We start from the raw sequence: 144,179 nt of genomic DNA, 5'->3' as shown, positions 1-144,179 counted from the left end.
TTGCCTTGAGGAGCTTGCTGAAGGTTTCAATATCCTTAACCAACCAACTAACTTAGTTTAGTGAACCAAATGCTTCTCTAACCCTTGCTGTCCCCAGTTCTCCCGTTCTTCACCATGGTGCTGCTCAGAAAATTGCACATAGGGCATGTCACTTTAAGAGAAGGTGAGGGCCTCGACTGGGGAGTTGAGATCAAATCCCAGCTTCTGCCATATCCTAACCACAAGATTCTGAACAAACTGCATGGCCTCTCTGAGCCCCTGTTTTCTCATCTGTAATACAGGAAAGTCACTGTACCTAACCACCTTGGTATGAACTCCGTCTGGCTCCTGATCAATGTTAGCAATGTTAACATGAATTGATAGCCAGGGACGGGAACTAAGATTTCTCTCTCTCAGGCACCTGGGGGGCTCAGTGGGTTAAACCTCTGCCTTCAGCTCAGGTCATGATCCCAGGGTGCTGGGATCAAGTCCCTGCTTGGCAGGGAGTCTGCTCCCCCCCTCCACATGCATCTCTGTCTACTTGTGATTGCTCTCTCTCTCTCTCTCTCTCTCTCTGTGTCAAATAAATAAATAAAATCTTTTTTTACAAAAAATCTTTAAAAAAAAGATTTCTCTCTCTCTGTGGCTTTGGCTCCAAGTGAGAATGTGAGGACTGAGGGGTGACAGATCCTATGGGTCCCTCAAAGGGAGAAAGGACCCAGAGCAGTGGTGGTTGAAGAAGTGCCCCCGTTTCTTCCCCAACGTGATGCTGGCAGCTGAGTCAGCTGTTTGGCCCTCCTGGGCCCATGCCCCTGATTCTGCTGCTCTCTGGAGCCGAGGGAAGCTTAGCCAGCCTGCCCTGGGGAACACTTCGCCCTGCCCTTCACTCCAGGCAGCCCGAGGCCCCTTTCCCCGTCTCCCTCTGAGCTGCAGCAGAGAGAGGCTCTTGCCTGGGCTTCGCAGCTGAGTTTGTTCCCCAGATGACCCTACAGCTGCGTCTTTCTAAAATTAGCTGGATCCTGCACTTGACTCTGATAATTAATTACCCAAATGGAGAAAATTGAATAGTTAACTGGTTCACAGGAAGATAATTAGCTTTTCTGAGCCCCTGTTACAGGCAAATAAAGAGGAGGATTGTTTCTCAATTGCCTTCATTAAAGGGAGTCCCTCTCACCCGGGGACCCTGCCCCAGAGGCCCTCGGGGCCCTGTAGGGTTCCTTCAGGCTCCTGGTGCCTCATCCCCAAATAGAGAGGCAGCTGGTACAGTGCAGCAGCACAGGCTTCTGACTCGAACAGGCTGGGCTTCAGGCCTTGTTAACCATGTGACCTTGGCCAGAGACAGAACCCCTCTGAGCCTCACTTTCCTTATCTGAGAATGGGGATGACGGTGTGTACCGTCATATATAGTACCCCACAAGTGTACTATAAGCATTCAATGATGTAATGTAAGTAAAATGTTTGGTTCTTTGCTGATTGATGGGTTTTTTTGCTGATGAAATTCTTCATGGAGTTCATTGTTCACCGATGAAGCATGAATTGATTGGGAGCGGTTTCTACCACATCATCATTATCGCTCCCACCACCACACTGTGCCCCTCCATCGCAGAAACACAGCAGCTCTGTCAGCCAGTGAAACACACAGAAACCAAGGGAACGTTATGTCAAGATGAAAGCAAGCATTCTATGCTGACCGATGCATGCCTATTCAACTTGTCCTTGTACTTCTGATGTTGGCTCTGCCTATGGGTCCCAAGCAACCTGGGTCACCACGTGGCCACCTGTCTCCTAGCAGCAAGTCCCTACCAGTCCTCTCCTAATCACAGTATCTCATCCCCACCTACCCTTGCCCTTTCAAAGCTCTATCTCCTTCTCTCAAGCCCAGCCCCCTCTAGTGATTATCTCTGACACATCTAATATGTATAGATAGAGAATTAGGATTCAAGAACCTGGAGCCAGACTGCCCGAGTTGAACTCATCTCAGGCATGCACTGTATTACCTAACTTGTGCATGGGTTTCCTTATTATGAAAGGGAATTGATAATAGTAGTACTAATTATTGGGGCACCTAGGTGGCACGATTGGTTGTGTATCTGACTCTTTGTTTCGGCTAGGGAAGTGATCTCAGGGTCGTGAGATTAAGCCCCATATGGGGCTCTGTGCTGAGCACAGAGTTTGTTGGGTTTCTCTCTCCCTCTCCCTTTGCCTCACTCTCTTGAATAGATAAATAAATCTTAAAAAAAAAAAAAAAGTAGTATCTACTGCATTGCGTTATTATGCCTAAATACATGTGAAGTGTTTAGAACAGGGCTTGGACCTTGAAAATGTGCTCTCTCTGTATACTTATTATCCATCTCTGATGCTGAATGAGGACAAAGGAGAGGTCCTACAGACAGAGTGGAGAAAGGCAGGGCCAGAGGCCTTCACTTGTCCCAGAGAAAACTGGACCGTCTCCATCGGGAAGATTAACTTACGGGTATAGTTAGTCACATCATCTTGGGTGACTAGGTCGTACTCGTTTCTTTTTAAATCCCCCAAATCCCTCCTGCAGACTCACTCTCAGCTAACTTTCCTTCTTGTTACAAGAAAATACAAATGATTGGAAAGAACTTCAGTACGCTCCCCAACATCTCCTCCCTACCAGGACTCTGTCCACACATTCTGCTTTTATCACTGCTCCTATAGATGAACTGCCTGGGTGCCTTCCCAAGGCCAGCCTTCAGCTTATGGCTAGATCTCATCCTTTCTTGCTTTCTCAAGGACATCACTCCAGCAATTTGCCCTCTTTTCTGCATCATCAATTTTTTTCTCTCTCCTGGAACATTCCCATCAGCATAAAACATGCTTTTATTTCTTCACCGTGAAAAAACAAGCAAACTCCTTTGATCTCACAACCCTCCAGCTATTACCTTTTTGCTTTGATTCCCTTTTCAGCAAAACTGACTGAAAGAAGTTGTTAGCAACTGCTGTCTCCGATTCTTCTCCCATTCTCTCTTGCATCTTCTCCCAGCAGGCTTTCACACCCATCACTCGATGGAGACTGGATTATTATGATCACCAATCGCCTCCATACTGCCGAATACAATTCTCAGTTGTTATCTCGCTTGGCCATGAGGTAGAGCAGGGTATACTGTTCACCAAATCTCTTTCTTCCTCTTGGGCACTTATTTCTTTATTTGCACTTGGAGGTGGCCAAAGGATGGGGTTCTGGCCGATGGAATGTGGGTGGAAGGGATACACGTGCCTTCCAAGCCTGACTCACAGAAACATCCCATGCTGGATATCTGCTCCTCCAAATCGCCTCTTCACCTTTCTCCACCCTGCTCTGGGCCTCAGGAGCCTAGCCCTAGGGATTTTATTAATGAGCCTTCTTGTTTCTGGTTGGGTTGAGTCATCGGGATGTACCTGCCGGAGACTGGAGGAGGAAGGAAGGAAGTCAGGGAATTTGTTCCCCTGGATCCCTAATCATTCCTTTCTCCCATCTCTTCAAGTCTAGGGTGGTAACAGCTCTGACTACCAACCATCTCAGGGTTATGGAAATCCCTTTTACAGTTTTCCTGCCCCTGCTCCTACCTTTATAAATAATTCCTTTATTAAACCTTTCTAAAATTACCCAACTCAATTGTGCCCTCTATTTCTTGCCAGATGCTTACCATTATACTTTCTGTGTACTATTCTCATCTCCCACCCCCATTTACTGGCCAGACGTTGACACCCTGAGTACCCTTGAAACCACAAGTTGAAGATAATTCAGCCTCTGTCAGCATGGACCCTGAATATTTTCATGGAGCAAAGAGCTGCTTCTCCACTCCTTTTATCCTTCTCCTCTGCTGCTGCACCTACTGCACATGGGTGAGGAATGAACTTACATTGTCCATGCCACTGAGATATGGGGAGGTCTCCAATGTCTCTATGACGGCAGTCAGTTCTATTGGGACTAATACAACTTACCTGCATCATTTGGCATTTGATGATTCTCTGCTCCTAGAAATATTTTCTATGCTCAGCTTCCATGACAGTGTATTTTTTTTTAAAGTTTTCCTTCTACTTTAATGACTGTTCTTTCTTAGTTTCCTTTATTGGTTCTCCCTCGTCTCCCTATCAAAATGTTGGGTTTACCCAGGTTCTGTCCGCGCTCCCCCTCTTCATCTCCATTTTCTTCCTGGTGACCTCATCCAGTCTGATGGTTTTATTTATTTATTTATTTCTTGAAGATTTTATTTCTTTATTTAAGAGAGAGACATTGAGAGACAGATGCGGGGCGAGAAGGTCAGAGAGAGAAGCAGACTCCCCATGGAGCTGGGACCGTGATGCAGGACTCGATCCCGGGACTCTGGGATCATGACCTGAGCTGAATGCAGTTGCTTAACCAACTGAGCCACCCAGGTGCCCGAGTCTGATGGCTTTAAACACTCCCAAATTTATATCTCCAATCCAGGCTTCTCTCTGGAGAAGAACCTTTGGCTCGTATGCCCAACTACCTGCCTGATGTACTTCTTTGATGTCTAATAGCATCTCAAATACCACATGTCCAAAATCAAATTCTAGACCTCTTCAAAATTTGCTCATCCTATAGCTTCCTCCATGTCAATAAATACCAACTCCTGGCTTCCAGTTTGTCAGACCAAACACCTCAGAGTCGTCATGATCCATCTCTTTTTCTTTTACCCTACATTGAGTTTGCCAGCAAACCCCATCAGCCCTCTTTCCAAACATATTCAGAATCTGATCAAGTCTCACTACCTCTACCATCTTGGTCTCAAGAGGTGCCAGGCCTTGAGGAGGGAAGGAAGAAAATATGGAAGGAAAACAATCCGGCTACATTGCTGTCACTATCATCATCACTGAATCCTTGTCTTGAATTGCTTTGGTTGTGAAATCGTCTAAGAAGAACTCTTCTCCAAGCCCCACCCAAAACTTCCTGATTCCTTTTTCAGTTACAGATCTACAGACCAGAAAATTTCCTGAGAACTCATCCTGTCATCCCAGCAGACATGAGGACATCAGGAGCTCCTACAGGGAACAGTCGGCAGAGGCATGGGATAAGCACCATTAGCAGCTCTTAGGATCGTTTGAACTGACCCCAGGGTGGGGTCACTCAAAACCTTGAAGATGCTCATGGGATCTTCACCACATTCTGTTTTCCTAGAGCAGAAACTGGCTTTCTGCCTAGGAGCCCCAAGAATAAGCCATTCCCCAGACAAAAATTCTACCAATCAAAAGATGATGTTGATGCACTTGGGAACTCACCTGGGAAGGCTAGAGAACATAGATGCCAGGACAGTGCCTTACTGATCCCAATAACGTAGTTTAAGCAGAATGACATGATTAGATTCATAATCCAGAAAATATCTGTCTGAAAAACAAAAGAAAAAGAAAAGACAAAACAAAGGGATTGTCTAGGAGGCTGGTGTGACAAATAGAAGGAAGACAAGAATGGATAAGAGACCAGGAGGATGCTGCAGTAATCCGCCTGAGAGAGGGGAGTGGGAAAGGTGATCCAAGAAAGACAATGCAAATAAGGATGGAGAGGAATGGCAAACTCAGGAAACTGTACTCTACTTCTTTAGAAAGAATGGTCTTTCTAAAAAGCAATTCTAATGACATGACTCTTGAGTTTAAATTCTTCCATAGCTACCGATGGCCCCCAAGTTGAAGCACAAAAAGTCCTTAGAATGTCTTTTGCTCAGCTCTCAGCTCTCCATATGCATGATGAGCTCCACTATCCTGAAATGTTTTCAGTGTCCCATAAACACTAGTAGAGCTCCGGCCCCCAAATGTTTGCACAAAATGTTGTCAGAGGCTGCCCAAAATTTCTGTCCTGTGGTTTCTGTTCTTTCCACTAAGATACTATCACTAAGTTCATCAGTGAACTTGTTAAATCTAAAATGCACTTTTGAATTCCTTTATTGGATCTTAGCAGAATTCAACATTTGGCCACTTTCTCCTTCTTGGAATACATATATGTTTTTCATTTTTATAGTGTGTTCTTGGCCCTATTTTGGGTGCTAGAGATGGAGTGTCAGGGAAATCAAGTATTTTTCTTGCCCTTCAGTGGACGTGAAATGGTCCAACCAAGGAGAGAGGGACAGGAGCACTAGCAGTTGAAGGAGAGGAATAAGAACCCATGAAACGTCCATCAACAGATGGATGGATAAAGAAGTGGTGTATATATACAATGGAATACTACGCAGCCATCAAAAGAAATGAAATCTTGCCCTTTGCAACGATGTGGATGGAACTAGAGGGTATTATGCTGAGTGAAATAAGTCCATCAGAGAAAGACAAATATCATATCCTCCCCGATATGAGGAATTTGAGAGGCGGGGGGGGATTGGGGAATAGGGAAGGAAAAAATGAAACAAGATGGGATTGGGAGGGAGACAAACCATAAGAAACTCTTAATCTCACAAAACAAACTGAAGGTTGCTGTGGATAAGGGGGTTATGGAGAGGGTGGCTGGGTTATGGACATGGAGAGGACGTGATATGGTGAGTGCTGTGAAGTGTGTAAGCCTGACGATTCACAGACTTGTACTCCTGGCACGAATAACACATTATATGTTAATAAAATAATTAATTTTAAAAACCCCAAAACAAAAAAACCCCACGAAATTTGGCCTCTTATTACTTTTCTGGTCTTGGAGGTCCTAGAAAATGCCAAAAAAAGAAAATGAAATAACTTAGATAACCACTGGACATAAGAACTAAAGTTATCTTTTTTTCTAATGCTATTATTTAATATGTAAATATAAGAGTTTCCAGTATATGAATAAACTGGATATATAATATAATTATATGAATAAGATAATTTGATGAGATGACTTGTTATAAGATAAATATACAAAAATCATAGTATTTCTCTATCTTACCAATAAATATCTAAAAATGTAAATGAGAAAATGTTTTATTTGTAATAGCTCCCAAAAACCACGGAATATTTAAGAATAAATTTAACAAGAAAGGGATAGGGAAAGCTAAATAAAAAACTACGAAGTTTGTTGAAAGACATTAAAGAACTAACCCAATAAAAAGCTTTGCCATGTTCTTGGATGGGAAAGCTTAATATGAAAAATTTTAATTTTCTCAAAATTGTAAATTTCTCAATATCAATTTATTATAATTCCGTTTTTAATCCTATAGGGTTTTGTTTAAACTGGATAAAGTGATCTTATTGTCTGAAATCTATGAAAAGAAGGTAGAGAAGACTTACATTACCAGATACTGATTATCATCTGAGAAAAGCAAATTGAGGTAGCAACATTGTACATTGACGAGATCGCTAAAAAATAAAAAAGAACTTGTTTTTGGTGATGTCGAGAAATGGTGCTCTCATACATTGCTGATGGAAATGTAAGTGTTTCACTCCTTCTGGAAAGTGATCTAGTGACATCAATTAAAATTTAAAATGCATACTTCATCCAGTTGGCTTACTCCTAGGAGACAAGAACCTATGTTTATTAAAGTACTTCATTGTGAACAGTGAGAAAAAAATCTGGAACAAAGCAAATGCCTAATAATGAGAGGATGAGGGAATAAATTTTGGTACTTTTTTGAAGCCATCAAAAATATGTATTAGACTAGGGGCACTATGTTCAAACACACACTGAGCTGCAAGGGAGAATGGGAAATGTAGTCTTTATTCTGTGTGGCTAAGAGCCTATCCAAAATTTCTTGGCTTCAAGCATGCCTTCTTCTAGACAACTTTAGAATCGATCTTTTGAGTTCCAAAAATAATCCCATAGACATTTGAATTGATTCTGCATTAACTTCATAAAATAATTCAGGGAAAACAAATATTTTTATACCTTGACATGTGGTCTCTCTCTCCAACTTTTGTAGGTTTTTGTCTTTGTTTTTGCTTTTGCTTTAGGCACATTTTATTCCTATGTTGTATGTTTTGTTCATATGTCATGCATATTTTTATCAGAGTCATACACCGGTATTCTACAGTTATTGTTGCAATTATGACTGGAATCCCCCCCCCAATTATATTTACTAACTGGTTATGGTTAGTATATAAGAAAGTTGTAGATTTGTCTATTTATTTCTTCTATTAAACCACTTTAAGGGTGCCTGGGTGGCTCAGTTGATTGTCTGACTCTTGGTTTCAGCTCAGGTCATTATCTCAGAGTTGTGAGACTGGGACTTGCATTGGGTTCCAAGCTGAGCTTGGAACCTACTTAAGATTCTCTCTCTTCTTCTACCCACCCCACCCCCACTTGCTTGTGCGTGAGAATTCTCTCTCTCTTTCAAACACAAACAAAACAAAACAAAACCCCCACTTTATTGACATCTCTTATTAGTGTCCATAATATTTCAATTGGTTTTCATGGAATTTCTAGGAAGAAAAGAATATAATCTGGGAATAAAGATAATTTGCTGTTTTTTAAAAATCTATTCCTTTTATTTCTTTTTCTTCACTAATAGCATTGTTCTGAGACTTCAGAAACATTTTGATTAATAGCAATTACAGTGAGCATCTCATTTAATTGAAACACTCCCAATGTTTAATGTTTTACTGTTAAGTTTGCTGCTTGTGGTTTCTGATGAAAAAATAAAGGATCCTTGGCCCTTCTGTTCTTTGCTTACTGAGGTATTTAATCATCATCATTGTCATCGTTATCAGAAATAGATGCATATCAGAAAAATATGCATTTTTGGCATATATTGAGATGATCATATGCTTTTTTTTCCTTTCACCATCTGATATATTACAGAATGCTTGATTCAACACAGATTTCTTAATCATTCTTCCTGGAATCAACACTGCTTGATCAAGAAGCACAATTCTTTAATACACTGCTGGATTTAACTTACGAATATTTTATTTAAGACTTTCATATCTGTAAGTGCCTAGTTAGTCTTCGGTCTTATAAAATGAATTGCATTTTTGTATTATAAATTACATCTTTTTCTGTGCTAGTTAAAATGTCTAGTTTAAATAACATAGAAATGGTATTTAAAACAAGATTTCCTAGAAGTCATTCATAAAGCCATCTGGGGCTCTGTTGCTTGGAGACATTTTTCCACTTTATCAATGGGTTTTGATAAATTCTGGTATGTAGGTTCTTTAGAATAAATTTTAGGAACTTATATTTTCAAGGAAAACCACTCAGTTCTGATAAATTTTGAGGTACTAACATAAACTTTAATATAGAGTTTTAAAATAAATTTTAGTTCTTTGTATGTAGAAGTAAAGACCCTATTCCTTATATCTGGCACTGTGTTTTTCATGCTTTACCTTTTATTTTCTGCTTGTACTTGATAGTAATTTTGTCTTTCTTTCTCCTTTCCCCCCCCTTCTGGTACAAAGAACCAGTTTCTAGCTTTATTTATCAAATCTACTTATTTTTTACTTTCTAATTTATTAATTCTATTTCTAACTTAATAATTCCTCTCTCCGAAAATATCTGTGTCCTCCCCTCATATAACCTGATAGCTCTGCTGGGAAAGTTCTAATTTAAAAACACATCATTTTCACAAAGAAATAAAAAAGTCATTGTTCCCTTATAATAACAATGTGATAAAATTGTTCATATTAGCAACATATAAAATATCCAGTCATGTCAAGTGTGTGATGTAGGACTGCATACCGATACAACCATCTGACAGGCGATTTAATGATCTGTATGAAAGGTTAAGTGGGTATGCATTTGAACAAACTATTCTACATCTAGCCGTTTAAGCTTAGACAACCAACCAAATGGTAAAGATGTGTGTGAAAGTCTATCCTCTGAGTATTCTTTCTTTTTTTTAAAAAAATTTTTATTTATTTAATTTATTTGATAGACAGAGATTACAAGTAGGCAGAGAGACAGGCAGAGAGAGGGGGAAGCAGGCTCCCTGCTGAGCAGAGAGCCCGATGTGGGGCTCTACCCAGGATGCTGGGATCAGAGGCTTTAACCCACTGAGCCACGCAGGTGCCCCCTGAGTATTATTTCTAGCGGTGTAAGTTAAGAGACTGAATGAAGGGCACGACCATACAGCAAAACACAAAGCAGCCATTAAGAAGGATGTGATAGGTTTATCTTTCCAGTTGTTATGTTGTGAGTTGATATAAAAGAGCTGGTTAAATATAACAGTATGATTCTAGTTCTGTAATTACATTGCGTAGATCCTGGGAGGCCATCAGCAAAGTGTGAAGGTGGTTATTTCTGCCCATAGGTTGTGTATCTTTCACAGTCACCATTTGTGATGTTCTCTCAGTAAGTATGCCTTATCAGAAAAAAAAATAATAATTTTGGGAAAAGAATTCCTAGTTGTTTACACTTTGGGAGGTATATCCAAAACGTATTTATTAGATGCTGTGTGGGGCATGGGAGGTGATCAGTAAAAGGAGAATTAATTCAGTTCCTCACTTGGAGGGTGAAGTGAAAGTAATTTCAGTTCCCTGGAGAGCAGAGAGGGGTGATGGAAGGGGTTTTTCCTGCCAGGAAGTAGAGACTTCAAGAGACAAGGCAAGAGTACCCTGAAAATCCAACAGGGAAAACAGACCTCTTACCTTGCTCAAATCTATCCAGATCTTTGAGGTTTCCTCCCATCCTGAGATACTGGCTTCTGTCTTTCTCTCCAGACTCAGCTTCCTGCACACACTCAACATCTCTCACTAGTGTCCTGGGCTTCTGTCCTTCAACATCTGCAAATCCCCAAATGTGCCACGCATCCTTGTGTCTCTCTGCCCTTCCTGATGTGGTTCTTCTCTATGGAACACTCATTCCTCCCACTTCTTCCTAGAACAACATCCCTCGGTTGTCCAAGATCCAACGTGTGGTAGGTTAGATGATGATTCAGCAAATAATCAGTTTTTCACTATAGCTCCATGTAAGGAATGTACTTTATTGCATCTTGACTGTGGGCTTCTGTGATATGACCTTCTTTGGCTAATGGGATATTAGTTCACGTGATGTGAGCAGAGGCTTAAAAATGTGCTTGCATGTTGGGTTTTCTCTCTTGTATGCCTGCCTTTTGCTATGATAATGAGGTAGCCAATGGTCCAAGGAGGTCAAAAATGCATGGAATAGGGGCGCCTGGGTGGCTCAGTCAGCTAGCTGTCTGACTCTTGATTTCAGTTTGGGTTGTGATCTTGGGGTCCTGGGATTGAGCCCCATGTTGGACTCTGTGCTCAGAGGAGAGTCTGCTTTTCTTCCTCTCTCTCCCTCTGCTTCTCCCCCTACTCACACTTTCTCTAAAATAAATAAATAAATAAAATGCATGGAATAGCCTTGAACCAAATTCATGGCCTGGATCCATACCCACCTAAACCTGGACAAGATCAAGGTCAACATCCAGCAAACATTTAGCCACTTGAGGGGGAAATTTACAAGTATGTATTATTGCTTGACACTAGGATTATTGCAGTGTTTGTTATGCAGTGGTAGGTGACTGATACACAGTTAATAAGGTCTCTTTCTCTTGCTTGTTGCATTACGGACTTCTCCTCTGGGCTCCCTTCAAACCCTACATCCCCTATTGCATATCAGATAAACCTTTATCACACTGTGTTATTATTTGATTAACATGCATTGTGAGCTTCTAAGTGCACCTAAATGTTCTGTGAGACCTTTGGTCAAATTCATCCTTGGGGACCTAAAAACACCCCTCGACACTCACCTAACAGCTAAAAATTGTGATTAGTGAGCAAGTTATAGCAAGATCTTTTTCATGTACCCACTGGGTGACAGAGAGACAAGCCCATTGAACCTATCTCAAATGAGGGAAAAGAATATGGGCAGGTACCATAAATTTGGCCATTGGGGAGGAAATAAAACACCTCTCTCCCTTGCACAGCATCTTTGGGCTGCCATAACAAATTGCAATAGATTAGCTAGGTGGCTTATAAATAACATAAATTTCTTTAAAAAATATTTTATGTATTTATGCATTTATTAGCATATTATTATTTATTATTTATTTTTAGAGAGCATGCCAGTGGTGGGAGGGACAGGAGAGGCAGACAGAGAATCTCAAGTAGACTCCATGCTGAGCCTGGAGCCTGACGTCGGGCTTGATCTCACGACCGTGAGATCATGACCTGAGCTGAAATCAAGAGTTGAATGCTTAACTGACTGAGCCACCCAGGCACCTCAAAACAACATAAATTTATTTCTCAAAGTTCTGGAAGCCAGGAAGTCCAAGATTTGGACAAAGTGCTGGCAGATTTGGTGTTCGGAGAAGGCCCACTTCCTGGTACTAGGGGACTTTCTTTTCACTGTGTCCTCACATGGTGGATGGGGTGAGGGAACTCTCTGCGTCTCTCTCTCTCTCTTTTTTTAAAGATTTTTTATTATTTCTTTATTTGACACAGAGAGAGAGAGAGAGATCACAAGCAGGCAGAGAGGCAGGCAGAGAGAAAGAGGGGGAAGCAGGTTCCCGGCTGAGCAGAGAGCCTGACGCGGGGCTCGATCCCACGACCCTGAGATCACAACCTGAGCAGAAGGCAGAGGCTCAACCCACTGAGCCACCCAGGTACCGCTCTGCATCTCTTCTATAAGGGCACTAATCCCATTCATGAGGACTCTACCCTCATGAGCTAATCACCAACACTCCACCTCCTAATACCATCACATTTGGGATTGAGTTTCAACATATAAATTTTGGGGGTGACACAAATATTTGGTTTATAGCGAGCTGTGATTGAAAACTTTAGAGCATCTGATGCTGTCTAGGTGTTTGAAAAAAGAGGAATTGTTGACCAGCAGAGACTGAAGGCAGTGTGGGGTGAATGTTTACTACTGTCTAGGCTGGGAATAAATGGGTGGCAGAATGACCTATGACCACATCTTATCTCACATTATGGGAAAATTCTCACCTTATTTTTGATTTGTAAAATATCAAATGTCAAAATTGAGCCTAGCCTAAAGGAAGGAGTCACCCATGATTTTGGCAGGGCTCTAAATCACCAGAATCTCGTCCAGGGTCATTACCAGCACTTGGCACAGGTTTGACCTAGGTGTGTTGGACCAGTCAACAAACTAGTATTTAAGTGTGCAGAAAGGGGATTAGGCATGCCCTCTACAAGCCAATCCATCTGCAGGGATATTCCAGGTTGTGAATATCTTCAGGGATCCTGGGAAAACATTTGTGACCCCATCTTAAATCTGAGACTGAACTTAAAGAAGTCCAGTTATAGGGCTCTTGGGTGAAGCATGTGACTCATGATTTTGGCTTAGATCATAATCTCAGGGTTGGGAGATCAGGCCCTCATTGGATTTCCGTGCTCACTGTGGGGTTTGCTTAGGATTCTCCCTGTCCCTCTGCCTTTCCCCTGTTTCTCTCTCTCTCTCAATAAATAAATGAATGAATAAATAAATTGATTAACTTAAAGAATCTCAAAAAAATAAGTCCAGTTATATGGGCAACGTCATTGAGAATTTTTTTCCCCCAAATATATCATAAGCCTTAAAAATGTCAGTGCCCTTTGACCTAAAAATACTATACCTAGGGAGCTCAACTGAAGGGGTTAATCAGAGATGTAGATAAAGATGGAGAATAATGTTCATTACATGGTCGTTGGTAATAGGGAGACAACGGACTTGTGAGCGCAAACTCTTTGGTGACGTGTCAGTTACTATGGGGGCTGTCAACTGTACTCCGTCATCTGTCTTCAGAGATGCAGACCCAGTTAATTCAAAGAGGCCAGGACTGGGAAGGAGGACAGGGAGAGGGAGAGAGAGTCAGGTCCAGGTTGAAAGAGGGGAAGGGGAAGGACAGAGGCAGGAATGGTGTCAGGGAAAGAGACAAACAACAGAAAAGGGATGGGGAGAGAACAAAGATATCAGTTCCTCGGGAGTAGCAGGTGGTGAATAAATGTTTGTGGAATGGGGCGCCTGGGTGGCTCAGTGGGTTAAGCCGCTGCCTTCGGCTCAGGTCACGATCTCAGGGTTCTGAGATGGAGAGCCCGGATTGGGCTCTCTGCTCAGCAGGGAGCCTGCTTCCCCCTCTCTCTCTGCCTACTTGTGATCTCTCTGTCAAATAAATAAATAAAGTCTTTAAAAAAATGTTTGTGGAATAAAGACTTAGAAGGAGAAAAGAGTCAGAGATAGGAATGGATTCAGAGGCAGGTTCCCAGCTCCTTGACTGCATCAGACCTCGGTCAACTTGGAGCACCCACCGTGAAGACCTTGGCCGTGTAGGAAGGAGCTGGCAGCAGGGCCAGTGGAGGGGAGGCAGGGCTACTTGCACAGGCTGCTGGGTGAGTCCCTGTGTGAACAGGGCAGGGGGAGGAAGTCCCGGGACTGGCCTGGCTCTGTCATGGACTAAAAGCAGCAGCCACCGGGCTCAGGTCATAGGACGGAGGAGGACGCCACATTCTACAACACCCCCACTGCCTTAGCATGTGCTGATTGTATCCCCCACCTTCTGTGAATTCCTGTTTGCTGTGGGAGTCACCTTACAATTTTAACTGAGAAATGCTGTCCCGATGTTGAAGATGCCTTTGTATATCCTTGGGATGATTTTAGAACTTATCCTTCAGTTACTTCAAGTTTGTCATTTCATGCATGATTCAGATCTCAGGGGAGACGGTGTCTTATGCTTCTCCACCGCTTGTGTGTGTAGGTGCATATGTACACATGTGTGTGTGGCGGGGAGGGGAATGTGGTGCATATTTGATGGATTATGTTTTTCTTAGTCTTCTCTGGCTTAGAGATCCTGCTTCCACTACGTTCATCTCCGAGAGCACCTCGTCTTCCCCTCCTGGTCTTCTGGTCTGCACTGCAGCATCGCTTTCCAAACGGCATTTTTTTTTTTTTCCACTGGATCGCCTGCTCCAAACATCACACCCACGGGGGTGGGAGGAAGCGGCGTGCGGAGCCTTCGTGGAAGGCTTGGTGCAACAGAGGTTTCCTATGGCTGTGCTGTTTGGGCCCTGCTGCTCAGGGCCTGCTGTGCCTCAAGCTCCCAGCCTCCTGTCCTCCTTGCCCTTCAGAAGCCCAGTTCTCTCGCTTCAACGTAAAGAAACAATTCTACAGCCTTCCCTCATCTAAGGTTTACCTTTTCACAACTGCAGCACCGCCACTGTGCTTTCTAAACAAAGGGCTACCCCGTCTTTCCATTTTTAGTAGCGAACAAACAGTGAGGATTCTGAAATATGAGAAACTCTCAGCTTGAGTTTCCAGAAACAGACTTGGAGAAGAGGATTCATAGGAAAATTTTTTTTTTTAAGATTTTATTTATTTATTTGAGAGAGATCACGAGTCGGCAGAGAGGCAGGCAGAGAGAGAGAGAGGGAAGCAGGCTCCCTGCTGAGCAGAGAGCCCGATGCAGGTCTCGACCCCAGGACTCTGGGATCATGACCTGAGCTGAAGGCAGAGGCTTTAACCCACTGAGCCACCCAGGCGCACCTCATAGGAAAAATTATTTATTTAAGCATTCTCAGGAAAAACTGGGGGGGGGGGGTGCAGGCCTGGAAAGTCAGCCAAGCCAAGACGTGACAGCAAGCAACCTCTAAGGAGGGTGGCCCTGGCTCGGTCCCTCACTCTGGGGACACCTTAACATTGCCCCCACCAGGGAGCTGGAGAGCAGGAGGACTATTCCCTGAGTTTGTCAGTCCGTGGCTGACGGCCGGCCCTAGGGGCACATGCATTCTCTGGCTCTCTACCAAGAGCTGCAGGTGCGGACGTGGGGAGAGAAAGCACAGGAGCGGGAGAGCCAGCCTGCATCAAACACGGCCCAGGGGGCGCAGGCTCGGCGGGCAGAGCACCAGCAGCAGCTGCTGCCCAGCCTCGTCCCTCCCTCACCCACCTGCATGCAGGGAGTTGTGTGGAGAATAATCTCCTCGCTGACGTGAGTCACCGCACCCGGGGGAAAGCGGAAGCAGCTATCCCTGCGGACGAGGGGTCAGCCCACATGCTGCCGTAAAAAATACATTTTGGTCTCCATCCGCAGTTCCTTGCCCAGAGCTCCTAAAACTCTTGTAATTTCCTAAGAGATAGGTGTACCTTTTGTTATTTATAACAAGGCCTTTTTTCAAAAAAGATTTTATTTATTTATTTGAGAGAGAGAGACTGGGAGTGTGAGGGGGGGGGGGGGAGAGAGAGAGACCAAACACGAGCAGGGTGGGGGAAGGGCAGAGGAAAAAGGAGAAGCAGGTTCCCTGCCAAACAGAGAGCCCCACACAGGGCTGGATCCTAGACTCCAGGATCATGACCCAAGCCTAAGGCAGGTGATTAACTGGCTGAGCCATCTGGGTGCCCCTATAACAAGGCCTTTTAATCACAGCTGAGTTTATGCTAATAAGGTGACTTAGGGTGGGTCCTGTCCCTAGTGAACTTGTCACCGGAAAGACCGCGGATTACAGGACTGAAACTTTCAGCTCCGCCCACCGATTCAAGGAACGGGGTCGTTGCAAATTAAGTTTCATAAAAACTCTTCAACAGGGAGATTTGATAAGCTTCTGGGCTGGCGAACACATCCATGTGCCAGGAGGGTGTTGAACCCTAGGTCCATGAGGACAGGAGTTCCTGAGCTCGGGAGGTTTCCTCAACTTGGCCCCGTGTACCTGTTCATGTGTATCCTTTGTCACATCCTTTACCATAAACTGGGAGACGTAAGTAGCTGTTCCCGGAGCTTTATGAGCTGTTCTAGCAAACCAGTCACACCCGGGGAGGAGGTTGTGGAAACTTTCAATTTATAGTCAGTTGGCCAGGAGTCCAGGTGACAGCCTGGACTTACAGAGTCTGAACTGGGGGACGTGTTGTCGGACTGAGCCGCTAGCCTGTGGGATCTGCTGCTCTCTCCACGTAGACAGCGTCAGAATTGAGTTCAAGGGTGGGACGCCCAGTTAGTGTTCACTAAGTGGAGAACTGCTTGGTGGTGTTGGAAAACGGTCCAGAGCATGCTTTTTCTTCCAGGCCCTTCTCCCATTTTCCCACCTCTTTTAGGCCTCTCTTCACTTCAGCCTTAATGCAGGGCACTCACAGCCAGAAGACTAGAGTGAGCAATCACACCTTGTCCGGGGATCTGCCTGTTGGAATGTGCACCCGGCAACTACTCAGCTGTCTCTGAGACAATGTCCCCACCCCAGGCTGCTGAGCCTGGGCCACAGGGGAGAGCTGCACTCCCCTCTTTCAGACTCACCCCCATCTGAATGCAAGGGGCAGGTTAGCATCTCTCTGGTCTGTGGCCATTTGTTTCATGTGGGAAGCAAGGTAGCCAGTGTTGTTACCCAGGTTCTGGGGTTCAGGGGTGCTCTGGGGATGAGAAAGGTGCTGTTTTCCCACTTTAGGGATCTGGCCTCGGGTGCTGGAGTCATACCAGTATTCCTTGGGTCCGAGCAGGGGCTGCTAGTGGCCTCGGCTCTCCTGGGCCATTCCTTACGAGCACCAAGTATTGCCTCCCCTGGAATGAACGCTCCTAACACGGAGCACGGGATGGGGGAGATTCATCCAGATCTGGCCGTCTGTACTTTTCCAGTGGACTTTTGCTCCTGCTGAGTCTGATTCCATGTCTTCAGTTCAGCATCTCCTTTCTCTGCGGCCCTTTGCAAGAAATGCCACTGGTCTGAACACACCTGTGGAGAATTCCTCTCTATTCATCATATAACTGAATATCGCGTCTGGCAGTCAGCTAGCCATGGGGAGGCCTCTGAAACCCAAAGTCTCGTATCTAAGAAAACAGAAGAGTAAGCTATAAAAAGAAACATCCAGAGAATAAGAACTTTTAATAATTCAGAATATGAGGGGTGCCTGGGTGGCTCAGTGGGTTAAAGCCTCTGCCTTCAGTTCAGGTCATGATCTCAGGGTCCTGGGATTGAGCCCCCGAGTTGGGCTCTCTGCTCAGCAGGGAGCCTGCTTCCCCCTCTCTCTCTGCCTGCCTCTCTGCCTACTTGTGATCTCCATCTATCAAATAAATAAATAAAATCTTTTTAAAAAAATTCAGAATATGATAGTAGAAATGTAAGAAGTTCGATAGATGAATTAGGATACAATTTGAAGAATTCTCTGAGACTGTGTAAAAGAAAAATACAAAGCAACAGAAAACAGGAAAGAAGAGGTAAAAATATTTAAGGCTCAGCCCAGAGGATCCCACAATTAATGTAAATTTCAGAGAGAAAATGAGGGAAAGAAATGATCACACCAGAGACATGATAGAAAATAAAAACAAACACAAATAAACCAACAAAAGGAAATAACCTAACGTCTATCCCTGGAGAAGAGAGAAAGAAACTGGGGTATCTTCACTCAAGAGAATGCTAGATTACAATGTCAAGTCAATGAACAATAGCCATGTGCATAAATGGCTCTTAGGAACAACGCTGAATGAGATGCAAGCCACAGAAGAATGTCATTTCTGTGTGTGACGTCATTTCTACGGTGTTCCAAAGTCAGCAAAAGTAAGCAAGGTGTAGTTTGGCAACACATACATATACAGTAAACAATAAAGAAAAGTGAATTAGAAAAAAAAGCACATGAGATTGGTTCTGTGGCTGGTGAGCGGTGAGGGCATGGGGGCGGCAGAGGAAGGTAGGGACTGGCATCAGGGGAGAACATCCTCTATGCTCTCTTCTGACGTTCAAAAAAGTGGGAATATTCTATTTCCCGAGTTGGATGGAGAGTTTATGGGCATTCTTTTTTACTACTATGTTTCATGGTATCAGTCATCTCTTTTATATAGTTCTCTTTTTCATAGGCACACACACACAAGATATGAGAAAATTTCCCTGAACTAACGATGTGAGTTTCCCAATTAAAAGGCCCTAACAGGGGCGCCCGGGTGGCTCAGTGGATTAAGCCGCTGCCTTTGGCTCAGGTCATGATCTCAGGGTCCTGGGATCGAGTCCCGCATCGGGCTCTCCGCTCAGCGGGGAGCCTGCTTCCCTCTATCTCCCTCTCTGCCTGCCTCTCCGTCTGCTTGTGATCTCTCTCTGTCAAATAAATAAATAAAATTTAAAAAAAAAAAAGGCCCTAACAGTCCAGGGACACCTGGCAATCTAAGCATCCAGCTGTTGGTTTCAGCTCAGGTCATGATCTTGGGGTGGCAAGGTTGAACCCTGTGTCGGGCTCCCTGCTCAGCGAGAAGTCTGCTTTTCTCCCTCTCCCTCTGCCCCTCCCCACCTTGTGCTCTCTCTCTCACTCTCTCTAAAATAAATAAACAAATTTTTTTTAAAGGCCCTTGCAGTCCAATGCAACAAGGAGAATAATCTATATCAAAGCATATTTTTATGAAATTTCAGAGCATGAGAAGTGAAGAGACTATCACAAAAGCAGTAAGACAGGGAAAAACACCTCACGTACAAAAAAACTGAGAATCAGAACTGTTTGGTCTTCTCATTGACAAGACTGAAAGTAAAAGACTACGTATCTTCTAGCTTCGGAAGGAAGATGATTCCTATTTAGAATTCCACACCAATCCATGCAAGAAATGAGAGAGCAGAATTAAGATAAACTCAGACTTAGGCCTCAAAAGTTTATCTTCCATGTACCCCATCTCTAAATGAAAGATTGTGTTCCACCAAAATGAGCCAGTAAATCAAGAAAGAGGAAACCTTGGAAACCAGGACACAGGATTCTATTTTATTTTATTTACTTTTTTAAAAGTAGGCTTCATGCCCAGCGAGAATCCCAGTGTGGGGTTTGAACTCATGATCCTAAGATTAAGACCTGAGCCAAGATCGAGAGTTGGATGCTTAACCACCTGAGCCACTCAGGTACCCTCAGGATACAAGGATTCTAATACAGAAATAAGACAAAAAGAGTATAAAGGGGGTTAGTCCCCAAAACAGCCGGGACCAGGCACAGAGGACAGGACAGTTTAGAGCAAAAGAATAAGAGAACTCCAGGAGAACAAAAAACATGCAATTGTTCACTTACCTAATATTTAGGTGAATTGAGAGATTTGCAGTACTATGCAATAGTTTTGGGAAGGATTATTGATTGGCACATAGAAAACTAAGCCAAAACAAACAAACAGGCAAAAAGAAGCCATTTATTTACTCTAGGGAAAACAAAAAGTTGTATAGGAAAGGATAAGTAAATATAATCTACACAGCTCATTAGTATATAATATTTACATAATCCTGATAATGCTGAATATTGACTGAACCAAAAATTATGATATAATTATATAAGGAGGATGAGGGCAGTAGAAGTGTTTTTGTAGGCAAGAGTGTATGGAATTTAAGAAAAGTGAATCTCTATCTTTTGTAGTTGTACATAAATGCTTGATTTCCAAAATAAAAAGAATCAACCAAAATAAGAGGATAGGGAACATTCCCAACTCAATTTGTGAGCCTATAGAACCCTGAACCAAAACCAGACAAGGATAGCAGAAGTAGGAATTTAAAGCCAGTTTCACTCATAAGCATAGATGCAAAAATTTTGGTTAAAATGTTGGCAATGGATGGGAACCAAGCTGGTTCTGTCTCAGTAAAGCGAAGTTGATCTAACTTAAAAAAAAAAAAAAGTGTTCAAGTGTTCATCTAAATCATCACAATAATAGATTAAGGAGAAAATCTACATGATTACCTTGATAGGCACAGAAAAAGCACTTGATAACATTTGGCACTCATTTATGTTAAAGATAACCTTAGCCAAGGGTCCCTGGGTGGCTCAGTTGGTTAAGTGTCCATCTCATGATGTCAGCTCAGGTCTTGACCTCAGGGTAGTGAGTTCAAGGCCCAGGCTGGGTTCCACAGTAAGTGCGGCGCCTACTTAAAAAATAATAATCTTAGCCAATGGGGAGAAGGAAATGTCTTTAATTTGATGAAACTCTCTACCAATATTTTGTAGCAAATACTTTTTTCCCCCAATAGAATACTTTTATGGTGAAGTATTAGAAATATTCCCTTTAAAATCAGCAAGATGTGGGGCACGTGGCTGGCACAGTCAGTGGAGCCTGCTATTCTTGATCTCAGGGTCGTGAGTTTGAGCCCCATGTTAGGTGTAGAGATTACTTTAAAAAATATATCATTTAGGGGCGCCTGGTGGCTCAGTCGGTTAAATGTCTGCCTTCAGCTCAGGTCATCATCTCAGGGTCCTGGGATCAAGCCCCACATTGGACTTCCCTACTCAGTGGGGAGTCTGCTTGTCCCTCCCCCTCTGTCCTTGCCCTACTCGTGCTCTCTTCTCTCTCTCAAATAAATAGAATCTTTAATATATTATTTAAAACCAGGAAGATGACAAGGGGGTCCTCTAACACCTTTCTGTTCAGCATTGTATCTGGGGAGACTTCCCAGGCAGAAAAGGAAGAAAAGAGAAAGAAATAAATGATACAAAGATTGTAAAGGGAGAAAAGAGCTTCTGTCTTGTTCTGAGGAACCAAGATTCCTGTTTACAGGTCTAAAACCACCAAACTCACACATGACAGAACAGAATTAGAATGAGTTCAGACCAGATAGGTCTCATAAAGTTTATCTTTGACACGTCTGTATTAGTCTCTGTTGCTGCTGTAACATATTGCCGTAAACACTGAAGCTTGAAACAACACAGATTTATTCTCTTGCAGTCTGGATATCTGAAGTTAGTCTTAGGGGGTTAAAAATCGAGGTGTCAGCAGGGCTGTGTTCCCTCTGGAGGCTCTAGAGAGTCTGTTTCTTTGTTTTTTCAGATTCTGGGCACAGCCCACATTTTTTTTTTTTTTTTTTTTGGCCAGGGGCCCCGTCCTCCATCATCAAGGTGCATCACTGCAACATTTGTTTCCACCGTCACATGGTCTCTCTCCACCACTGTCATCACATAGCCTTCACCTTCTTGCTGCCTCCCTCTCAGAAGGACCCTTGTGAGGACTTTGGGCCCCCCTGGGTAATTCAGGCAACTCTCCCATCTCAAGACCCTTACTTCAGTCACCTTTACGAAGTACATTTTGTCATGTGAGGCAATATATTCACAGGTTTGGGGGGTTGGGATGTGGACAGCTTTGCGAGCTCAATATTCTGTCAATTGCATATCACTTCCATATAATCATTTGCAGGTTATGTGATTGTTTACATTGAAAAAGCCAAGATAATTTACAGATCATTAGGATTAATATGAGACTTTAGCAAGGCAGTTCTATGGTTTTACTATGGTTTAGACACAAAGAGTTGGAAAGTATAATTTTAAAAAGATGTCATTTACCAAAAAAAAAATGATGTCATTTACAACTTTAAAAAAGAAGGTATACCTCAACAAATCTAGAAAAAATTGAATTCTAAAGAAAATAACATTTAAAAGGACTCTAATAAAAAGTATAAAATACTTTCCAATAAATCTACAAAATGTTTAAAACCTTATGAAGAAAATTATAAAAATGATAGAAAAAATCTTAAAGATGAATTAAATAAATGGGAAAATATATTGGGACATGGGCAGAAAAAGTGATTATGATAAAGAGGTCAATTCTCCACAGGAACATGTGGATTTTCTTGAACTCCAGTAGAAATCCTGACACGTTTCTTCGGGAATGGGATAGGACAAGCTGAATCTAAAATGGGAGTGGAGGGGCGCCTGGGTGTCTCAGTTGGTTGAGCACCTGCCTTCAGCTCAGGTCATGATCTTGGACTCCCGGGATCAAGTCCCGCATCAGGCTCCCTGCTTGGCGGGGAATCTGCTTCTCCCTCTGACCTCTCCCCTCTCATTCTCTCTCTCAAGTAAATGAATAAAATCTTTTAAAAAATAAATAAAATGGGAATGGAAGGGTCCAAGAATAGTAAAACACACAAACACACATGAAAAAGCAGCAGAGGATGGCAGACTCATTGTAGCACACAAGACTTATAACATGTGGCCATTAAGACTGTGGCATTGAAACTGGGGCAGAAATTGAGACCACTGGAGCAGAACAGAGCTCAGGAACACAGCCATAGATGGACCGCAGATACAAATGACAGAGTGGCTTTGCAGATCAGTGGAGAAAAGACAGTTAAAACAATGGTAATGAGTGATTGGTTATTCACAGAGGAAAGAATAAAACAAAATTGGAACTCTTGGGGCACCCGGGTGGGTCGGTTGGGTGTCTGCTTTTGGCTTGGGTCTTGGTCCCAGGGTCCCGGGATTGGGACCCACGTTGGGCTGCCTGCTGGGGGTGGGTTGCTGCTTCTCCCTCTCCCTCTGTCCCTCTCTGCATTCATTCTCTGTATCTCTCTGTCTCTCAAGTAAATAAATGGAATATTTACAAATAAAATAAAATAAAATTGGAGCTCTTTTTTGAGTGAAATTAAGAAAAAGAAAAAAAAAAACCCAAGTGGAATTCAAGAACCTAGAAAGAAAGGAAAACTTCTAGAAGAAAATATGAGAGCATATCATATGATCTTTGGCTACAGCACAGATTTCATAAAATACAAAAGGCACAACCTAAAAAAAAAAAAGAAGCACAACCTAGGGAAGCAAAAATAAAATAAGATGAAAACAGAAAGGGACAGGAAGGGAGGCAAACCATAAGAGACCCTTAAGCCTCAGAAACAAACTGAGGGTTGCTGGAGGGGAGGCAGGTGAGGGGATTGGGTGATAGGCATTAAGGAGGGCACTTGAAGTAATGAGCACCGGGTGTCGTATGCAACTGATGAGTCACTAAATTCTATCTCTGAAACTAATAGTACAGTATATGCTAATTAAATTGAATTTTTAAAAAAGTACAACCTATACAGAAAAAAGCCGATAAAGTCAACTTCATTTAAAATTAAAAATGTCTGAGTTTGAGAGGGAAAGTGGGGGTTTGGGGGGATAGGGAAGGAAAAAATGAAACAAGATGGGATTGGGAGGGAGACAAACCATAAGAGACTCCTCATCTCACAAAACAAACTGAGGGTTGCTGGTGGGGCAGAGGGAGAGGGTGGTTGGGTTATGGACATTGGGGAGGGTATGTGCTATGGTGAGTGCTATGAAGTGTGTAAGCCTGATGATTCACAGACCTGTACCCCTGGGGCTAATAATACATTATATGTTAATAAACGTAAGTCCTTATACAAGCAGAAAAAAAATTAAAAATGCCCGGGTATCAAAAGACATTATTAAAAAGGTGAAAAGAGGGACGCCTGGGTGGCTCAGTGGGTTAAGCCGCTGCCTTCGGCTCAGGTCATGATCTCAGGGTCCTGGGATCGAGTCCCGCATCGGGCTCTCTGCTCAGCAGGGAGCCTGCTTCCCTATCTCTCTCTCTCTCTCTGGCTGCCTCTCCGTCTACCTGTGATTTCTCTCTGTCAAATTAATAAATAAAAAAAAAAAAAAAAAAAAAAAAAAAAAAAGCTTTAAAAAGGTGAAAAGACAAAGTGCAGACTGGGGGAAAATTTTTTGCAAAAATACGTAATTGACAAAGGATTCAAATACAGAATATATAAATAGCTAATAAGTCAATAATTTAAAAATTCAATAGAAAAATGAATAAAAAATAAACAGGTAAATCACAGAATAAGACACCAGAATGGCTAATATATGCATGGAAGGTTGCTCAACCTCATCATTAATCAGAGAAATGCAAACAAAACCATAATGAGGTACCATTTCAAATCCATCAGATTGGGAAATTAAAGTCGACAGTTTCAAATGTCGGTGGTCATATGGAGAAATGGGAACTCTCCGACCCTGATGAAATAAGTGTGAATTGGTACAAGCACTTCAGAGACCAAGTAGACAATATTTAAAGGTGGAGATGTATAAAGATGCATATACCCTTTGACTCAGGATTTCACTCACCAGTATATGAATCACATAGGTTGGCATAGGTCTATATCCTAGGTTCCCGCACTTGTGTTTGAGGAGATATTTATAAGAATGTTCATTGCAACCCTGTAATGATGAAAATGGAAACAATCTAAATTTCTATCAACAAGAACAGGGGTAGATACATTTAGGTATATTCAAATAATGAGCTCCAGGACATCAGAAGAAATTAATGAAGTGCAGCAATGCATGTTATTGTGGACGATTTTTTAAAAAGAATTTTTAAAATTTTTATTTATTTGACAGACAGAGATCACAAGTAGGCAGAGAGGCAGGCAGAGAGAAAGGGGGAATCAGGCTCCCCGCTGAGCGGAGAGCCAGATACAGGGCTTGCTCACAGGACCCTGAGGTTATGACCTGAGCAGAAGGCAGAGGCTTTAACCTACTAAGCCAACCCAGGCGCCCCTGTGGATGATTTCCAAAAACATAATCTTACGAAAAAAAGTTTTAGGAAGTATTGTGCCATTTTTATAAAACTTAAAAACATGAAAAGGCAATATGTTTGGGAATACTAGATATGTCTATATCTAGTAACAATATTAAAAAATGTATGGGAATAATAAACACTGATAAAAACCACATATGTTGGGGTGCCTTGGTGGCTCAGTGGGTTAAAGCCTCTGCCCTCGGCTCAGGTCATGATTCCAGAGTCCTGGGATTGAGCCCCCCATTGGGCTCTCTGCTCGGCAGGGAGCCTGCTTCCCTTCCTCTCTCTCTGCCTGCCTCTCTGCCTACTTGTGATCTCTCTCTGTCAAATAAATAAATAAATAAATAATCTTAAAAAAAATGTTTTTTCTCTGGCAGGGGAAGTGAAATCAGGGAGGGTAACACAGAGCTTCAGCTGTAAATGCGATGCTTTATTTCTTAAGGTGGGTGATGGCTATTCACTATCAGTTATCTTAGATTGAAATACGTCACTTAAGTAGCACTGTATGCTTACTGCTCAGAAATATGGACAAAGAGGGAACAGGAATTGGGAGGAGGAGGTGAAGGAAAGTACAGAAGACTTGTTTTTTTTTAAAACTTTGCACTCCTGGTTGACCTTTTAAACCATACACAGTTGTGGCTTCTATAAGAGTTGACATTAAAAAATAAAAACAGTTTGAGTCAGGGAGTGATATGTGATACATCTCTGTAAGATTTTCATTTGTAGATGCTTTATCTCAGTGCTATTCAAATATGGTCCTTAGACAAGTGTGGGTTGGTGATCTAGTCTGCCATGAACTAAATATAAAATCAAGCCTAAGTGTTTGGAAGCTATTACAGCAATTTTATTTTGTTTTATTTTTATTTTTTATTTTGTTTCATTTTTTAAAGTAGGCTCCATACTCAGTGTGGAGCCCAATGTGGGGCTTGAACTCATGACCCTGAGATCAAAACCTGAGCTGAGATCAAGTGTCAGATACTCAACTGACTGAGCTACCCAGGTGCCAGCTTTTACATCAATTTTACGGAGATTTTATGTATGTTAAATCTAATAATTAAAAATGGGATTATATTCTATATTGCACTATAATTTCTTTTTTTATTTCTAGAAATAAACTCTTATTTTACAGACGTGTTGGAGGGCAGTGAAGTGAAAAAAAACCGGTCCTGCACAAATACTTGAAGATCCATTGCTCTGCCTTAATGAAAATTGATATCTACATGATTTCTTTTTCTATAATGTGTAACTTTTCTTGTTCATTGGAGATCTTGTGCTCTCCTCGTGAAATATTAATGTTCAGTGTGGGAGTCCAGAATTGTTTGGTTTGGTTCTGGATATGTGCCTTGCATATAAAGATGTGGCTATTCTCTGCATGCATTTCCCCCAGAGGCACACATATATATAGTTGTAACTTCCTGTTAGTAAACAGTAAGTCTTTAAATTTAGAATTAGGTGGGGAGGCTGGCAGGCAGAAGGGTAACAAACTGGATTGCTTTCAAAGTCGTGTCTTTTCTGGTTAATTTTTAACTCCCCCCTGGGCTGCTTTTCTTTTATCAAATATCACACGGTGTGTGAAAACACTACAGATAGGGTTTACGGCAGTTCATGGAGTTTTTGCATGATAAATGGACCTTATACTAACAGGGGAATGAAAGATATACATTAATAAAACATTATCGGAAGAGAACAACACGAAACCAAATCTCTTCACCAGTGCTTGACAGCAAACCTCCAGAGAACTTTCAGGCTGTGTGTGGCCTCTAGCCTGGGATCCAAAATCTGCATAATGGCTTGTGTAGACAGTAGGAATCCAGTCTCCCTGGGATTCTGTCTGTAAGGTGTGGCCCGGGAGTCAGGGGTGGGGCTGTGAAATGTCCAAATATACCTGGTTTAGATCTCCTTTTCCCCTCAAGAAAGACTCCTTTTTTAAAAAATTACTTTTTCTGAAGCCAGATTACTCACTTCCAGGGTTCTCTTACACCTGCCACTTTCCAAGGGAATTTTTTGGGTATAAGCCCTTAATCTTTCTGGAAGGCTAACAAAACAATGCAACCGACTTTCGCCTCCGAAACACCCTATTCTTTTCCATCATAAGGGTTTTTAAAGGACTTTATTATTTGTTCTCTGAGTTCATTTAACTCTATTAACATATCCATTTAGCATCTTTGCTCTGTTTTCTTGTTATTTCTCATTGCATTCTTTACATGTTACTTAGGACTTCAGTGTGAGTATAATATCTTCCACTCTCATACCGAAGTGCCATTCTAGGATTCTCATAATTAATATTTAGCTTGGCTTTGCATTTCACTCTCATGCTCTCTTAATTTTTTCCTAAAGCTCATTTGTTTGTCCCTACACCCAAGGTGGGACTTAAACTTGGGACCCCAGCTCAAGAGTCGCATGCTCCACGGACTGAGCCACCCCTTTCTCCCACTTTTAGAAGGAGGAAAATAAGGTGGAAATCAACAAAGATAGATCTTTGAAAGCTTTGTGCTACCAGAGGTCTAGGCAGCAGATTCCCTGCTTCTGCTTTTTCAAAGCCTCCTCCCCTCAGGGCTATCCCAACCCACTGAGTTTAGAGTTTAACTAAGATGGGAGACGTTGATGATGGTGTCACCACCCCGAAAGGTTAGGGGATGTAGCCCCCCTCCCACATCATGTTTCTGAGGCGACACGGTCATGGGTGAGGACAAGGTGGTAGAGGGAGAACAGGTAGTGGAAAACGTTCCCAAAGATGATGGGTTCCAATAGCCGATTCATGGCTTATTTACTAAAGCTCTGGAGCAACTCGAGTGGCTCAGCTGGGCGGCTGCAGAGGCCAGGGTAGAAGAGCAGGATGACGTCCTACAGCGCCTGCAAGTTGACACGAGGTCACGGAGAGCCAGGACGAGTTTAAGTATATGCAAACATGCTGGCGGCGCCGCGTCGGGCCAACGGGGACAGCTCAGGACCTGAGGAAGCCAGTCCAGAGGTCGAGACCAAGCGCTAGCAGGAAAGCCTGCCCACAGCTCGAATCCCTCCTCGAGCAGGTGAGAAACGAAGCAGCAGAACGGCTGACAGCAAGGGCAGAACGGCTGACAGCAAGGGTCACGTGACGGTCCCCCGTTCGACTCTAATTGGCTATAGTGGCTCACGGCCTCTCCCGCTGCTGTCACGGTCCCTTCGGAAACTACATTTCCCAGAAGGCCCCGCAGGGCTTAGCTCTTCCTAGCTGCTTAGATGCGGGCCGTACCCGGTTTGCCCAGCCTCTACGGGGCTTTGAGAGGCAAGGAAGAAGGAGCCCGGGGGGGCGAAACCTTTTGGATTAGAAGAGCCCGCACACTGGAGGCAGGGAGCAGAGTCACGGCTCGGCCCCCCTCCTTTTGCGCACAGACCTTTGGGAAATGTAGTAACACGTAGGTTTCTGGGGCTTGTGGCTCTCCCCTCTCACCCGGGTCGTTACTAATGGCGCGGAAACCGGTGGGGAGGCGGAGGGTCGCGGCGAGCCTTCCACAGGGGCTCTTCCTTCTCCACCAGGTGGCACAGCGCGCGAACGTCTGCCCATCCACCTCCTGGTTATCCCATGCTGGGATACCCTTCTACACTATCGCCCTGAGAATTCTGCAAGCTTAGATTTCCACGAAGTACTGTTTAGAGGGATCTGCTGAGCAATGGGAAGACTATTTTAAAAGAAACAAATGATGGCGGCCCTACATTACTCCCCTCCTCTGTGTTGCTCCCCGGACGCTTTATGAGGGGACACTGAACCATGGCGCTACGCGTATGGGGGATCCATTTTATGTTTGGACTTCCCATCGGGCGCTGATTTCCGCTCCCCGGGAGGGTCAGCTGGTCCTGCCGGTGTTCTCAACTCCGGCCTGCCCTCTTTTGGGCCACCACGACCGTCGGCTGTAGCCCAGTGCCGTCGGGCTGTACCCAATGGAGGGCATTCGTTCTGCCAGCTGCGGGGGTGACGGTCTTATTTTCCTGAAGGGAAGCCTGAGGGTGTGGTGGGTAAAAGGTCGTTGACGGGTCTGTCGTGCCGTCCGCTCGCTGCGGCAGGAACGAATTCTGACTCCTGCCTCACACCTGTCCTGTCCGCCTCGCGTGGTGGTGATCCCCTTTTCTCGGTTTTGCTGCCTCAGGTTAAGTCATAATCATGCCGGCCATTCTAACGGTCCCATCCCGCCAGTGTTTATCGGGAGTGTGCTTAGTGCCAGGCATTGCGCCTGGGGACCCGGGGTTGAAAGGGCGTGTGTGTGTGGGGGGGGGTCGCGGCCCCACCGGTGGTGGTGGGGGGGACACGCGGCCCCACCCTCACGGAGTTTACCGTCTAATGGGGAAGACACTGGTTACAGCACTCAGATAGGAGTAAAATGTCAAATTGTGGTAAGTAGAAAAAAGAAACAGGGTGCTACAAGAGAGAATGATGGAGGGAGCCCTAAGTCAGACTGGGAGATTCCGGAGAGGAAGAGATACCTGATCTGAGACCTGGAAGCCGAGAAACAGGAAGCTCTGTGACACCCAAGAAACGAGTAGTGTAGGCTGAGGGAACTGCAAGTGCAAAGGCCCTGGGGTAGAACTTAGTGTTTTGTGATTTGGGGAACTGAGAGGGGGGCACCTCTCAGTTGGCTTAGTTGGTTAAGCATCTGCCTTTGGCTCAGGTCATGATCCCAGGGTCCAGGGATTGGGCCACGGGGGCTGGGTGTGGGGTCTCTGCTCAGGGAGGAGCCCATTTCTTCCCTATTTTTGCCCCTCCCTCCTTTCCCCCCTCCTCCTGCTCTCTCTCTCTCTCTCTCTCTCTCTCTCAAATAAATTATAAAAATAAAATCTTTTTAAAAAGGGACGAGAGAAGCCTTTTGTGACTGGAGCACCGTGAAGTAGGGAGCGAGTAGAGCAAATAAAGGCTGGCCTCCCTTCCTCTAGGCTTGCCTCTTTGAAGGCAAGCATTGGCAATATAGAAAAATTCTCAAAATTCAAATACGATTTTACTCCCTTTTGGAGGCTTCATTTCCCCTGCAAGTCAAACTCCTTGGGCCCGGTGCTCAAGGACCCGCATCACTGGATCTACCTTGCTCTCCAGTCTCCCTTTTTTGTGTCTGCTTGGTATGCGTTATCCCACGTGCTTGCTGAGCAGGCTGACTTCCATTCGCCCTTCCTGTCCTGGTCACAGAATTGCTTCCTCCATGCTCTTCTCTGGTGCGTGCCCCACACTAGCTATCTAGTGACTGGTTTGCCTACTAATCTCTAAGCTGCTGCTCTCAGGAACTTGTTTTCTTTGTCTGTATGAAGCAGAAGATGAGGCCAAGCAGTTGGCATTTTTATAACAAATTTCCACGGAGAGACTGAGTGGGACAGGTAGCCATCACTAGCCTCCACGTGATACCTGATGAGAAGGCGATGTGGGGCTCCTGTCCACAGCAGAGTAGAAAGCATCCAAAGGGGGCAGAAGACATGAGTAAGAAATCTGCACGTTTCATGGCCAGGCACTGTCTCATCCATTGTCTCATTTAACCCTCAGACAATTGTGGGTCTTAGATTCTTTTTGCAGGCAAGAAAGATGGTGAGCAGAGGCTTGCCCAGAGTTCACCCAACTGGTAATGAGGAACCTTGGATAGCACCCTAGATCTTTCTGACCTCAAAACTTGAGGTCCTTCATGCTCCCTTTTCTTCTTTTGCCCCTATTCTGGGTCCTTTCACCAGCGCAGGAGCCTGAGAAGTTTTTTTTTTTTTTTAAGATTTTATTTATTTATTTGACAGATAGAGATTGCAAGTAGGCAGAGAGGCAGGCAGAGAGAGAGAGAGAAAAGGAAGCAGGCTCCCTGCTGAGCAGAGAGCCCGATGTGGGGGGCTCGATCCCAGGACCTCGGGATCATGACTCGAGCTGAAGGCAGAGGCATTAACCCACTGAGCCACCCAGGTGCCCCTAGGAGCCTGAGAAGTTCAAGGAACTGACCTCCAGGTGTCTTCTATCTTAAGTAAGTCATTTTCCCCCAAGAATATCAGATCTGGAACAGCCATTGCAGTGGGGCTCCAGCCCTTCCAGAAACCAGTGACTCATTTCAGTCTCTGCTTTTATTAGTATTTACAGGGCTTAGAAGAACTGGTAAGACTCAGATGCAGAAAATCCAGGAAAGAACACTCTTGGATTTGCTATCCTGTAGAATTCTGCCCTGTGGAATTCTCTGAGATGATTAAAATGTTCTACAACTATGCTGTCCAGTGTGATAGGGTTCCTACTTAGATAGTAGCTCGATGTCCTCACTCCCCTGGAAGTCTCTGACTCCAGGGTGTCTGAGACAGCTCAGTCTGAGACTACAGACCCATGGGCTAGATCTTCAAGGACCCTCCAGATCCAAGCTCTCTACCTTAGCTGTCATGTCTAAGAACACACATTGGGGTACAAACGGATATGGCCAGTGCATTGTTGATCTAGCCACTGCAGCATCCTCCAAGAGACTGGCCCAGAGCGGATGCCAGGTTTACACTGGATGAATGAATTTACTTTCTCTGCCCCAGGCTTCTACAATCCCTCCCTATTATGTGGACGAAGGGCTTCCGCCTTCCAGGGAAGGTGAATGAAACCAGTGTTTCATCACCATCTCCTCCATCCTGACTTCCTGGGGTGTGTGCCAAGGTGCAGCTGAAAACCAGTGAGTAATAATTCCTTGGAAACCTGCTGGATCCAGCATTTTTATGTGACAATCTGATTTTTATTTTGAAACTGTGCAAAATGAAAGCCCATATAAGCATCTGCTTTGTATGATTAGAGGCAGTGTGGTTCTGGGGAAAGAGGGCTGGTCTCAGAATCACCCAGGACCTAACAGGCTCTGTTGGACAAGGGGCTCAGTGCCTCTTGAGCCCCAGTTTTCTCATGAGTAAAACAAAAACATCAACTCTACTCTTCTTCCTACTGTTAATGTGAAGGCTTAAAAAATGGCTCACGCCCGCAGTGAGGCCACATGAAGTACCTTTCAAGTGATCATTTGCCTGAATCCGGTCTATTTTCATGGTTTCATTTTTCTAACACCTTTCGCTTAACCCTTCTACCACCGGTGCCTTTCTCATTTGCAACGTTTTCACTAGTTTTTGGCTTCTTTGGATTCCAGTAGATCGTATTGGATGCTAGCCATTGAATCACCTGCTCCTTTGCCCTACCTGGAGCCTCTTAAATGCCCAGCATTCTGAACTCCCTGACAAAGCACTGAGAGAGGTTTCCGGTTTCCCTCCTCTTCCATTCCTCCCATTCCTACTTCCCCCGGAAAAAAACCCAACAAATCAGGAAAAATCCCGGTTTCTATTTTGGCAGTTAGCACTCTTACCACTAGATGGCGCATGTGTGCAAGTCATCAGTCTTAAGACAAAGACTTTTTTTTTTTTTTTAATGTTTTTATACTCCACCTCAATCCACAAAAGCTTTGAGAGGAATTATACAAGTACAAAATATGCAAAAGGATAAAATGAAAAGTTGAAGGGATTGGAGAAAACAGAGAACAAGTGAGAGAGGTAACTCCAGGATGGGTCCTCGGAGGAAGGAGGACACTGAACAGCGAAACAAAACCCAGTGACTTCCCTGGAGCTGTTTCCGTGGGTCCTTCCATGCAGGCCTATGATGTGATGGTACATGAAGGAACGCAGTTCTCTGCGATGCAGACACCAGGTTACTAGGACCCGGTGAATTGACTGCTGCATGCCTTTGTATTTTCAAAAAGTGAAATTTGTACTTGTCCCCCACTGAGATTTGGGTGGAGTTTGGGACCAGGAGGCTCTCCTTGAGGCTGTGGTCACAGTCCCCAGGATGGCACCCCATGACCACCCTTGCCTCCTGGTTTTCACACCCGGTGAGTCCTGTCCTCTCCCCCCCCCCCCCCCCGCCCGCCACATACCAGGGTGTGGTTTGTGTGACCAACAGAATATAAGAGGAGTGATGGCATGTTGTTTCTGAGGTTGGGTTATAGAAGACATCAGACATCTCTTGGTGTCTCTGTGTCTTTCTTTGTCTCTGTCTTTCTGTCAGATCATTTGCTCTGGGGAAAGCTAGCTGGCATGTCATGAGGAGCTCTCTGGAGAGACCCATGTAGCAAAGAACTGAGGCCTTCTGGCAATAGCCAGCATTCATTCGCTAGTCATGTGTGCAAGCCACCTTGGAAGCAGATCCTTCAGCCCAACAGACACCTTGACTGAAATCCTATGAGAGACCCCGAGGCAGACCATCTGGCTAAATCCATCCTTAGTTCTGCGAGATTTTAAGTGTCCTTTTCAAGGGCTAAGTTTTAGTGGTAGTTTGTTACACAGCAATAGCTAACTAAGGCAGAGGCCCATGGAAACCCAAGGTTGCACTGGAGGTAATTTTGCATGGGTGGGTCAACTTGGTTTTAGAGGCAAGGAAATATTTCAGAAGCAATGTGTATGGGCTTTAAATCCGATAGACGTGGGCACCAATTCAGGCTGTGTCTGTGGAAAGACAGAAGTAGAAGTCGCCACGTGAAATGTCTGCAAAGGTTTCTTTGCAGGGTGGTAAGGGCAAGGGCCTCAATTGTCTTATTCACTGGGGCACCCTCATGGCCTAGTGCAGGGCCTGGCACGTGATGGTCATCCTACAAAATTTTTTTTTTAAGATTTTATTTATTTATCAGAGAGAGAGACAGAGAGGGCATATGTGCAGAGGGAGAGGGAGAAGCGGATTCCCTGCCAAGGAGGGAGCCTGATATGGGGCTCCATCCCAGAACACTGGGATCATGACCTGGGCCGAAGGCAGACGCTTAACAACTGAGCCACCCAGGTGCCCCTCTACGACTCTTTCTTTAATGGATGCATGAATGGTGAGCTATAACTCTGACTGAGCCATTTAATTTTCTGGAAGGCAGTCATTCATTAAGCTCCTACTGTGTGCAAAGTACATAATGTTGGTGAAGCTTCCATGGAACTTTTGTGTCCTCTGCAGATGACACGCACTTTCCCCTCCATCATGTCTCCCCTCACTCTGTATTTTCTCCTCGGAATTCTTTATTATTTTTGTAGAGCCTTGCGCGGGCTTTGGATTGCACTCTGAAAACATTCTCATGAGAGTAGTGTTCTTAGGCCGTCATGACAAGTAATTTCTGGTTAGGAGCAATTTTTCCAACAGGAGATATATCAACCCAGGACACTGGATTTATTTTGTGTAGTTGTGTTTTAGGGCCTGCCCTAATTTTTTTCTTCTTCCTCCCACCCCTTTCTTAAAAAAAAAAAAAAAGATCTGAAATGGCTAATGCTAAGTTATAGTAGTTCAGTTTCCCTGTAATAACTTTCTAGAGTCTATTTTCCCCTTTTCATCTGACTTGGGCACTGATTTTAACCGGATCTTCCCGTAACAGAAACATTCTGGGGGTGAAGGAGAATCAGTGATTTGCCTCAGACCCGTGTCCACCCCGCCCCCTCCCAAGTATAAACAGTCCTTCCTCGGTAGCTAGCTCTGCAGGACTTCCCCGTGCCCCCTCCGCCGCCCCCGCCCTGTCCCCACACAGCTATTTATTGAGTGCCCGCCACACGCCCATTCCTGTGTCATGCAGGTGTTACACGCCGTATTGAATCTGCGCTGGAGACTGTGAATTGCCTTGCCGGTTTTGTTAGTCCAGGTCCTTCGAGGAGCAGACACCAGGAGGGGATTAATTGTGTAAGGATTTTACTAGGGGGAAAAAATGCCTTTCAAAGGAAATAGCGAGACGGCTTAAAGGCCAGGAGGGCCATCAGACCCCAAAGGAAGGGGGCACAGGGAGACAGTTGGGTACAAGTGTCCCAGTGTACCCTGCATTTTCAGGAAAATTCGGTCTCACGAAGTTTTGGGAAAGCTGTCAGGGAGTCCTTGAGCCAAAGCCAGTCAGCAAAGGAGTCGGGGCCTTGTGTCTCGAGACTGGGTCTGACTTCTCCGCCAACCATATTCAGTCACTGGTGGGGTACAGTGCATGGGAGGTGTGGCCAATGAATGTCAAAGCACAGCAGCTGGTGTCCTCAGCTCCAAGCAGTAGAAGTCTGTGGGAGCCCACTTCTGTGGCTGCCCCCTCTCCCCCCACTTATACTCCTTTCTTTTTAAGTAACAGAAGCCTGATTTGTTTGGGTGGCCAAGATGTGATGCCGAACTGGGAGATCTTAGGTCCCTGCCTTCCTTGCAACAGGTTGTGGCTCTATGAGTGTATATACGAGCAGCAGTGTTGGGATGACCTACCAGTAACGCTCCTTGAGGGGATCTGAGTCAGCCAGGAGGTGCCTGCCATCTCCCCTTCTCTCTGCCAGGACTAATGACAGAATGGCTGCTGCCTCGGCGGTCATTTTGTGCCAAGAGGCAGTTTGTTAATAACGGAAGGACAAATACACAAATAGCAAGAGTCTACATTGCTAACGAATAGAGACCTCACGCGCACTCTGGATGGCCTGGTTCCAGACTTTAGCCTGAGAGAAACACCCCCCCCTTTTTAAAGGTCATTGTTACCTTGTGTTATAAGCAGGTAAATCTAATTCCAGTTGGTACAGTATCTAATCTTCACCATGCCTCTGCCATGCAGGCATATTTATGCCCATTTTACAGATGAGGAAAATGAAGTTTAGAATGAGTAAGTGTTAGATTTAGAGCCCGGGGTGGTATTGAGGATCCTTTGAGCTGCGAGTAACAGAACAGTGTTGGTCGGTCTTTCCGGAAGACAAGAACTGCCTGGGAACTTGCTGAACACACAGATAGCCAGTCCTCTCCCCTGGACGTCCTCGTTCAACAGGTCCAGGTTAAGGTCTGAGAAGCTATTTTATCTGCGATGGACAGCCCGGCCCATCATCACCCTCTGGCAACAGGGTGAATCCCCTTGTGGGTGAGGACCGACACCAGGTAGCTCAAACAGCGAGGAGGCAAACGCTTCCTGTAAGAAGACTTCTGTGAGCCCAAGAGTTGTGTGGGGAGCTTGACAGAAATACAGATTCTGGGTTTTCCTTTCATAGGCTGGGAATCAGTAGATCTTTGTGGAACCTGGGAGCTAGCCCTTTTCAGATGCTTCCCCAGGGGATCCTGATGCCTCTGGTCCAGGGACTCTGGTTTCACTGCCGGGAGCACAGCCCTGGAGTAGGATGGGGCTGGGTTTGAATCCTGAGGCTGCCCTTTATTGGCTGGGTGACCTGTGTGTGATTGGTTTCGTCATTTTGGATTTGAAGAAAATGGTAAGGGCTACCTCACCGGCTGGTTGTGAGGACTCAGTGACATTGAATTCCAGTCTGTTAACTTGCAGTGTTACAGAAATTGACAGAGGGTTCAGTTATGGTGGGCAAGTTACACAAATCCCCAGGGAACCAAGGATCCCAGGAGGGTGGTCCTGGAGCTGGGACTCCCCCTTTCTCTGTGCAGCTACTTCTGGCCTTGAGAGCGACCGACGTGCCTGTGTATGAAGAAGCTGAGTAAAGGTCTTCTAGAACATGTTCCTGTGTTTCCCCGGCTGCCACCTCCCTCCCTCTGGTCCCCTTCTCTGCAAGTCTGCCCAAGAGTCGTCTGCACTCAATGGATCTGTCTTCTCCCCTCTGGCTCCCTCCTCAGCCCACTTCAATCCAGATGCTGACATCACTGCTCTGCTGAAGTAGTTCTCAGGGCTTCTGTGTTGCCAAATCTGAAGACAATTTTCATTATTTTTTTTAAAGATTTGTTTATTTATTTTAGAGAGAGCAAGCGAGCGCACCTGTGAGTCAGGGAGGGGGCAGAGGGACAAGAAGAGAATCTCAAGCAGACTCTGCACTGAGCACCAGAGTCTGAAGTGGGACTCCACCCCATGACTCCGAGATCACGACCTGAGCCAAAACCAAGAGTCGGCCGCTCAGCCCTCCCAGCCACCTGGGCACCCCCACCAGTGGACATTTTAAAGTCCTCATGTCATTTGAGCACTTATTGCTGCTGTGTCCTTGTTCCTTCTTGGAACTTTGCTTTCTTGGCTCCTGGCACTCTCTTGTTCTATTTCTCCTTTTGTTTTGTGGTTGGTGCTTCTAGCTTCTGGGGAGCTCTGCCTCAGTCTTTGTCTTACACGCTCTACTCTTTGCCCTTTTAATCCTCTATTTGCCTCTAATTCTTTCCCTGGTATTCTTTCCCTGATCAGAGCCCAGTCATTGAGTTCTTCTAAGTCCCAGTGAATCATCTCCCTTCATGGTCTCCTGTAACCTTTTCCTTCCTTTCTCCACGGGATGGCTAAAATCAGGCCCAAAGAGTGCTCCCAGGCCTCCTTCACATATCATCCTACAAGGCCTAGTAATATCCTGGAAAATGGAAAAATGAGACCGGATTTGTTGTGGATCAGGACCCAGGAGGACCCTGAGATACACTTAATTGTTCCAACTTATACTGGTATTAGAGACAGAATCACTCTGCAGGCTGAGTACATAACCCTTCATGGCCTTAGCTGGGATTCTGAGGCTTTCTGTCCAGGTCATTACTCCTTTCAGAGGAGTGGGAGCCATTCCTCCTTCTATCAGGGACTTGTTTGACTTTGGACCTAGCTTGTACTGAAACTTGGTTTCAGTTTTCTCATCAAAGAAATGCAGGAGATGGGCTAATTTTCTCCGAGGTTTCTTCCAACCACTAGCACCATCACAACCAGCTTTTTTATTTCACTCCCAGGAATCTATACAGAAACAGTCTTCCAAGGGCTTAAAGACGTATGTATGCTCCCTCGTAATAACCCAAGGGCCTATCAAGAAGGGATTGTTTGGGGGCGCCTGGGTGGCTCAGTCTGTTGAGCGTCTGTCTTTTGATTTCGGCTCAGGTCATCATCTAGGGTCGTGAGATCCAGCCTCTCTTTGGGCCCTCTGCTCTTTCCATCTTTTCCCTCCCCCACTTGTGCTCTCTCTCTCTCTCAAAGTAAATAAATGAATCTTTCAAAAAACCAAGGGATTGGTTAAATAACTTACGGTGTATACACTCAACGATGGCATTGCTCAAAGTAGGCATTCTGTTTGTTATTAGTCTCCTGGGAGATAAGGCGTGTGAGCCAGAATGTCAAGCAATGACTTTATCAAGAAGATTTTACTAACAATAACAATATGTACATATGTAAAGGCAGCTGAAGTGAATAGTGTGTTTAGAGACATAGTTGCTTTGCATTCTGGTACAAGCTCTCCCTTACTTTTCTCAGGCCAGAACACATAGGTCCTGGATTAGCACTGGTACACAGACCACACACTGAGTAGTGCTGGGGAGAAAAAAAAATTCCCCTCAAGTCTTCTAAGTTCTTTGACTGGCTTACTAATTAAATCGACACAGGGCAGACTAACAGAGCAAAATGAACCAAAAAGTGTTATAATGTGCATACCTCCTCTATCTGTGGAAGAGACTCAGCAAGACTGAGTAATCTGCTGAAATGTCCAAAGCCATTGTCTTAAATACCATCTTCAGTTAGAGACAAAAGAAGATGATGGGGTTGGGGAGTCAGATATGGGAGGTCACCAAGAAAAGTAGAGTGAGTAAGGGTAGGGTTGTCATCCAGATTTAAATCCATATCTTCTCCATTGATAAGAGCTTCTAGAGATCTAGACTCACTGCCTGTCCCCCACCCCCCATTTCTTGGTACAGCTAGGGAGCCATCCTTACAAAAGGAGGTTTCCCTTATACAAAAAGGTAACTTCTATTTGGTTTCAGAACTTCTCTTGTGTCTGCATTTTCTTAAAAATTTAACCAGTTTAGGGCACCTGGGTGGCTCAGTGGGTTAAGCCTCTGCCTTTAGCTCAGGTCATGATCTCAGGGTCCTGGGATCGAGCCCCATATCCGGCTCTCTGCTCAGTGGGGAGCCTGCTTCCTCCTCTCCCTCTGCCTGCCTCTCTGCCAACTTGTGATCTGTCTCTGTCAAATAAATAAATAAATAAACAAATCTTTAGAAAAAATAACCAGCTTAAAATAATCAGTATGCTAAAGAGACAGATCTTGGGGTGACAAAATTTGCTCCCCTTCAGCATCATCACTCAAGCTTCACAAAAATAAAATAGCCCCACGTTTGCAGGTACATAAAGATGTCTCAGATGCATTGTTTAAAAAAATATGCTGCAGAGCAGTATGGTGTTTTCAGAAACATGGATCTATACAAAAAGGGATACCTAAGTGCACAGATGGGCCGATAGATGCATAAAGCATTTCTGAAACAAGTTTTGAGAAATTAACTGTACTTCCATCTGAGGAGTGAAGCTGGGATTCTGGGGTGAAAAATCTCTTTTTTGTCATATATCCAGACTGCTCTTCAGTGGGTCGTCTCTGGTACAGTGTCTAGAATCTGTTCCGATTGTTCTGTGCCCTTCTTGACACAGTTGTTAAACATTTTTGTCTTTTATCTTTTTTTTTTTAAGTGAAATCTACACCCAGCGTGGGGCTCAAACTTACGAACCTGAGATCAAGCTTTCTACCAAGTGAGTCAGCCAACCACCCCAGTTGTCCATCATTTTGAATGTAAATCCTCTTTACCCTTTTTTTTAACCTATGTGTGTGTATCACTATCATATTTTTAAAAGATTTTATTTATTTATTTACGTATTTATGTCTTTATTGAGAGAATGTGTGCATGAATGGGGGGAGGGGCCGAGGAAGAGGGAGAGAGAATCTCAAGCAGACTCCTTGCTGACCATGGAGCCCGATGTGGGACTTGATCTCATAACCCCAAGATCATGACCTGAGCCAAAATCAAGAGTTGGTCACTTAACCGAGCCACCCAAGTACCCTTCACTTTCACATATATTTTTTTTTATTTTTATCGATTGATTTATTTATTTTGTGTGAGAGAGAAAGAGCACATGGTGAGGGAGTGTGGAGAGAGAAAGTGAGAGAATCTCGAGCAGACCCCCCCCCCCCCAAGCCCCGCCACTGAGTGTGGCGCCCAGCTCGGGGTTCATCCTCACGACCCTGACATCATGACCTGACCTGAAAGCAAGAGTCGGTGCTTTAACCAACTAAACCACCCAGGCTCCCCCCTCACTTTTGTATTTTTGAAACAAATTAGTTACAGAGCAAATCCAGATGCTTCTTGAGTCTCTATTTGCTGATGACAAGTCTCCATTTTTCATTTTTTATGAACATTCCCTCTGTTCTCACCACTAGGCCTGTGAACAAGGCAGTTCTCTCCGTCCTGTGCCTCGGAGCTCTTCTCCCACAGCTATGTTCACAGTAAGTCATTTTGGTTCACAGCTTAGAGATGAAGAAGGCCCAGGGGCCAGAGGACTGATTACAGTTATAATTTACAATTATACAGTGATTTTTCACACTGCTCATGGAATTCTTACTTCCTCCCTGTTTGAGTTGGATAGTTAGAAGGGTCCGATTTGATTGAAGTAGTCTAGGCTGTGATTAGCCCAAGACTGTGGCAGCTTCAGTTGAACTGGGAAGGATGGGGGCAACAAATGCAAATTATTTCCTCAACCCGCACAACTGTGTACTTACTGTGTGCAGCCGACCCTGTGTGGAAAAGGGAATTGACTTTTCCTTTCCTTTGAAATGGGAACTGTTGGGACATCTAAGTGGCCTCATTAAACTCAAGATGCAAACAGCCAGTGCCGCTGTAGGAGTCTGGGGGGACCTGAGACAATGTCCCTGGAGTCTGAGAGTTTTTGATTCAAATGCTCAAGGCCTGTTTACTGTGGTTCTTGATGGAATTAAAAAAAAAAAAAGGTTTGCTTTTAAATATATTTTGTCTTATTTCTGTGTTAGAGAGAATGTGGTTGGCTCTTGCCCTTGGTTCCTGGGGAACAACCTCTCAATCCTTAGAAAGTCCTCTGAGTAATGAAAGACTCTTTGTTATCTGTTGTAGGTCCTGGGAATTTATACTTGTAAGGTGACTCAGAGTGGGGACGGGCCAACCCAGAAAGACCAATGCTGTGATTAGAGGGTGGGGCTTTGAGCCCTATGATATCAGCTTGACCCAGGGAAGAAAAAAGGGGTGTGGCCAATGAGCCAAACTATCATGGCTACGTAATGGAACAGGACACTGAATTTTGGCTGAACGTCCCTGGTGGAAATGCTCTGTGTATGGTCACACATACACAGAGTGTAGGAGAGGGTAACGGGTCCTGACTCCAGGGGGAGAGAACATGCGATCCTCCCAGAGGCCCCTCTCTCCTGTATGTTTCTTCCTTTGGCTGGTTCTGATTTATTCTTCTCCTGTATAAAACTACTTATAACTATGGCAGTTTCCCGAGTTTTGTGAGATGATCTAGTGAGTTATCAGATCTGAGGGTGTAGTGAGAGCTCCTGAATTTGTAGCCAGCAGGTCAAGATGTGAGGGTGGCCTGAGGACCCCCAAACTTGTGGTTGGTTCTGAAGTGAAGGCAGTCTTATGGAGCGCTGTGCCCTTGTAAATTCTGGCCCAAGTCTGGTAGTGGGCCTTAGAAGTCATTGCAATTTCCCTATGTATTTTAAGAAATTTAAAAATTAAGATTTGTAAGAGTAGTGCAATGAATACTCATAAAGCCTTCATTTAGAGTCTCCAGTTGGTTTTTCATTCCAATATTTGCTTTATTTCTCTCCCTTCTTACATTAAACTTACCCCCCCATCAACCAGTAAAAAGTTATAAACATCCCCAGACACTTCGTGGCATATACTTCCTGAGAACCAGGATATTGTCCCACATAACTCCAGTGCTCCAGTGTCATGATCACACTTAAGAAATTTAGCATTGATATCATAAATACTCTCTAATATATCGTATTTGTTTCCCTATTGTCCCCCAAATATTATAATAATGCTTTTTCTCCAGACTTATGATCCTATCAAGGGTACATATTATATTTGATTGTCATTTTTCCCTCCTTTAATCTAGATTCTAGAACTGCCCTCTAGATGTATTTTATTTTTGTCTTTCAGGACATATTTTTGAAGGGGCCAGGCTACTTATCTTGTATATTATCCCATGATCTTGATCAGTCTGACTGTTTCCTCATGATTAGACTCAGACTATATATCCTTGGCAAGAATACAAACTTGGTGCGGGCCGGGTGTGTCCAACGACCCAGAGGGTGTCCCATAGGATGAGCCAAGAGGGTCGTTGGCTTTGCACAGGATAGAAAGCAAACATGAGCCAAGAGGAAGTGAGAGCAGAGTTTACTGAAGATAGAGAGAGAGAGCAGATACAGACAAAGCATCTGGGAGACTTGGAAAGGCTAGAAGAGTGGGTGTCATCTTTGCTTGGGACCTGGGGTTTTTGTTGAGGAAGGTGGTCTGATACACCTGTCCTCTCAGGCGTCTAGGAACTGGTCAAAACAAAGACAAGTGCTCGGATGTCCTCCTTAACTCAAACCCTGCAACCAGGAGTTGTAGTGTCCAGGTGTCTGGAGTTGGTGGTAGAATGTTCAGGATGACCTCAAGCAGTCGCTCCTTAGTTGTTATCTACTGTGCTGGAAGACTCCAAAGAGTCGGTAACTCCTTGACCTTTCTGAGGAGAACCTACATCATCGGTGTGATAAGGCATGTGTGAGATGCGGGTGCATGTCCTGGCAAGAATAGAGGCAGGAAAACGAGCAAGAAGTAGTCCTTTGTGGGGTCCCTACAGTTTTCCTGTCTCAAAGTTACGTAGATGATGAAAGGTTTGGGCTGGAAAAGGGATGAAGTACATCAGCAGTGAAGTACAGATATGCCCCACCGGGCACGCGGGAGAGCTGCGTGGGCCCAGTGGTGCGGATGGCTCGGAGCAGGAGTGTTGGGCGGTCGCCGGAAGCTCCTCCTGTCTTCTCACTCTTCTGACATCATCTCATCCCTGCCCACCCCCCGGTTTAGCAGGTTCTCACATGTCCACCTCCAGCACAGACCGCCTCCCCAAACCCAGTCCCCTGTGTTCATCTCAAAGCTGTCTCTAAGGTCCCTCAAACCCAACATGTTCAACACCGAACTCTCTAGAGTTTGTACACCAGCCCCTCACTACGTGTGCACCTTCTCTGCTCTCCGCTGTCTCCAGGAACGGCCGCACCCCCACTCAGTTACCTGAGGTGGAAACCTGAGCCTCGTCCATGACGCACGCTTCTCTTTCCCCTCCTCCTGTGGCCAGCCCAGCGCCCACTCCTGCTGTTTTGGCCACTTAAATTCCTGTCTGATCCATCCACTCTCTCTGTCTTCTGTGCCACTGCCTTAGTCTGAGCCCCTACCCCCCCTACAGTCCCCTAACTGCTTCTCAGGTTTCCACTGAGGCTCCCTTCTGAATTTGCTCTCCACAGAGCAGCCAGAGTATCTTATTAAAATGTAAATTAAAAAAAAGACTTTATTTATTTGAGAGAGAGAGAGGTAGAGAGAGGGCGTGAGAGCGCATGCACAAGTGAGGGGAGGGGCAGGGGGCGAGGGAGAACTAGAATCCCCACTGAGCAGGGGGCACCCTTGGGGCTCCATCCCAGGACCCCAAGATCATGATCTGACCCGAAGTCAGATGCCTAACCCACTGAGCCACCCAGGCGCCCCAAAATGTAAATTTTCTGATTCATTCCCTTGCTTAGAATCCTTCATTGTGTTGAAGAACAAAAATTCAACCCAGTGAATTTGAAGATGTAATTGGCTTTATTAAGTGGTTCATGAACGATCTCCTCTAGCGAGTACGGCCTTGTTTCAAGGAGTCGTACAAAAGGAACCTTTTCATAGATAGGAGGATGGGGCAAGAAGGTTATTAGCAAAAGAAAAGAAAGGATTATTTCTGATGAGCACATCTTTTGGGGGAGAGGGGAAGGGCATGACCGGGTTGTTTATCCTGCAGCTGACCTCACTGGTACTGATCAGGAAATTTCCCATTGAGGCTAGAAGGTCTCATTCCTGGGATGGGTTGAAACTGTAATTAAGTCTTGGCTTGCTGTTGGGAGGTGGGGGTCGGGGTGGGCACAGATGAACCCACTCGAGCTTGTTTCTTTTTTGAACCAAATGGATCCTCATTGCTCTTTCAACAAAGACCGAAATCTTTGCTAAGCCCTCTGGCCTCTATGTGCCCTGTTCTTCCTGGTGCTCTCTGCTCTGTGGCCGTACTGCCCCCCTTTTCAGTCTCTTTGACCCCAAACAACTTGTCTCCTGTTCCCTGGGATGCACGCACATGTGTCTCACATGCGTTTTCCCTTCACATCTTGTCTCATTAGCCCTTTCCCTCTGGGAGTCTTCCCTGTTATCCAATCTTAGAGCACTCTGTTTTTCTCCCCTTTTAGCCCGCATTATAGATCGTGTTTCTGCGGTCCTTCCGTGTTTCTTTAGGATCTGTCTTCCCCACTGCCAAGTGCTCACGGGCAATGCCCGTGTCTGACCTCTCGGTCGCCCCAGCATGGAGGGCACAGTGCCGCAGTCGATAAACACCTGGGTGTGCGGGTGTGCGACCGGCCTGCCAGTGGGCCTCCCGAGAATTCCAAAGGGTATGCGTGCTCATGCAAATGCGAGAGAATTCATTCCACACTCTCTTACAGTCTTGGTAAGTTTGATAAAATATTATCTATTTTATCTGCTCAGCCTGACTTCAAAAGTCCATGGGGAAATTTTTATTTCAAAGCAGTTCCTATATTTAAACTTTGAAAAGGAAGAACGCCGAGCCTTTCTCCCATCTTCCCACTACGTCTTGAGCCATCTAAGCTCGGAGGGGGGCCAAGGCAGCAAATGAAGTAAGAGGCCATTGATATGCAAATATGCCATTAAGATCGGAGGCCCCACCCCAGAACTCCATCTCCGTTCTTTCCAAGTCAAAGCCAATTTGCATTTAAAAAAATGAATCTCCCAAACTTGAAATTATTCTTCAAAGCTAAAATGCATGGAAATTAAACTATTGAAAATATTGAGCTTTCAATACAACACATTGCTGTTTTGGGGGGAGAAAGCTGACTGTCTTTCAGAAATTAGGTTCTGTTGGCTTGTGATGGGCTACTGGATTAGGGATGGACACTCTTGACCTAGGACGGCCCACAGTTTCTCTGGAGCATAGACACACCGAGCAGTTAAGGGAGGGGCTGCTGGAGACATGGGTCCCATTTTCGAGTTATGGAAACTGAGACTCAGAAGATCACTTGATGTATTTGAAATACAATCTAGTCTTCAGATCACACGTACGGAGCACCTCTCTCAACGCTTCTTAAGCTGTCAAAGGGCTGTCATTCTCTGTAGAGCAGAGACCAGACCTTCCAAGGCTACTCAGGCCCGCTCTGCCCAACAGATTTCACAGGAGCTTTGGAATGTATTTCTAATCTCATAGAAAGGAAACAAAGCAAATTCCTTCCAGGTAATAGCAAGAAGGTGGGGGAGCCCTTCATCTGTCCGGGTGCCGAAACCGGGCTTCACACAAAAGCCCCCAGGTGCCATAAAATCACTCCGGTGGCTGGACGCCAGGGTCAGAATTGATGACTTGAGAGGCAGAGGAGTACAGCTGCTGTGATGAGCTCAGAAAAATGGGATGTGGCCGCGGAAGCCCAGAGCCTGCTCACTGCAAACCTCTGCTCTGGTCGCCAGCACTTTCCCCTCCTGCTGACGGATGATGGGCCGGGGGCTCCCACACCAGCGGACGGCTCCCATCTCTGCTTTGAGCTTGAAGCCATGTCACTTTTGGGATTAGAATGTTGTTCTCTGATTCAAATGATTGCTTTCTTCTCTGCAACAGGCTCACGGCAAGGAAGCATGTGGTAGGCAGGACAGTAAGTTAGGCTGTGCACCAGCTCTGTGGTCTTTAGCAAAAGACTCCTCTGACCCTCAGTTTCCCCATCTGTAACCACAGACCCTATCTCATAGAGTTCCCATGAGAATCAAAATGAAATACTGTAATGGGAAATCTTTAGCTTGGTGCCTGGTGTCAAAGATGAACAAAGCTGGGCAAGGGTTAAAAGTGGTGGGTGCCTGGGTGACTCAGTGGGTTAAGCCTCTGCCTTCAGCTCAGGTCATGATCTCAGGGTCCTGGGATCGAGCCCCGCATCAGGCTCTCTGCTCATCAGGGAGTCTGTTTCTCTCTCTCTCTGCCTGCCTCTCTGCCTTCTTGTGATCTCTCTCTCTCTCTGTCAAATAAATAAATAAAATCTAAAAAAAAAAAAAGTGGTAAGGACTGATTTTAATCAGTAACATACTATTGCAAAAGAGAAGAGTCCAGTGTGACCTAAACTCAAACTTTGGTTTGTGCAACCAAGACTGGGTGTTTTCAAGGGAGAATGTGGGGTTAAGGAGAGGGATAAGCAGGGGTGGGGTGGCGGGCTCAGTAGAGTAAAGACAGTGAAAATTTACAAAAAGTTGGGGGTGGGGTTGATCCATGTGAAACCTGTTTGCTCCTCCACTCCAACCAAGGCTGGAGACCAGAGCCCTGTCTTCAGGTGTCCTCTGGAAGAAAGGGTCATTTCATTTTGAAGCCTTGGATTTTCTCAGGCAGGCAGTTTAAGGGGATCTAGGGTCATCTCAGGGCTGCAGCCCTGATGGTGTTAGTGTTTGCTCAAGTCTTTATAGGCCCAGCCAAGGGCCTCGCCGACAAGAGGGCTCAGCTGGAGTTGGGTCGGGGAGAGAGTCTGTCACTGCTGGGCAGCGGTAAAGAGAGAAGGTAGTTATTATTCATCTGTAAGTAAGTTAGAAGAGGGACCACGTGCGGGAACACTGAATGGGGACACTGCATGGGACAGGGTGTGGAGATGCTGTGTGAGTCACTGCATGTCGCTGTGGGGGACACCGCGTGGAGACACAGTGTGGACTTTTGCCCGAGGGTGCTGTGCGGGGAACGCTGCCTAGGGATGGTTTGTGGCAAACAGCACCTTGAAAGTAGAAGCCCAAGAAGCTGGGGCCGACTCTGCTTTTGTAACCTCGGGGAAAATGTTCAAGCAAAAATATGAAAGGGACCAACGTTACAGGACAGCTTCTGATGGCCTGTCCACATCCTGGCTGAGCGGGCTTTCGGATCCAGGTGTGGCTGACTCCAGGGCTAGTGAGCGACCATCGCCGCAGTCCTGCGGGACGTCCTTCACAGTGGAAGATCGGAAGTCCTGGGCAGTCCAGGGATACACTTCCTGATGCAGCGGAGGAGTGGGCAGGGGAGAGTTAAGGTGAAGGAGTTCTGGCCCAAGCTATGGCAGTTGCTCTGAAGGCACATGCCGCTTCCCGGGAGTGGCTCTGACTCTTCACTGTGCCCAGGCTACCAAGCACTGGGACCCAGGAAAGCCTGCATTCGAGCTTTAGAAATAAATAGATGCACACATTGTCCTACCCCAAATCTCTACCCCATGGTCAGCAATTTTCGGCCACTGCTTCTAGTCCTTCTTTGGAAAGCCTGATATCCTCTGGGAGGAGCATAATGAAGTCCTTTTATAGCTCTTTCCATGTCCCAGGCCCTGTTCCAAGAGAATTATATTTATTAACCCATTTACTCCCCCCAGGAGTCCCAGAGCTGAGAGCGGTTGGTATCTTTGTCTTAAGAGTGTGGCAACAGAGGCACAGGGAGGCCAACTAACCTGGCCAGGGTCACACCTTCGTGACAGGAAGCCAGCTCCTCATCCCTGCTTTAGGCCATGGTGTGCATGACAGCTGTTCTCCCCACCATGAAGTCGAAGGGTCCCAGCCCTTCTGTGAGCCAAACCCTGCCCCTCGAATCCCTGTAGAGCCAGAGAGAACCAGAGAGTAGGCAGGTGGTGCCAGTTAGCCAAGGGACTCTAACCTAGGATGCGGGGCAGAGAGGATGTGAGGTTGCGGCCACGGGCTGCCCTCTGGGAACCCGGAGGGTCAGGTGTGCCTGGGAAGGCAGCTGGAAGGGGCAGGTGAATAGAGCCCAGCAGGGGTGACCATGAGAGGTGGGTCCTGACTGTATTCTTTCCCTGTGGCTGTTGTAACCAGTCTCCGTAAGCTTCGTGGCTTTAATCAACACGAATCCATGGTCTGAGAGTCGTGGAGATCAGAAGTCCAAAATGAGTTTCACGTCGCTGAAACTGAGGTGTTGGCAGGGTTATACTCCCTCTGGAGGCTCTGGGGAGGATGACCCTTTCAGCCTCTAGAATTCCATGCCAGGGCTCCTGGCTCCTTCTTCTGTCTTCAAAGCCAGAAGCGTAGCATCTTCAGCTCTCTCTCTGCTTCCCCCTGTGCCCTGCTTTCTTCTCTGACTCAGAGCCTCCCGTGAACCTCTTTCTGAGGTCTGTTGTGATTACCCTGGGCCCACCCAGCTAACCCCGAATAACCAACCTCCCCATCTCAAGAGCTTACACTCAGTCCCAACTGAGGAGGGCCTTTTGCCCTATCAGGTAACATCCATAGGTTCCAGGGTTTGGGATGCAGATGTATTTGGGGGGGCCCTTATTCAGCCTCCCACACTGACTGTCTCCTTGGTGGGCAGTGCCCGGCTGGCAGGGTGGCCGCCCTGGGGAGGAGACGTTCTCATCCAGTATCCCATCCTTGTGCTGGGGCCATGCGGTGGAACACACAGCAGGGATGACAGTGATGCAGTTGACTACAAACTCTGGAGTCCTGGCTACCGTTCAAGGACAGGCGTTGCCCCGAGAGCCACCTCCATCTGCTGGAGTCATCGTGTTGCCACATTCCCAGCCCCTCTAAGCCTAACCTCACACCTTCTCCTGAGAGGCGGTCCGGGCTATGCTGGCTTGCAGACTGTGGCCAGGTGGAACTGTTTCTTTTGCACAGAACTGAAAACGGGAATTTGGTCTCCACAGTTCCTGATTCTCCTGCTCCTTACAGAAATGGGGTGAGGGCAAGGAGGTAGGATACAGGCTTTTCAAGGGAGCCAGAGGCAGAAAACTGGTTAGCCCAAAGAAATCAGTACTAATGCATTACAATAACATTCTCCACAACGACATAATACTGAACACTCATTGGTATTGAGTGATAAGCCCTTTATTTACATTGCTACTTATTTTCTCAAAACCGATGAACGTAAAATTGAAACAGGGCAAGAAAATATACAGTAAAATATAAGTTCCTCTCCCACCTGTCTTTGTTCCCTTCCTTAGAAGCAAACGTTGTTTCTTATATGTTGAGTCTAGAATTTTTTAAATCCGGGAGCAACCACACGTGGGCACGCCCTTCAAATAACAAAAAATGGTTGCATCTCATACATTTTCTACAGCTCCTTGCTTTTTTGCATGTAACAGTATATCTTGGTGATTTGTCCATGTTAGCCCAAAAGATTTATTTTATTTATTTATTTTTAGAGCTGCATGGCATTCCATTTTATGGATGCGTCATGATTTCTTAAACCACTTTCCTTTTAAGGGATTTTTTGTCGTTCCCAAGTCTTTTGTTCTTACAGAGAACAGGGCAATGAAAACCTTTCTGTGTATTTCTTTGGGTGCAAGTGTGAGTTTATCTGTAGAAGAAATTCCTCAAAGTAAAATTGCGACGTCTTGTCTCTTTAGTCCTCACAGCAACCCTGGGAAGCAGGCACTCTTGTTATTTGCACTTAACATACAGGGAATCAGACATACAGAGAAGTTAAGTAACTTGTTCAATAAATTACTAGCAGAGATTAGATTAAAACTAATTCTGTTGAGCACTGTGGAGACTACAAAAGGTATCAAAAACCTGAGTCTTCTAGAGACTCTAGACTTTTCTCTCCTTTTTTTAAAAGTAAGCTCAACACCCATCGTGGGACTTGAACTCACAACCGTGAGATCAAGATTTGCATGCTCTACTGACTAAGCCAGTCAGGCGTCCCTAGACTTCTTGATATTAGAAATTTGTCTTTTCTTTATTTTTTAAAAAGATTTATTTATTTGACACAGAGAGAAAGAAAGAGATCACAAGTAGGCAGAGAGGCAGGCAGAAGGAGAGGGGGAAGCAGGCTCCCTGCTGAGCAGAGAGCCCAATGTGGGGCTTGATCCCATGACCTTGGGATCATCACCTGAGCCAAAGGCAGAGGGTTAATCCACTGAGCCAACCAGGTGCTCCTAGAAAATTTTTTTTTTTTTTTAAAGAAAGGGTTCTATTTTCTTTGCTCAGGACCATATTAATAATATTAATCATGATAGGAGAGGTTATGCTGCTATAACAAATCAGTTTTCAAATCTGAGTATTTTAACGAGACAAAAGTTTATTTTTTGCTCTTGCAAAGTCTGATGGAGCCTGTGGGTGCTGTCCTGCATCTGATGATTCAGGGATCCAGGCTCTCTGAAATATTCCCAAATCCACATACAACTGTCAGTTTCCCTCAGGAGGGAAAGAAAACTAAGAGGTATGTAGGAGGCACACCAGCTCCCACTTACCTACGGGCTTCAAGTGATGCAAGTCACATTTGTTCATGTTCCATTTACTAAAACCATTCATATGGCCCCAACCCAACTGCAAGGGAGACTGGGAAGTAGTCTTCCCTTGTGTCCAGGAAGAAGAAAAGGTACGGTGAGCCTTAGTTCAATCATATTTGTAAATAACCCATCCACCTTGAACAGGGAATTAAGGAATTTTAAGACGCTTTGCTGTACAATGTGCATAAAACTCCCATCTCCGTTTCTCTAGGGAAACTTAAAGAAGGATTCATTTGTCTTTCAATGTCTTGAGAATCAGAACCATAGACATAAATTTTTTTTCTGATGTGACATGGGTCTGAGACTAGGAAAAAATGTCCTAGCATCATTTGAGTTTCATTAACAATATTAAAAATATCAACGTATTAAGTGATTTACTTAAATTGGGACAGACTCAAGATTATTCATCCAATGCGTTTCTCACTTACTTGATCCCACAATGCTTTTTCAAGAGGGAGGCAGAGAAGGTGAGGTAACTGCAGGAGTTCTAGCTTCCTTTGTGCCTAATTCGCTTCCATCTCGTTTTTGCTATAATCATACTTAATGAGGTACTTACAGGTTCTTAATCAATAGCTTTGGAAATTACAAATTATTTTAGTGTTTTGGTTCTCTGAAAATTGTTTGTTGTTAACATTTCAGGGTCTAGCCTTCGGAGTGTGTTGGAAATGTGCATGTCTCCCATGGGAGCAAGGACAATGCAAATGGTCCCCAGGAAGCTGGGAATCTGTTGCTTGAGGGCACCCAGCTGAGGGATGTATAGTTTCTTTCAGTTGCATTACATTCTCTGGGAGGATGAGTGAGCAAAGATGAGAGTTGAACTGAGATGAGAGTTGAACTGATTGAAGGTTGGGGTTCTCTTGGGTAGAAGAACTAAGGGGGTAGCTGTTAAAGCGTTAGCAAGGATGGAGAATGGGATGCTTCAAGGGGTCCAGACTGAAGAGGGAAGAAGGTGAGGTGGAAATTTTGTAACACAGGCAGGAGTCCTGGGGCCAAGGAGTGTCAGTGAGATTCAAGAAGAGGTATCATGGGGATAGGGAATGGGGTGAGAATGGAACATGGGCAAATATTGTTGAAGTCAAGGAGCAGAGTCAACATGGAGGGCTCGATGGGTCTTCTCTGCGAATATTGAATTCTCCCAAGATTTTTTCAGGAGTGCTAAAGATAACCAAACAGTAGAGGCATGAGCCTCAAAGCAGAATAGTGAAAATGTGGTGATCTGCTAAACTGTTCACAGTGGGTTTTTTTTTTTTGGTGGGGAGAGAGCTATTGTTGACTATTTATTTATATACTTCTCCATTAATTGGCGTGTCATAATGACCAGAATTAGCTTTTGTGGTCTGAAAGCAAATCTATAAAGGTCTAGAAAAAAAAAATTGAAGATGACTAGAAAAAATTAAAAAATAAAATTGATGGTCTGAAAGAAGTGCTTGCCACATCGTAATTGGTAATTAGCAACATTACCACTATTGTCTTGGTTAATGGCAACACTCTTCCTGCTAGCATCTAGAGCAGACTCCGTCTCCTGATAGAATTCCTGCAGCACCCTCTCCTCTATCTCCCAAATTCCATGCTGGTGGCGGGGAACGGAACTCCGCCATGCAAGTGTTCCCCCTCCATGCTCGCTTCATCACGCTTCGTACTGAGTTGTGCGCCTGTACTGTGCAGTGATAAGATCCTGATATTTGGATCTGGGCTCGGTGGAGAGAGAAGACGCCCTGTAGGTCCCATAAGCAGCTGTCCCTCCTCTTCGTTAGCAGACGTGTGTTGTCACTGGTAGATAGCCCTGGTTTTCTACCCAACGCCCGTTCTCTGATTCTTCCCTGCTAACAGAGTCTTGATTTTGATCAGGCGGCAATGTGCCCAGGTTCTGTCCTCTTACCTTCTGACAGGGATTGGTCTGGAGGTGGACCCTGGGACTCAGCTCTGGTGAATGAGATAAAGGGATGTCTGCCCAGGCTTCTGGAAAACTACCTCTCCGGTGAGATAGAGCGGGCATTTAGCTGTGAGCCCCCTGGGTTCTTGCTTTTGTGCTTTAACCTGAGAGGATGATGAGGATGTGATGGCTTGTCGCAGCCCTCCCAATAGCATGACTCAAGGATGGCAGAGTGGAAGGATTCCAGGAGCCTTGCGTCTTGGGGACATTGAGTTGCCCCTCCTCCAAACTACTTTTGAATTCCTTTAGTAAACCATAAACGTTCTCATGGTTTAAGCTGTTGTTGGGTGGGCTTTCTGTTCCTGCAGCTGAAAACATTTCCAATGGTGCGGGACCCTGTGCTGGAGGTGCTGGAGGGGAGGCATCCAGCTGAACTGGATACTCCTCCTGCCCTCTGGGAGCTCACGTCCCAGTGGAGAAACACCTCTTTGTGCTGCATCTGGGCCTGAACGGAGCGCATGGACAGTGCTGAGCAGGGAGGTTTGCTGGTGCAGAAGGGTCAGGCGCCTGGCCAGTGGGACATGCAGGGGCCCACTCACCCTTGTGTCCCATCACTTGTAATCCTACCCGACTCTCAGGACGAGAGCTATGATTGCCAAGAACTAGGTAGCTCTCTTTTTGAAGGCAGACGTTCAGTTTTCAGAGAAACATTCAGATTACACTAGGGCTACAAATTAACACATTATTTTAGGCCATTTCTGGGCCATAATTTTATCCTCCCCTTAGCTATTTACTGCAAGCAAATTTTCCACTCCATGCAAATCACTCACTTTATGCAAATCTTTTACCGTATGTTCCCCAGCCCCAGCACCTGCGCCGGGCGGAATCGAATGATTCAGGCCTTGGAGCATTAAAGTGCAAACACTTAACTCAAGTAATCTCTCAGGGGGTGCGGTGGGGGGAGAGTCATTGAGCATCGGAGGCTGGGGACAGCAACCTTTGCAAACAGCCTGCTTCCCTTCCAGGGTGTGCTGAACTCTGCTGCCTCCCCCACTGCCTCCCCTAGTTATCTGCAAGCCCATTCCAGGTGGTAATGACTATTTGGAGTAAATATTTTGATGTGAATGGAATGATTAAGTCCCGGCTGGCTCTGCACAGAACCTTAAGGCAATTAGGTTTCCCAATCAGTGCAGGCGAGAGCATCATTGTGCCTGGCTGGGCTCAGCGAGGTGCATGGGGGAGACAGCTGCTCTGCGAAAGGCCTCCTGGGGGAGGGCGTGACGCAGTGACCACCTAACCTTGGATGCATGTTGCAGTCACGTAGGGAGCGTGAAAAAATACTCCTGCCTGGGTCCCATCTTTAAGAATTCTGATTGAATTGATCTAAGTTGTTATTATGCCTTAGGTTTTATTTTCTGTGGCTGCATCATACAGGACCCAGGAAAACGTCACCCAGGACACTTGACTGTTGTTTCTCTGGTGTTCCTCCCTGCCCTCCAGTGGCCCCAGCACACAGAGCCTCACAATGTTGGCCCCTTCTGTGGGCACTGGGCAGGAAAAACTCCCGAAACTCTTCTGTACAGCCTGTAATTTATTCACCCCAAGGAAGATAGTTTCATTTTATTGGTGAGGAAATGGGCTCAGGAAAGTGGCTCACCTCAAGCATCCCAGCTAGCAAGCTGCAAAGACGCATCTGGCAGTCAGAATTCCTGCTCCCATGTACGCATTCTGTCCGTCAGTCCGGAGACTCTGCTTTTTCTAAGATTTAAACCCCGTGACAGCCTTCCTAGGCATGGTGCACATTAAAATCTTGCTTCTCAGGCTGTTGCCTTGACTCTCTGTAGATGGGGTTTTTGGGGCTCCTCTCCCCGGTCCTGCGGCCATCAGGAGGCTCAGCAGCACCTGAGGGCCAAGCCAGTGGGACGGAAAATGCCTTCCCATCAGCCCCAGGAACGGTTCCTGCAAACAGCAGAGCTGCCCGCCCGAGGAAAGGCCATGGAACCAAGGGGTCCTGTTATTGGGGGGGGGGGTGCTCTGAGTGGAGGGGATTAACAAAGACAGTGGAGGACGACGACCTTGGAAGCCAACCAGCCAGAGAGTTCCAATCCTTCGTATGACCCTGGAGAAGTCTCTTTACCTCTCTGAGCTTCAGGTTCCTAACTGGTAAGGTGAGGATTATGACCCTTCGGGACTGTGGGAGGTTAACCCAAGACTATGGATGTTATGCCCCTAGAATAGCACCTGGTGCCCAGTAGGTGTTCACCTTATGTTAATTGCCTTCTCTTCCTCTTTCCCTTTTCCCTTGATTTCCTTCGGTACAGATGACACAGACTATAATTTTTAGAAAGCTTATAACTATGTAGCAAGCAGGACACAAAGGACGTAATCACAGAGAAGCTGAAATGGGAACATTATTGATTTAATTCTTTAATGTTAAAAAAATTAAGCTCCTAAAAGAGCCTTTCAATCAAGCACATTGTACGGTTCTGAAAACCCCAGCAGGATGAGCACAGTGCCTGCTGTTCCATCCCACATCACAAATCTGCCTCCGCTGTGTTGTTCTTAGGACAGCAGTGAGTGAGCAGCTCAGGAAACCCCCAGCTAGGCATCGCCCCACCCCCAGGAGGCCCCACAGCCCCTTTCTTCTTTGCCTGTCCTGGGGTGTGGCCTGTGAACCTTTTGTGACCATGCTGGTGGTGGCCACTGAAAGGCCTCCGCAAGCCTGACCTCATAATACCGGATCCAGGAAGGAATGACAGAGGGAATGCATGCTTCTCAGGTCTTGGAGCCAGAGGGGAGTTTCCCCATTTCCAGAAAGACTAGGGTCCTGTGGTTTTCCAATCACAGGGACTGGCTGGGTTTGCTAAGCGTTGACATGTTCTGTGTGGGATGCAGAGGGCAGCCCCTCTCAGCCAGCCTGTGCTGGGGCCGTGCAAACAGGAGCTGCTCTCAATCCTTGCCTTCTCCAGATTCCTCTAGTCTACAGTCCTTGTCTGTCTGGTCTTACTTGTATTTCCTTGAGCACACAGAAGTCCCTTAGGACCCTACATCTTCCCAAATGGCCCAAGTGCCCCAGTGGCAGATCTCTAAATGACATTCTCCAGGGGCCCAGGAAATACACGCCTGACTCTGATTTACATTGCAAGGCCAACTTTGCTTTCCTCTGTAGAGATGGTTGCCATTTGGGCAACTTCTCCGAGGCTTTGGCATTTTCCAATGACTGGGAATGGTCACCCGGGTGTTATGGGGTGGTTATGTAGCTAGGAATTGCTACAGCCATTTGCCCGCATGAAGGTAATAGTCTCAAAATAAAGCCAACGTACAGACATGGGCGTGGTTTAGGGGATTATGAAGGAATATAGCTTCAGCACTACATTAAGCTGGTCCTGGATTTCCTCATCGACCAGGCCAGCTTGAGCTGGTTTTTCTGTGACATGCAGCCGAAAGCATTCTAAATGACACAATGATGAGGAACTTCTGGCTAAGGACAGTGGATTCTTGATCTGTATTTATCTCTTTTCCCTTCGGGAACCCCATTATAGAAAAAGGAATAAAGTTCCAATGACTCAAAGAATGGGAGAAAGGGCATTCGTTGGGAAGAGATTTCAAGAAAGTTCTAGTAGTTGGGAAGGAGATGGTGAATGGTGCCTGAAGAAGCTGTTGCTTGAGTCCGTGAGCCCTGAGCATGCCAGCTACAGTGGAGGGTAAGAAGGTGTGTGGCTGAAAATGGGAATTAAGCAAAATTTCATATATAGGGAAATAAACTCTCCTCCCTCTACTCAGAAAGGCCAAGGGGCAAAATGGATGTTCTTTTCTTGAAAAACTGGATGGTCTCAGAGAGATGGCCACTGGCATCTGGGTTGGGTAGACTTATCCCCTAGGCATAGTGTCTAGAGCTATAGAAAAATATTATGTTAATATTTTTAGAGGTTCCCAGAAATGTTTTAATTTTAATTTATTTTAAAAATCAGAAAAAAATAAGGATAAAAAGAATGACTACAAAAATAATGAATCCATTAAATAATAAATCCATTAAAATAAAGATGAATTATTTTATCTTTATACCAACATAGTCATACATTTTAAAATAATATTTTATGGAGGAAGAGACTGGGAAGGCAAAAGTGCCTAAGGCCCATGAAAATCATAATGTGGCCCCGATCCTGGGTCCCCTTGCCTGAGGACCAGCTCCCAACCCATCACTCAAAACTAAGCCCACGCCGATGTTTCATGTCACACTATTGAAAACTGAGATCAAAGTCTCAGTGCACAGTGATGCACAGTGACATGCAATGCATCAGCACAAATAGTAGTCACAGTGGACAAGGCTGGGTTCAAAGTCTTCAAGAAAAAAATAGTCAAAGTACTATTTTCAGGATTAATAAAATATGCATCCTGGAATAAAAGAAGTACTGTATAAATGTTACCTATAATTATTAGCTCCACGTGTTTGGACTATGGACGGCCATTTCTTCCACCTCCACTGGTGAGCTGTGAGCTATGCCCCTCTCGCCTCTGTCTCTCCCAGGACCTTACACCATGTAGGTGCTCACTAAAGGCATATTGGATTGCACAGACCTCTGAAAGGATGGTACATATAATCAGTTAGGCATTTTCTTTTCTTGGTTCTGAGAGAAGAAAATTGAGTTCCTTCCCTGGGGTGATGTCTCTTGTTGCCTGAGATGCAGGTGGGGTGAAGATGGGCAGTATCTGCAGAGTCCTTCCTGGGGCCTGGTCTCCTTGCTAGGTATAGTCACACCCCCTGCTTCATTTGCTCCTCCCTATAAAAGAGTGGCAGAAGTTTTCATATCCACTTAATAAAGAAGGAAACTGGGGCTCAGAGAAGCGGAGAGACTTGCCTGAGGTCACTGAGTTAAGTGGCAGAATCGGAATTCAAATTCTAGGCTTATCTATTCCAAAGCCTGTGGGCCTCTGTGGTGGGACCTAGTATTCAAAGGCTATTCGTGGGCACGGCTTCAGTAGTCCTTCTTGTTCTTGCTTCATCTTTGCTCGAAAGACCCTGTTTAAAGATGGTCTCAGAGCTCATCAGCCCATTAGCTCTGGTCCTTTCTCAAGCTGATGAGTGTCCACTGTGGTTCACATTCCTTTCGGCCACGTTTGTTGGGCTGTCCATCTTCTCTCGACTGTGGCTTGGTTTAATTACTGCAGACTGAAAGTGGACAGGGGGCATTAGTTGTGTGCATTGTTATATGCAGATGGGACGAGGCTGCCTGGGTCGGCTGAGTCTTTATGCCCACCTGGACTATGTTAGTCAAGAGCCTCCTGGGTTTGGATGGAGAGATTGTTGGGATTAATAGCTCTGGACATAGTTATGGAAAAAGGAACAAATACAGGGACAGAGGCGCCTCCACCTACCAGAAGTGTCCTCAGGGAGTAGGGAGCGTGGCTGGAGACAAGACAAAGGCTCCAACCTGGCTGGCGGCTCGACTAAAGAATAATTGTGAGAAAGACTCAGAATGGTGTCTATTAAAAACATTCTTTTTTTCTTCCATGGCAATCCACCCAAGTTCTTTGGCATGGAAGATTAAACAGAAAGAACCCCGTCACTCCTTTGGAAAGTGAGACAAAATTGCCAATGCAATTTCTGGAGGGACACAGCCCTATCCCTTTGAACGTGGCCGTTCTGTGGGGAAGCTGCAGTTTCCGACTATAGCCACCAGATGGCAGAGTGAAGAGTAGCGCTTGTTACAGGATAGATGGAATTCACCTGTAAAAGAAAAGGGGCGGGGCTTGGGCTTCCAGGGACGCTCTACTGAGGCCCCAAGCGGGCCTGGCCTGGCCGAGTGTGGTCTGCTCAAGCAGAGAGGAGCACTTAGTTGTTCCTCTGTCCCCGGATCAGGGACTTGCCTCAGAATTCCGGGGGTTGGATTCTGGGAGACCAGCATCCCTGGGAATTTCATGGGTCCTGGCTGCCCTCCCTTCTCCCACCTCCACTGGGCTCAGTCCATTCACCAGAAGCCTCAATCGGATGAGGAGGAGCAGTTTAGCTTTGGATATGTGTGTCCACGTTGCTTGGAAACGTGTACCAGCATCTACACTAAGGCCAGCCTGTCCCTCAGCTGTCCACTAGCTCACGACTAGGGGTCTCAATTAGCGGCTTTCTGATCTCTCAGAGAAGGGTTTGGCAGCCCTCTGAAGACCAGAGCAACCAGACTATTTGCTTTTGTAATTTCATCAAGTAAAAGGGCACGGGATGCACAGCAACAAAATTCACTCTTTCTTTCATTCGTAGAATAATGTGTCTGGAAATGAATTAGAAACTGATTTGACATGGATTTTGAAGGGAAAGGTCAAAGGCATTGCAACACAAAACTTTCCCCTGTTTAGTCAGGCCTGACAGTCTGTGTCTCGAGGGCTTCCTGCCAAGAGGGAGGAGGAGACACTGGTGCTTATGGGTCAGGCAGGGGGCAGGTGTTTCATCTGTTTCTCTCTCTGTGAAGTGGGCATTATTATTATGATCATTCCTGGAGAGTGGGGCCCGGAGAGTGTATTAGTTATCTATTGCTGTGTAACAAATCACCCTGAAACTTAGTAAGTATTTATTATCTCATGCAGTTTCTGAGCATCAGGAATCTGGGAGTGGTTTACTTGCATAGTTCTAATTTAGGGTCTCTTCTGAGGTTGTAGTCAAGATCTTGGCTTGGACAGCAGTCCATTTGAATGCCTGACTGGGGCTCGATAATCTGCTGTCAAGATGGCTCTTCACATGGCTGTTGGCAGGAGGCCTTAACTCCTTGTCATGCGAGACGGATGAGTCTTCTGTAGAGATCCTGAGTCTTGGTTTAACATGGCAGTGGGCTTCCACCAGGGCTAATGCCTTTTTATGAATGAATCTCAGAAACCACATCCTGTCACTTCTACCATATTCAATTGGTCGTGCAGACCAACCATAGTACAGTGTGGGAGGGGACCCTACAAGGACTTGTATGCCAATAGACAGGGATTGTTGGGGGCCATCCTGGAGACTGAGAACTTAAGTAACTCGGCCACTGAGTGTAGAGGCTGAACGTTACTCAAGATCTTCAAAGTTCCCTTTCCAGTATGAGCAGAGGTCTTAGAATGGCATTCAGATGGGCTAAAGATTTAATAATTCATGTTTTGTCCATTCTACAGAAAAAATTGAAAAATGCTAGTAGTTCTTATTTGTCAGCATGTGGGTAAATGGTCACTTTCATTCACTTTTGGCGGAAATATGATCAAAACTTGAACTTTCTGTATCCTTTGACTCAACTACCCTCCTTCTAAGACTATATCTATCTATTTCAGAATCTATCAACCGATCAATTGATCTATGGCAGGATGCCACACATACAACACACAAGTTTTTATAAAGGTATCATTTATAATAGGGAAAAATTGGAGACAAATCTGGTATTGGTTAGATAAATATTTGTATATTATTATAATGGAATGTCATAACCACTAATGTCCTTTTTGGACTCAGAATCCAACCTAGGACCCTGCATTTAGTTGTCATGTTTTCTGAATCTTCTCTAGTCTATGAGAGGGTTGTTTTTTTTCCCCTCTTTTTTGCCTTTTATAACTTTGATACTTTTGAAAAGTACTGGCCAATTATTTTGTAGAAACAGACCCTTAATTTGGGTTTTGTCTAGTGTTTTCTCATTGAAGTTATGCTTTTCTGGCAAGAATACTGCGCAAGTGCTGTGCCCCCTTCTCAAGGCATCCTATCACTGATGTTGATATGTCTTATTATTTGGGGTATTAACCTGGGTCTGCCAGGTTTCTTCACTGCAAAGTTACCATTTTCCTGTTTGTATTTAATAAGCATCTCGTAGGGGAGATACTTTGAAGTTATGCTCATATACTATTTCTGATTGTACTTCCAGTGGTACTTGCATGTGACTGTTATTTTTTTTAATTTAATTTAATTTTTTCAGTGTTCCAAGATTTTTATGTGCTACACCTAGTGCTCCATGCAATATGTGCCCTCCTTAATACCCACCCCCGGGCTCACCGAAGCTCCCATTCACCTCTGCTTTCAAAACCCTCAGTTTATTTCTCAGAGTCCACAGTCTCTCAAGGTTCATCTCCCCCTCCAATTTCCCTCCCTTCACTTTCCCCTTCCTTCTCCTAATGTCCTCCATGTTATTCCTTATGCTCCATGAGTAAGTGAAACTGTATGATAATTGACTCTCTCTGCTTGACTTATTTCACTCAGCATAATCTCCTCCAGTCCTGTCTATGTTGTCATAGAAGTTGGGTATTGATCCTTTCTGATGAAGGCATAATCCTCCATTGTATATATGGACCATATCTTTTTTTTTTTTTTTTACCATATCTTCTTCTTTTTTTTTTTTTTTTAAAGATTTTATTTATTTATTTGACAGACAGAGATTATAAGTAGACAAAGAGGCAGGCAGAGAGAGAGAGAGAGGAAGAGAAGCAGGCTCCCCGCCGAACAGAGAGACCGATGCGGGGCTCGATCCCAGCACCCTGGGATCATAACCTGAGCTGAAGGCAGAGGCTTTAACCCACTGAGCCACCCAGGCGCCCCTGACCATATCTTCTTTATCCATTCATCTGCTAAAGGGCATCTTGGCTCTTTCCACAGTTTGGCAACCATAGCCATTGCTGCTATGAACATTGGGGTACACAGATGGCCCTTCTTGTGTGACCATTATCACCATGAAGTTTGCCTACTGGTGAATTTCTTTCTCTCCCTCTCTCTCTCTTTTTTTTTTTTTTTAAAGATTTTATTTGTTTATTTGACAGAGATCACAGTAGGCAGAGAGGCAGGCAGAGAGAGAGGAGGAAACCGGCTTCCCGCTGAGCAGAGAGCCCGATGCGGGGCTTGATCCCAGGACCCTGGGATCATGACCTGAGCCAAAGGCAGAGGCTTTAACCCACTGAGCCACCCAGGTGCCCCTACTGGTGAATTTCTATTTCCATCATTCCTTCTATATTTACTAACTAGTATTCTTCAGTAAGGAAGAACTCTTTCCCCTAATTTATTTATTCAGTGATGTACTTACGCCAATATGGAAAAGAAACATGTTTTAAAAATCTATTCTCGTGACACTTGGCTGGCTCAGTCAGTAGAACATGTGACTCTTGATCTTGAGGACATGAGTTCAAATCCCACACTGGACATAGAGTACAGTTAAAAAAATCTATCTTTGTAACATTAGTACAAATTTCAAATCTTGAATTTTGAGTTTCTAGAACCAATAATATTTGGTAAAGCAAATCCCCTGTCATCCAGGGCAAGACAGAGCAGGGGCTTTGGGTAAGAGTCTAGCCCTGAGGGCCAGAACAGAGCATGGGCCTCCTTCCAGCATACCGATTCTTAATTTCATTTTACAGATCTTCAAATCTGTAGAAGTTAATTTGGAAACCATGCTGGAGCCAGGGTTAGAACCCATGTCTGTCTGATTCCAAGACTCTCACCCTTTCCACTATCCTCCTGTAAACATCAGAAGGAGGTGAGCTGGAAGGTCTCCAAATTTCTGCACCTGGGAAGTCTCCCAGCTTTGTTTGCTGTAACCCCTTCTCTTCCACAGGGGACTCAGGCTAAAGACTCACCATTTAGCTGTTGTTCCTTTTTTTTTTTTTTTTTTTTAAAGATTTTATTTATTTGAGAAAAAGAGAGAGCATTTGCATGAATGAGGGAAGGGGCAGAAGGAGAGGGAGAAGCAGACTCTCTGCTGAGCAGGGAGCCCACATGGAGCTCCATCCCAGGACCCTGAGATCATGACCTGAGCTGAAGGCAGAAGCCAAACTCACTGAGCCACCCCGGCAGCCCGTCCAGTTGTTGTTCTAGGGACTTACCTTGCCCTAACCTCAGAGACCGGTTCCTTTCAAACAGCCTTTCCATTCTTCCACCTGAGCATGACTCCACACATAGATCAATTCCTCTTCAACACAAGGGGGTGAGAAATCAATTGCGCACCGTGTGTGCAGGTGCGTTGCATATGTGTGTGTTGTGTGGCGGTTATGGTGGCAGGGGTTGGGTGGGGGACAGGGAATCAGACAAAACACGCCCCAGTATGGAGGGCAGTTCAAATCCTCTTGTGCCCAGCAGTCATCGCCCATCAGGCTTGTTGAACTAATGCACAGAAAGCTTATGTCCTCTCTGCGTTTCCTGGAAGCCAATGCAGACTTCCAGTTCTTGGCTTGGACATCACAGAGGAAGCCTCACTTGGGCCCCCAGGATGACATTGCTCTCCCCACCCCGTCACACTGGCTGATGGTGCCGGTGTCCTTCTTCACAGCACAGTCACAGGGAACTCTTTCAGGGATTGACTTCAGCCTGACATCCCTATGAGACAATAAGCTTCACGGAGGACAACTACCGTACTTCCTTTTTATGAGCAAGAAACGTGTGCCTCCACAAGCAGAGAATGCACGACTTGAGAAGCGCCGTCTTTCTCTGGATCGCACCTGAGAATTGCATCCCAGTGAGCTCAGCGAATGTGGATTTACTGTGGGAAGCTCTGAAAATTTTCTGGAAACACAATGGTCACGTGGCATTGAATCCACACTGAATTCGGAGATTTTTTGTTTTATTTTGATTTTTTGTTTTTTTGATATTTGCAAAGGGTGAGAAGTGGGTCAGATTGTTAAATAGCAGGGCAGACATTCTTATGGAGAAATCCCAAAGCCGTGAATTCTCAGAAACCTTGTGTTCGACACACCCAGACAGGTGAAGGGACTGAACAGCCCTGGAGCATTCTCAAAAGAGCCACAAGATGGCACTGCGGCTGCTCCTCAGACCTGACCAGAGAGAGACTCAGCAAGTCGCCGCCGCAATAATTATAGTGAAGAGTGCTCTACAAGTTAGAAGTGATTGCCTAATGGAAAGCCTGCTTGATTGGCCTTGAAGTTTGACTAGTGATGGAGACGTCCTCACGATGAAGACTTTTGGAGAAGGTTTCAGTGAAAGGCCAGTCTTGGCTGTTTGCTAAAGCCTGAGTCTTCGGTAAGAGGAGATGCATGGCTGTCTCCCCTGGAACCGTTAGGAGCAGCGAGCCTTCTAGCAATGGAGCTCCCTCCTGTTCTCTCCAGCCCAAACCTGTGTCCAATGTGTTTGCCCACCCTGGCTCTTTGCATCTTCTGCTGTGGGTCCCGCTTGCATGGTAGGGGTTGTAACACTGGGCAGGGTCCCGTTGGTGGTGTGAGGGTCTGCTCTCATGTCTGAAGTCTGCATGCCTGTGTCCATTCATTCATTCATTCAGTTTGCACTGAGTTCTTGCTGTGTGCTGGGCACCATCCTAGAAACCAGAGTTACAGCTGCAAATAAGTCAGCCAGGGGTTGGGACTGAAGGCTCCCCTTTGGCTCCTGCCCTTCCCCGGTCCAGCCTGATTTGGCCAACCCTTGCCCACAGGGGAGACTCCTTTCTCTCGGCTCCAGTTTCCAGCTGGGGTCTTGCTGTGCCTGAATGGATGTCTTGCACAGTTTGATGATCTGAATGGGAGCTTTAATCTTGTCTTTGAGCTAATCCCCAGGGGCGTTGCCTATCCTTGGGCACTCATCTGATGGACAAGAAAGCTGACCTGAGCTAGGGAGATTATGTGACCCCATTGCTCGGGAGTGGGAGTGGGTATTCCAAGATGTAGAACTTTCATTTTTAAAACAAGGACTGAGGGGTTTCCTGGGATGTGGGACTTTCAGGACTAAAACCTGGAAAGTCCTGGGTAAATTCTGATGAGTCGGTCACCCTACACCAGTTTACCCAGTCATGGCTGGCAGGCCGGTCTTCCCTTTCCTCCTACCAGACAGGGTTTCTGAGGTCCCAGCTCCTAGGCTGGGAGAAGCATGTCAGACCATGGTGGAAGGCTTAAGGGAGCTGAGAGAGTGGCCTAGACTGTGGGAAGGCCCCTGCCTTCCCTGAACTGCAGTTTCTCTCCATCAGGCGAGCCCTGAGCATGTGCCTTGTTGATCATTGGTCCCGAGACTCTAGAACACCCCCCAGCCTCTGCTTCTGAGTCCTGCTCTTCCACGTTTTTGATGATGATCCCTGCTCCAGGACATGCTCCTGGGGTCCGACCTGGGGACTGCAGTGGGAAAAAGATAGTTCTAGCAGTGGGGTGGGGCACGGGTACACTCAGACATTGGAACACTCCAGGCGGAGTCAAGGGCTTATACCCCCTGTCCCCGGTGCCCCCTGCTCCTGTCACCAAACCCTGGCTCTGCCCTGACAGCTGGCAGGTCTCTCCCATGCCTCCTACGCCCACTGGCCCATGAAACATGGGTGAGGTCTGTGGCCTGTACTCAGTCTCCCTGCCTCCTTCCCTGCTCTGACCTGGTTCTGTTCCTTCCACTTCCTCTTTGTTTCCATGACCCTGCCTTGAGTGCAGACCAGGGTTTGTTTGTATTTGCCACCCCCCCAGTGTTTGAACCTCCAGATTCTGATGTCTTTTATTCCTCCTGCTGTCTTGGGTAGGATTTGCTGCTCAAGATCTGTTCTGGAAGATTCCCATTCCTTGTGGCTGGTGGTTACCCAGGACAGCCAGTCCCATGTAATCTATATGTGTGTATGGGAAGGGGACTTGGGGTGGGGGTGGGCAGCACAGGACTTGGTAGAAGCAGAATCAAGGTTGGGTCAGGTCAGCATGAGGGGTCCTGGTGGAGAGCCAAGCTATAATTAATCTCACTGTCAGCCCAGGGAAAACTGGTGCGGTGAGGATCCTAGCAGGAATTTATCCCACAAGAGCACTCCAGGGCCAGTCAGAAACTCCAAGTTCAAGATTTAGCCAAGTTAGGAAGCAGTGAGATGCCTGGCTGTCAGCGGTGAGGGTGGGTGACTAGTTAAAGTGACGCGGTGAGCAGGGAGGGATTTTATCAAATGCTTTGGTTCAACAGCATCTTTTCCCCTTGGACATGATGCTGGAAGGATATTAAATGGTGCCAACTCCAAAGTCCTACCTGACCCAGCTGCAAGGAATGAACAAATACCCTTGTTGTTTGAACCTAATGAGAGAGCCGTAGCCTCAGTGGGGAGAAGCCCCACTCTACAGCCATAGACAAAGCTCCAGGGTGCAGCTGCGTGGGGCCCCTGGGAGGGGCAGCAGGGGTCAGCATCACTTTGAGATGAGATCAGGGATGATTAATGTGGAGAGCTTGAGAGCTGCCGTCAGTGGCCTGCCAGGGAGAGGGAGGGACGGAGGGGCTATTTGCTGCTGGAAGGAAATGGAGAACAGAGAACCACAGAGAGGAAGGCGGTCCCCCACCCCCGGATGCGCTGCCTGCTAGCCAGACCCACTCCCACCAGGCAGCCTGCGACCCCTGGGTGGGCTGCAGCCAGGCGGAGCTGCTGTGGTCATATTTCTATGGAACCACAGCTCTGCCCTTTCAGATGCTGAATGTTATGCATTATTGGAAAAGGACAGAAGTCAGCGTGGGTCCCCCGGATTCCCACCGAGGAGGCTAATTAACCTCTAAGAGCCTCAAATTTTCTCATCTGCAAAGTCCTTTCTTTTCTTTTCTTTTCTTTCTTTCTTTCTTTAAATAAAAATGTCCTTGCAAATTTGCTCTGAGGGTTAAATGAGATAAACAGTTCTAATAGGTCTGGCCCAGTGTCTGGCTCACAGCGAGTGCCCAGATTCTAGACGTGCTGAGCTCACAACTCCCAGACTGGTTTCATCAACCTTAGGGTCACACTCATGTTGGCCTGCTGGGCAGAGTCAGCCTCACTGCCCCTCTACCCTACCCCGCCCAGCACCACAGACTCAGTCTCTGAACTCACAGGTGTTTGTGAAGGTGTCGGTGCTAACAATGGATGGTAATATCTCACATCTCTGGGGCTTTCCAGTGTTTCCACATCTTTGATTTTAACTTAAGAAGCATTAAATCTTTTTTTTTTTTGGAACAAGGATGGGGTATAAGTGAACTTTAAAGCAACCCCACTTATATCATCTTTGGAAAAACCTGATTTGATACTATTCTCATTTTATGTATAAAAAACCATTTACCTAGTTGTAAGATTGGGGGTGGTTTTGTATATCCCCCCACTCCCCTTAGTTTCTCTTCCTGAGAACAAGATTCTCTGTTCCCCTTGCCACTGCTGGGTCCGTCCTCCTTGCCTCTCCTTTGGAGCATTTTATAGTCTCTGTTCTCCCAACTTCAGATTTTCATCCCTCCATCCTACTGCCCCCCCCCTGCCCGCCTCCCGCCAAGCATTTGCCCCAGAGTAAAAAGTAATCATGCAACTCCTGTTCGCAGAGACACAAACCAGTCCCAAACACCCACTGGACAGAATCCACATTCTTTTTTTTTTTTTTTTTAAGATGTTATTTATTTATTTGACAGACAGAGATCACAAGTAGGCAGAGAGGCAGGCAGAGAGAGAGGAGGAAGCAGGGCTCCCTGCTTAGCAGAGAGCCCGATGCAGGGCTCGATCCCAGGACCCTGGGATCATGACCTGAGCCGAAGGCAGAGGCTTTAACCCACTGAGCCACCCAGGCTCCCCCAGAATCCACATTCTTTAGTATGGCACACAAGACTCTCCATGATCTGGCACCTGGCTACCTTTCCAGCCTTATCTCTCATCACACCTTGCCTGGCTGCCCATTTCATCCTAGATGCTAGGGTAGACTCTGCACAGCCTGGTAGCATACTGGTTTATCTATTTTATTATTAATAACTTTTGAAATAGGAGCTCTTACAGCTTTTAAAAAATAACTAGTTGAGCTCTCTTTCTGTTTTCAAGTGAATTAATTCCTGTTATCTTTAGTTATTTCTCCTGTCCCCTCTAGTTAGGATTTCTTGGCTGTGTCTGCTCTCTGTTCTGCTCCCTACTTCAGGTGGGCTCGGTTTCCCTTGGCAACAGTGGGAGTGGGAAGGGCATCCTAGTAGAAGTCTTCTCTCCTTATTTTGATCTTAGTGTTTGCCTCCCCTGTGCATGGTTACTTCTCTGCAACCACAGTGCCAGGTAGAACGTCACAGCTGTGTTTATGTGAATTTTTACGTGCTTTGACTGGCGGGAGCCAGTAAGACGAAGTCCGTCTGTAGTGTCCCCAGAGTTCTGAAACCTATAGATTTGGTTTCACACATTTATAAAACCCCAAATCTTCCTATTCCCCCTCTCCATTCAGGTCCCCATTTGTATTGCTCTTGGGGAGTTTTCCGTTGCCACTTATCCTGAAACCATATTAGGCAGGTCCTTCTGGTTTCTCTTATCTTGCTATTTTTGAAATGGGGTTTGTGGTTCTAGACAACATTATTTGTGGCTCTTGGCAACCTTGTTTGGCATCTGTACAACAATAATGAGAATGCTCTAAATCCTATTTGTGTAGGATTTGGTAACAATATGGTAACAATATGGTAAAATATATGGTAACAATAACTTGGACAGGTGTACAGGGATGCATGCTTGAGAATGTTCCTTGGAGCAGGGTTTGTCATACCTGAGGGTGGAAGCAACTGAAACATCAGTGGCTAGTTGACTTCTTAAATGCATATGACTGCACCCTAACATTATGTCACCACTGAGAACAGCCTATATTCATTAATAGGGAAAATTGTTATTTACGTGATTAAGTGAAAACAATGAATTTTATGTCAAGTATGAAAATGTGATTCCATTTCAGTTAACAGAAGATTATTACATACATACATACTCTTGTGACTAGCCTAGAAAAAACTGGAAGGAATGTTTAAACTGTAACATTAGTTAAGGGAGTGGGAGGTGTGGTGGGGGTGGAATTACAGATAGAGGACTTTCTCATCTAACTCATACATTATGGAATGTATACTTTTTTACTTATAAAAAATAATATGTTGCTTTCAAAATCAGGAAAAAAGTTTTAAGTCTTCAGGAATGCAACCAAAGCTATTATTAGTGGAAAATTCATTGCCTTTAATAGTAGAATTACTAAGCAGAAAGAATGAAAACAAGTTCTAGATAAATAAACACAATATAAAAGTAGGACTCACAGTGGAAATGAATGGACACAAGGGGCTCCTGGAGGGCTCCGTTCGTTGAGAGTCCCACTTTTTATTTTGGTTCAGGACATGATCGCGGGGTCATCAGATAAGAGTCCTGTGTCAGGCTGCACACTTGTTGGGGAATCTGCTTGAGATTCTCTCCCTCTCCTTCTACCCCTCCCTCCCACTTCCTCTTTCTCAAGTAAATAAATACATCTTTAGAAAAGAGAAGTAGGTGGACATAAGTAAAAGGCAATAAAGAAAGTGCAATTACACATATGAGGACAAGTAAAAGGACCCGGGAGAAACTAGAGTCCGCAACACAAAACGAGAAGGAAATCTCACATCTATCTATTTATGCTGCTGTGCAAAAAAGGGGTTTGTAACAGACTTAAAAGGAACAAGCAGGTCTTAGAATTTGTGGAGCATATAGCCTAGCTTGCACCACTGCAGTTAAAGAAAAACAATCTGAGGGTCTTGAAGGGGCGGGGGGTGGGAGGTTGGGGTACCAGGTGGTGGGTATTAGAGAGGGCACAGATTGCATGGAGCACTGGGTGTGGTGCAAAAATAATGAATACTGTTATGCTGAAAAAAATTATTTATTTATTTGGGGAGAGAGAGAGTGGGGAAAGGGGCAGAGGGAGAGAATATCCACACAGACTCCCACTGAGTGTGGAGCCTGACCCAGGGCTCAATCTCATGAGCCATGGGATCATTACCTAAGTTGCATCCAAGAGTCTGATGCTCAACTGACTGAGCCACACTGGTACCCCAGCACAATTTCAGTTTTGATTTTTGTTTGAAATAAAAATTCTCCGAGAGAGTTTATTTCTTAATTATTTGGCTTTTTTTCTTTTCTTTGCTTGTGTCAACTTTTGTGTTAGTTTTTATTAGGTTTTACTGTATTATATGTGAAAAATATGCCAAGTGCAATTTCTACTTTTGTGAATTTACTAAGATTTTTTTTTTTTTTTTTTTTAGAATTCTGTAAATGCTCCATGTACTTAAAAAGAATATGCTTGTTTGGAGGGTGTAGAGTTTGAAACTTACCAATGGATCCATCTTGCCAATTTGGTTAATCGGGTTGTGTATAGTTCCACATTTTTTAGTTCCTCTGATCTGTCTTAGGATAAGCACTCTGAGTCCCTTTTCTCCCACCAGGTTCTCCTTGTATTTACAACAATTTTTGTGTTGTGTATTTTGATGACACCTGCTACTTAGTATGTAAAATTTCAAAATGTCTACATTTTCATTACTGGATAAAACTTTCATTATAATTGGCCTCATTCTTACAGCTTCTTATCTTTTAACTTTAGATTAAATTTTGATCTCATTATGGACAGCATTGATTTTTGAAAAAATATCACAGCCTCACTGAGATATACTTCATGCACTATACAATCCACCCATGAAAAGTATAAAACTTGATAGGGTTTAGCGTATCTAGAGAGTCATGTAACCATCGTCACAATCCGTTTTAGAATATTTTCTTCACCCCAAAAAGAAACCCTGTACCCTAATTAGCAGTCACTCTTCCTTTTCCCCAATCCTTGAAGCCTTATGCAATCACTAATCTGTTTTTTGCCTCTATAGATTTGCTCATTCTGTACATTTCATGTAAATGGAATGATACAAGATGTGGTCTTCTGTGATTTTTCACTTAGGATGATCTCAAGGTCTATCCCTGTTGGAGTCATAAAGTGATGACACTTTATTTTCTTACTGATGAACAATGTTCCATTGTATGCATATATCACATTGTGTTTATAGACACTTGGGTTGTGCCCACTCTTGGGCCATCAGAAACAATCCAGCTAAGAGCATTCATGGACAGGTTTTTGTGTGGACATATGTTTTCTTTTCTCTTGGATATATACCTAGGAATGAAATGTGAAATGCTAGGTCATGTGGAACTCCTTTTTTTTTTTTTTTTCCTGGTGTTGTTCATTCTCCCCCTTACTTTTGGATAAGAGTTTTCTGTCTTTATGAGTAATGGTAACCTTTTTTCTGTAACATATGTTGAAAGTATTTTTCGAAGTTTATTTATTGGTCACACAGAAGGTTTACATTTTTATGTAGTACAATCTGCCAGTCTTTCCTGTTTGGTTTCTGTTCTTGATTTGATGTTTGAAAAAAATGCCCTCGCCATCCTGGAGTCATAAAACTATTTATCTAAATGTTCTTCTGGTTTTCTTCTGCATACCCTTTCTGTGTTTATGTCTTTGATTCATTTGGTTTCTATTTCGGTGTAAGAGTGGGATCGGCATCCAGCTTAATTTTTTCCCCAAAGGACTAGTCAGCTGGGAGAATTTTAGCAAAGCTGTTTTCCTTTATCTTTTCCTGCATCTTGGTCCTGTGATGGTAGCAGCTTTAGCTCATTTCTGGCTGCTCTTTCTTGCATCCTGGGGCCTGAGGAATCACCCCAGATGCAGATTGGAGTGCCCTAAAATGTTCACAACCCCCTAGCTGGGCAGTGAGCCTAGCTTGTCAAGGAGGGTGCACCAAGGTTTGGCAAACCCTCTAGGGTACTTGGGTTTCGGTGGGCAGGTGACAGTGGGGCTGTCAGTATCCTACTTCCTCTCTGCCTGGATCAAGGTGAGATGGGACTGGGTGGCACTTGTATTCCATTGTGTAAATTTCAGAGAGGTCTATCAGCACCTTGCTTTTTTATTTCTTTTTATATCAATTTTTTTTTTCTTGTCTTCCACAAGGCCACAGATCTCAGCATCGCCTCCCTGCCCCACATCTTTCCAGACCTCTAGTAAGGTCTGCACAGTCTGCTAACACCTGTTTCCTGCCTCAGACTATAGGGGGAATATTAGACTGTTCAATACAATGAGGCTGGGTGACTGCCAGAGAGAGGAAGTGACTTATCTACAGTCATTCAGCAAATGTGTGGCAGACATAGGGATACAGCTTAGATGCATAAATTCCTGCAGACCTAGGGCTAAAGGTTGGGTGCTTTAACTCCTAGATAAAGGGTTTCTTCTACCATGTTACACAAGCCACCATTTATGAACACACATTCTAGAACAAGTGTGCCTGGGTTCATATTCCAACTCTGTTGCTTCCTAGCTATGTGAATTTAAGTAAGTTCCTTCCCTTTCCCGAGCCCCATTTTTTTTTTTTATCTGTCCAGTGAGGGTAAAATAGTACCCGTAGTATTGTTGTGAGGATTATAAACTACCTGGAAGTCACTTAGAACATTGCCTGTCCATGATCGATGTAAGTGTTAGCTCCCCACCCCCCTTTTTTAAAGATTTTATTTATTTATTTGACAGAGATTACAATCAGGCAGAGAGCAGGCAGAGAGAGAGGGGGAAGCAGGCTCCCTGCTGAGCAGAGAGCCCGATGCAGGGCTCAATCCCAGGACGCTGGGACCATGACCTGAGCCCAAGGCAGAGGCTTTAACCCACTGAGCCACCCAGGCACCACAAATGTTAGCCCTTTTATTATGTGGCTCTGGATACAAAGTACACAGCAGTGGGAGTTCTTGTCTTCCTCCTGTCCATTGTTATGAAGTTTTGATGGTTTGCAGAGTTCCTTAATTAAAAATCAACAAATATTTGTACAACTTTGAATGCCCTCAAAACAAATAATAAAAAAAAATAAGAGTAGACACTGGCTATTTCACGTGCCCATCTGGAAATATTGGGAGCAAGAGATATGGATCTACACGGTTCCCTTGACTATAAATTGCAAAAGCCAAGAGAACTCATGAATAGATCCAATCAACACTACTCCTTGCTCAATTCCAAATGCAAATTGCGAAAAGAACTGGGTTGGAAAACCCTCAAGCATATGCTCAGATAATTTCCAAAGTTTGTTTTCGGTCTGCCTCCTTGAGGACTAAGCTTTGACAAGAGAGGGAATACATTCCAGAGGGGTGGGGGTGGTGGGAGGGTTGGGGGTGTGTCTTCAGGGATTAGAGGTGTCGATGTTTCCTTTTTTGTACATATGCAGCCTACTGACTGTTTAATAATTGGTTATTCAACACACTTCCTATTGGCTTCCTTTCATTTTGAAATGTCCCCAATTTCGTGCGTGAACACACGCTTCCTACCTCAAAGAGCCGAATCTGTCACTCTCCTATTAATGTCACACTGAAGTTAAGACAGAGTTCATCTTCTTACCACAGTGTAAGATCAGCTCAGGGAGAGGGGTCTGGTCTTTGTAGTAAGTTTTAGGGTAATTCTAAGACAGTCAGGGGTTCTCTTCCCATTGAGGCAGGAATGGATACGGTGCAGTAGAGCCTGCCTCAGCCTGGAACTGGAGGGGCCTGTTGTGAGTGAGTGGGCGTGGCGTTCCCTTACCAACGTGTATTGTGGTTGTGTACTGTGAGTCCCCAGTGAAGATACTGTAAAGAGGTGTGATGTGAGCTGGAGGCTGGGAGGAAATGGGGGATGTGGTTTGTGTACAAATGAAGAGAGAGGTTGATAAACAGGGGAATGATAAATGATAAAACAAACAAATGGCAAGAGGAAGTCAAGGTTCTAGGAGTTAGTCTAGGGTGGACGAGTGGGGGCAGGGTGTGGGGACGGTGGGGCTCAAGAACCCTGTGTGGGTGTAGGTACAAGGGCAGCCTGGGTCAAGGGTGCGGACTCTTAGAACGCTCTTCTTTCCTTCCTTCTCCAGGACCTGAGGGGAATGGGTACTGACTGGGTCAATATGGGATTAGGGTAGGGACTCTTTTTTTTTTTTTTTTAAATTTTAATTTTTTAAAAGATTTTATTTTTATTTATTTGAGACAGAAAAAGCATGAGACAGAGCATGAGAGAGACAGAAACAGAGAGAGAGCACAAGCAGGGGGGAGAAGTAGAGGGAGAAGTAGACCCTGGGATCATCACCTGAGCCAAAGGCAGATGCTTAACCAACTGAGCCACCCAGGTGCCCTCTTTCTCTCTCTCTCTTTTTTTTTTTTGAAGATAGAAAGAAAGAGAGAGTGTGTGTGTATGGGGTTGGTGGGGGTGGTGATGAGGAGGGGCAGAGGGAGAGAGAGAGAAATCTTTTTTTTTTTTTTTCAAAGATTTTATTTATTTATTTGACAGACAGAGATCGCAAGTAGGCAGAGAGGCAGGCAGAGAGAGACAGAGGAGGAAGCATCAGAGTCCTGATGCAGGACTCGATCCCAGGACCCTGAGATCATGACCTGAGCCAAAGGCAGAGGCTTAACCCACTGAGCCACCCAGGTGCCCAGAGAGAGAGAATCTTAAGCAGACTCTGAGCTGAGTGTGGAGTCTGATATGGGGCTCGATCTCATAACCCTGAGATCATGACCTGAGCCGAAATCAAGAGTTGGATGCTTAAGTCACAGGATAGGGGTCCTTAACTTGGTGTTCACCAAAGGGTCTTAGATAAACCTAATGGGAATCTGTGAACATATGTGGGATAAAACATTTTTGTTTTCACTAACATCTAAATGAAATTTACCATTTCCTTCAATTACTGAATATAGACAACAAACTTCCATAGTATTAGCACTATTTGTGACTTTGCTACCAAAAATAATCTCTGATATCTTAATTTAATTTCACATTGAAGCTGTTACAGATGTCTCAAACATTATTCATGCTCATCACTACTTTCAAATTATTTAAGTTATTAGATAGATCTCATTGTTTAATGCATTAATAAAGGAACACATACATTTCTACACCCAATTTTAAAAATACATTGATAACTGTATTTCAACATCTTTGGATTTTTTTTTTTATTCACTGTGTTTTATTTTATGCATTTAAAGATATTATTCTGAGGGGCGCCTGGGTGGCTCAGTTGGTTAAGTGACTGCCTTCGGCTCAGGTCATGATCCCGGAGTCCCGGGATCGAGTCCCACATCGGGCTCCCAGCTCCATGGGGAGTCTGGTTGTCCCTCTGACCTTCTCCCCTCTCATGCTCTCTCTCTCTCACTCTCTCACTCAAATAAATAAATAAAAAATATTAAAAAAAAGATATTATTCTGAGAAATAATGTACAGGCTTCAACAGATTGCCAACATAGTCTTTGGACAGAAAAGGTCAAGGAAGTGTGTTAGGTGGTTCAGAAAGGGGGCAGACAGCTGGAGTTACTGTTACTGTTACAGACACTTACTGTTGAGCCTGGGGGGAGAGGTTCTGGTCGGAGAGAAAAACAAGAATCCACCCTGGGATGCTACGACCCACGTGTCTGCACATTGGACCAGCCACTGCTGGTACACTCTGTTCCTGGGTACCCCTCAGGCCTGCCCTAGCCCCCCGAGCAGAAGACGGAGCTAGAAGGATGTAGGTCCTGGGGCCGTTGTTCAAGGCTGGTGGGCCTGGGTTTGGGAGACTGAGCTGGGGTGCTGACTATCTCATTGGTCCCAGAGTCTCCTTTTGGTGATTGAGCTGGCAAGTCTGAGATCAGAGCCAGGCTTTGGCCTGGACTGACTGCATCCCAGCTGTGGGACTCCTGAGCCTGGATTGCTATCTCTGGATTGCCATTCATTCAACTCACTTTGATTAAGCTCCACGCACTGTGTAGGAGGACAATGCCTCTTTCGTCGCCGAGGCGATCAGATGAGATGCCACGTCTGACAGCGCTCTGAAAATGGATCTTCTCCTTGAAGAAGTTTTCCTAAAAAAAATTATCCATCTCTTTTCGTTCTCAGTCAAGTCGCCCTTTGAAGAGAAGAGACTTGAGCCCATCCAAAAAGGGTCCAGGCTTGGGAGTTTGGTGCGCTGCTGGGCTGACCCTTCCAGTCTTTCTGATGGTGCAGTGTCAAGTGTCAGGACCAAATTCCAGTGGTTTCTACCAGATGAGACCAGTCTGCTGGATTCAATTAGGGCTGTCAGCCTGACTAACAGGGTGTGCATTTTTACTTATGCACTGAAGTACCCTGATAATTAAACTCATTCAAAGTCATGATGATTGGTTACTTAAGAGGCCCGAGTGATCACAAGTGAGGACTGTAATTTGAATGTACGTCACACTGTTTGGCTTAGCAGTGCAGCACGTTTGTCTATTGCAAAAAGGACAAAGGAAAAAAACATTCACATGTAGGAGGCAGAGCAGGAATGTTAGGGCAAGTGGGGCAAACCCTGCTGTGATCCAAAAGTCACCTCGAAGCATAAAGATAGCTCATTCTCTTGGTAGAACAAAGAGGGCACACCAACCCCTAAGAGCCAATAGAGTTCCAGCTCCCCTAGGTGAAGACCTCCAGGAGCCTAGATGCTAGGACATTGCTGATGATGGAAACCCTTGCTGGACCACACCTCTTCCGCGCCTACCTTCCAGCCCTGGCCACCAGCCCCACCAGCTGTAGAGATGGACGAAGGTGATGCTCTGGGACCAGATTCCTCAGATCCCACCTCTTCCACCCACTGGCTGGGTCACCAATGGCTAGTTGCTTAGCCTCTCTGGGCCTCAGTTTCTTTATCTGCAAAAATGGGGATATCAAGTCAATTTTACTGAAAATTAAGAAAGGGAATGATGATAAAGCACCTGGCCTACAGCAAATGCTAAATCTGTCTGAGTGGTTATTGATGTCATTGGAGGGGGCTGTAGGGCAGAAGCAAACTCATGAGGCCCTCTCTGGTTGGGCGATAGTCCTCTTCCCCTTTCTCCTCAGGCATCCCATCTTCTGCACCTATTGGCTCCCTCTCTCCATTCACGGCAAAATTTGAGCACATTCCTTTCTTGCCCGTCAGCTTAAAAACTTGGCTTCCATCCTCCCCAGGAACAGAACAAATGGATCTCTGCTTATGAGCGCTACAGGATTCTGATAGGAAAGTTGTCGGAATCTTGGGGCAAGATCAGGAAATGCCACCTGCTTATCTCAGTGCTTGGAAATTAGCATCAGTGAGAACAGGGGAGAGGAGGGACTTGGCCACTTTTTAAATTGAAGGGACCGTTGTACCTCTTGTGAGTGGTGAAGTTCTTGGATGACATGGCTAAACCTTTCTGAGCCCTGGGCTGACGTGGCTGGGCTAGCTCTTTGTCCACCACAAACCTCACTGTCCCCTTTCCACAGTGTGTCACTGAGCGGTGCCTGTCCAGCCAGAAATTCCTCATCCCACTGTACTTATATGGAAATTCATCCCACTTTCGAAGTCATCCCAGCCATATGACTCCTTCTCTCCAAAGGATTTTGAGTGGTAGTGAGGTGTGTCCCTTCTGAGCTGAGGCTCTCTTTCTGCTTCTCCTGGCAGGAGACAAAGGACTCCCAGGCCCCGAGGGATGACGGGGCCACAAAACAGAAGGTACCTGGGTCCCTAATCAACGAGTAGAGGAAAGCCACCTGTCAACCGGGAACACTTGCGTTGGCCTTTTAGGTGAGTGAGGAGTACCTTCCTAGTGGGCAAAGATGGTGACAATGTTGGGTTTGTTTGTTATAGCAGCTGGTGTCATAAGGACTAATAAAGCTGTCACAGGTAAGGTGGATGTCCTGGTTTGAAGTGCTCCACAAACTCAGGCTGCAAATACCCCATTCGTTGATTTGTTCACCTGCCCATTTGTATAAATGAATATTTATCGAGCACCTATTCTCAGGCCCTGTTCTGAGAGCTGGCAGGTACAATGATGGACAAGACCGACAATGACGAGGAGCAGGACAGACAAAGGCCCTGCTCTTATAAGGAATTTATAGGCTGTTCAGAGAGAATGCAAACAAATAAACTCATGGAAGTCACTTTAGAAAATGTTCAGGGCAACGAAGAAAGCCAAAGAGGGCAAGGTGATAGGAAATGGCGATATTTTGGTAGCAGGTCAGGGAAGGGCCGTTGGAGGAGGTGGCATTGGAGCTGGGACCTGGCTGGGGGGGAAGCATCTCCTTCCCCTCTTCCCATCCTGATGATGCTTCAGCCTCAGCAAATTACTTGCTCTTCTAGACCTTCCCTGGCACTTCCCTGCCTCCATGCTATTGGACCATCCTTCTCATACTGTGAACTGTGCCAGCTCATAGGCCCTACTCCCCATCGGCAGCTCCCAAGAAGAGGGGGAATCCTCTGGCAGAAGTAACAGCTCCCATCTGTGTGCCTACCTCTACGACAACCCCTGTGTTGTCTTCTATTTTTTTTTTTTTAATTCATCGATTCCTCCTAGCAGACTGTGACCTCTTACTCATTTGTCTTTGTATTCTAGACTGTTGCACAGTGCTGGGCACACAGTGGGGGCTCACTGAGTATTCGTGGTGTTGATTTGACAGGAAACCCACCAGAAATGATTATTTAGTTCTGTCAGGAGCCTGCACAATGCACTGTGTTTTGAAAGTGGCTTTTGTTCAGACTCGGTGTCTAGAACAGCAGCCCCTTTAACTATGTGCATATGGCGGCTGAGCCAATTTCAATTAGTATGTGCATAAATACTCATATTTCTCAGACACAAGGCAGAATCTCTGTTTTCTTGTTTCTTTCATTTTCTTTTTTTCTGGTTGCAAAATACATCCTCTCTTGTTCATGGTAAACCTGACAACACTTCTTCAGGTTGATGAAACCATCCATTAGATCCTCTACAAGGCGGGGACGTGAGGGTTTGGGATAGAGGTAGGATGAGATGCATTTCCATCTGTGAAGGCCTAGCCTCCCCCCCCACCCTTAAGTTTTTAAAAATTCTAATTAACATACAGTGCACTATTGGTTTCTGGAGTAGAATTCAGTGATTTGTCACTTACGTAGAACTCCCAGGGCTCAGCATAACAAGTGCCCTCCTTAATGCCCATCCCCCATCCACCTCCAGCCGTCACCCCTCAGTTTATTCTTTATCATTAAGAGTCTGTCATGGTTTGTTTTCCTCTTTCTTTTTCCTTCCTCCTCGTCTCATATGTTCATCTGTTTTGTTTTTTGAATTCCACATGTAAGTGGAATCATATGGTATTTGTCTTTCTCTGACTTGTTTTGCTTAGCCTAATATACTCTAGCTCCATCTGTGTCATTGCAAATGGCAAGGTTTCCTTCTTTTTGATGGCTAAGTAATATTCCCTTGTAGATGTACACACCACATCTTCTTTATCCATTCTTCTCTCAAAGGATATTTGGGCTCTCTCCACAGTTTGGTTATAGTGGACATTGCTGCTATAAACATCAGGGTGCATGTGCCCTTTCAAATCTGTATTTTTGTGTCCTTCTGGTAAATACCCAGTAGTGCAATTGCTGGATCACAGAGTAGCTCTAATTTCAACTTTCTGAGGAACCTCCGTTCTGTTTTCCAGAGTGGCTGTACCAGTTTGTGTTCCTATCAACAGTGTAAGAGGGTTCCCCTTTCTGCTTGTCCTTGAAGGCCTAAACTTTGATCTTCCTTCTTCAGACTCAAGTCAGACCGGCAACCAGAGGTACATGGGTGAAGATAAAATCATACTTGAGAAATCTTCTCTTTTTCTGATAAAGATCGATCTGTTGTCATTCCCTGGGGAACCTGCTGCAGGAAGGTGGGGAGGAAGAAGTGGGAGCTCTTATCTGGTGAGAACTCCAATCTCTAAAACTTCCCAGGTGTACAGAATGTCAACAAGATAGGTCACTGCTGTGGTGTAATTTATGCTTCTAGCCCCCATGGATCAGAGCAAGGCTAGACTTGACCCCAAACCCTATCTTTCCTGGGGTCTTCTTCCCTCCCTGCCTTCCAGGTTTCTCCTGAGTGCATTCCCTCAATGGATCCTATTCATCTGAATCCCTGGCATGGGTCCCACTCCCAGGGGCACTCACCCCCAGATATCTGCTTTGTGCCAGGTGCCATGGTAGGTCCTCACAGCCAAGGCTTAAGGAGGGAATGCCCCACCTTGCCTCCTGGCCACAGAGAGGGCTTCCAGGCTCCTCTGAACCCCTTCGATGGTTTGGAAACTCAACTTGCCAGACTTAATATTCACTGGGCTATCTCTTGCTAGTGAGTGAGCTTACTGTGTGGCAGTGAGCCAGGTCTCTGCTTTGCCTGCGATGGGCAGGTAGGGACTGGTCATCCAGGCCCATATGACTGCCTGGTGGGTTTCATGGCCCTGGGTCTGTTCTGAAGACCTGGTCATGTAGCTTTCTTCCTATGGGAAGCATACTCATTCCAAGACAGAAATCTGGGTGCAGGAGGTAGGGGGTCTTACTTGGAACTCTGGACTTCTCTGTGTTCTCCAGTATCTCCTTTTCTAGAGATCTTTGCCCTGAACTCTACACGTTTATTGCAGCCAGGACTCTGTCTCTTGCCTGTTTGTGGATTCTCTAGCAGTTTGTGGATTTCTCAGCAGAAAGCCAGAGGGAGAAGAGGAGTGAGTGGTAGGGTTTAAGCAACCAAGCCCTATCCTGAACGCCTAACAAAACCCTACAAAATAAATATGATTTCCCATTTGACGGCCAATAAGCCTGACTCACTGAAGCTTAGGAAGTTTAGATGGCTCAAGGACGCAATTAATATTGTCTGAGCTGGGATTTGAACCTTGGATGGTCTGACTCCTAAGTTCAGGCTTTTTCACCCACCACAGAGGTTGACAAATTACAGGTAAAATTCTGAGTTATTAGAAGACAGCCCTGCTTCCTCAGTTTATGTTGTGTTATGGCCGTCCATGTGCTGTGGCAGTGGAGATGAGAGGTGCGGCAGGGACCATTCGGCTTATGAAGCCTAAAGTATCTGCTACCAGGAACATTCCAGATTGCTGACCCCTCGTCGACACTCTACTCCCTTAGGGAGTGTTCTTTTTATAATCCAGGGACCTCAAGACAATGAGGGATGGAAAGATATGTGATCTTAAAATCAGAAGACCTGGGTACCATTCTGGCTGTGCAAACCCTAGTCAGGTCTTGATCATCTCTTAACCTTGACTTATTTGTGGAGATAAGAATAGCTGTGATATAGTTTTGTCTTGAGGGTCAAATCAACTAACAATGATAATGATTTCAGTTAAGGATTACTGAGTGCTTACTATATGCCAACAGTGTACATACAGACACTGTCTCTTTTGATCCTTGCAAGTGCCCGGCACATGGCGGACACACAGCAAGAACTTGTTGGACAGTTAAGTACTGTTATTCCCACTTCTCAGATGAGGAAGCTGAGGTCCAGAGAAGTGAAGTGACTTCCTCAGAGCTTGGCTGCTTGTGACAGTAGAAGCTTGGGTTCACAACAGGTATGAGGCAGGAAGGATCATGAAGGGCCGTGTTTTTGTGCTGGGGACAGGGTTTTTCCTCCTCCTGAGAAGACCTGTGACTTGGGGGAGGGCTGGTTTCCACTGGAGGTGGTGAAGATTGCTTCCTCTCAGCTTCTCCTCCTTGGTGGAAATTCCGCAACTTAATCAGATTCTATTCTGTCCTCTCAGTTCCCCCTGCATTTTCTAGTGACTGGGCTTGTCAGCAAACCCATCATCTTCTTGTTGATGTGCGTCAGCAAAACAAAGATTAGCTGCTTCAGAAAAGTGAACACTTGGGAGTCATAATTACGAGACTCGCTTTTAGTTTTGGGTCCGTTTGAATGAGTTTGAGCCACATGCATGACAGACAGCAGGCTTGAAAACCTTTCTCGTTGAAGCACTGGTTATTTTGGTCATAGGAAACGAGGTGGAACAGTGACTCCACCTTCACAGGGCAGACAAAGCTACCCCTACTCACCTGCTGCCCTTTACCTCTGTGGACACTTAGAGATAGATAAGCTGAATTCCCGAGAACGGCTCAGGAATGTTGTCACTTCCATGAGAAAAGCATTTTGGTTCTAGGAAAAGGGGAAAGAATTGAGTTGATTGGGGGAAAGGTCATTGCCTTGGTTTGGGTCTCCCTGGAAGCAGGCTCTGAGACATGGGTTGGAAAGCAAGTGCTCTGTTTGGGATGGGATTCCAGGAAACACTGGCAGGAAACAGTGGGAAGTGAGAGAGGAGGGAAGGAAGCCTATAGAGGGTGTCTTCTCAAGCACATTATCACCATGGGCAAATGAAGATGAATTCCACTGGGAGCTCGGAGAGCCGGAGCAGAAACACATTTCAGAGTTACCTTCTCAAAGGATGAGGGAGCTGGGGTTTTCACAGACTAAATCCCATCAGTCACTAGTTGAGGTCTGACATTTTTAGGTTGCTTTGCTGGTAGACCACAAAGATAGAAGTTGGATGCTATGTCCTAAGAGGGTAGAGCTCAAGGAGATATGGTGGGCCACCTACAGAATCTGCCACAATGTCTGGGTCTGAAATCAGACTGCCTGAGTTCTGACCTCAGATTCTCCTTCCTATTTGCTGTGTGACCTTGGGCAAGTTACTTAACCTCTCTAGTCTTTATCTGTGAGTTAAGAAATATTCATTTGTGGGGCGCCTGGGTGGCTCAGTGGGTTAAAGCCTCAGCCTTCAGCTCAGGTCATGATCCCAGGGTCCTGGGATTGAGCCCTACATTGGGCTCTCTGCTCAGCGGGGAGCCGGCTTCCTCCTCTCTCTCTCTCTGCCTGCCTCTCTGCCTACTTGTGATCTCTGTCTGTCAAATAAATAAATAAAATCTTAAAAAAAATATTCATTTGCTAGGTTATGGTGAAGATGGAAGGAGATAAGGCATGCAAGACACTTACAGGGCACCTGGCATAAAGCAAACACCCAATAGATCTTAGCTATTATTATTATTAATTAGTATATTTGTTCTATGAAAATTGGTTGAGGAACCTTCAGGCCTAGAAGATGTTATTGGATGAAAGGGTCAAGGAACAATGACCAAGAGCTATGTGATATAGAATAAAAACATAAATAGATAAAGCCCCTGGGGGTCAGTCCTTATAGAAGTGGGTTGTTTTGAGAATGGTAAACAGGAAGCAGCCATGGAAGAAAGGGTAGTGGAGGCAGGCCACATTCGGCTCAAATGTATTCTTTTTCCTGCCTACAGTGTGGAGATCTATGCACCTCCTTTTTTCATAGGGACGAAGAACCCCACCTCTGGAATCTTTCGGGTTGCAAGGAGCCACAGTGGTAATTAGGGATAGAATTAGTTGCAGTAGCAATTGGAACATAGAAGTCATTACTCAAGAACTTCAAAGATATGAAATTGAACTCCAAAGACAACAATCTGTCGGCGGGAGTTAGCATTGCCTATTGAGGGTGAACTTGTAAACTCTTGAGCTGCCTTTCAGATCTTAGCTTGCTCGTAGTCTTCTATACAGTTAATGGTGCCCATTTAGCTTGCATTAAAAGCTTCTGTACCCATGGGCTGAACTTGTAGGTGTAGCAAACTGAGTCGTGTACTAGGGCGTGATGTTCAAGATGAGGGAAAAGAGCTGGGACGAAGGTCATTACCATGGTAACAATGGGTCACACTCACTGAAAGCTTTCTAGGTGCCAAACCACATGCAAAATGCTTCACAAAATTTTTCCTTCTCTTCATAATCAAAGGAGGTGTCTCTACTATGACACTCTGCATGTCTTCCTTCCACAGGGCATATTAAAATGCCCTTTCTTTGTACCCAGTGGCTTTCTCAAGGGCCTTTTCTCCAGCTGGCCTTTCATCACAGACCCCCCAGGAGCATTCAGAGGTGCTAGGCTGGAGAAGGAGGAGGCATTCTCTTCACCCAGCTTTGGGTCCTGCTCTCTTTCCCAAAGAGTCAATGTGCCCTACCGGGGTGGGAAGCACTAACTCATTGTCATGGGCAAATCTGAGGCAGGGGGAGGGCCATTTTGTTTCTGGGTTCAGCAACCCTCCTAGTGGTTAGCAGACAGTAGCATAATGGCCAGCCAGTGTGAAACTGTGCAAATTGCCTCATAAATAACTCGTAATGCACAGGCAACAGGGAGAGACCATAGCTTATGGATAAATGACTCCCTGCCATTTCGGGGTATTAAACCAGGGCTAATCCAGACCTCTCCATGGGGATTCATTAACTGCTATGGGTTTCCTGCATGCAGACCTGCTGGGACGTGGGCACCTCACTTGGCACTTCTCTCGGCATTGCGGTGGGGGCAACAGACTTCTGATCGGGGCCATTAGGAGGGGAGAGTAAGTACCTTTAACAAACAAGCTGGGGGGAGCCCTGCGGGAGCAGCACATTTTCTCCAGAGAACTCACTTTCTGAGGAAGTCTCTTTGTGGGGTAGAGGAAAACATAACAATAACAGCTAACATTTATTGGGTGCTTACTCTGTGCCAGACACTGTACTAAGTCTTCTCACACATTAGCTCATGTAATTCCCACAAAAATCCCATTAAGTAGATACTATTATTTGTCTGTTTTTATAGAGGAAGGAGCTAAGGCTCGAGGAGGCTTAGTTAACTCGCTTTAGGTAATGCAGCCAGTGTCTGGTGGGTGGGTTAGTTAGCTTTGCTATGTTGTGTTAACAAATGAGCCTTAAAGCTCAGTGGTTTAAAATAATAGGATTTTTTTCACTCCAGTCCTAATGCCACTCATAGATCAGGTGTCCTACTCTATCTGTCTTTATCCCAGCATTTAGGCTGAAAGTGTAGCCCCTATTTGGGACCAGCTATTACTGTGGGAGATGAAAAGCAAAAGAAAACTGGTAGTGGGACGCCTGGGTGGCTCAGTTGGTTAAGCAGCTGCCTTCCGCTCAGGTCATGATCCCAGCGTCCTGGGATCGAGTCCCACGTCGGGCTCCTTGCTCAGCAGGGAGCCTGCTTCTCCCTCTGCCTCTGCCTGCCATTCTGTCTGCCTGTGCTCGCTCTCTCCCCCTCTCTCTCTGATAAATAAATAAAATCTTAAAAAAAAAAAAAAGAAAACTGGTAGAGCCAGCCGGGGCTGTTAACGCTTCTGCTTAGAATGGACACAAATCACGTCTCCCATTTCATTGGCTAAAGAAGGTCACGTGACCCTGGACGTTTACTCCTCCCGAGGAGGGGGGAGATACTTGATTCTCTTACAGGGAGGCAAAGAATAGAGAATCATGTAATCCACACAGGTGGTTGAATTGGGATCTCTGTGAGTATTTATTTTGTGCTTTTTAAAAGAATTAAAAAAATTTTTTTAAAATTTCTTTTCAGTGTTCCAGAATTCATTTTTAATGCACCACACCCAGAGCTCCATGCAATACGTACCCCCCATAATACCCCCCACCAGGCTCACCCAACCTCCCACCCTCCCCTCCCCTCCCCTCCCCAAACCTCAGCGTGCTTGTAATCTCTGACTTCATGGATTTGGAGTTGAGAGGCCTGGACTTGGGTTGTGGCTCAGCACTGAGAAGCTGTGTGACTAAGAGCAGGTCTCCTCCCCTCGCTGGTGTCCCTGTTAGTCAGACACCTTCAGAAGTAGACCCGGAGACAAAGACTTGAGTGCCAGTAGTTTATTTGGGGAGGTCCCAAATAAGGTCCCAGAAAGCCCCAGCGAGGGTGGGAAAGTAAGATAGGAAAAGAAGGGAAGTCAGTAAGGGTGTGTTATCGAGCAGGCGACCCTCAGAGCAGCCGAGACCTAATTCTGCTGAGAGACGCACACCTGGTGGGTGGGTGAGGGAACTCCTTCCTCTGAGTTATCTCACCTGAGGCGGGGAGACCTGGGCTGTTGATGTGCTAGCTCCCAGGCTGTCATTGGTTGAGGGCTATTTCTGGGGTCATTTTGGCTCTCCTGCTGCCCGAATAAAGCCTTTGGGCAGAATTCTGTGTTTGGAATAAGCATCCCTTTGTGTGCCGAGGTGAGCTAAAATCCCTGTCTAAACAGTGAGCAGTGGTGCCTAGAAAAGCTTTAAGGTTTTTGCTTTTAGTCACCTGTGCCCACAGCCCTGTCCAGCCCTGGGCCAGGACCTCGGCGGTCTGGCCGAATGTGGGGGTAATGGGCATTTGCATTTCCCCTGCAGCCTCCTGTGACGCACCCTGACCCCTAGGGCTCTCCTCCTCCCCTTTCCACTGTGAAACACTCTTTGCTTGGCAGGATGCTCTGTCTCCTGCCCTTCGTCACCCTGTGTGCTGCGACTCTTGGTGCCTCCTCGAGCGGAGGGAGCTCTTTTCCCCCACATACCATGCTTTCCGTGGTCACAGGGAGGCAGCAGCCATGATCTGCCTGGTTCCCGCCGCTGCTTGCAAACCAGGCTCTCCCATTCTATGCAAGATGCCCTTTGGCTTTGAAGCCCTTGGGTAGCACTCTCCCACCCCCTTGGCTCTCCTCCTCCATTAGCCAACGCCCCTCTCCTGCCCCCAAGCTCCATCCACCTAAGGCTGGCTCCCAGCCTTTCTTCCCCATCTGAACCGTCACCCTGGGCCTCCCCCGGTCTCCAAGGTTAATGCCTTCCACACCTGGAGTTTTTGCACCCATGCCCTGCCTAGCTCAGGCCGCCTACACCTCCCACCAGGACGACGCAAATAGCCCCCTTACCGGTCTCCTTCTGCATGAAGCCACTTGCCCATTTCCTACTGACTCTCAGACCCTGCCTCAGTGTTTGCCTTCCTGTTCATCCCCACTTTGGTTAGAATGACCTCTCTAAAAGTAGGTAGGGAAGTGAGCAAAGGATAGTGGTTAAGAGTGGGGACTCCAGAGGCGGACTGACTGGGTTAAAATCCTCTATCTGCCACTTAGGGAGTTTGGGCAAGCCACTGACCCAGTCTGTGCCTCCGTTTCCTCATCTGCCAGCTGGACCTACTTACAGGATTGTTGCAGTCATATGTGACTTGACATCCCTTACGTGGGTAGAACACCACTGGGCTTGCTAAACAAACCAAGTCTGAGGATGATGCCTTCTCCCTGCCTCAAAGCCTCCAGCCTCCCTCCCAGTCACCACAGAGCAGAGTCGGAGCTGACCAGTCTGGCTCTTGGGGCTCTGGGTGATTGGCCTCCCTTTTCAAAATCAACCCCCTCAGTGCTTTAAACCCACATTTTATGATCTGTTTATCATGTAAGTCTTTGGGCATGCTGATCCCTGCCTTGTCCACTTGCCCATTTCCTACTGACTCTCAGACCCACCTCAGGCTTTGCCTCCCTTAGAAAGCTACCAAGTCTGTTCTAATAGAGAGATAATTGCCTTCCTCCTGGTAGTGACTGGGCCATACCCCTATTTTAGGGCCAGGACCAGGGCAAGGAAGGTGGGAAACGTGCCTCACGGGAAAAATTGAAGGGAGTTTCAAAAAACTCAATAATCAAGATAGAGAATATTTGAATATTGGACAAAAATTGAAATGGCTGCCATAGATCTATGTTGAACAAAATATCAAAATTTAAAATAAATAAATGATTTTTAAAAAAGATTTTAGTTATTTATTTGACAGAGAGCACAAGCGGCAGGCAGAGGGAGAGGGAGAAGCAGGCTCTTGGCTGAGCAGGGAGCCTGATACGGGGCTCAATCCCAGGATCCTGGGATCATGACCTGAGCCAAAGGCAGATGCTTAATTGACTGAGCCACCCAGGCGTCCCTTGAATTTTTTTTTTTTTTTAAATATAGCATTCAAGAGGGCCTCGTGATTTCTCTGGGTTTTTTTTTTCCCCCCTATGGTATAGCAGGTAAAACAGACCGTCATGCACAGGCTAATGCCCCTCTTCTGGGCCCCTTCTACTTCCATGCATCCTAAAGAATTTTTCTTTGTAGCAGGGTCCACGGTCAGACCTAAACTATGATGTGAATGGCGACCCCTGGAGTTGAGCAGTGCCCAGGCTGTCCAGCCGTACATAGCAGCCGTGTCCTGAGAGATTAAGTCTGGCTGAGCAAGGGCTGCAGCAAAATGGAGGAAGGGAGATAGATTTGCACATGGGAGCTGGAGGGCCAGAGGGAGGGAGGCTCCCAGCCTCCTCAGCTCCCCTTCTCCAGCAGCTGCCCCGCGTTTGGCAAATCCAAGTCCTGCCCCAGGCCCCTCAGTCTTGTGGCCCTGGAGGCCTTGTGGGTATCTCCCTGAGCATGGGATCTGCTCCTGGTTTCCTGACTTCACAGACTGTGATGGCTAACTCGTTCTTAATTCTCAGTCTGGCAAGGCAGTATAGGTGAAGACGGCTGCCAGGGTTCAAAATCCCAGTGGTATCTCTCACTTGCCACACAACTTTGGGCAAGGAACTTAACCTCTCTGTGCCTCGGTTCTCCGGTCGTAAGATGGGCCTGGAGCTAGGTTGGTAGAGGGCTGCACTGGGCCAGAGTGCGGGAAGGCACGGTGGTGTGTGCTGCACGTGAGCACGGTATCAGTGTTCTTCTCCTTCCTTTCATTTTGGCTGCCCGAGGCCCTGATGCGAGGCTGGCTGTCGCAGCACCTGCACCCAGGCTGAGCCTCCTGCTTCTTGTCCGCGAGCACCGTGCAGCTCCCAGCTCCGTCTCTGTTCTTCGAAGGGCTTGCTGTGCTGGAGAAATGTCCTCGGGCAGGAAGCAGGTCTGCCGACTCCATCCCCCATGCTTCTGCACCCCCCCTTACCAGGGCTCTCTCTGAGCCTTTCGCTCCTCGTTCAGCCTCATCAACGCTTTATTATAAAATCCTTCTCCAGCTCTCTGTCCAGAGTCATCGTAATTATAATCACTGCTGTAATCACATCCAACTTCTTAGCCCCCCACCGAGGTGTGAAAGCATCACCGGCCTAAGAGGCCCGTCTGTCCCACCTCGGCACCCTGGGAACAGTGTGGCTGTCCCCTGCCCCCACCCTATCCTTCCCCCTGTGGTTGTGTTTGTGGGGCCTTGCCCTCACCCTCCGAGATGCCTCCTTTCTTCACATTCTCTGTCCCCAACCTTGGCCCCCTGGGACAATGGTGCCCGTAGGGCCTGGCGCTGCACTGTCAAACCCTCTGCCCCTTGGGTGGGCCTGCGTTGAGGAATGTGGACGGGTGTCACACCAGGTGGGGGACGACAGGTTTTCTCATCCTTCTGTGACGATCTTAGGGCGTTTCTCCTGCTGTTCCTGACATGGGTGCTGACTGGAGATGTGAAAAGCAGACAGGGCTGCTGATGGGGGGGATAGGGTGGGTCTCCCTTGGGTCCCGGGGAGGAGGTGAGATCCCTGTGGCGGGAGAACATGTTCTGCCTTCACGCCACAGAATGGGGTGTGCTGGCATTTCCGGGGTGTCCAGACAGTGCTGCATCTCCAGGGTCTCTGCCCTTTGAAGGACTTTGCCCGCTGTTAGGGGCTGAACTGTGTCCCCTCCAAATTCATGTGCTGAATTCCAGACCCCCAGGACCTCAGAATGTGGCCGTTTGGAGATAGGGCCTTAAAGAGGTAACAGAGTTAAAATATGGCTCATGTGGGGAGCCCTCCTCTGGGGACTGGTGTGTTTATAAGAGGCAGTTAGGACACGGCACCAAAACACTTGGCCTTCCATCTAAGACTTCTAGTGCCCAGAACTGGTTGGAACACAGATTTCTATTGTGTAAGCCCCCTGGTCTCTGGTACATTGTTACGGCAGCCCTAGTGGACAAATACACCTGCTTTTTGCCCATTTCCCTTTGGGCAGGTAGGAGCAAGGGGCCAAGTGGGTTAAGTGTTGGCTGCAGGGAGATTTTTCCGCTGGCCGGCCCACCCAGACCACTCAGGATGCCCTCTTGTGGCAGAGGGTTATCTGGGAGGCAAATTAGCCATTTCTTGCTTGTAGAGCTCATTAGCAATTCTTTTTCAATTCTATTCTCTGTGCAGGGCGCTGCGCCCTCCTGGCCAGCATTGTCTGTTTCATATTAACGATCCAGTGAGGCAAGTTCTATTTACGGCCTCATTTTCTGGAGAAGGAAACTAAAGCTTACAGAGGTTCAATAGCATCCCCAAGACCACCTTGGCAGGGAGTGGCAGGGCTGGTATGTGAAGCCAGCGTTGTGTCCTGCTGAGCAGGGACTACATCATTGGGACTTGGAGAAGTCCTGGAGGTCACTCCTGCTTCCCACAAAAAACTCCTTTTCGATGTTCTGTCTATGTAACTTTGCTTTTCTTTCACGGGCCCCCTGAAGGGGAAACCTCACCGAAACCCTGGAAGATGCTGGGAGCAAGAGGTGGGTGGCCCAGGGGCCTGTGTATTGGCATGTGGCCAGCGGTCAGGGACCAAGGTTCTCCCCCATTTGTAGACAGTGCTATGCTGGTGGCTTTAGCCGTGTGGGGCCCTTCCATATGCAGTGGCTCTAATCCAGTGTGGCTTCTGGCCAAGGACAGAGGTCAGTGTCCGTGGCTTTGCCAGCCTAGAAGTCTCTAGAGCAGGAGGTCACTGGGACAGCTGGGTGTGATGTCCCGGGTGGTGAGATTGTCACCCATTTTTATTCTCAGCCTGCTGTGGCCTGGAATTTTGGCAAATATTAATAACGGCTGTAAAAACAGCTCCTTGAGCATTTGCTCCGTACTTAGCATGCCCCCAGGCAATGTGTTAATGTTTCTGGTACTAAGTCATTTAATCCTAACAGTGCTGTGCTGGGAGAGTTATTACCAGCCTCCTTTCAGAGGAGCTTAGAGAGATTTAAGTAACTTGTACAAGGTCACTGACCCGAGAAGTGAGGAAACGTCCCCATAAAACCAGTGTCTATCTTGAAAGTTCATGAGTGCAGCTGCCGGCCACACCTGTCCGTGACTATGAACCTGAATGCTGGACTCCGGGTGTGGGTGGGCTCACGGCTCCAACGATAGGAATACACCTACCGTGGGCCATATCATGCGGTTCATGCAGTCTAATCATTATAACAAGGCTCACAAAAGCTAACGAGAGGCAGGTAGTGACAGCCTCATTTTGCAGAGGAAGAAACTAAGACAGGACACGCCACTTGCTCATAATTACGTGCGGTGACCAGCACAGCTGGCGTTCGGCCTCGGGCTGTCTGACTCAAAAGCCCCCTCTCCTCCTCTCAGCCTCGTGTGATGGAAACAGCAGGGAGGGCATCCTCAGGGAGGTTTGCCAGGAGCCCCCCATCACCTGATTTCTTTCAGCTGCTTTCTAAAAGACCAAAGGCAGGGTCCGGGCATCCTGCCTGTGCCGTGGGCAGAGGGCTTCCCATGGCAGCCCTGAGAGCCTACACCCAGCCCACACGTGGGAGGGCTGAGCTGCTTCCCTCTCCGCTTTATTGATGTGGAGTGAGTTGAAGGTTATTGCAATGAATAATAAATGAGCTATCATAGCGAAGCCGATTATTCCGAAGTGTTACCGATGTTTGTGCTGATAAAAATGAATAAATGGCTAAGTGTTTGCAGGGAATGGAAGAGAAAAGGCATAAAGAGGAAATTCATATGTGCCTCTGATAGTTAGAAACAATGAGTCTTGAAACAGAGGCAATCAAGGAATGGGATAAAGCAGCTTTGTGATTTGTTATGTAGGGAAAATAATGACAGAATCTTTCATCTTTGGCCATGTTGGCTGCAAAGTGGAAATAGACATTGGCTTTGAACAGAGAAGATAAGAGACCAAGAGGAAAATAAAGTTCAGAACAGTGAACACGAGAGCCAAATTGTTGCTTCGTTTTTCTCATAGACCAAAGACATATAGAGGAAGGACACAGATGTGGCCGTGACGTCTTTGCACATAGAGAAGAGGGCTCCCCTGGCCCTGAATGTGAGGCAGGGTTACTTTCAGGTTGAGGAGCCAAGGTCCTCCACAAGGCAGGGGGATTGTGAGAAGTCAGACTCAGTGGATGGGGTCAATCAGCCATGGAAAGTCTTTTTGTACTGATCACCCTTGTCCAACTGTTTGCACCTTTTCCCTCTGCTGAGACACCTTCCCAGGGTCCTTCCCGTCAAACTGGCCACAGCTCTTTTTCTTTCTTTACTGCTCAGAAAAGCGTACCAGAATCCAGGAGAGTGTGGATGGGCTATGTCTGCGGTTCCCAAACTGTGTGCCAAGGTGCCATGGAGCCCCACCGCAAACCCAGAGGGGTGCCTGGTGGATATTTTAAACATGTTGAGGGAAACTTCAGCGTCCTTTGGACATCGTGCTACCAGCTCAAGGTAATTCACAGTTTCAACATTAGGTTGCGCTACTCTCCTTTTGATGACGTCATATCTTTGCAAAACTGGGTTTGCAATTATTACTGTGATAAGAATCGGGTCTGGTGTGGAAATCGGTGTGAGTGGGCAATGAGGGTGGTGGGTGTCCAGTTTGATCCCAAGGTTGGAGAAGTCATACAGTGCTCAACAGGTACACACACCCTGTTGCTAAGTAATTATAGTTATTTAGAGTAAAATAAAAAATGTGTTTTCTGTCCATTTTTGTGGATTATTTAAAAAAAAAATCACTTACTGGGGTGCATGGGTGGCTCCGTGGGTTAAAGCCTCTGCCTTTGGCTCAGGTCATGATTCCGGGGTCCTGGGATCAGGCCTCACATCTGGCTCTCTGCTCAGTGGGGAGCCTGCTTCCCTCCACCACCACTCCCCCCACCCCCCACCCCCCGCCTGCCTCTCTGCCTACTTGTGATCTTTGTCAAATAAATAATAAAATTAAAAAAATCTTTAAAAAAATCACCTACTAACACAGTTACGTGAGGACATAAATAGTTATTAATTTATTAGAACCTAACTACTCGGAAAACTTGATTGGTAGGTACTTCTGTTGGCTTGGCCATCTCAAGGAAAAGACTGCAGAGACACTAAGAATTCTGCAGACAGACACTTTGGGGACATGTGTGTTAAGTATCAGTCAGGTCCTAGTGGGAAGCCAATGGCACCCTCCAGCTGGGTAATTTGAAGAGTTTAAGAAAAGAATTCTTTCTGAAGGTGTGGACAACATATGGAGAGATCACAAGGAATAGGCCGTATCTTGGGGTTAGTGCTGGGGGGGGGGGAAGGGGTGGGGGTGAAGGTGTGGAAGGAAGAACTACAACCTGTAGAGAGAGCTGTGGGGACAGTGAACATGAACTTCAGCCGAGCAACATGGTCAGCTTCAGCCCTCTGCATGGAGGAACCACCAATGTGCTCCGTCTCACAGAATTCAATCGGTAATGCTGGTCTGGCAAAGCCTCCTTGTGCCAGCGGTGCTCAAACTATGCCTGCAGGGAATCTCAGCTGATCACATCCTTTCGACACTAAAATCACCTCACAGTGGTCTTTTCTAAGCTCACCAATAACATCAAGGTCTCGGACTAGAACTTGCTCCTTTTTAAGTTTTTCCTCCCATACATTTTCTATAAACTGAGCCCCAAATGAATGAACAATAAATATTAATGAGAAATTTTAAAATGGGGTTTTTTAAAAGGAGCATTTTATGTATTGTTATTTTTTTGAGATGCAGAAACCTACATGCATATAATATAGTCATATTTTCTGCCAGTAAAATTGTTCTTGACTCATGTGACAGAATTAAGTACATCCATTTTTTTTTTCCCATGGGGTTATGCAGAAAGCATACCCTCTTCCCCATGTCTGGATGAATGTGAAACTGTTTTGATAGAAAATTTGCATATGGTATAAGATTTAAGTTCTAGAACACTGTATCACTACTAACGTCGTCTTCCCCCTCCTCATCATTATTGCATCATCTCTTTGCAAGGGAATCCTTATGTGTCCTCTCCATATTCTTCATTACATTAGTTTAAACGGTGGTTTTTATAGTGAGGCCCCTGGACCAGGAGCAAATGCAAAAGCATTCCTTGCTTGCAGGCTATAAAAAAAACAGGTGGCAGGACAGATTGGGCCTGTGACCTTTAGTTTTCTGACCCCTGTACTAGACCATGACCTCTTGAAGGCAGAGGGAATCTGTTTTGCTCACTAGCATACACTCAGCACCCAGCACAGTGCCTGATACATGGTGGCCACTCCAAAAAAAAAAAAAAAATTCTGTTGAGGGGTGCCTGGTGGCTCAGTTGGTTGACTCTGACTCTTGATTTTGGCTCAGGTCATGATCTCAGGGTGGTGGGGTCCAACACCATGTTGGACTCCGTGCTTAGGGTGGGAGTCTGTTTGAGGCTTTCTCTCCCTCTCTCTCTGTCCCTCCCCCTCCCTGTCCCATTCTCTCTCTCTCTGAAGTAAATAAATAAATCTTAAAAAAATGTCTGTCGAATGTTTGAAAAATGGCTAAATGAATATGGTCTGTTCTCCTTTGTTTCCTCTTTTCTAAATTTGTGCAGAAAAACCGAGGCAAGGACGTTAAGAAGGTGTAATCAGAAGGTATTCAATGCCTTCTCTTATCTACATTTTAAGTAGAAACTTAATTTTAATTCTTCTTATTTTAGTGAATGGAAAGATTAAACAGGAGTTTCCTATAAGGGAGTGCGTGGGTGGCTCCATCGGTTAAGTGTCTGTCTTCAGCTCAGGTGATGATCACAGGATCCTGGGATCAAGTCCTGTGTGGGGCTCCCTGCTCAGCAGGGAGTCTGCTTCTCCCTCTCCCTCTGCCCCTCCCTCCACTTGTGCTCTCTCTCACTCTCTCTCAAATAAATGAAATCTTTAAAAAAGTTTCCTTTAAGGATTTTATTGTCAATCTGTTAGGAAGCTCTGAAACTCTAGATCCGGAGCTCAAATATGCCAGTGTCTTTAAAAACCTAATAGTGCATCCAGAATTATAAAATTGTTTTGTATTTAAACCCAGAGGCAATTTTAAGGTTAGATTAAGCATGATGGTTTATCTTTGAGTTTGTAAAAGTGTGTTCATAATACTAAGAATTCTGTGGTTTTACATGTTCTAAGTTGTGAATTTTTTTTTTAAAGATTTTTATTTATTTGAGAGAGAGACGGTGAGAGAGAGCAGGAGAGGCAAGAAGATCAGAGGGAGAAGCAGACACCCCGTGGAGCTGGGACTCCCCCATGGATGCGGGACTTGATCCCAGGCCTCCGGGACGGTGACCTGAGCCGAAAGCAGTTGCTTAACCAACTGAGCCACCCAGGCTCCCTGTGAATTATTTTTTAAGTATATGATAACTCGATATGAGTAGTTGGTATTGGGATGGGGTTGCAGTTTCCCTAAAAGGTTATTGTAGGCTGTGCACTCCAGCTGTAAAAGGAAATAGTGGCCGGGCTGGAGGCTATAGCTGAGCTGGTGCTGAGCCTTCTGGGAGCAAGTGACATCAATGAGCTCTAACCAATGAAGCATCCTGGAGAGGCATTTCTGAGAAATTGAAAAAAAAAAAAAAAAAAAAGAGAGAGAGAGTTTCAAAGAGTGATTACAGACATGGGAAGAGTAGATAGGAAAGAGCCAAATGTTGATTTCTTTCCTGGGATAGGACCCGGGTCCTAACTCACCTATGGGAAGGGAACAGAACAACCGTGGCCCCTGAGATCAGGGTTGTGGGTGTTAATAAATGTATGCTTGTTGTAACTTCCCACTGCTCCATGCTTTCCCTTTCTGGCTCATTCTTTTTTTTTTTTATTTTTTAAAAGATTTTATTTATTTACTTGACAGAGATCACAAGTAGGCAGAGAGGCAGGCAGAGAGAGAGGGGGAAGCAGGCTCCCTGCTGAGCAAAGAGCTCATTGGGGGGCTCCTTGCAGGGCTCGATGCCGGGCTCGATGGGGGCTGAATACAGGGCTGGATACAGGTCTCCATTCCAGGACCCTGGGATCATGACCCCAGACAAAGGCAGAGGCTTTAACTCACTGAGCCACCCAGGCGCCCCATTTTTGGAGGCTCATTTCTTAACTACTAGTATTACATTAAAAAAAAAAAAAGATTTTATTTATTTGAGAGGGCGTGCACAAGCAGGGGGAGGGGGAAAGGCAGAGGGAGAGGGAAAAAGGACCCTGGGATCATGATCTGAGCCAAAGGCAAGACAGACATTTAACCAACTGAGCCACCCAGGCGCCCTTACTATTACATTTTAATAATTCAGTGCAGTGTGTGTGTAGAAAGAGCTTAGCCAGGCAGAAGAAGGAGATAGTCACTGTGCTTATGGGATTCCCTTCTGTTCAGATCATCATTCCGCAATCCAAGGGCAGTGGGAATCCTGACTCTCTCTCCAGCACCGCCCCCTTCCTCCCTCATGTAACTGAGGGGGCTCCCACCCCCTGGGCCAGGCCAGGACACATGATCTGGCTTAGCCAATCAAAGCGTTTCACCGTCCTGGCCCTAGTGATTGGTTTAAGGGTGAGCATGTGACCTCGGCTTGACCAATGAGCACCATTCCCAGGGCTTTGGCGCACAGACTGAGGAAGTGGGGTTCATTCAACGGCTGGGGTGGTGAAAGGACGGGGCTGCTGATAGGAGATGGTACGCCCGAGGTCTTGCGGTGATGGGGGAAGGGCCTCCTGAGACAGGAGGCACCCTCGGAGGCCCCCCTGAGGGTGGTCGTTGTCAACTTGTTTTACCACGTGGAGCTTTCCCTTCCCAGTCTTTAAAGTGGCGGAGGATACAGCCTATTTCACAGAGTGGTTTTGTGGATCAAATACCAAATACTGAGTAGCGGAAAGGCGTTTCTGTCTTCATTTCCATCCCCCTCTCTCTTCCTCCTCCCCTCTCCTTCCTCGCTTCCTTCCTCTTTTCTTTCTTCCTGCCCTCCCTACCCGCCTCCTTCTGTTTGACCCGGAAAGGGAGGTTATGGGGGCACAGACTCAACACCTTTTCTTAGTCACTGCTCTCCCATGGGGCTGGGGCAAGCCGTGGAACAGTCACTTTGGAGGCCTCTGCGAAGGGGGCGTTTGCAGGGCTGGCGTGGCCACCCCGAGGCGGCTTGGCTGAAATAGGTGCAGGGTGGAGGTTAAGGGGAGTCTTTGTTGCTCATAGGGAAGAAACTTCTAGCCTAAGGGCTTTACAATAAAGACACGGGCATCTTGGAGGTGGTGAGTTTCCATTCCTGGGGGCATCCAGCCGAAGCCGGTTGGCCCTTTATCAGCGATGCAGCAGAGGGGACTTAGGCGAAAGGGGCTGTTCGGAGTAAGTTTCCAAGATGGCTTGATGAGTTGTGAACTGTGATGTATGACTTCCTCATCTAATGTTGGAACAAGGTGCTCCCTTCAAGCTGGACTGAGAAAAAATTCAGGTGGTAAGGGTATTATTTCCCTACGGCAGTGCTGCCCAGATTCTACAGGGCATCAGAGTCACCTGGAAGACTTGTTAAGACACAAACGGTTGGACTAGGACCCCAGGATTTCTGATTTAGCAACTCTGTGCTAAAGTTGCAGGGCGGGGGGGCGGGGGGGATGCAAATTTGAATTCCTAACAGGTTCCCTGGGGATGTTCATGCTGCTGGTCCAGGGACCACACTTTGAGAGTTACTTTCCCATGGGGTCACTAGTTTTATGGATGAAAGCTGGTGAATTATTGAGAGAGCACCAGGCTAGAAGTAGGAGGAATAAGTTCTTGCAGCTTGCTTCTCCATCTGTCTGTGCATCTTTGGGCAAGTCACCTGCTCTCTCTGGGCCTCACTTTGCTCATCGCTGAAAATGAGACTTGTTCATCTAGGTCATTGGTGTCCACCTTTTCAGCACAGTGTGCCTCCTGCAGCGAGCTTTCCTTTTTTGTGGGCACCACGGGTTTACAGAAGATTTTTCCCGCAGAAAAATGTAATGTGTAATTAAAGAACAGCGTGGTTAACCTTATTTCTTGGCAAATCGGATTTTTTTTGGCGGGGGGGGACCTTTTTGACCAAAGACAGTTGCTCTTGGATAGTAGCTCAGGCATCTGTGTCCATAACACTGAGTTAAATGACATTTCTAGTTTCTTCTCACAGCTCCGAGTGTGACATTCCAGAATATTCAGGACACAATGCCAAATCTTGAGTTCCCTTTTGGGAGGGTGGTGAGCCTCGCTCTGGCTGTTGGCCCACTGCTGGTTGAGAATATAGCTGGAAACTTTCAGGCATTAGTGGGAAGTACGAGTGGTTGGCTTCGAAAGCCTCCTCCGCTGTTCTCAGGCTGTGGTTTTAGGTCCCCCATGACCTCTTCCGGGTCATCTTTTGAGGTCCCACAATTGAGAGCTTGGGACTGGTACAGATGCAAAGGTTTTTGGGTTCATGAACTGAGCCTGTTCTCCAGGAAAGCTGCTAGTTTTCAAAAGAGATAAAAGAATTAAATGGGGTTAGATGTTTTCTGTGAGAGTTGATTTTGCTTCTTGTTAATGTGAATGAGAGCAGACGTGTCTTATGTTGATAAGCATATCACCTGTGCCTTCACACACCCGGAAGGGATGGCTGCTGAACACGGCGGCCTCTGCTAGCTCTGCAAACCCTGACTCCACCACTTGGCAACACCTCCATACCCACATCTTTTCCAGCTAAGTGAACTGTTAGCTTACGCGGAGAACATGTGCGAGCCTGGTCATTTGCATGCAGGGCATGGAGCCGAACTGCTACTCTCTGTTGGTAGAGAGAGGGAGGGCTTGCTGCTCTGAATATCTTTTTCTCTTTGGGAGCGTGTAAGACCAGATGTGTCTGTGAACTGGCTTCCAGGCATTCCCCATACACTCAAATTGGTAAGATTCTTTTTTATGCCCTGGTTTCCTAAGCACTAACTCCCTCCCAGGCTCTGTGTGAGGTCTTGAGAAGAGCCTGTTCCCTCCTCCACACTATGCGGCCATCCCTCAGAGCTGAGCAGGGCAGCCAGTCTCTAAGCAGACATAAGGGAAAGGCTAAGCAGGGGCCTGATGAAGAGCATGGCCTCCCCGGGGCTCTCAGGAAAGGCTGCTCCTCAGATAAGCAGAGGAGCGAACTTGGACGATGATGCGAGCAAAGTAGAAGGTTGGCTCTTCTCATGGGAAAATGAATTGACACCTTAATGCTGCATCTTTGAAGGAGGTGGCGTTCGCCAAGCAAGAAGGGGGAGGCTTTCCCAGTGGAGGGACTGGCCTGGGCAAACCCACAGTCTGCTCCAAGTGGGTCAGAAGGCTGCGTGCTGGGGTGCAGATGGAAGGCGGGGAGGTGGGAGTGTGCGTGCAAAGTCGGGAAGCTCAGGACCAGACTGCAACGTTTCCTTTGTGGCATATGCCTTAGAGCAGCGGTTCTCAAACTTGAATGGGCCTCAGAATCACCTAGAGGTTAAAACTCAGATTGATGGGCCCCTCCTCGAGAGGTTCTGATTCAGTAGGGCTGGGTGGGGCCTGGAAACGTGCATTTCTAACAAGTGCCCGGGTAAGGCTTTTGGTCTAGGGGCCTCACTTTTGAAAATCGCTGCTATAGAGTTTGCATCTTTGAGCAGTTGGATGCTTCTAGAAATGTAGGGAGTGCAACCATGGGAGACTCGCATTTTAGAAGGGGCATTCTGACAGCAATTGTGGAGGCCATGTTGAGTGGGTGGTTAGGGGACAAGAAGATCAATGAGATGGTGATGGAGGTAGTTAAAGCAACAGATGAAGGGTGAGGCCTGAGGTCGGCTTCAGGGAGTGGACATGGGGAGGTGGGATGGGGCTCTCAGCTTGGAATTCGGGATCTTGCTGGCATCCAGTTTACTTCCTTGCTGGTGAGTCATTCTGCAGATGGGATCATTGAGGCTCTGAGTCGTGCACCGGGTCCATGAAGGGCTGCACGGAGGGCACAGCACTGCCTCTCAGTGACAGGAAATAGATATTATTTTTAGCCAAAATCTGCAGGATGATCTATTGAGGTTTTCATTTTCTCAGCACATTTTATTCAATTTTATTAGGTCATTTAACAAATAATTTTAATTTTCTGCTTAGATCAGAATTTCAGAAAGTAATGTACTGTTGTACTGTTAATGAGTCCCCTAATAGGCTCTAGGAGAATGCGATTTGCAAATCATTCTCGAATATAACTGTCACTCAGCCTGGTTGCCAATTAGCACAGTCCTCAGCCGTTCTCCCTGAGAGGGCCTGGAGAGTTCTGGAAGATTCTTATACCTGACTGAGCCTCCCAGGAGGCCTCTGCAGGAGGGGAAGCAGATAAGGGAGCTGGAGCTTACTTCAGTGCTGAGCTGTGACACCTGCTGTATTCTTGTTCCCTCCACAGACACTTGGTTCATAATATCAAAACTGAATGGCACTCCGGTTTTGGGGGGATCAAGTAATTGTAACAGCTTGGCAGGTTAACCATGAAGGCATCCTGGGATTTTAGCTGCGGGATGATGGTGGACAGAAAAAGGGACAAGACACAAAACATATTGAACACTGTTTTATGCTGGATGCTGGTGTGGGATACTCTGTTGACTAATATTATTTTAAATGAAAATAATACATTAAAATGTTTTTTTGCTGTAAATGATTTTTAGCAGTAAACGATTCATTTCTCACTCTGCTAAAAGGGTTAAGAGGAGCAAGGTCGGCAAACTATAGCCCACCGGCCAAATCTATTCTGCAGACATTTTTTGTGAATTAAGTTTTATTGGAACACAGCCGCACCCATTCGGTTATATATTGTCTGTAGCAGTTTTCATGGTCCAAGGGTAGAGTTGAATGGTTGTGGCAAAGACTGGATGGCCCACAGCTGAAAATATTTCCTATCTGGCCCTAATAGAATTTTGTTCAACTCCTACTTTAAAATATGGATTCCCTGCTTTTCTCTATTGATTTATATGCCGGGTATGTTAATAAACTCTATTTAATTGTGCATATAGGGGCGCCTGGGTGGATCATCAGTCTGTTAAGCGTCTGCCTTAGGCTCAGATGGTGATCCCAGGGTCCTGGGATTGAGTCCCTCTTTGGACTCCCGGCTGCACAGGGGAGCCTGCTTCTCCCTCTGCCTCTCTCTTTCTCTGTCTCTCATGAATAAATGAGTAAAAGCTTAAAAAAATAATTGTCCACATAACTGAGGTTGTACCATAGGCATTGTTATGATACTTGACTTTTTTTTTCCTTGATTATGTATCTTGGGAATCATTTCATGGCAGAATATCATTTTATTGATTTGAATTTTGTGGCTGCATAGTAATCTATAATAAAAATATCTTGTAATTTAATTACGCTTTCTTTCTTTTTTTTTTTTTTTTGTATTTCAGGCAATTATCTTCACCAGTTTTCTTAAATATACTTTATTTTGGAATGATTTTAGATTTTCCAGAAAAGTTGCAAAGATAGTACAGAGCTCCTGTATACTTGTTACCTGGTTTCCCCTATTGTTAGCATTTTATACTACCCTGGTATATTTGTCAAAATAAGAAATCACCAGTGGTACTATTTTTTGTTTTTTGTTTTTTTTTGAAGTTAAGTTGACACACAATGTTATGCTATACATACAACATAGCGAATCCACAACTCAGAGCTTAACGCGGTTCTCCCCACAAGTATAGATACCATCTGTTGCCACACAATACTATTACAATAGCAACACTGGTACTATTTTTTTCAATCTTAATCCAATTACCTTTTAATTTTTAATCTTTTATTCTGCTCAGTTAGCCAGCAGGTAGTACATCATTAGTTTTTTTTGTCGTGTTCAGCAATTCATTAGAGACTCTGGACTCCGGGAAACAAACTGAGGGCTACAGAAGGGAGGGGGGTGGGGAGAAGGGGTAACCAACATTGGTCCTATTTCTTAATTTTTAGTTACACCAGTAATGCATCAAACCCCTTCTTGTTATAAAATAAAACAGGATAGGTTAGGCTAAAGTTCTCTTTGACCTTCATCCTAACCTCAGGACCCTCACCCCATTCTCTGCGGCAACCCTGGTGTTTATCCTTGAAGACTTCTCTATGCAGTCACTATACACACAAACACATGGGTGATATTGAAGTGCAATACTGCTTTGTGGTTTAAAAATAGAAATAGTATCATGTGCCTGCTTATCATTCGCCAACCTTTATTTTCTCGAAAGGTCTTAGACATCTGTTCATGGTCATGTACAGAGATTGGCCTCCTTCTTTTACTGGCTGCATAACGTGAATACGACATAGCCTGTTGAGCCATTTTCCTATTGATAGCCATTTGGGCCGTTTCTTTTTTCTTTCTCTCTTTTTTTTTTTAACTGTTATGAACAATGCTGCAATCAGCATCCTGTACATTCAGCTTTTTTTTTTGCACGTGTGTAATTATTTTTTTTTTTGAGGGATAGATTCCTGTAATTAAAATCACTGGGTCAATGGGCATGTATGTACATTTTTCAGTAGATACTACAAAATTGTCATCTGAAAAGCTTTAGTTTCATGTATCTCCACCACTATGTGTTTAGGGTACCTTCTTCTAATAATTGTCACCAATTAAAAAAATTTTTTTTCCAGGTTGAGTGATGCTATATTAATAATACAGGTAAATTAGACTTCAGAATGAAGAAAATTACCAGAGGCAGGGAAGGACATTACAGAATGTTACAAGGGTCAGTCCAATGAGAACACATAGCAGAGGGCACAGTCATGTTGTATGGATGTGGCTACAAAAATGTAAATTTTCCAAGCCTGGATAGAGACCTCAGAGAGATGGGTGTGCACGTCCACCATACACCAAAGGCAAAGACACCTAGGAGTATGTTCACAGCAGCACTCTTTACAATAGCCAGAAAACAAAAAACCACCCAACACTGAATGGATATATAGACCACAGAATTTTCATGCATTGGAATACTACATAATGATGAAAAAGAATGAATCACCATTACACACAGTGACACGGTTGGATATCAGATGTTACGCTGATGAAAAATGCTAGTACCAAAGGGCATATACCAAAGAGTAATTTTGAACTTATGCGAAAGCTTATGCGAAAACTTATGCAAAAACAAGGCAGGAATATTAATCTATGGTGTAAAAGCCAGTATGGTGGTTCCTTTGTTTTTTTTAAAGATTTTATTTATTTATCTGGCAGAGCGAGAGAGGGAACACAAGCAGGGGGAGTGGGAAAGGGAGAAGCAGGCTTCCTACTGATCAGGGGCCCCATGTGGAGCTGGATCCCAGGACCCTGGCATCATGACCTGAGCTGAAGGCAGACACTTAACCAACTGAGCCAGCCAGGTGTCCCAACATTGTTAATTATTTACTTTATGCAGACAGTCCTGACCTATAGTCCTCTGCATTTCATCTCCTGAGTGGCAGTTTCCCCTCCTCCATAACCCTGAGCACACCTGCCTCAGCTTCTTTTCTGCATTCTAACTCCTTGCTGGATCTGAGTGTGTCTCTGAATTTCAGCCACGTGACTGGGCTCAGATACTCAGCCCCTGGCAGTGCCCCAAACCTGGGAGGCTCTTTGTGTCTGCATGTCCAGTCATTGCTTGGTCAGTGCTTCGAGGACATCCCATTTGTTCCTGTCTGACCATGAACATTCTTTCTGTTTGAGAGGCTTGCTGCTGATCGCAGCTGTGGAAGGAGGCTTCTCAGCAATCCACTAGCTTGCATATAACACCTGGTCTAAGAGGAACTGGCCCCTTTGCTGAGGACCCCCAGCCCAGCTTACTGTTCCCACCATCTCTGCTCTCCACCTTCTCTGCTGCTGGACCCTCCCTGCCCAGTCCCTGCACACACCGTTGCAGGACGCCGCTCTCAGTGATGATAAACCCCTCTCCGTGGTGCTTCACAGAGCTGCTATCTCAGTCACAGGCGTCAGCTCGAGTACAACTGAGAGCTGAGATGGTCCCACTCATGTCCCCACTAACGTCCCTTCCAATGAGCCTCCTGATTTTAGGGGCGCTATTTCCTGTGGGGCTAAAGAAAGATGAGATCTTTACCAAGAGACGTGCCTGAGCCTTATCATTGCTAGTGAAGCCCCCTGGGAGTCTTTGCTGCAAATGTGCCTATTGGTTATTTCACACCTTACTTGGAGCCCCAGCTTTGCTGCCGGGAATGATCAAATCTCTTCTTGCAAAGCTGTTGCTGGAACAGGTAGCTGGAGAAATGACCCCACTGACAGCCCATTACTGTACAAATTAAAAAATGATTCAGCAGTTTGGGGATGAGAACTCCATGGGGGCACAAAGTGTTTTCGGCCTTGGCTGTGGGGTGGGGTAGGAACCTTGGTCACTGGCAGGTAGTGCCAGGTGCTTTGTTCCCGTGTTCCCAATGTCCAACAAAGGACTAGCCGGGGGACCCCTGGGTGGCTCAGTGGGTTAAGCCTCTGCCTTCAGCTCGGGTCATGATCTCAGGGTCCTGGGATCGAGCCCCGCATGGGGCTCTCTGCTTGGCAGGGGGCCTGCTTTCTCCTCTCTCCCTGCCTGCTTCTCTGTCTATCAAATAAATAACTAAAATCTAAAAAAAAAAAAAAAGACTAGCTGGACCCACATGCGGGCCAGCCCTGCTGTCTCTGGGCTGGTAGACCCAGGTTCCTTGTTCTTAATTGCTTTCTCTTGCTTTTTTCTTGGGAAGAGGAGTGGTTTAGTAGCTAGTTCTTTTTGACCAGTTTCCTTTTCTTCACTACCCTGCAATAATGTGTAGTATTTCTGGAACAGAAGCAGCAGAGGGCTCCTCTGGAATGACTACTGGTGAATCAAGTTTCCAAAACAGAATGGTTATCAGTGAGGCAGGGTAAGAGGTACGTCTGTGTGCTACAGGACGTTGGTTATGCAGAGCTGTCTTTGCTGGGAGGGGGTGGTCAATGAATGCCTGTATCCTGGCAGTAATCTGCCACCAAGACACCAGTGTGCTGGGCCTGGCTGGACAAGACCAGGGGACCAATTTCTAGCCTTTCAACCTTCAATAAGTCACAGAAAGACATGTTTGCTGAGCTGGAAGGGCTCAGCTATGGCTTGTCCCTTCTGCATTTGCTTTGCTTCTCCATCTTATATCTATTTGGGTGTTTCTAAGACTGGAGCCCTCATTACCTCTTTAGAGGAGCCTAATTCTATGGCCAGAAAGTCTGAATATTACACATAATGGAGTTCATTCATTCCTCTGTTGAGTGGGTGTTGACTGCTTTTGCAACCACATCTCTAGGTTCACTGACTTGATTTGAGAACATGGGTGGGCATGAGATTTGAGGAGGAGGAGGGCTCACGTTCCTGGTAGCTCCAGCCTACCTTGTTCCCAGCAAAGGCAGCAGATGGAACAACTGGCCGAGATCAGTTCACGCCCCAGCTCTCCCCCACACTCCCCGCCGGTTCTCATCTTCTCTCTAGAAACTACCATTTCCAAATCTGAGTCCAGGAAGAATGAAACTCAAATCCATCCCAAGAGACTGAGGAGACTGGCATCATGGAAGACGTGGCATGGCACCACGCAGTGGGCACAGATAGGATAATCTGGGGCTTGTCGACTCCACGGAAGGAATCAAACTCTGTTGGCCTCGTGCCCTCCTCCATTCCACTGCACTCCTCCATTCTTGTTCACCTTGTTGTTAAAGTCTGGGTCAGGACTCCCAGAGGCACTGGCCACAGGTGGCCAGGAGGCTGTGGGATTTATTCAAGGGGATTCTAAAGCAGAGACGCCAGAGAGAGAATCTGAAGGTTAGATAGAGAGGAGGCAGAGCCTGTGGCTGGGAGAGAGGGTGCAGGTCAAGTGGCCAGAATTTGGCAGACTTGAAAGCAGGCTGGGCAGTGGGAGACAGAGCTTGTCGGGACGAGCAGTCCAGGACTCAGAACAGCAAAGAGGGCAAGGTTGTGTTGGAGGCTTCTTGTCATGCTCTGTGACCGGGAGTCTGGGTTGGCCTGAATGGTAACTAGAGCCACGGAGGGATGGACACTTTCATTCGATAACGTACCAATCTGTTGGGTTCGATTTTGTATGTTTCTAAAGATCAGTGGGACATCCCCACACATATATCCCATATCCCTACATAACCACGCCTCCGCATAGCCCCTTCAGTCTTACATTCCGACAGAAGCCATTACTCCCTTCCTCGCATTTCCTGCCCTGGGAAGGGCACTGCCATTTACCCAATTCCCCAAGGCGGGAATCTTTTCCTTTCTTACTTCTTGTGATCTCCTGCTAAGTCTGTTTTCCCTCCTAAAAATCCTTTGAAGACCATCTCCTGCCCTCCCTGCTTTGTGTCCTCCATTTCCAATGTTTCTCTCCTGGGGCAAATCAACCCCTGAGATTTTTCTGTTCCTGCTCTCTCTCTTGCAGATCTGCCTTTAGGTGGTCACCTTTCTGTGCCCAAACCTTAAGCATGTCACTTTCGCACCCAGGATTCCTTGGAATGGAGCGCCCAGCACAGTACTGTCCTGAGGACTGAAGGAGAACATACCTGCAAAGTGCTTAGCACGATGCCTGGAACACCAGAAGGACCCAGCAAATGCCAGGTGTGACTCTGTGTGCTCTCTAGACCCATTCCTCCTTCGGGGCATCATAGGCCCCCTGGCCAGTGTGGTTCACTTTCTGCTCATTCCTCAAACCCATTCCCTTCCCTTGAAGACCTTGTGCAACCTCCTTAATGGCCTCAGAGGGTCCTGTGCTTACCTCCTGCACCATACTTCTTTCCCTGGGGCAGCTGTGGTTTTTTTGGTTTCTCTGATGTTTGAGTCTCTCGAGGGTAGGTTCTGTCCTTGGTCATTGCATGCCAGGGGGCCAAGCACAGAGTCTGACACAGAGCAGGCCTTGGAGAGTGCTTGCCAATGGACAGAAGGAACTAGCAAGCACTCTCCAGACTGCAGACAGAGGAGGAATGCCTTCTGTGTCCGCTGTTTCATTGAGTGCCTTGTCCTACAAACTGACGTGTGACAAAACTTGAGAGGCCTGTCACACCTCTGACTTATTGTCAAATGTAAGGTAAGTTTAGGGCTGTCTTTATCCTGGATCCCCCCCACCCCCCCAGCTCCGAGATGTCGAGCCACATTTGCATACTGCAGCCATGATCAAGTTAAAAGAATAGTGGAGATGAAAGGAGCCAAAAGCCAGGTCTCTTGGGCAATTTCCCTGGTAATGCAGGAACAGAATTATCCAAGGAGTGATTGACAAATTAGAAGCACTTTGCACCTAATTTTAATGCATTTGGCTCCTTGAGAGGAGGAATATGTTAAACTTAAAATTATTCACCTTGCAGTAGCTTCTGTCTTTCAAATCAAAATCAATCTTCATGTGGGGTACTAAATCTTAAGGAAACAAATTGCTTTCTATGGTACATTGCACTCTTTAAATGGCTTTATTTGGAGGGCCAGCTGAACAAGTTAATTTCAGCAGCACAGCTGGCTGGCGATTGTGGAGTGGGCACATTCACATGTCGTTGGAGAGAGCCTGGTCTGGTGCTCATTAACCACCCTTGGATTAAAGAAACCGTGAGAGTAATTGGCACATGCACTGGACCATGGGGTGGAGGTTAAGATGGAGTTTCAAGACCCAAGTTGGCGTGTTGATATACAAGATTGTGAACTTGATCTTCAGGACATCTCTTTTTTCTCCAGTTCCATGGCTCCTGGACATGGCTGCTTTCCTAGCTCAGGACCATTTTATCCCCCATGTCAATCACCACGGAAACCCATCCTTGGGAAAGGATCTGGTAGACGCATTCACATGAAGTTGATTATATCTGATAACAGCTTTAAGGATCTTTTTAAAAAAAATATCAGTTGATAATTTAGTATCGTAAGAAGATGAAACCAGAGGAGTTCATCTCTAATTTCTCTAATTAGGGAATTTTTGGCAAGAATTGGTGAGTAGAGACTGGTGCTAGCTCCTGTGGGGTTCTCTACTGCAGAATCATTTTTGAGTAGGAAGGAAACATCAGGGTTTTTCTAGTCCAATTTCCCACAGAATGCAGAAATTCCATTATAGAATACTTCAATAGTTACCTATTTTTTGTTTGAGTGTCTTCAGTGATGGATAACTCACGGCGGCATAAGATAGCCTATTCCGCTGTTGGGTAGTCTTAATTAAAAAAAAAAACCCACCTTCTTTTCAACTAAATTTGGTCTCCCCCAAACTTCCACCCATTTGATCTAGTTCTGCACTCTGGGCCAACTGTCTTCTGAATGACAGTCCTTCAGATGTTTAAGGGTGATTCCTGTGTCCCTTCCCCATCCCTCACTTGTCACCTCTCTGGGTAAAACACCCCCTTTCCTCCAGCTGTCTCTCTCACTACACATCTCCCAGCTGTCTTTGTGTCCTGGCCCTTTTCCTTAGGACACATTCCAGTGTGTTCCTGTTCTCCGTCAAATGCAGTTAATGTAATTTCTCTAACTGTAGCCCGACTTGGGGGGAGATCATCACATCCACGAAGCTTTGAAGCTGAGCCTGCCCATTCTGGAACAGGGCAGATAGGTTTCATGGTAGATCTTTGTCCTTATGCCTGTTATTTTTGATTTGGTCTGTCCTGGTCATCATTCCCTGCCACTCTCCATGACTGCTCTTCCTCTCAGCGACTTGCCATCCTCACGGTTGATGAGCTTTCTTCCTGCCAGTCTCTCTGATGAAATATGAAAGGCCATTAAGGGTAATTTACTTGGTAATAGGAGGAGGTGGCAGCTGCAGCAGCAATTAAAAAAAAAACAACAACAAACCTTCTTTTAAAAGTCATGTATGTTGACTTAAAACAGAAACACAAAGAAAATAATTATAAAAAAGCCATTCCTGTGCATATCCTTTCATAACACATTCATCTAATGGGTTTGTAAATATTTTGCTTTTTCACTGAATCGTGACTATTTTCCCCATGTTGTATGTATATGTGTTTTTAATGATTTTCTTTATTTATTTGAGAGAGAGAGAGAGAGAGAGAGAGAAAGAGCACGAGCTGGGGGAGCTACAGAGGGAGAGGGGGAAGCAGACTTCTAGCCGAGCCCAGAGCCTGACGCCCTGCCATTATGACCTGAGCTGAAGGCAGATATTTAACCGACTGAGCCAGCCAGGGGCCCCTTTTCCCATGTTGTTAAGCAATCTTCTACAAGACCATTTTAAATGCCCTCATTGTATGGGTACACTATAATTTAATGAATCCCCTATTGCTGGGCACTTAGGTTGTTTTATAATTTGTCCCTCTTGTGACCTGTGTGCTGCTAGGGTCTTGCACTCATCCGCGATAAATTCCTAGAAACAAAATAGCCAAGTATGATGGGTAGGCAAAATTTTTGACACCTGTTGCCAAACTGAACTTCAGAAATATTGTTTAAAAGTACTATTTTATATTCCAAGAAGGAGGAGCAGAACTAAACACTCAACCTAAAATTCTTGCTTTAAGTATATATATTTTACTTTGTTCTAGAATATCTTTAGTATTTTAGGCTGCCAATTTAGTAAAGTTTATTTCTTTAAAATGAAAAAAGACGGTGGGGACTTTAGAACTAACATTTGAAGATAACGTTTCTCATTCAGGCCGCATGGATGTGATAGGCAATGATACGATCAGTATTTCAATCTTCAGACCTGGGCTCCTGGGGGTTTTGAGGAAGTAACCTGGAAGATTCACCTTTTCTAAAACAAACCAAAATATCCAGTTTTACTCAAAACGGGTCGTACTAATTTCTGGGTCCTCCAAACTGGAATCCGCTTTTTTATTACTTTTGCAAAACACAGGGAATACACTGATTCCAACTAAATATAGTAGATCTAATCTTTCAAAGAATGAGTATAAGGCAGTCAGACAGCTGCTGATGGTCCAGGGAACTGGAATTTCTCAAGTTCCAAAGTAAGTTGCTAAAATGCAAATCACTTCTTTACACACATATGAAAACTATTAAATTCCACAGGTAAACAAATCTTTGTTTTAGCCATAAAACTCAGAAGATGTTTCTAACTTGTGGTCCGTCTGACCACAGAGGGCATGGTCCAGCAGCTGGGATTGCCGGTGGTATGTAACAGAACCCTGGTCAGAGTGGTTTAACCAGCTGGAGTTCATTTTGTTCCCAAGGCAAGAAGTCTGGGGCTGGTATAGCTGGCTGAAGAGGTTGCCAGGAATCTAAACGCCACCTAACTGTTTGGTCCACCCTCTCTGCTGGGAGATTTTTATCATCTGGGTTGCAAGATGTCAGGAGAATGGGGAAAAGTCAAAACTGTGAGTAAGCTAGTTATGTCTCTTTGGATTAGAAAACTAATCTGTTTCTGGGGCACTTGGATAGCTCAGTGGGTTAAACAACTGACTCTTGATTTCTGCTTAGGTCATGATTTCAGGGTTGTGAGACTGAGCCCTGCTTTGGACTCCACACTGGGCGTGAAGCCTGCTTATGCTTCTCTATCTCCCTCTGCCCCTCCCCACCACCTGGCCCCCCCCCGTGCTCTCTCTCTCTCTTTCTCTAAAAGAAAGAAAAAGAAAAAGAAAAATGATCAAATAATCTGTTTCCATCTCATTGCCTCAAATAGGGTCTACATGGCCACTCTCTAGCTGCAAGGGAGTCTGGAAATAAGAAATGGGTCTCCCTTGTGTTATGTCCTTCTCTGTTTCTCTCTGCCTTTCCTTTGTGATTTTTTACCCCTTCTCAGCTCTTTCTTTCAGTGACCATGTTAGGAAATTTAGAAACCAATCTGTTTGCTAAGATTATACACCAGACTTCTGTGTTTCTCATTGTAAAATGACATTGACGTGTTTTTATTTTTTATTTTTATTTTGTATTTATTTTTTGACATGTTTTTAAATATGAATATGTAAAACACAAACCCATTCCTTTTTTTTCTACTATTACAAGTTGACTTTTACTCAAGTACAATTCTGAATCACTTTTTCTTGTCTAGTGCTTTAAAAAAAACCATGAAGAACAACTTTTAATGATCTGCTAATCAACAACTCAATTAAATACTTTTTCAATCTCGTTAAAAGTACAGTATTGGAAACTGTGACTTACCAAAGGATCAGTTTCTACTCATTAGAGTCATTCACTTTTTTATTGTGGGTTTTTAAAATTAAGCCTTTTATTTTGACATGATTATAGATTCACATTCATTTGTAAGAAATAATACAGAGAAATAGAGTTTTAGGAATAATACAGGGTTACTATAGTACAATATCATAACAAAGATATTGACAATGGCATTCCTAATGCATTGAAAAATTTCAGCTAGATATCCAACATTTCACAGTTTTTTTTAGATATGAAGGGGAGGGTACTTTTTCCATTATTAAGGTTAAGGAAACAGTTATTGGGCCCAAAGCAGATATGAGAATCCCTGCCAATTCCTGTTTCTCTTTAAATCTGTCCCCACCTTTTGTCTTCCTAGCACTTCCACAGCTGGGTCCTTTCTTTTTCTTTCTTTTTTTTTTTTTTGTTAAAGATTTTATTTATTTATTTGACAGACAGAGATGACAAGCAGGCAGAGAGGCAGGCAGAGAGAGGAGGAAGCAGACTCCCCACTGAGCAGAGAGCCTGACGTGGGGCTCTATCCCAGGACCCTGGGATCATGACCTGAGCTGAGGGCAGATGCTTTAACCCACTGAGCCACCCAGGCGCCCCAGCTGGGTCATTTCTTGTTTGAGTAGAATGAAAAAGACAAGGAAGGTCTAATATCTTGCTCCTCAAAAATGTGGTTTTTGAACTAGCAACACGGGTATCACCATGGAGCATGTTCAAAAAGCTGGACCATGAGAGGCACCTGGGTTTCCTGATGTGTGGGACAACCTGGCTGAGCCCTGAAAACGCTTTGTGAAACAATGAAAAAAGCCAACTACTACAGACCCCATGTTGTATGATTCCATTTATAGGAAATGTCCATTCTAGGCAAAATAGACCCAGAAAGTAGATTAGTGGAAGGAGCATTGGGAAGAATGAGGGAGAGTGAACGCTAAGAGATGTAGGTTTTGTTGTTGTTGTTTTGGGGGGGGTTTGATAATGAAATGTTCTAAAACTGACTGTGGTGGTGGTGGCATGTAGTGAAAGTCATTGAATTACACATTGTAAGTGAGCAGTTTTTATGGCAAGTGAATGTCTCTACAAAACTGTAAAAAAACAGGGGTGCCTGGGTGGCTCATTCAGTTAAGTGGCTGCCTCTTGCTTGATTTCAGCTGAGGTCCAGATCTCCGGGTCCTGGGATCGAGCCCCGCATCAGGCTCCCTGCTCAGCACGGAGTCTGCTTGAGTATTCTTTCTCTCCCTTGCCCTCTGCCCCTCTTCCCTGCCTCGCTCAACTCTCTCTTTCTCTCTAAAAAGAAATAAATCTTTAAAAAACTGTAAAAAACACACAAAACAAATAGAAGAAACCTGCAGACCTATGTGAGCAAGTCAGCAGTCTAAAGCAGGCATTCCCTGTGTAGGTTCTGTACCCCCTTCTGCCACGCCCCACCAAACTTTGAAATCAGAGGCTCTCACCACAGGCTCTGATGCCCAGCACCCCCCACCAGTTACGTTCGATGCTCTGGAGTGGCGCCGGGCATCAGCAGATTGTAAAGCTCCCAAGTGATTCCCAGTGTGTGGCCATGTTTTGGATGGAGAAACTTTTCCCAGGCTTGGCTCTGTGGGCTCTGCTGCCACGTATCTCTGGTCACAGGCTGTGATCTACGTGGAACCTAAAAGATTTGGCATGAAATTTTGATCAAAGCAATTACCTATATGCTTTTCCAGGGGAGGTTGTCTGAGGCGTAGCAGTCAGAGAAATTGAACTGTCAGAAACTAATATAAGAGTAATAAGGGAATATTTCTTCTTCATTGGACACCCAAGATGAATAGCAGGTAAAATAAAAATTTAAATTAAATTGAATATGTATACGACTTTACTTTTTTGTTAAAGGACTATAACATGAATAATGAACATATTAAAAGGAGACGACCAGACCCTCAATTTCTTTCAATAATGTTAGTGTTGTATATCCTAGCTTGAATAAAACACATTTCATACAACACCTACACAGTTCTGCAATGCATTATGGACGGCCTCTCTGGAGAAATCTTACATGCCTTTCGATTTTGACATAGTGATATGGTAATAATAGAAGTCTTTGGCATATAATTCTGCAGGCATTTTTATAACTTTTAGCTTTACTGATTGAAAGCTACGGCTTACTTCACCTGGGTACTCACCTGCAGTCGTTTCGGAGAGGTGAATGGAGTAGAAATGACCCTCTTCTGCTCCCCGTATTGGTGGGATTGTGGAGTCAAAAGCTAAATGGAAATGTATTTGAAATCGTACTAGTCGGGATGGAGTTTCAGCTGATTGAAGAGAAACCCAGAAAGGCAGTGGCTTAATAAATGAGTTTATTTTTCTGTCACGTGAAAAGCCACGATGGTGTGGCTGCTTTGTCCTTTTCTAGTGCTCAGGGACTCAGGCTGCTTCGACACTTGCTGCTCCTCCATTTCTAGGAAATTGCTTGTCTCTGTATGATCTAATGTAACCACCCCCCGCCCCCCCCACTGTCTGCTGAGGGAGGCGAGCTAGGACAGAGCACAGGTGCCTCTTCCTTCTGCACAGGGAGAGGGACTGGAAGTCGCATACACTTCTGCTCACGTCCTGTGGGTTAGAACGTAAGCATCTTAGCCCTATGTCTACATCTAGCTACAAGATGGGCTAGGAATTGTCATATTTATTTTGGTTGGCCAATTATATGCCCAGCTGATTCCAGGGTTTCTATTACTATATAAAAAAAGGAGAAAATGGATATTAGGGCATAACTAGCAGTTTCTGATAAAGGGAGACTTCAGGGCTTGAAATCAGGCATTTTGTAAGGGTACCACGAGTCATCTAGTGTCATCTCTCCATCATCAAAGGAGGAAAAGGATCCAGTTAGCTCTCTCCTTTCTCCACTCCCCTCACTGAAAACCTGTTGAGGGCACAGTCTGTGATGGGCTGTCACTTAGGACAATTCCATGAAATCGTTGTTATATCTGTGGGCCAACAAAGGGCGGGTGATGTTCCCAAAGTCACACAGCTGGCTGAGATTCTAACTGGAGCATCTAGGTTAGGGAGTTCCTAACTTGCTCTGAGGCAGGAGGAGGACTGGGAAGGGCTTCCCAGATGAGAATGAGGTCGATCTTTAAGGAGACCACAACTGGGGGGTTGGGGGAACGTGGGGTTCCAGAAGAGGTATTAAGAGCAGGGGTAGTAAGACAGCAGAGCTAAAGGAACTTCCATAGGGCAGACATCTAGGGTGTGTGTGTGAGAGCGATGGGATATGAAGCAGGACGCCCAGATGGCCTTTTAGAAACCCGCTCGAGGAGCCAGGAGGCCATCTGGGACCTGGAGAAAAAACCTGAGCGAGATATGATCTACTTAGGGATGAGGCAACAGATACTAAAGAGGTCAGATTACAGCGCTGATATAATGCAGGGGTGAGGGAGGAAGAGAATTGCAGGATGCGTAGTAGGATGGCCCTAGGTCTATGGTGTGGATGACTGGGCTAGGGGTGGTTCCATTCATGAAGAAGGCTTCACTGGTTTGTCTCCAGCTGCAAAAATCATGGTTCCAAACCCCCTCCTGGCAGGACATTGTACAATTGAGAAACTCATGGGAAAAATAGGACCAGGGACTGGGGCAGAGGCCAACTTAGGAAAACGCCTATGAATGCCTTTTCTTCTCACAAAATGAAGGCAATAATAGCACCCTGAATAAAGGTGACATCAATGACATTTTTCACATCTCGAGTCGGTCACATAGCCACGATAGGTACCGTACCATTGAGTTCCATTTAGCGCGGCTCCCTGGAAATCTTCGGTACCGTCCTTCCCTGCCGTTTGAGCGGAATGTGTGCCCATCCGTTTTGCTGCATTGGAGATAATAAGCATATTCAAAGACATCTTCTTTTAGTGTCCGATCCTCCATTCCAATGCTTAAAGCGCTTCTGATTTTATGATTTGGACTAAGTCTGCCTATCTAGCTGAAGTGACTCAGAGGTAACAACTAGCAATTCGTGTGCAAACTTGATCCAGATATCTTTTTTTTTTTAAATAAATTAATTTATTTATTTTCAGGAAAACAGTATTCATTATTTTTTTACCACACCCAGTGCTCCATGCAATCCGTGCCCTCTCTAATACCCACCACCAGGTACCCCAACCTCCCATCCCCCCGCCACTTCAAATATCTTACAGCCACAGTAGAGGCCTACAGAAAGAAGTCCATCTACAAAGGCCAGGATTTGGAGTAAGGGAGGGATTGTCACGTTTTGAAGATTGTTCAGAGGACCCTAGCCCGTCCAAGTAGGCATCATTTGTTTGTTCCCCTCTGGTTCCTTGCCCTTCAGGCACCTGCTTCTGTCCCCTTGACTCCAGCTGCGGGCTCAGCCTTAGTGCAGTCCTTCAACAAGGCATTGGGAGATTGCTGGCCCGAGATCCACGTTCTGGGTTTCCACTGCCAATCCTATTACGGCCAAGCTGCCCTTGACTTTACAATCAAGCTCTGATAATGGCTTGTCTGCCTTGTTCCTGAGAAAGAGAGAGAAGAACTCAGGCTCTGCCCTCTATTGACCTGGGGACCCTGAGTAAGCTGTCCACCGCCACAAAGTCTCAGTTTAGGGGGGTCAGGGAGAGCCGTAGCTGCAGCATCTCTATTAAGTCAGGGATGAAATCTGCTGGAAGCTTGGGCAAAGGGAAGAGTGGGCTCGTCTTGGAGCTGCATTGATGTCGTGAACTCTCTGTTTTTAGTTTCCTTATATGTTCAGCTCAGATAAAACCACCGAAGTTTTCTAAAGGTGCATTTATTCATACTTCATATAAGACTGAGAAACATACATTTGTCTGTACCCAACAATGAGAAAATCATATGAAATTATATCAATAGACAATTCAGCAAAATAGCGATGTTCATCTCAGTTCCCTGATGGAATGATACATGGCGATAAATACCATATATTTATCTCACCTTCAAAAGACCCGCAGAGGCTGAAAAGTTGCAAAAGTGTGATGCTTCAGTTATGGTTGGAAGCAAATGCTTCAGTGATCCCTGTGCAAGCTCTCCTCTCTTTTTGAATTTATAACTACATCAGTTTGTTCTGACATGACTACTGCTACCCTTTAAGAAATTTTCTCATAATCGCAGGCAGGAAGAAAATGGTTTCACGTGCTATGGAAGTAATTGACAAAGTCATGCCAATGCAGGATGGCAGAAAGGAGGTGAAGTGGGGTGGGTACATGGGGGAATGCTCTCCCGCCCCCAGGTTTGTTGGGAGGATTGAACAAGATGATGCCTGTGGAATGTCCAACATCATACACAGTAGTGGCTCATCTAATCTATAATTAGAATTAATTTTTCATGACCCGTTCCTCACTCATTCCCCAATTCAGTACTTACTCTTGTCTCATATTGATAGAAATAGACATCCCCAAGATCCCAAACCCCACATTCTTGACCAATTTCTTAGGAAACCATGCTTCATCTGAATCATAAAGGCTCTGAGAAGTCCCGCAGGAAAGAAAATAATGGATCTTTGTTTAACACAGTGTTTTCCAATCTTTTTGGACCGCAAATCCATCTATCATGTCTTATTGTTTTGTGATGCACCCCTGGTTAGGTTAGCATTTTCTAGGAGAAGAGTTCTATGGAACACTTGATGGCAAAATGATAATTTTACCATCAGCAGTTCATCAACCTAGGGAATCCTAGGGAATGAGTCATTGTAAACTTTTTATGAGAAAAATTAAGTTCTCTTTTCTTCATCAATCAAATGAAGGTCGCCTGACTTTGTGAATTGTATTTTATGACAGATGAAGTGGCGTAGTCTGACTTGATGGATGGTACTGATTTCCAGCCCTGGAGGTCAAGGGGGGAGGCAAGGTGATGAAACAGCAGGCTGCACGTTGGTCTTGGCATTGCTCTGCAATTATCCTCTCATCATCCTTCACACCTGAACAGAGTTCCAAGGTTCTCAGTCCCATTCACTCTGATTCATCTTCTTTGACCCTAACAACAGCCTTAGGGAGGAGGAAGGTGTTAGGTCCTGAATGTTTGTGTCCTCTCAAAATTCATGTAGTGAAGACTTAACTCCCAGTTTTATGGTATTTGGAAGTGGGGCCTTTGGGATTTAGCTGAGGTCATCAGGGTGCAGCCCTCATGATGCAATTGGTACCCTTAAAAGAAGAGGAAGACAGATCTTGCTCTCTCCCTGTCTACACACTGAGATGAGGCCAAGTGAGCGCACCATGAGAAGACATCCATCTACAAACTAGCAGGAGAGCTCTTACCAGGAGCTGAATCTGCTGGCACCTTGATCTTGGACTTCCCAGCGTCCAGACCTGTGAGGCAGAGTATGTGTTAAACCACCCAGCCTATGGTATTTTGTAATAACAGCCAGAGCTGACGAAGATAGCCGGGTAGGAAATGGTTGATCGCATCTTCTACGCAAGGAAGCTGAGATGCCAGGAGAGGAAGCTATGGAAGGTTAAAGAGCTAGAACCAGAACCTAAGTAAGCCCCTTGATTCAGTTGAAGTTGACAAGCATTTATTTAGTACCTACTGTGTGCCAGGTGCTGTGCTAGGTTCTGGGAGTACAGAATGACAAAGTCAGAGACTCCGCAGAGTTTAGAAGGAATAGATGTGAATAAAAGTACAAGAATAGACTCAGAGGGGATGAGACGGTTGGGGGAAAACACAAAGAAAAAGCAGCTTATGAATTGGGTTTTGAAGGATAAATAAGAGTTTTTTCAAGGGACACAAGCAGGGAGAGGCTATTTCTATAATTTTGCTATAGTCCTCCTCCTCTCCACCAACCACACCGGGAGGCTGGGTCTCAGGGTGTGGGTTGTGTCTGTGTTGCTGGGTGGGTGTGTTGTATGTGGAGTCTCTGAGATAAAATTCAGAGGATTTCTTCATTCCTTTCTACTTATTTTTGGACAAAATTGGAGGCTTGAGTGCTTTGTGAGAGTCACAACCCATTAAAGCATGATGACGGATGGGGGAAATTCATCAATGTTGGCTGAGAAATTCATCTATGAGGTTAAAGTTTAAAAACTTTAATAAATCAAATCTCTTAAACCTGGGATTGAAAAGCCAGTGAAAGGGACAGATTCTGGCTCTGGGCTGTCCATGGTTCCACTTCATTTGGTGAGGGGCAGGCCTTTTCCTTGGGGCTGACTTTGCTGTTCCAAAGTTCCAGCATCTGGAACTTTCCATCCAAAGCCCCCATTTCCTTGCTTAAAGTGATTATCTTGTTTTCTTGGTAACTCAGGACCAGTATGGAGCAATGGTCTGCAAAAACACCCCCTGCAGCTCTTTTTGACAGGGACCTCGTTGGGACAGACCAGCTAACTGTGGCTGGCACTCAGGGAGGCCACTTTTAACAGCAGCCACGGCAGCCGCCACGGCAGCTGGTAGCATCTCCACCTGCCCTTCTGACAACACGGGAGGCCATACGAACTCAGGGTGGCTGGACCAGACAGACCCAGATGGTCCTGGGCCTGAGTGGCTTTTGTAAGCCTGCATGGAAAGGGCCTGATTTTAAGGATGCCTCCTGGGTGGAGTCAGAGAAGGTCCAGACACTGGGAAAATGATCAGTGGATCTAGGGATGAATAAAGGTGATGCGTGCAAGCTTGAGTTGCTCACGGATATTTCTGTTTCTTCCCCCAAGGAGGCAGGAGGGTGGGTAAGAAGAGGTCTGCAGGTACCAGATGGCATGAGCTGTGCTTTGCTTCCCTATGAGTGGAAGGCATTCTGTGACTCGGGGAGGCAGCCAGAGACCAAAGGACTGGTTGAAGCCTGCCAGTGGCCTGGGAAGAACTGCTTTTAATTAAAGCTCTTTCTGTTTCATTGCAGTGGCTAAGAAGTCAACTTCTAAGAATTCCCACCATCTAGCTTGTTAGGACTCTGTCTCGGCTGGCTATAAGAAATGTTTCCTTCCAAGAACCTCTTCCTTTGCAAACTTTGGAAGGGGGGGATTTGTTCCACCTTTGAAAGAAACTGGTCACAATATGGTCAGACCTTGTCGGCCAGCCTGGTTGTGCTGGTTATTCCGTGTTTGTCTCACCCCCCCTCTCTCTCCCCCTCACAGTCCACCTTGCACACATTTCCATCCTGCTCTGGGCCATGTGAGGCTATGTGACCTGTAGGTTGTACTTTCCGGCTTCTGCTTGGCTTTGGCCAATGAGACGAGATCAGAGGGAGGTGAGGCAGATACCTGGGTCTTTGTGGTCCCTTGGTGTGTGGGTGCCATGGCTTTGATGTTAGCTGCCCCTTTTGTGTCTGTGGCTCATGGGCCATCCCTCCTCCATGGTTCTGTTTCTTACTGGGCTTTACTACTGCTATACCTGTACCCTCCCCTTCTGTCTTCAGGCCTTGGGTAGTGAGACTTCCTGGGATGCTGGTTTCTGGGTGTCTTCCCATCCTTTTCCCCCTCCTTCCCTTTTGGTTGACATGAAAGCCACATAACATATAATGAGCCATTTTGAAGTATACAATTCAGTGGCTTTTAGTGCATTCGCAAGGTGGGGCAAACACCACCTCTCTCTAGTTTCAAAACCTTCTCATCACCAGAAGAATACCCATGAAGTAATCACTCCCCATTCCATTCAGCATTTCCCCATCTCCTGGTAACCATGAGTCTGCTTTCGGTCCTTATAGATTTTCCCATTTGGATATTCCATTGGATATGAAAGGAATCTTCTGGTATGTGACCTTTTCTGTCCGGTTTCTTTCCCTTTGCATAATGTCTTCAGGATTCACCTACGTTGTAGCATGTGTCAGCACCCTGTTTGTTTTTACTGCTGAATAATATTCCATCGTGTAGGGAGACCACAGTCCCTGAATTCTGAGCTCTGTGAACCGGGGGTTGCCAAAATGTAGTCCCCAGACAGGCAGCATCAGCATCCTGTGGAATTTGAGGGGAGTGCAAATTCTCAGGCCCCACCCCATCGGTGAAGCCAGCAACCTAGTTTTTAATAAGTCCTCCAGGTGTTTCTGATGGACCCCCAAGCATGAGCCCTGTTGCTGTAAATGGTCTCTTTACTGAGATCTTCACTTGAATGGTCTGGGGGTGCTTTCATGTCTTGGGGAGACCCTGACTGATAGACTCTTCTCCCTCAGCTGGGGTCACTGGCAGCATTCCTTATGTTTGGTTCTGGGGACCTCCTGAGCATGGCAATGAGGTATCAACAACCTCGGTCTTAGAAGTAGACATGAGCCACTTGGATTTCCTCTTCCTGTTGGGTGTGTTCAGGGGGCCCATGGGCCTCTGTTTGCCCAAGACCAGCCCCTCCAGGTGGTAAGCTGTAGGCATTGCTCTGGGGATTCCCTTGTTTTCAGGGCCCAGAAGCACAAGCCAGAGCCAACCATATGGCCAGATGCTGGACTTGATGCCTGGAGAGGGAAGACCCTCATTCCCTAGAGACCAAAAGGAAGCCAGGGTGGGAGGATGGAGGTCAGGGTTTCTGCCTGGTCAGAAAAACTACCCTGGAGAAAACTGCTCTTATGCGATGGGCAACAATTCACAGAGAAACCACCTCCTCTGCTCATGCATTTTGGAGTAACCGTGGCCCCAGCTCTATCAGAGCTGAGGCTGAAACATCGTAGACTTGCAGAAATAAGGAACCAAGACCATTCTACACTCTCTTGTACTCAACTCCACTGATGTAGATTTCAGGAGTCTCCTGCAAAAGAAAGTGAACATGGTTCACATTTGGGGTTCAAGTGCATCTAATGATCCTGAGGCAGGACCATCAGAAGCTGAATTTTCCCAGCAGGGACATCTGGTCTCCTGGGAGAGAACTCATCATGGGGGGAGAAAGCACAGAGCAAATGTGGTAGTCTCTGCCATAGGACAGGGAACTGGGGATCTCAGTCCCAACACTCTCCCAATCACACTGTGAGCATATATGTTTTCTGGAAGAGGGGAAGGCTATGCGTGTAAAAAAAAAAAAATACTTAGAAGAATGCTAGCCCCTCAGAGTCCAACTGACTCTGGTGTGGGATACCAATAAGAGGAGGGAATAAAGAAAGAGAAGGGTGTCCCTGCTGGCAGGATGAAGGAGGGGCACCCATGAAACCCGAAACATCAGAGAAATCTGGGGTCATGTCTGCAGCAGGGCAAATGTGACCTAAGCGTCATTCAGGTCAGTGTCTAGGCTAAAGCCAGGGGGCAGAAGGGGCAGGTGGGGATCTAGGATGACATGGGACCTTTTGTGAGATGCTCCTTGGGAAGTGTCCAAGAGGGATGTCATTGTGTGTGTATGTGTGTGTGTGTGTGTGTGTGTGTGTGTCTGTAAGGGTGGGGATAAGGGCCTGATTTCATATGGGGAGGACAGTGGAATTCTGAGTTTGCTGCTACAGTGACCTCCTTTATACCCTCCAAATGTGGAGGAGTGGAGAACATTTGAATTACACATGAAATAATATATGACCTCACTAGAAATCAAGGAAATGCAGGTTAAAGCAAGTGTGAGATGTTTGCATATTGGACTGGCACATAGTAAAAGAATCATGTATTAATTAAAGTAATGCCACCTGCTGTAACAAACACACCAAACACCTCTCATGGCTCAGAAATTAGTTTCAGTTCTGGGTGTCACAAAGACCAGAATGGGCATTCCCAGTGGGTGGGGAGTTCTTCTTTAACAAACAATTCGGGGAGCCCAGGTTCCTTTCATCTTGAGGTTCTTCCTTCTTCAACTTACGACCTCTGTGATCACTTGGAATTACTTTCCTTTGAGACACCTGGAGAAGAGAAAGTGTGGGGAGAATAGTCCGTGTGAGGAGTTCAGGGGCTGAGCTGGAAATGATGCGCGTCTCTTGCTCCCACTTTACCGGCTAGAATGTAGTGTGGAAGTTCCAAGGAATTAGCAGCCCTTAGGAGAGCCCTCCCCCATGACTCAGAGTTGCTGGATGAATATCCCAGCCCCCTTGCTCCTTGGTCAGGACAGCTCTGTTATCTGCACTTGTCCAAAGTGGCTTCTGGAGCTCCCCGGTGGGACTGTGTTCCAGTTGCCCAGAGTGGAAACTTGCCTTAAGACACAGTGTCCAGTAGCCCCCCGTCCTGATTTCCTTCTTAGCGCCTCTGCCCCTAGCACACTCCTTGCACTTGAATCCTTACCTCAGGGTCAGCTTCTGGGGGACTCCAACCAAGACCTCAGGTAATTGGCCATTCTTTCAGGATATGGGTATGAGATCTTAGGAGTCAGATAGCACTCATGCTCTTGCAACCCTGAACTGATGGAAGAAGGTGGTCTTTGGGGTAAACTGGGTTAACAATGGAGTTTAATCCTGTTAAATAACTGTCTGCTCCTAGCTTCTTGGCGAAGGCAACCACATGGCCCTGTTTGGGATTCACCTTGAACGTGTGTCTAATTTTGCTTGTTCTGGGTTGCTACCATAGTAACAAGAGTAATTAACTTTAATTACTGCATCTCTCTGTTTTTGCTCACCACCTCCTTCCACTCCAGTTCATTCTGAACTTGCTTTGAAGAATTTTAGTGAAGCAGTCAGAACTCCTAACTACCTTCACTGGCACATTGATAATATCCTCTTTCTGATTTTTTTCAGGCTACATCATCCTGTTGTACGTGCATCTATTTCTTTGGTGATAAATCATGCATTTATTACAGCTTAGGCCTTTCAAAAGGGTTCAGCAATTAGCAAACACAGAAGTGATAGCATCTGGGGCAGCGTTTGGTCTCTTCCCCCCCCTTGTCAACTCAGAACATCTGTTTGGCCAATGGGGGCCCCTTGGTTTATTGCTGCCATTAGGAACCGTCAGCCAGAAGAACTGAGACCCGCATTTCCCACGGAGGTGTTGCATCTTAAAAACCTACGTTTCCTACAAACAGTTGAGTCTTCCTTCACATTTTTTGAAGAAGAAGATTCTCAGTTTGTGTTCCTAAGTGTGCATTGAGTTCTAGGAGTCATTCAATAGGCAAATGATGGTCTTTTTAAAAAGATTTTATTTATTTATCTGAAAGAGAGAACACAACAGGGGATGGGAGGGGCTGATGGAGAGGGATAAGCAGGCTCCCTGCTGAGCACAGAACCCGATGCGGGGCTTGATCCCAGGACCTTGAGATCATAACCTGAGCCAAAGGTAGATGCTTAACCATCTGAGCCACCCAGGCTCCCCAGTGATGGTCCTTCTGGATAGACACCTCCCACCAAAAAGAAATAGACATGATAAATTACAGCAGGTTCTCATGGTACTCTCCTCCTGCTACAGACCTTCAGCCTACTTGATTTCAGAGCTGTTGGGGTTCCATGCTGGTCCATTTGTATTATGGAAGACAGTTCTATGTTAGTACATCCATACCATGGAATACGATGTGAGTTAAAAATATAGGTAAGTCTGCTCGTCCACCCGTTAGCATCTGACCACGTGATAGGCTCTTGGAGATAAAAATGAGTCAGGCATCATGCCTCATATGGTGTAGTTACAGTCTCATGGGGGTTGATGAACACAGAAAAGGATAATTAAAATATACTCTGACAAGTTCAAGGGTATATAGGAATTACGGCATGTTGGGATGATGGGCACATTTTGGGCAGACAGCCCAGATCACAGTATGTAAGTTGTGGCAAATATCATCAGAGACCAGACCTGAAGTGTTAAAAGATTCAGCCTCAGAGGAGACAAATGAACTGCCTGTTGTCCATGGGACTTTTAGCTTTGAGAGACCTTCAGATGTCGGCTGGTCCGAACTTCGCTTGGCTCCTCTCCACAGAATCTCTGCGGGGTCATCATCCAGCCTTGCTTGGTATCCCCTAGCGCGGTGTATGGTGATGGTGTGTCCCCTGACTGGAGAGGACATACAGGATAAAGCGCTTCCTTGTGACTTTGCCCCGGGACTCTGGGTTCTCCCAAGTGCACCTGCTTCTTCCACATAGCAACCCTTGGTATTTGGGCTGGCACTTTGCCGAGTCCCCTTTAGAATGAATAAACCCTGGTTTCTTGAGCAGTTTATCAAATGACATTTTGCAGGGCATTCAATTCTTCCTCCTACATATCTCTTGAGTCTGGTTTCTTAACTTCACCTCCATAGTGCATTCGTGTAGAAAATAAGACAAAAGCCATCTGGCCTTTATTATCAGTCCCTTGGTTTTGGACTTCCCGCTTCTCTGGCTTAGACAAATACGGCCGTCTCCTAACTGGCCTCCCAGCTTCCTTTTTACTATAGGCAGAGCGATTCTTCCAAAAGGAAACAGGAATATACCATTTCCCTGTTTAAAACCAGTCAGTGAGGGGCATGTGGGTGGCTCAGTCAGCTGAGCGGCTGCCTTTGGCTCAGGTCATGATTTCAGGGTCTTGGGATCGAGACCTGCATCGGGCTCCCTGCTCAGCGGGAAGTCTGCTTCTCCTTTTGCCCCTCCCTTTCCCCCTGCTTGTGCTCTCTCTCTTTATTATAAATAAATAAATAAATAAATAAATAAATAAATAAAATCTTTATTTTAAAAAACCAGTCGGTGGATTTCTGTGGTTTTCACATTAAAGACCCCAAACCTAAACTGGCTCTCAGTGTTCACAGTGTGGGTCCTCTCCAGTCACACCTCTCAGTGCTCCTTCCAGCAGCAAACATGCTGGCCATTTAGCAAGTATTTTAGCATCTTGATCATGCCATCATGCACAAAGATGTGTCCCTTCCAGATAGCTTCTGCTCCCTTTTCCAGGTCTGAGTTTATAATAATTTCCTCTGGCAAGCCTTTACCGAGAGGACCCTCCCTCTTCAGGTTAGAGGTCTATGGCAAACACTTTTTCTTTTTTTAGTAAGAAAACTTGCATATACTTAAGTGGACCCATTTTAAGAATACAGCTGTTCAGGTAAAGTGGTAATGTATCCGCAGCCCCTCAAAGGCCCCCGTATGTTTCCTTTAGAAGCTGCTTTTCAAAAGCACCTGCCATTCTGACCTTGATCACCACGGGTGAATGTTGCTTTCTTTTGAACTTCGTATAAACGGAAGCATGCTTCTTGTAGGTGGATGAGGGTAGATGAAGCATTCCGTCTTGTAGGTGGCTCCTGTGCTCATCTGTGTTGTTGAATGGGATGGTAGCTCATTCTTTTGTTTTTTTCCTCTGTGTTACTCCTTTATATGACCCATGGTATGAATATGCCACCATTGTGTTAGATCTAGTCTACTCTTTGTGGGCATTTGAGTTATGTCCAGTTTTTGTTTGTTATGAATATCGCTGCCATGAACATTAGTATCTCTTGCTAAACTTATGCATCAATTTTTAAAATTTTTTATTTTATTTTTATTTTTTAAAGATTTTATTTATTTATTTGACAGATGGAGATCACAAGTAGGCAGAGAAGCAGGCAGAGAGAGAGGAGGAAGCAGGCTCCCCGCTGAGCAGAAAGCCCGATGCGGGGCTTGATCCCAGGACCCTGGGATCATGACCCGAGCTGAAGGCAGAGGCCCCAACCCACTGAGCCACCTAGGCGCCCCTTAATTTTTATTTTTAAATTTTTATTTTTTTATTAACATATAATGTATTGTTAGCCCCAGGGGTAGAGGTCTGTGAATCATCAGGCTTACACACTTCACCACACTCACCATAGCACATACCCTCCCCAATGTCCATAATATGCATCCACTTTTTCTTATCTGTATATATTCTTATATCTTTCCTAAGTATATTCTTATATATTTCTTTCTTATATTTTTATTTTTTCAAAATATTTTCTGGCCGCTTCTTTCTGGGCTTTTCTGAATTGGACCCATTCTGGGAGGAGGATGTTAGTTTCCACCAGTCACCAGGGCTGGCACTGTGACCTGTTTTGTCCAATGAAATGGGATAGAATATATGCCACTTCTGATTAGAAGCTTTAAGAGCCACTGCATGGTTTTGTCATTGTGCTTTTCCCTCTGATAATGTGATTGGCAGAGAGACTGATCTTCCATTCTGGGTCCTAGAATAAAGGGCAGGTAGAACAGAGAGCCACTGTTAGCCCACAATGGACATCAATGAGAGTGTGAAGTAAACCTTTACAGTTATAAGCAGTTGGCGCCTAGGGATTGTTTGTTACTACAGCAAAATATAGCCTAAGCTGACTGATACAATGCCTCTCCTGCTCCCTCAGCATCTTATGAATTAAAAATGGGATACATTCTAATGAGGCATTATTTAACTTTCTCCCATTTGCACCTTTCTTTCACACCCAGTCAGTAAGAGTGGAGACTCTGCATGTCTTTTTTAAAAAAAATTTAAAAAAGATTTTTATTTATTTATTTGACAGACAAAAATCACAACTAGGCAGAGAGAGAGATTGGAGGAAGCAGGCTCCCCACCGAGCAGACAGCCCAATGCAGGGCTCGATCCCAGGACTGTGGGATCATGACCCAAGCTGAAGGCAGAGGCTTTAACCCACTGAGCCACCCAGGTGCCCCTGCATGTCTTGATCATCATTGTAAACCCTGCACCTAGTACTCTGATGAACAAAGAGTGGGTTTACAGTACATATTCACTCAATGGGAATAGCTTTGAACTTTTTGTTAATGGGAAAGTAAATTTTCCTAGGTGTTCTTGCCATTGTGGGAGGCCTGAAATAGAGTACCTTTTCCAAGTGTGGTCTGATTAACGAGTTTAAGATAATAGGTCTAACCTCCTTTCCTGTGAACATGCTACTCCTAATAATATGGCTAAGTGGCTTTAGCCTGTACGATAGTGATATCCCACTGTTGGTTCATACTGACTTCACCGTTGACTCCAATTCTAGAATTTCTTCTATAGCAGTGCAGCTAAGACAGTTTCCCCATCCTGCATTTGGGCAGATACCCCTGATAAACTTATTGATCTTTATTCACTCTGTCAGTAAGCTTACTTCCTCATTTTTCCCTGGGGCTCGAGCTTACTTGTTTGTTTATTTATTTTAACCATGCCTTCCTCACTGTTTTCTCATTTTCTGTATCTGGTTGTTCTATCTCACCCTGTCCTCCAGCAACACCAAATCACTCCATTTCAAATCTTATCACTAACCTCTGTCCACTTCTGATTGATGTGGGCATTTATCAGCTCCTAGCAAACTGAAATTCATTGTTCTGGAGTGTAGAGGTGGTGGAGTAAGAAAGAGCTTGGTAAAAAATTAGCTCTTGCTATTTTGGGCACCTGCTATTGTAACTTTTCTTTTTTTAAAGATTTTATTTATTCATTTGGGAGAGAGAGAGAGTGTGAGAGTGGGCACACAGGCAGGCGGAGCAGCAGAGGCAGAGGGAAAAGCAGGCTCCCCACTGAGCAGGGACCCGATGAGGAACTCAGTCTCAGGACCCCAGGATCATGGCCTGAGCCTAAGGCAGACGCTTAACCAACTGAGCCACCCAGGCGCCCCTGCTATTGTAACTTACGATTCAGGGATCTACTTGAACACTGTATTTTCCTATTGATTCGTAGATGTTCTTTACATAGTCTTGGTATTAATTCTTGGTTGGCTGTATGCATCATAAACAGCTGATCTCACTTTGTCTAGTCTCTTCATTTTTGTTTATAGTATCTTTTTTTTTTTCACAGAGAAGGTTTTAACTTTAATTTGTCAATCTTTCCTTTATGGCTTATGCGTTTTAATCTCTTATTTAAGAAATTCTTACGAACCATGAGTTCACAAAGAAAATGTCCACTTTCTTCTAAAAATAATTTTTCACATTTAGGTCCTTGATCCACTTGCAATTTTTTAAAATTATACATGACATAAATGCAAAGGTTTAATTTTCATTTTTATTTCTGCACGCAGACGTCAAACTGTTCCCAAATGGCTGTATCAATAGGCAATGTTCTCATATACTTTGTTCACATACATGGGTAGGTCTGCTTTTCTCTCTGTGTTCTGTTCCAGGGGACTAAGGTTTTATTCCTGCCCCAATACCATTTACTGCCCCAGTTACTCTCCGTTCATCGTATCTTTCCCTATCTTTTAAGATAAACTACTTCCCCCACTTCTTCCTTCTCTGAATTGCCTTGGCTAGTCTTAGCTTACTGTTCTTAACATGTGAATTTTGGAATTAGCAGAAGTTCCATGAAAAGCTCTACTTGGATTTTGATTAGAACCGTTTGGAATTTATGAATTAGTTTGTGGAGAACTGGCATCCTTACGGTATGTCTTCCTTCCTATTCATAATAGAACCTGCCATTTAGTCAGACCTTCACAATGGGTTGTAATAGGTTTTGTAATTTTCTTCATAAAGTTTCCCACTTTTTGGTTTACAGTTACTCCCAGTTACCTTATGATTTTTGACTCACGTGACTACTATTTTTTTTTAAATTCTATATACATTTTCTAATTTGGCTGTATTTAGTGTATAAAAATAACTTGGGATTTTAAAAATTTTGAATTTCTTTTATTTTTTCAGGGTTCCAAGATCCATTGTTCATGCATCACACCCAGTGCTCCATGCAATATGTGCCATCCTTAGTACCCACCACCAGGCTCACCAACCCCCCCCCCACCAAAAACCCTCAGATTGTTTCTCAGACTCCACCATCTCTCATGGTTCATTTCCCCCTCCCGATTTCCCCCAATTCACTTCTCTCCATCTCCTAATGTCCTCCATGATATTCCTTATGGTCCAGAAATCAGTTGCTTTCTTATACACGAACATGGAAAATATAGAAAGGGGAATTAGAGAATTGATTCCATTTACTATAGCACCAAGAACCATAAGATTCCTGGGAATAAACCTAAACAAAGAGGTAAAGGATCTGTACTCGAGGAACTACAGAACACTCATGAAAGAACTTGAAGAAGACACAAAAAGATGGAAAAGCATTCCATGTTCATGGATCAGAAGAATAAACATTGTTAAAATGTCTATACTGCCTAGAGCCATCTATACTTTCAATGCTGTCCTGATCAAAATTCCACCGGCATTTTTCAAAGAGCTGGAACAAAAAATCCTAAAATTTGTATGGAATGAGAAGGGACACTGAATTGCTAAGGAAATGTTGAAAAAGAAAAACAAAACTAGGGATATCATGTTACCCGATTTCAAGCTTTACTGCAAAGCTGTGATCACCAGGATAGCAGAAGAACAGACACATAGACCAGTGGAACAGGGTAGAAAGCCCAGATACGGACCCGCAACTCTATGGTTAAATAGTCTTTGACAAAGCAGGACAAAATATCCAGTGGAAAAAATTTTGAATTTAAATGAAGCCACTGAACTCAAATATCTCATTAGTTTTAGTAGTTTTTAGATTTTCTGGGATTTTCAGAGCAGCAATCAAATTGTAGGCAAAGCATGACAATAATGACAACTTTTGCTTTCCAAACCTTGTGCCACATACTGCTGCTTCTTCTTATTTTTACTTGTTTACTTGCCTACTGAAGTGACAAAAACCTTCAGAAGAACAGAAGGGGAAATACCAGGCATTTGCATGTTGTTGCTAATTTTAATGGAAATTTCCTCGACATTTAACCATGAAGTATTATGTTTATTATGGCTTTTATTATCATTATTTTAGGTATATATTTAGGTTAAAAAAACCCTATTTCTCATTTGCTTAAACTGTGCGAATGTTGAGTTTTATTGAATACTTTTTCTGCAACTATTGAGATAATAATATAGTTTTATCTCCTAACATACCAATGTGGTGCATCACTTCATCAAGTTTTCTGACTTTTAACCACTCTATTTTTTTTTTTTAAGATTTTTATTTATTCATTTGACAGAGAGAAATTACAAGTAGACAGAGTGGCAGACAGAGAGGAGGAAGCAAGTTCCCTACCAAGCAGAGAGCCCAATATGGGGCTAGATCCCAAGACCCTGGGATCATGGCCTGAGCCAAAGGCAGAGACTTTAACTCACTGAGCCACCCAGGTGCCCCATAACCACTCTTGCGTAAACAACTTGGCATTAGTTCTATTTGACCATGTTTTGTAATTTTTTAAAAAATTAGATTCGATTGACTTTTGTTTAAGACATTCAGGTTAATATTTATAAAGGGAAATTGGTCTATAATTTGTCCATGCTATCTGTGGAGGATTGTGTTCTTGTTAACCATGCTTGGACTCTACCTGCCCTGTAAGAGGATTACGTTTTCAGTATGAACGTGTTGCACCCTTGTAGCTGGAACTTCCCTGCAAAATGAGCCTTTTTCTTGCAGGGGACATGCCTTCAGCCTGTGCCCCTGAACGTGAAAACACGTGGAGCAGAGATGCAGACTAGGGCATGGCTCAGCTGACCTAGAGGTCACATGCAATATGAATTCAGAATAAATTTTTTTCTTTATAAGTCACAGAGAGTTTTGGATTTTCTCTGCATTAGTAAAGCTGACTAATTAATTATCCATATCTGGTTTTAGAATCAAGGCTAAGCTAACCTCATAAAATTGGCTAGTACCCTTCTTTTCTCTTCCCTGAAAGAGTTTGTATAATACAGAAATATCTTGCTCCATGAATGCTGGTAAAATTCAATTATAAAACTGTCTGGGCCTGGTATTTCTTTTGGGATGTAGAAGAATTTTGACAAATGATTCCATTTTAAAAATAGTTATTGATATAATCCAGGTTTTCCATTTTTTTGTGTGTCAATCTTGATGTTTTTTATTTTTATAGAAAATTTATCATTGTATTTATGTCTTATGTCAACATATAGTTGCTTATAACAATCTCATGATTAAAAAACAAACCTTTCTGTGTTTTAATTATGATCAAATGAGAATATTATTTATGCCTTATCTCTTTTTTGATTAATCTTTTAATAAGTTTGCCTACGTAATTAGTATTTTCAGAGAACCAGTTTGTTCTTTGTCAAAACTTTCTGTCAAGATTGTCAAAAACTTTTTGTCAAAACTTCTGTTTTTTTTTCTATATCATTAATTTTTGCTTTTATTTTTATTTTCTTCTGTTCTACTTTTTTAAAAAGTTTTCCTTCTGGCTTTAAAAGTGAATGCATAATTCATTTATTCTCCATATTACATATATTAGAGCATTATAGCATTAGCTGCAAAGAGCAGAGACCCAAAATAACAGTAGCTTAAATAAAATGATAGTTAATTTTTCTCACACATGAAAATTTAGAAGGTAGGAAATTCAGGGCTGGCATGGTAACTGTGCTTTGCAAAAGCCTCTGGGACTCAAGAGCATTCTATTTTGTTGTTTTAGGGCATTGCTCGTGTCTGTCTGATGCAAGAGAATTCATCTCTATGTCTGTGTTCCAGCCAGAAAGAAGGAGGAAGGGGATAAAAAAGGATTTTTCCCCTTGAAGAAATGACCTGGAAGTTACATACATCACTTCTCTTCATACCACATTGTCAAGAACTCAGAGTTATAGCTGCACAAGAGAGACTGGAAAATTTGATGTTTATTTTGAGAAGACATATGTCCAGCTAAAAATTATGGGATTTATTACTATGGTGAAAAGGATAATGCATATGGGAACAACTGGCAACTGCTGCCACAGTCCAGCCTTTGTTACCCAAGCATCTGCATGTACCCATCTTCCCAACCATCCCAACACCAAAGCGGACAATGCTACTGCCCATTGTAGTTACTGAATCCAACTCAGAGTTCAGAATTGCTGGGTAATGCACTGTCCTCTCTGTTGGGTCTAGATGTGGTTCATGCTGGGGCAGGGACTTAAAAAGTACATTGCACCTCTAGGTATTTATCCAAAGGACACAAAAATAGTGATTCGAAGGGGCACATGCACCCCAGTGTTTATAGCAGCAATGTCCACTACAGCCAAACTTTAGAAAAATCCCAGATACCCATTGACAGATGAATGGATAAAGAAGATGTGGTGTACACACACACACACACACACACACACACACACACACACACACTGGAATATTACTCAGCCATCAAAAGGATGGACTCTTGCCATTTGCAACAATGTAAATGGAGATAGAGGGCATTATGCAAAGCTAAGTAACTCAGTCAGAGAAAGACAAATACCATATGGTTTTATTCCTATGTGGAATTTAAGAAACAAAACAGATAAACAGAGGGGAAGGAAAGGAAAAATAGGATAAGGTGAAAACAGAGAAGGATGCAAACCATAAGAGACTCTTAGCCCTAAGGAACAAACTAAGGGTTGCTGGACGAGAGATGGGGGGATGGGGTGACTGGGTGATGGGCATTAAGGAGGGCACGTGATGGAATGAGCACTGGGTGTTATGTGCAACTGAAGAATCACTAAATTCTACCTCTGAAACTAATAATACACGATATGTTAACTAAGTTAAATTTAAATAAAACTTCTGTAAAGGAAGGTCCATTATCAACCTTTCACATAGCCAATATACCACGATGAAGTAGGATGAGGAAAACAATAAAAAATCCCATTTGGATGGAGGAGAAGGTCAGACACCCAACGGCTGCTGCTCTGTAACCATGACTATACCCCACCCACTATCCGGCAGCCCCTGATTCTCACTCTTGGAGGAACTCTTCATTTCTTCATCCTCAATGTCTCCTGGTGTTACCTTTTTGGATGTTCTTCTCTGTCCTTTATCCTTCTTGGCCACATCCAAGGTGGGCCTTGCAGAACACATTCTCCTTGGGGATGAGAAAGCTCTTGGAGCTCACTTCTGGCTAGTATGTGTCAAGTTGATTCCCTGGCAAACATCCCCAACCAACTCTTTTGTTTATTTATTTTTAGTATTTAAAAGAATTTATTTAAATTCAATTAGTCAACATCTAGTAGTCCATCATTAATTTTTGATGCAGCTCTCTTGTTTAGAAGTAGATTTTCATTCTAAGTGGTGTAAGGTGGTATCTGAATGTGGTTTTAATTTGAATCTCCCTGATGGCTAGTGATGATGAACATTTTTTCATGTGTCTGATAGCCATTTGTATGTCTTCAATTGGAGAAGTGTCTGTTCATATCTTCTGCCCATTTTTTGATATGATTGTCTGTTTTGTGTGTGTTGAGTTTGAGGAGTTCTTTATATATCCTGGATATCAACCTTTTGTCTGTACTGTCATTTGCAAATATCTTCTCCCATTCCGTGGGTTGCCTCTTTGTTTTGTTGACTGTTTCCTTTGCTGTGCAAAAGCTTTTGACTTCAAAACCTGAAAATTCTTGTGTTACTTTTAAAATTTTTCTTTTAAAGGTGCCTTGCTTATTGCTCTATCCCCTCAATGGAGTGGGCACTAACAGGTGCATCTAACACAGAGACTTGGGTGGAAAAGACATCTCCATTAATTGAACAGTTTCCTCCATGCCAGCTCCAATTTTATGGGAAAAGCATCTTTTTAAAAGAAGGTGTTGATAAAACTTTGGGACCATGATATTATTTCCTGCTAAGTCTGGTAGTACACAGAGCTCTCATCCTTAATAGCTTTATTGTGGAGGTATAAAAGAAATTGACCTTTTCCATCCTGAAAAGTCCCAAATGGCCAGACTCCTGGTCAAGTTAGATTGTAAACCACAGGCAGAGAGGGCTTCAGGGCTGCATTTCCTTCCATTTTTGTAACACACTGGCTAGCTTTATCTTGGATTTCTATCCATTCATTAGGATTTCGCTGAAATCCACAAGAAGCAGAAACACAGACCAAGATTCTTTCTATATTACGTATATATTTCCCCTAGTGCTACAGGCTCAGTGAACACATGGCCTGTCTTGCAAAGTAGAGCATTACTATTCTTCCAAGTATATAATCACTGCATAACAAGAATTACTAATTTTCTAACCTGTGCTATCTGAGTCAGCCATTCCTATCGCCCAGCCAGTAGTCTAAAGCCATGTAGATGTTTGCTTCTGATACATTCAGCCCTCTACTTTCAGGTATCCAAATTAGGTGGATCTCTGTTTAACAGAAGTCATGGCTTTCACAAGATAAATGTTTATTTCTCATAGAAAACACTAGAGGTGGGCGGTCCAGCCCTATGCGGAGGAGGTTCTGCTCCATGAAATCCTTAGGTACTCAAGATTTTCCTGTCTTTTCCTTCACCAACCCTTAGGGTATCGTCCTTGTGCCCTGTCACTACAGAAGCTACACAACAGAGAGGGATCTTGTCCTGGTTTGCTTGGGACTTTCTGGTGGCACTGAAGGTCCCATGTCCCAGGAAAACTGGTAGGGTTGTTTGCACTACTGTATTTCCATGACAACTGGATGTATCTCAGTTCCATTCTGATGCTCACCAGCCCAAGTCAGCATCAGAGCTCCCAACTTAAGAGCTCATTCTTCCCCAAGACCACCCCCACTTTAGGCAGGTGGTGTTCCCAGGCCATCCCGAGTTTCTGACCAATTGCTTACCAATCCAGGAGGTTCCTATAACACCTTGTGGGTGGGATAATTGGCTCTCATGATCCACAGAACTCAAAGCTCTCAAAGTGAAATACTTATGATGGCACTTTTCTCCTGAAGGGAACACACAGGAGGAAGTAGGAGGATCCTGAATGCGGGGCTTCCAGGCCCTTTCCCTGTGGAGTCAGGGTGTACTACCACTCCCCACATCATTGTGGACGCCAGTCTGGAATCTCCTCTGGGCTTAGAGTCCAGGGTATTTAATTGGGTTTAATTTATGTAAGCACCATTGATTGAGTCATTGGCCACAGGATTAAACTCAATATCCAGATCTCCCTTCCCTTCCCCAGAGGGTAAGTGGCTGAAAGTCTCAGCTCTGGTGACTAGGTCTCTCCCCACCCCCCCCATCCTGAATGATCTCTAGGGCTTACCTAGCTTCACTTATCTTGCATCAAAGAGCAGCTCTCTGGGGTGCCTGGGTGGCTCAGTCTCTTGACTGACTGCCTTCAGCTCAGGTCCTGATCCCGGACTTCCAGGATCGAGTCCCGCATCGGGCTCCCAGCTCCTTGGGGAGTCTGCTTCTCCCTCTGACCTTTTCTTCTCTCATGCTCTCTCTCAATAAATTCTCAAGTAAATAAATAAAATCTTAAAAAAAAAAAAAAAAAAAGAGCTGCTCTCTATCGCTTGGGACATCCCCAGGGTTTTTGGAAGCTCTGTGCTTAGACAGAGCCAGGCAAGTTATTTATTACATCACAGCAAACCCACTGCTGCCATGTATATATTTTGGTCAGCAGGAAGGTGAGAAGCATCAAGGAGTCAGGCTGGGGGACACGATCAGAAAACTGTATGTATTACTTCTTTTCATAATCCTTTGACCAGAACTTCAATCCTGATCATTCTAACTGTGAGACAGGCTGGGAAATAGGGCCTGTATGGCCTGTATGGCCTGTATTCTCTAGCTATGTGCCTGCCTAGAAATCAGAGGTTTAATTACTATAGGAAAGAAGAAAGATAGATATTGAGGTATATTTACTAGTCTGAACCACAGGTTTTTTTTGGTTAAGATTTTATTTAATTATTAGAGAGCGTGCACAAGAGGGGGTGGGGAGTGGCAAGGGGTAGAGGGAGAGGAAGAGGCCGACTCCGTGCTGAGCAGGGATCCCAATGTGGGGCTCCATTCCAGGATCCTGGGATCATGACTTGAGCCCAAGGCAGACGCTTAATTGACTGAACCACCCAGGTGCCCCTAAACCACCTATCTTTCTTTGATAATGTATTAAGCCTACACAGTTTCTTTGATGTCCTGCCTTAGCTCTAGCCAACAAGATTGGTGTGCAGTATTTTCATTGCTTCTCAGTTCTAAATATTTTATAATTTCCCTTGTGAAAATATGATCTCTCACCACTATGTTGATTAAAACTCTGTATGTTTTTCACAAAAAGTAGGATCCTATTGTGTATATGTTATCTTGCAAATTTCTTTTTAAATTGTAATAATGTCTTATAAAAATTTCTCCATGTAAGTACATGCGACTTGGGGCACACCCTGAATTATTTTATTAAGATAAATTCGATGCATGGGATTGCTCCTTCAAAGACATGGTCTTTAAAAAATGAATGATTGGGAGCACGTGGGTGGCTCAGTGGGTTAAAGCCTCTGCCTTCAGCTCGGGTTGTGATCCCAGGGTCCTGGGATCGAGCCCCGAATTGGGCTCTCTGCTCAGCGGGGAGCCTACTTTCCTCTCTCTCTCTGCCTGCCTCTCTGCCTGCTTGTGATCTCTGTTAAATAAATAAATAAAATCTTCTAAAAAAAAAAAAAAGAATGATTACCACGATTGTCAGGGTGCCCCCCCAGAGAGGACAAACCAGATTTTACTCCCTTCCGTCTTATAGAACGGCACCCATTTCTTGCACCATCTTGAGCACCGCATATCATATTTTTATCTTGGCTGATGGTCAGACCAAGTCCTTTCCCTCGAGAACAGAGAGAAACTTGAAAATGTCCAGCAGCCGGCACAATAAAGCAGAAGGAACTCCAGGAGTGGATCCTGACTCTCATTTCCAATGACGAAGTCCGGCTGTGCCTCTCTTTCACAACCAGAATTTCAAATTCTAAAATTCTTTTGCTCTGTCTAGCTCCAACTGGGCTGAAATTCTGTGGAAAAGATGTCCTTCTCCTGAGGAACGAATCACCCCTGCTAACATCTGTGCCTCACCCAGGACGCCGGGTTCGACAAATACTCTTTTTTAGCCAAGTGTGTTGTCTTAGCTGGAAGCTGGAGACCCATCAAGTCTCTCCTTTGCTGATGTGCAGCTCAGCTGGGTCCTTATCCCTCTTGTCTCTGCCCAAATGCTTTTATGACTTCCCTTCCAAAGCTGGCAGCACTGGGGCCACCCACCTATCCCAGTTAGGGTTATTGGTCCTTTGGAAGGAGAAATGTAGCCACTTACAGGCGGAAGCCAAAATAACAATTGAACTTCTATACTCCTGATCCCATTTGAGCCTCGCACCACCCCGTGAGCTAAGAAGGATTATTGTTTCCCTTTGGTCGATGAGTGCACTGAGGGATAAAAAAGCCTAGGGAAATTTTGTTGGCTTACGCAGTCAGAAAGAGGCCTTCCCTGACTGCTTTTGCTGTGGAACTTGTGTGTTCTGTCACTATCAATATTACTCTATTTGAACATTCCGGATCGCAGTGTGATTTTGGTCTTCTTTACTTGTTTCCTTATTGTGGTAGACAGTCTCCGAGATGGCGCCCAGGGATCCTTACCTCCCAGTATTTCTGTCATTGCGTACCTCCTCCCACTCTGAATCATGCTGGGTTGTGCACCTACTGGAGTCTAGCAGAAATGACATAGGACTTTTCAAGGTCAAATAGGGGATAGCTTTGCCCTGCTTTGGGAAGACATCTGCCCTGTTATAGGGATTCCCATGCATCCCATGGAGAGGCCACATGCAGAGTGACGGGGGCCTCCTACTCACAGCCAATGTCAGCTTGCCAGCCACATAAACAGGCCATCTTGGAAATGGATCCATCAACCCGGTCCAGATTCCCAGGAGGCCTTCCAGCAGAATTGCCCTGTCAAGTGGCTCCTGATTTCCTGACCCCTTGTGTCCCCCTTTGAGATATTGGAATTGAAGTGTGAGATATAATGAATGTTTAATGTCATTGGAAGCAAGGAATGGGTAATTTGTTATGGGGCAATAGATAGGGAAGACACTATTTGTCTGTTTCTCCTGGTAGGACTAGACACTCTGCGAGGGCAGGGCTCATGTCTCTCTGATTCACTTGCCCTCACACCTGGAACAATGCCAAGCACATAACAGCAACTTCATATTTAGTGGATAAACGAAACCCTGAAAGTGGTGGCAAGAGGATTAAAATCTTTATGCTCTAGTCTCACCTTCTCGCCCTTTCTCATGATGCCTCTCTGTTGATTCTCCCTCCTCATCGAGGTTGAGCCACACAGCCCTACATGGCGGGGTGGGTGGGCTTTTTCCTGTTGCCTATGCAGCAATTCATAGTTAATTAAACCTTTGCATAAACAGTAGAAGGAAGGATGTAAAAGTAATGAGCTGACAGCCCAGTGTGTATGATGTGGGGCTGAGAAGAGAAGTTAATTTAGAGAAGAATTATGCACAGGCGGAAGAGAAGTCCATTAAAACAAACCAACTGTCTGGAAAAGAAATAAAGCAAAAATGGATTCTGCATCCTGTGAAGTAAATGGCAAAGCTGCACATTTAGGGCGCTTTGGAATCTTTGGAGCTGAGGCCCACGATAAGTGGGAAAGGGGAACATTAGGTTACGTAGGCGGGAGTGCAGAGGGAGCTCCTCCACTTCTGGTGGGGTGGGGTGTGAGAGGTGTCTTGCGGGAACATAGTTCTTGTTCTAGAATTGCTTTGCTCACAACCCTTGTGTCTTAGCATGGGGTTCCCCCGGAGAGGATTCTGAGCCAAAGACTAGAATACAAGCCCTTCAGTGGGAGGTGCAAGGAACACGAGTAGATGAGGAGGGAGGTGATCTAAGGCAGGAAAGGCAGCAAATAAAGAATGAGTTACTAATCCCCTGGGGGAAATTTGGAGGGACCTCAAAAACCCCTTACCTCAGGTTTCTTTTAAAGGGTGAGGGAGCTGGGATAGTTATACCCCAGTACACATCACGGGGATATTAAGTTTCAGACACCAGGTAAATCAGTTCATTGGCGAAGCCTGAAGGCAGGCTTCTGACAAAAATGTCAGTGTGGCTACTAGTAGTGAGGCTGGTTTGGACAGAAACAATAAGGGCACCTGGGGATTATAGCTACAGCATTAAAGAGAATTGTCTAGACTTTTCCCAAATCCTAAAGAACTTGCAAATTTTGTTCCTGGGCCCTCAGATTCCAAAGACCCCAAAGACCATTTTTTGACTTTTTTTTCTTCTAGAACTTCTTCATTATCCAACTCTGTCCCAATAATAAATCAGTTCCAGGTGCTGGCATTTCCCTTGTTATTTTTCATATTCTCTCCATTCTTGTGACCTTAATTCTTTTTACCTAGGTCACTCATTCATTCCACAGAGATTGATTTCCACCCCACTGATCCAGGTGCTGGGGACACGGTGTGCAAACAGATGTGGAGGGAACAGTCTGGGTTCCACCATCTACAGTAATTCTTTAACAGGCTCCCAGAAGAAACAAGTTGGAGTACAGGTTTACCCAAAGCCACTCAACTGTGCAGGGCTCCCCAAATTCATGCTATAGACCCAGAACATGCCAGAAGAGAACTAGATCCTGAATCTGCCATTCTGTCAGAGTACTTGCAATAGTCATGATTTGGGGAAACCCAGTCTCTCCTTTTCCCAATGTGTCTGTAGCCTGAGCCTTCTTCTGCCTTTAATACTGAAGTATTTATTGCAAAGAGACGCTACGATGCTATTACCTTTCCAGGAACTTTATGGGGCAGATAGCTAATTAATACCTTAAAATAAAGCCCAATTCACAATGACATCTGTTGCTGCTACAATGGCTTAAACATTTTTTAAGTTCCCAGACTTTGTGGGGAGAGATGTAGAAGCATCTATGATATATGCTGAAACTGAGAAGAAATTTTAAAAAATGTTGAATTTTTTTAGAGACAAATTAACTCCCAATTAAAGAGCCCATATGTATCAAAGGAAGAAGACAATGTTACATTTATTTATTCATTTAATGAAGAAATATTTATTGTGCACTTACATGCCAAGCCTATGCTAAGCCCTGAAAATTAGCACTCAACAAAGCAAAGGGACATTTGAAAGGTCAGTAGGGTTCGATCACCTAGGCTATGGTGAGGCTCTTGGATTTTATTCTATATGAGATATTGTTTGGTTGATCATATTGGTGTTAATGACCCTGATGAAGATTAATGATTCACATTAATGATCCCAATTCTTCACTCCTCCTTCTATCCATGATTGTTGCCATGTGACATAGCACTGCCTTTCCATCTGATCCTGGGTTTGGCCATTGGGTTTCCATCTGATCCACTAGATTTTGCTTTGACAAATGGTATGTTAGCAAATAAGATTCAGGGGGAGGCTCACAACACACTTTCATGATCGGGCTTATTCATTCCGCTCCTCTGCCTTGGTCATGAGAACCTGCCTGGGCTAGGGTACAGGAGGATGGAACTGTGGAACCGTGCTGAGGCAATCCACATTATCCCAGCGGAGGCCATCCTAGACCAAACAGCATGCAGCCGGCCCCCCGCACGTTGAGTGAGCCCAACCAAGAGCATCTGAGTCCAGCCCAATGCACAGAACCCCACATAGTCATGGTTCCATGCTCTTCCAGTTCGGTTTGCTAGCTCCTGAAGCAATAGGTAGCAGATACAGATGGGAAGTGCTTGGAAGGTTTTAAGCAGAGAGACCTATGGTCTTATCAGTGTGTTCAACAGGGTCCTCTGGTTGCAGCATAAATAATAAGTTATCAAGAGGCAAGGATAGGATCCGGAATTTTAAAAATTATTCAGATATCAATGGCAATCCTTGGGTGGACTCCTATACACATTGAGAGTTTCTTATCATTAAAAAAATTTTTTTTATTTATTTGACAGAAAGAGATCACAAGTAGGCAGAGAGGCAGGCAGAGAGAGAGGAAGGGAAACAGGCTCTCTGCTCAGCAGGGCTCGATGCAGCCCTCGATGCAGGGCTCAATCCCAGAACCCTGGGATCATGATCTGAGCCGAAGGCAGAGGCTTTAACCCACTGAGCCACCCACACACCCCTAGAGTTTCTTATCATTTTCACAAGAAAATAATAGTTTGTTTAGGGGATGTCTAAAACCTAGGAAAGAACTTGATAGGATATCAAACACTTAAGCACACCCATTTTGGTTGTGATCTTTCTACCTGGGATAAATTTCTTGAACTGTTAAATGCCAGTTCTTTAGAGAAACCCTCCTTGACACTCCCAGATGAGGTTAGATCACCCTGTTATAAACTCTTCCCCAGTATTTACCATAGTTGGGATGAAAAATTATGTAATTTGTTTACTATCTACCATATCTCACTGGGAGCTCCTCGAGGACAGAGACCGTGCTGGTCTTCTGTCCAAAAAATCTGACACAGCCTCTGGCACACAGAACCCATTCAATAAAGATTTATGCTAATGATAGATTCTAACTCTTTCCTGGGACAAAATAGTTACATATTGATCAGAGTAGGCAAGGCAGCAGTAACAGCCAAATATGTGATGGAACACAAGAGAACGTCTTTTTAAAAAATTTTAACTCCAGTGTCGTTAACACACAATGCTGTATTAGTTTCAAGTGTGCAGTACAGTGATTTGACAATTCTATGTATTACTCAGTACTCACCATGATAAGTGCTCTCTTAATCCCCTTCCCCTAGCTCACCCCTCCCCTACCCACCTCCCCGCTGGAAACCATCTCTTTGTTCTTTAATGAAGAGTCTGATTTTTTGGTTTCTCTCTCCCCCTCCCCTTTGTTTTTTTTTTGTTGTTTTAGTTTTTTTGTTTTGTTTCTTAAATACCACATATGAAATCGTATGGTATTTGTCTTGCTCTGACTGGCTTATTTCATGTGTCATTATACTTCTAGCTCAGCCATGTTGCAAATGGCAAAATTTCATTTGTTTTTATGCTTAAGTATATTCCTTTGTGTGTGTATACAGTATCTTGTGTATGAGTGTATATATCTACATAAGAGATATATACTGTATCTTGTGTGTGTGTATATGTAATGTATGCATATATATGTAAGTATATATGTATGTGTGAATATCTATACATACAAATATATATATATATATATATATATATATATATCCATTCATCAATCGATGGACACTCGAGCTGCTTCCATAACTTGGCTATTGTAAATAATGCTGCCATAAACCTAAGGGGACATGTACCCCTTCAAATTAGTGTTTTCGTATTCTTTGGATAAATATCCAGTAGCGTGATTACTACATGGTAGTTCTCGTTTCAACTTTTTGAGGACCCTCCATACTGTCTTCCACAGTGGCTGCCTCAGTCTGCATTCCCAGCAACAGTGCACGAGGGTTCCTTTTCCTCCACATCCTTGCCAGCACCCATTATTTCTTGTGTTTTTACTTTAGCCACAAACACAATGTCTTTGTAATTTTTTAAAATAATCTAAAATTTATAGACAATTTGCAAAAATTGAACAAAGGATTCCCGTATGCTCGTAAATTCTCCAATTGCTAACATTTTCCCATATTTGCCTCATCATTCTTTCCCTTTCTGTCTCTCGCGCTGCGTGCTTTTTCTGAACCATCTGACAGTAAGCTGCAGATACGGCTAACTACCTCTAAACACTTCAGCGGTATTTTCCCCAAACAAAGGAGCTCTTTTACATCAGCTCAGTACAACTATAAATAAGGACATCAACACCGAGGCAGGAACACCACCCAGTCCCCAGAACCATTCAGATCTCACCTTGGGTAACTGTCCGTTACCAGCACCCTCGCTTTCTGGTCCGGGATTTACCCAGGATCCTGCACGGCACTTACTAATCATGACTCCTTGATCCTCTTCAGTCTGGATGAGTGCGTCGGTTTTTCCATCCTTCCGTGACCTTGGCATTTTTGAAATGTATGGGCCAGATTTTTTCTAGAATGTTTCTCAGTTTGACTCTGTCTGAGGTTTCATGATTAAATCCTGGGGATGCAGTCATCTGTGTATATTAAAAACTGAGTCCCCTCCCCAGGTGTCTCCAGTTCCAAACGAACTCCTCGCCTCCCTGTCCAGCAGGAGAAACCTGGCTCCCCTTATGCTTGGCTGGTCACATCTTTTCCCAATGTGCTTTAAGCAATCTCCTGATTATGCAGACTGGCTCCCTGCCTTGAACTACTCCGCTCCCTACTCATCAGAATCATGGGCTATGTCCTCCCTGATTTCACCAAGGCTTTGCCGGACAAACCCCCACACCCCTGCAGGCACGATGAACCCAGACCCCAATTTCTCCGGGATGTGTCATCTAAATGAGCATTCTCCTGGATCCAGGCCCCATGGCTGTTACTACTAAGCGTTCATTTTTTGCTCAAGTAACAACCTTGGGCAAATAAAGAGTTCTCAGGTGTTGGAGGAGGTCATCAAGAGGACATGACCACCCCTTGACCCCAGGGCATTCAGAGGCTCCTCCCCCCTTCCTTGTCCTTGGAATATAGCTCCACCCACCATTCCCACAGTGGGAGTTATTTTCAAGGTTGTACCCTTGGGGGATCGAGGTGTTGTTGAGACCCTCTGGTAGGTACTTTGTGAACTGTTAAGGTCCAGGCGGTCAGGTGTTGAGATCTGCTGGCTTCAGGACCTCAAGACAAGCATCGTGTGTAAGTTCCCTTGCTACCTGCTGATGGGGAGCGGCCTCCTCCCTGGATCCCCGCCCTGCCCTCCAGGTCTGGGCCAGTTTCAGATTTTACTCCAAGCTCCTGAGGTGAGTCCCCAGAAGTTCCACATAGAGCTTAGATCCAACAGGCGGGATGATGGTATACCGCTTCCTCCCCAGCCTGAACTCCCCTGGCCATAGTCTCATTCCCATGAGAGAAGTTCAGCCCCTGTGCGTCTGAGGCATCTTGGTGACCCCCGTCACTTTTCCTTGCAAACTTGCTACGCCTCCCCTCACTGACTCCACAATCCCATGACGCCCCTGTCCTGGGTGGTGGCACACGGAGGGCTGCCTTGGGAATTGGCTTTTTATTTTCTCTTGCAGGCTCAAGGGGTGAGGAAGAGTAGTAACGAGGAGGGATTTGGCATCCCAGAGTTCTCCGTTCAAATCCCAGCCGCGAGGCTTACTGGCTGTGGGACTCTGGGTGAGTAACTTCACTTTGCGGGATCTTGTTTCCCTCTCCGTAGAACCAGTCCTCCCTCCTGGGGTCATGGTGAGGCTTGCATAACTGGAGCCCCGGAGCGGGCTTCATGGGGTTCTTGGCACTCACTGAGCACTTACTAGTCCCACTCCTTTTTCAGTCCACTTTTTTTTTTTTTCTTTAAAGTTGTATTTAAGGGATTGCTACACCTGATGCGGGGCTTGAACTCACAACTCCGAGATCAAGAGTTGGAGGCTCTGCCGACGGAGCCAAGCCGGTGCCCCTGGTTCACTTGATTTAATATGGGTGTTGAAATGTGCTGTCCACATAGTAAGCATTTTATCATGTTCTCCAAGTGCAGCAGATTAGAAGTTGTGCTGGAAGCCATCTCCTAGCTGCCTCTGGCTGGCGGTAAAGGGCCTTTGCTGTTCACACCAATGGCACACGTGAGCGGGAGCTCGCGGGGACGCGGGCGGACACCTGCCCCAGGCTCCTCTTCCCCACGTCCCACCTGCAGGCCTCCTGGGCTTCAGCTGTGAGCGCTGGAGCGGGCGTTTCTAGGGCTTCCTTGCAGGGCCAGCGCCAGACATGAAGGCTCTTCTAATTCAGCTTCAGGCCATGAAGAGGCCCTGGTTGTCCATCCAGAGGGCTGGCTCCTTCTAAGGGAGGTCTTTGGGGAAGCAGGAGAGGGCTCAGGCAGGGGCAGAACCTTCCAACTGGGCAGATCACTGTTGCCCTGCAGGACTGCGCTCTGGCAGGCCCCAAAGAGGTTGTCAAAACTCCCTCTGAATTGGGAAGGGAACATGGGGAACATAGTGCTTCCTGACAACCAGCCACTATGGGGGTCCCCTCTTCCCAGACTCCCCCCTTGGAGCTGGTGTCTATGTCTCCCCTTCCTGTCCACCACCCTGAACCTGGGGGTGGCGCTGAGAGAGGGCTCGGTGAGCACCAGTGCCTGCTGCAGGTTGTATCGGCAGGTGCTGGCTTGTACTGGGAGTCTCCATGGCCCTCCAGGCCCGGGACCTGTCCAGAGATTGTGTGTGGATTAGCAGACCATGTACTCTTTAACTGAGCCGGCTTCCTCGGGTTTGAGAGGGGAAACCCAGGACCCCTGGATTTGGTCCGGGATTACTAGTGCGGTTTGGGCTGATGGCTTTTCTTCCATGCTGGGGGCTTCTGTGCAAAGAGAGAGCTACAGGCAAATTAAACTCATAGGCTGACCTGAAATTGCCTTGGCCACTGACAGTTATAATGGAGCTGACTGGGAAGGCAAGACCTTGTTGCCTTGTGAACCTGGCCATGTTGCTATGGGAACCAAGGTTCTGCTCTCTCTCTGGCTCCCTGGAGTTAGGAAGTATCCCCCTGGGAGCAGAGGAGCCAAGGTGGACAGGGGTGTGGGTAAGAGGGTAGGAAGCAGGAGGTTTGGGAGGTGAGATTAGGAAATAGGGTGGGGAAAAATGCCACTAACCGAGGTGGGGACTGGGTCCCCATTCTTGGCTGGGCTCAGAATTGAGTCCCAGGAACCTTTCCTTCTTGAAACATTCCCTGCCCCGGGGCTTCAGAACAGTGTCTTGGTATTCCCTTAGCCAAGGAAACTCCTAGCAGAATGGGGTCCTGGCTGACTTCCACTCTCAGATAAGCCCTCAGACAACACAGACCAACCAGAAGACTTGCGCGAGGTCTCGCCTGACTTGTACTAATTTGGACCTCTCTGTGCCTCTTTCCTTCCATGAAAAATGGCATGAATGATAAGATTCTTCCCATTTACCTCTAAGGCTCTTGCGGAGGTGAAAATACTTTACAAACTTTGCCACCTTCAGACCCTGGAGGGTTGGTGACTCTTCACTTCAGGAAACCCTGGTTCTTGGTGGCCGCCGCCTTTGCTGGGAATCCAGGTGCCTAATCTGGAGACTCAAGGCTGGCTTGATGCCTCTTCCATTCTGCATTTCTGTCTCTCTTTCCCCTTGTTTTCATGGGCCACCTTCTCTACCCCTAACTAAACGCTCAGCTCTGTCCAAGGGGGGGGCACAGCTGCAGGAACTCATGAGATGGGTTCCCTGCCCACTCTGTGCACCTCCAGCTTCCCTGCCCTGTGCCCTTTCTGGGCTGGCACCAAAGCTGATCCCTACTAGGAATGCAATAATTATGACTCACATACATGGCACTTAAAAATCGAACCGATATTTATCATTATCTCAATGTCTCCCTCCCAGGAGAGGACCCTGAGACAAAGATTCTGGGGCAGGTGGTGTTTATAGGAGTTGATGCCCGGAAGCACCAGTAGGGGAGGCAAAGTGGGTCAGGGAGGGGAGGGAATGTAGTAAAAAGGGCGTGGTTGAGAAAGCAACATGGGAACATTGGGGGCTGGTGTAGAGCCTACCTCAGTGTTACCCCACCCAAGGAACAAGGGAGCCACGGTAGACCTCTCTCTCATAGCCCCCAGTGTTGGAGGTCATCAAGAGGATGTGAGCATTGAGGTTGACCCTAGACCTGGACCCAGGCAATGGGAGGTTCCACGTGCCCTCTCCATTCTTGGAGTGTG

General features: G+C 45.4%; 1 long non-coding RNA gene across 3 annotated transcripts; it reads left to right on the top strand.

Annotated features, from left to right (window-relative positions):
• Positions 1–28,849: 28,849 nt before the first annotated feature.
• On the top strand, positions 28,850–130,082 carry LOC116594948. 3 transcript variants are annotated; one of them, XR_004287475.1, is made up of 5 exons: positions 28,850–29,402; positions 31,533–31,666; positions 39,348–39,407; positions 40,093–40,158; positions 129,239–130,082. It is a non-coding gene; the product is annotated as an uncharacterized LOC116594948 (long non-coding RNA). The 3 variants fall into 3 exon arrangements; XR_004287476.1 differs by lacking the exon at positions 129,239–130,082 and adding an exon at positions 76,148–76,354; XR_004287477.1 differs by lacking the exon at positions 39,348–39,407.
• Positions 130,083–144,179: the final 14,097 nt, after the last annotated feature.

This window comes from Mustela erminea, chromosome 7 (assembly GCF_009829155.1).
Source record: "Mustela erminea isolate mMusErm1 chromosome 7, mMusErm1.Pri, whole genome shotgun sequence".
Classification (NCBI taxonomy): Eukaryota; Metazoa; Chordata; class Mammalia; order Carnivora; family Mustelidae; genus Mustela; species Mustela erminea.
The sequence above is the reverse complement of the archived record's forward strand: the minus strand, read 5'-3'. Positions and strand labels throughout refer to the sequence as shown.